At 36.8% G+C, this 144,179-nt stretch overlaps 3 protein-coding genes across 12 annotated transcripts in view; 2 read left to right on the top strand and 1 right to left on the bottom strand.

Moving 5' to 3' along the window:
* Positions 1 to 1,317, top strand: part of LOC117404188 (dual specificity protein phosphatase 19-like) — a 6,619-nt gene extending 5,302 nt beyond the window's left edge. Inside the window, exon 4 of the mRNA XM_034006974.3 lies at positions 1 to 1,317. This exon is cut by the window's left edge and continues 2,160 nt beyond it. The gene's annotated coding sequence lies outside the window, so the exon portion shown is untranslated.
* A 34,470-nt stretch (positions 1,318 to 35,787) lies between these two features.
* LOC117414073 (dual specificity calcium/calmodulin-dependent 3',5'-cyclic nucleotide phosphodiesterase 1A-like) lies at positions 35,788 to 104,347 on the top strand. Of its 4 annotated transcripts, XM_059032216.1 has the most exons (17): positions 45,070 to 45,312; positions 45,488 to 45,598; positions 49,505 to 49,531; positions 91,286 to 91,399; positions 93,079 to 93,261; positions 94,552 to 94,618; positions 94,840 to 94,953; positions 95,207 to 95,347; positions 96,236 to 96,336; positions 97,188 to 97,313; positions 97,905 to 98,006; positions 98,114 to 98,234; positions 99,300 to 99,381; positions 99,569 to 99,689; positions 100,002 to 100,189; positions 100,527 to 100,805; positions 104,209 to 104,347. In XM_059032216.1, the coding sequence occupies exons 1-17, from the start codon at positions 45,104 to 45,106 to the stop codon at positions 104,256 to 104,258; spliced, it is 2,136 nt and encodes a 711-aa protein (XP_058888199.1). In that variant the 5' UTR covers positions 45,070 to 45,103; the 3' UTR covers positions 104,259 to 104,347. The 4 variants fall into 4 exon arrangements, with proteins under 4 accessions (XP_058888201.1, XP_058888199.1, XP_058888198.1 ...); XM_059032218.1 differs by lacking the exon at positions 45,070 to 45,312 and adding an exon at positions 35,788 to 35,904 and having other exon boundaries at positions 100,527 to 104,347; XM_059032215.1 differs by having other exon boundaries at positions 100,527 to 104,347.
* A 4,008-nt stretch (positions 104,348 to 108,355) lies between these two features.
* On the bottom strand, positions 108,356 to 143,639 carry LOC117404765 (protein phosphatase 1 regulatory subunit 1C-like). Of its 7 annotated transcripts, none has more exons than XM_034007663.2 (6): positions 143,203 to 143,639; positions 142,194 to 142,254; positions 124,776 to 124,813; positions 124,106 to 124,172; positions 113,807 to 113,965; positions 108,356 to 110,891 (listed from the first exon to the last, which is right to left on the bottom strand). In XM_034007663.2, the coding sequence occupies exons 1-6, from the start codon at positions 143,281 to 143,283 to the stop codon at positions 110,803 to 110,805; spliced, it is 495 nt and encodes a 164-aa protein (XP_033863554.1). In that variant the 5' UTR covers positions 143,284 to 143,639; the 3' UTR covers positions 108,356 to 110,802. The 7 variants fall into 7 exon arrangements, with proteins under 7 accessions (XP_033863554.1, XP_033863570.1, XP_033863567.1 ...); XM_034007657.2 differs by lacking the exons at positions 108,356 to 110,891; positions 113,807 to 113,965 and adding exons at positions 116,941 to 117,148; positions 117,932 to 118,177 and having other exon boundaries at positions 124,776 to 124,810; positions 143,203 to 143,635; XM_034007652.2 differs by lacking the exons at positions 108,356 to 110,891; positions 113,807 to 113,965 and adding exons at positions 116,941 to 117,148; positions 117,932 to 118,177 and having other exon boundaries at positions 143,203 to 143,628.
* Between the last annotated feature and the right edge of the window lie 540 nt (positions 143,640 to 144,179).

The following is a 144,179-nucleotide window of genomic DNA, read 5'->3' as shown; positions in this document are numbered from 1 at the left end:
GTAAATTAGCACTGGAGATTTGCCTGGTTTCAAGGCAGTATTAATGAAGACTCTTAGGTTGTTTATACTCAAGAAAATATGCCAGGTCAGTAGTTCATTTTGCATGCATTTAATTCCATGCCTTATGTAGATTTTCAGTTTACTGTACAGTTGGGAAAGGAAAACAGAATGTAGCTTCTCACAGTAAATATAATAGGAATTGAACCTCTGCTATTTTCTTTGTGGTGCCTATTCCCTCCCTTTTAGCGTCATGTTTTCATAAACTTGTTCACTGTGGTTTCATGAGTCTAATGCATTTGCAGTATGTTGTAGAGATGGTCCCTTTGAATAAGGTGCATTTCTGCAAGTAAAAATGTATAGTTTATTCAGTAGTGAAGAGCTAAGGTTTATGCCTACAGGAATTTCCTGACCGTGCGTGCTCACAAACACACATGTTCTAGCAGCGTGGTGATGTTTTGACCTTGACACAAGCACTGACAGGCTGAGGCTGGAGGGAATGTGCACCTATCCCTGGAGTGGTATATAACACCACCAGATCTGTCGAAGAAATCTGTTTTGAATATTCAGGTTTCTTTCTGCTTGTGTTAAGCCTGGAGCTAAAGAGACTTCTGATGAAGTGTGTTTTCATAAACAAGTCTGTTCAATACTTAGATAGAAGAGCCCCAAAGAATACCAGGTATTGTCTCTAGGACAGAACTCAGCCATCACCCTCACATGGTGTTTAGGGACATTAGGAGATTAGGTTAAATCTCTCTTAAAACAAGATGTTGTATCTTCAATCTGCAGTACATGCGAAGAGCTATTGTGCAAGTAAATATTTGTTACAAATCCCTTTTTTTCCTACACCCCACTTACCTTTTTATGATGTTTGCAGAGGTACAAGCTGTACCTCGTTATTGGGAATGTTGCCATGGTTTTTATTCATATTCTTTATTTAAAATTAATTAAAGTAATCAAAAACAACATAGGAGGTAGGGCTTTTTCTTGTAGAACTCCTAAATTATGGAATGCTCTGCCTTCGTTTGTCAGGGAAACTGGGACCGTTACAGTTTTCAAGTCATGACTAAAAACACACTTTTATAAAATGGCTTTCTTATCTTAGTGGATTTTATTGTAACTTTAAAATTGCTGCTTTTGTGTTATGTTTATGTGTATACTGTTATTTAAATGGTCCATTGTGGCAGTAGTATGCGTGACATGCTATACAAATGTATTGTGGTTTGTTCTTTTTTCTGCTATGTACTGTACAGTGCTTTGTGATACTTTTGTATAAAAAGCGCTATATAAATGCAATAAATAAATAAATAGTGTTAAATATTTTGTATTCAAAATGTATTGCTATTTTTTGACATTCAAGATGCATGTAAAAGAAGCAAATATGTCAATGAGATTATTATTATTATTATTATTATTATTATTATTATTATTATTATTATTATTATTACGACTACTACTACTACTACTAATAATAATAATAATAATAATAATAATAATAATAATAATAATAATAATTGTGCATCACTCAACTACCTTCCCTCGCACATACAGTACACATTTTAGATGTAATCTACTATAGGCAGCTCTAGCAGTGAATCTAAGACTACTATACTAGTTCACTCCACCCTCCTTCAGTCCAGGTCTCCTTTTGGGGTCAAACTGCCAATGAAATTCATGCCAGTTTTAGCATGAATGTGTGATGTGTACACTTGTGCACAGGGGACTTGGCTGCACCCTCCAGAGCTACCCACACGAGATACAGACAACCATCATAGCAGAATCAATCTCATTTACTGATTTCTCTGGTTTGGATTTGAACTAGGGCAGTGCTTGGTTTCATATATATCGTTTTGCTATGTCTCTCTGGACAAGCTTGCCAAGAAAAAGTTGAAGGACCTTGCAAATTTAGTTTGAAGCATTTGAGCACGTAGAAAAGGCTACTATTCTCAGTCTATACACTAGTATAGGGGTGTCAACTACTTCAGAGAATTGATAGTCACGCAGCACGTTGAAAAATGCGATTTGTTGGTGAAGTACTGTAGTCTTCTTGATGAGCAGCAACAGCAAATGAAATGCACAAGACCTTGAAACTCTAGTGATAATTACCGTACCTAACCTGTTATATTTTGTGCATTCATTAATTAACGCGCTGAATGAATATGATTTTTTGCATCTGACATTTTGCGTAACACTGTTAGGAGGTAGACAGGTTGGAAAGGAGATTGCATTGTTTTTGCAATCGGTTTAACAGCTGCACTTTACGGTGCTTTATGCGATTTTTCCACATGGGCACCGTCTCTTCCACGCTTTCGAGGAAAAAAACTGCCACGGTTTCTGTCAAAGATTTGAAGAAAAGTCCTTCATGCCGACCAAGTCTAAGGCACGTCAACGACGGACAATATGCTTTTAATAAACATGCAGTTCAAGGGGAGAACACATCAGGCTCTATCATTAAGGAAGGAGGCAAGTAACTATTGTGTTTAATTATTCATCATTACCATCGCATTAATACTGTACTTGTTTGTTATCAGATTGTGTGTTCCACAGTTTATTCCCAGTCTACATTCTGTTGAATGATTTTACTGATATATCAAACCGAAATCATTGATTTGCAGCCAACTCATTGAAGAAAAACGGTTGCTTATTTATTTGTACTTTTTAAGGTTCATGAAGGTGCTATTCTAATACATTACAGTACTTCATCAGATCATCTCTTTTCGTAATATTAGGGAAAGAGAGTGCAACTAGGAAGAAAATGGGGACTTATTTCAAAGTTCAGTGCAAAAGGTTAGAAAACTGCTAAGGTACTAGAGGACTTGTGTAGTATTTAATCTCCACAACGTAATGTTTCGAATAGGCAATAGTGTGGTGCCAATGTCACCTGAAACTTAATCTAAAAAGGAGCCCTCCACTATTATTACATGCCATTGAAAAGAAAACCGCCCCACTGACCTTATGTCTATGGCACGAAGTTATCCTTTAGTTATGGTAGATGCTAAATGTTTGATCAAGGCTGGTACCAAATCAAACTTTGACAACCCGCAAATTGCACTTAACAAAACTGTCTTTAATAGTGTTTTCTTTTTATGAGTAGAAGAATTGATACTTACAAAAAAAAAAAAAAACGCTATTAAATACAGCTTTGTTAAGTGCGATTAGCGGTTTGTCAAAGTTTTGATTTGGTCCCAGCTCAAGTCTCAATGTAACCTAAAACCCATTTGTTCTGTTTATAATATAATTAATATTATTAATTAGTCATTCAGCAGACGCTTTTATCCAAAGTGACTTACAGACACTAGGAGGAGAACTATGCATTAACAATTGCTGCAGAGTCAGGACCTTTGTTTTACATTTCATCTGAAGGGTGGAGCACAAGGTGGTTTGATGATCTGCTCAGGATCACACACAGTGAATCAGCCCTTTTCTTTAACCACTGGACCACAAAGCCTCCCTCCTCTGCAGTGATCATTACCTGTAGATAATTGTTCTTGTCTTTTAGCTATCAGGTTTCAGCGTTGGACAGTAATATTTATAATACGCAGTAATATATAATACAGTAATAATATAATGAGATTTTCCCCTTTTGAGGTCATTAGATGCTCACAAGTAATTACGGATATTTTAGGTTGTTGTTATTGAAACTTTCAAGATGGTTGTTCTACCATTTAGTACTCTGGCAGAACGCTTTTCTCACAAGGCCTCATTATCTCTTCAGGCACATAAACACACACTCAGTTACAAACTGTGATTGGATTGTCCCAAAGTGCTTCAGGGGAGATTCCACTTGATTAATGGTTTGGGAGATTGGATTGTTTTGGGAATATTTTTTAGATACCACCTGTGATTTCATGGTGCACAGGCCTGGAACCACTGACTATTGACTGAATTTACCTTCCTGCTCACATGGAAACTGGTGGGGTATTTTCAACCCTGGATATAATTATTAAGAAAAAAGTGGTTTTATAAAAAAAATAAAACTAGATAATATGTGTACTTAAATAGCTCAATAAAGGCTTTACCTAGATACTTTATTCCAAGTGTTTTGGTGAACAGTATGTAAGAGAAAGAGACAAAAACAATTATCTAGGCATTTGATTGTGCACGACAGATTGAAACCTAATGTACTTTAAAATGTTTCTGTTGCCAAAGGTTTTTGGATTGCTGCAAGGATGGCAATTAAAGATTTTGTCTTAATGCCAAATGAGGAATAATTAAGAAGATTTAATTCAGCCTTTTATTTCACAATCACACATAAGAGCTTTAAAAAAAAAAACAACAAGAGTGGTAATTTGGTCAGTTTTTCAGTTGTTTGCGCTCTGTGTTTTTCCAGGGTAACCAGGGTTATATATTGGCAACATATTGCGGCTGCTTTCGATTGGGGCAGGATCCTGCTAATCTACATACTCTCAGACAATGCTTTTTCATAGTAGTAAGAGTGCTAGTTTTATTGTAACTTGAGTTTCCCATCCCACTTCACCACCGAATGCCTGTTTTGTGTTAAAGCATGCTTGTTTTTGTTTTGTTTGTGTGTGTGTTTTATATATATATATATATATTAATATTGCAGTGCAACACCTTATAATGGATAGATCTGCATATGAGAATAAAGTGAAGATATTTAGCAAATAGTTAACTAATCTACTGCGATGGACTGGCGTCCCTTCCAGGGTGTAGTCTCGCCTTGTGCCCTGTGTATGCCGGGTTAGGCTCCGGCTCACCACGACCCTGTAAAGGAGTAGGCGGTTAATGATAAAGGATGGATGAATTAACTAATCTATTTCCCCATACCTTTAAAAACAAATCCTTCTTATTTGTACTGTTATTAATATTCAGCTCCCAATCCAATTTCAAATACAATAACTGGTACCAACACTCAAAATTAAACAACTGTAAATCAGAAAAGGGACATGCTATATACTGTATACAGTTGGATTATACAGTTGTATTACCGGTCACCATAACAACCTGCTGCATTTCCAGCCCACTGAAATCGAGTGTTTTTCTGCAGTTTTTAGAATATGGTTGGTATTAGCTGTCACTAAGCTCATATAAGGGAAATATTGAAAGAATACATGAGGCGTTGTTATACTGTAGATGGGTAACCCATTTTTTTCTATTCTGAAATATATATTTAGGATAAATTGTGAACATTTTATAAAGTACCATATGAGAATTCTGAGCTAAAAAATATTAAAACAGAGATGTGGGCTCAAGTCTCTTGATGTACCACTCAGCCTCTCCATTGAGAATATTTTAATGCAAAATAAAGTGGGGGCTAAGTGGTGCAGTTGGATGCAGTATTCTTTCTCTTCTTGAGGCATGGTGTTCAATCTGGCTTGGGATACAGATTCAGTGTGTACAGTAAATCAGTCTCAGTTTAATAGTCCACATCACAAAATAGTCTGCCTGCTTAAGGCTTCTTGAGTTCCATGGTGTTTCAGGTCAAGATTGAAGATGGTTGTAGAAATTGTCAATAGTAGACATTAGGCTGGATTTATAGAGCGTTACATTTTGACTTATGCTATTTGGTGTTTATTTGAAACACTGTTTCTTTTTTTCATGTTAGCTGATATAGTCATTAACAAATGTGTTGTTTTGCCTAAAATGAACATCAGTTACAACGTAACTTCATCATAACCCTATTTTAGTGTTGGGTGTCGCCTCATTGATTTTGGTGCTACTCACAGAAGTTATTTATTAGAAAATATTTCTGCTTTATGCCTTCATCAGAGTACATTTGACTTCCATCGTGGGATTTATTGCAAGCTTGTACCTTTAATAAAATCCTCTCAGCTCCAAGTCACATTCTTTCTTTGTGAATCAATCATTTATTTATCTAGGTAAGTCAGCGGAGAATAGATTCTTATTTCCAATGACAACCTGACTGTATTATGTCAAAGATTATATATTTAACACTACAACAATACACTGCAATTCTTCTGTACTTTATAAACAGAGCTTGAATGTTTTAAACCCCTATTCATTTCCATGTCTGCCATTTTGTAATAAATATATTCACATTTACAGCACTTTTTTCATAAACTAAAGATGTATTCCTTAGTAAATTCAAGGGAGCACCTACATAATTATCTGCACTGCTGCTAGTAAGCACTGCCTTATACTGTATTGTACAAGTAAGTGCCAAGTGAGCATTCCCAGATGCCACGCCTTTGTGATTTAACCACATGCAATGTGTACATTTTTTATGAACAGTGAACTAAATGACACGCTGATAGAATACTATTTGCTCATAAAACTTTTGCCATGTGTCACTTTTTTTGTTCCTGTTTTTTTTTTTTTTTTCGGGATTAAATTACTGAGAGTTTTGTAGAATTCTACTCAAGACCAAAAATGTAATTATTATTAGATTTTATTATTATTACTGGCTTTATATTTGTTTGCTAGATGATACCAGGATTTCACACTCTATTTCAATCCTTGAATAATTATGCAATTATGATGAAATTCTTGTCATAAAAATTGCGTGGTTTCTTAATAGTTTCAATGCACTAATCGTAATTGTGAGGCTGTATGCTCAGTTGAATGAAAAATAATCAATGTGTACTTTATGGATGTTGTTTTAGCAATTGGCAACCAGTCAAATACTGTGACAAGGTTTATTCCTTGAATAAATGCTTACAGCTAAAGTACTATTACATTAATACTGTATGAAGCAGTTCATTATAAATATGCAAAATGGAAAAATAACCTAATAAAAACTGAGCAAAACCCTTGATTACAAAATTAAAAGGCCTCAATCAATGTGTATTCAGTCGACATTTATTCTGTGTTCCATTATCTTGCTTAGAGTGGTTAGCATCAATTAAAGGATGTCCATAATTTAAACAAAACAGCAATTCATAACAGCATTCTGTTGCATAAATGAAAACAGCAGGCAATTTTAATCCCTCATTTTAATAATCAACGTCTAAATGAGATAAGAAAAGAAAATATAAATAATAAGCACCTACTTACTGTTCAAATGTGTCCCTCTTAATCCTTACACTGGTTACTTGAGCATGCGTCCCATATATTAAGAAGCATGTTTCATCTGACCAAAACATTTCACATGAAGAAATACAGACAAGTTAGATTTTGTCACTGGGAAAGTCAACCGTAACTGGGCAAGACAACACTAACCCTAACAGATTCAGTCTAAATTGTGTGTGCAGCCTTAATTAAGGCAGGATAAATGTTGGTATTAAAACACAAATTCACAATGCTGCTTAATTGATTGGTATTAAAACCAAAATTTAAGGTCCTGCACAAAGGGTATTTTTAACATGGTATGAAAACACATTCATTCAAACGTTGCAGAACGCGCATTAGGTAACATTGGCGCTTTTTTAAAGACAACATACAAATGAAACAAACAATGGCTTAGTTTACATGCACTTGAAAATGGACTCTGCAGTCATGACTGTGTGACGTTGTCATGCGAATACATCATGAAATAGCAAAAGGACATCCTTTTGGCAGCACGACTTTAAAAACTCATGTAAACCGGAGCAGGAATCGTGCTTGTGGCTCACGAGGTACACACACCCCCAACACACACAATGTACATTTATGGACTACTTCAACACTAGAACCACCGCGGTTCGACTCATACCTACAACCGCCGGTACATTTTAAACACCATCAATATTAAAATGACAGACAAACTATTGGATACAAATCAAAAGTTTAATTCAAGCACATTATATCAAACATCTGCACAGCCGAAACGCCGTATTTAAATGAACAATTAAACATAAAAGGGTTTATTTTCTAACTTACCACATATAATGCACTACTTCAAAAAATGAAAAACTATAATAAAATAAACATTTCAAAACAAACTAGTGTGTAAACAGGTTTATGTACATACAAAACTAAAAACAAAAGTAGTTTTTAATTTAAAACAAATGTAACAAATTATTTCTCTTGCGTGTGTGTCACTCGCAGCACAGAATCCAGGTTGAGCTGCTGCAGCCTGCAGCTTTGCAGTTTTCTGATTGAAATGTTTCTGCTGAAGTGCTGTAGCTAGCTTCAAGATGAAATCTCTCCTACTGATATTTTAATCTCTCCTAATATATATTTTCCTCGGTGCATTGTTGTACAAAACGAAGGAATTGATGGCTGCCAAGTCCAGTAGAGATAACAACAGGCTTGTGTCTATATATGTGTGTGTGTGTGTGTGTGTGTGTGTGTGTGCGTGTGCGTGTGTGTGCGTTGGAAAGGTAACCAGACAAACAAGTAGCTAATGTGCAGTGTAATTCATAATGTGCGCGACAAGGGGGCAACCATTTAAGTATGCAGATTGGTCATCCAAAGGCATATTCACTTTAAATGGCATTGTAGGGTGGTTTTCTTTGACCAAAAGGTTAGTGTCTTTTCTATATGATCGTTTTATAAAACATACTTTAAAACCTCTGACAGTTTTAACTATTTGGGATATAGAACTCTGTAAATATGGTGTCACTCCTAATTGGGATAGAGGTGGGAAAATACTTTTATCTCTTCAAAAAATTTAACACACCAACTCATTCATTTTAAATTTATACATAGAGCTTACACCACATTACATATGTTTTGGGAGTGCTCAGCAGTGTGCAGTTTTTGGGAACGTGTGGCTATTACTGTTTCTAAATTATTGAAGACTGAAATTAAACCAACACCCACTTTATTTCTACTAAATGATGATTCCAAACTCTGTCTATCCTTAGTCAATCGTAGGCTCCTGCTAGCTTCTCTTACCGCTGCAAAGAAAACTATTCTACAGTCCTGGTTCAATCCTGACCTTCCATTATATCATACCTGGTTATTACATCTCCAGTCCATCGCACGTTTAGAAAGATCTACAGCCAAGCTGCACGGTGCTGAGCACAAATCTATGTCACCATGGTTGGAAATTGTCACAGCTGTGAGAGGCCTACTTTAATTCTGTAAAGGTTTTTTTTTGTTTTGTATTTTTTGGGTTGTTTTTTGTTTTGTGTCCTAGCCAGCATTGTAAATAGTTTGCTATAACTATTATTATATTGAATAGTATTGTATTGAATTGTCTAAAAACAATAAAAAAATTGTTCACAAAAAGAATGTGTGCGACAACACGTGAATTCACTTCTCTTGTTAAATGTTTTTATCTTCATGGCAACGCATGAAGCTCTCCTCACGATATTCAGAGTTATTCTTTTCCTACTTAGTAAGCAGACATAGACATTTAAATATCCCCTCCCCTAAATGACTATGAATTGAGTAAGCTGCATTGGTACGGGCGATTTTTTTTTCCAAAATCAGAACTGCATAGTAACGCATTTCCTGAAAAGTATGGCAAACAGGTTGTGAGGAAAACTGTCATGACGTGTGCATGTAAACGCGGCCAGCATTAAAACACACTAAACACAACTATAGACAAGTGAAAATGAATGACATAAAACCTTTAAGAAACAGATGTTTGTACAGTAGAACCTATGATAACCGTTCCTGTAAGATACTGCTCTCTGTTAACTGATAGACCTCTGCCATGCATCATTTACACATGCTTTCTACTAACTGAATGGTACAGATGCAAAGTGATCAATGCACATTTTGTTATGGGTCTAAAACCATAAATTCAGCTCTTAGCAGGACAAAATGGACAGGTGATAGATGGTGTTTAACATATGCATCTGCAAAAATATATTGCATTCTTATTGGTCACCATCTAGATTATTGAAGTACAGTACAGTATACACAGTGTGGGTAAAGGAATTTGGTATGCCATCGTATTTTATTGTTGAAAAGCTTTGCTCATGATGAGCTTGTATAAGTAAGTAAGGGAGTGGAAGCTTTTTTTTTAACTATTTCATTTTATTTAGTCTTTCATTTGTTTTCAAAAGAATTGCTTCCCAGGAGCTATAGAAGTCATACTTTCTGTTCATAGTCAACTTTATAGTACAATTTACAGCTACAGATTTAGCATCAGTACAAACCTTTGAAACTGTGCAGCTTTCTCTATACATATATTAAGTACACTTGGGAGTTGATCAAACAAAGCTCATTCCCAATCCCAAACCATGTTTACATTTTTGTAGGCATTAACACATTCAGCCACTAGAGGTCACCCTTTACCAACAGTAATTATTCTCAAATACTTGAGGACAGTTTGTGAAGAAACGTTTTCTGAGCTCCCTCATGAAAACTCTTAACTTATGGAACCTTTTCTCTTACTCAGTGGGCTTTATCAATCTTCACCGCATGTGAGTGTAGCCTGTTACCAGCTTCTTCCCTTAGGTCAATCATTTTCTACTATGCCCTCATCTCTGGTCCATATTTACTATATATACAATTGTAGTCAAAAGTTTACGTACACCAATGGAAATTTATAATTTCTAGACATTTCTCGAAAACAAAGAATTATAGGAAAAATCTTTTGTAGCAAAAGTTTTGCTTCTGTGGATGAGGAAAAAAAGTTACAAGAAATAGATTTTTGCAAAACTTAAAAAATGCTCATTCAAAAGAATTCATACCCTGACAAGGAAAATGAAATTCATATCTAGTTGAAGCACCTTTAGCAATAATAACCTCTTTTAAAACAATTAGGGTATTTGTCAATGAGCTTTTGGTATGATTCTTTAGTGATTTTTGACCAGTCTTCAACACAAAATTGTTCCAGTTCATTCAAATTCCGAGGACCTCTCTTGTGCACAGCCTTCTTCAACTCATACCAAAGATTCTCAATCGGATTTAGATCAGGTCTTTGACTAGGCCATTCTCCAGAACCTTGATTTGATTCTTCTTTAACCATTCTGAAGTAGATTTTGATGTGTGCTTTGGATCGTTGTTGTGCTGGAACGTCCACTTGTGCTTTAAAGTTTTGTAGCGGAGGGTTTCAGATGATTTGCCAATATCTTTTGGTATGCTATGGAATCCATTTTACCATGTATTGGAACTAAATGTCCTGTGCCATTAGAGGAAAAACAGCCCCATAGAAGGATATTACCACCTACATGCTTGACAGTAGGTATGGTGTTCTTTTCTTTGTATGCCTCACCAGACTTTCTCCAAACATAACGACTATCAGCGTGATCAAATAGCTTGATTTTTGTTTCATTACTCCACAAAACCTGTGACCAGAACTCATATCCATCATTCAAATGCCATTTAGCAATTGTCCTTGTGATGTTTTCCTAAGAGTGGCTTTTTCCTTGGCCTGCGACCATTGAGGCCTTCACCATGCAATACTCGACCTATGGTTAAAATGGAAACCCCAGACCCACTTGCAGCCAATTCACTTTGAATATCTTTGGCAGTCAATCTCAGATTGTTATTAACTTTCCTCACAATTCTTCTACTTGTTTTTCCAGACCGAGGGAGCGTTGTGACAGTACTATGAGTCATGTACTTCCTGATAATAGAAACAACAGTTGAAATTGGGATATTCAAATGCTTGGAAATCTTCCGTCTCCAGCTTTATGACAATAAATCATTTCTGCCTAAGGTCTTCAGATAGCTCTTTACTTTTTCCCATATTGACTTATTGGTAATGACAGCAATCATCCTATGCCTAACCCTTTTATACTCTCTAAGAATGTTCACCTACAGTCCAGCATTTTCTAGACTTTTCTAGATAGGTTCTGCATTATCATATTGAAATTTCTAGCACCTTGTAGACAATACCAGCATCAAAGGGTATGAATACTTTTGAATTAGCATTTTTGGAGTTTTGCAAAACAAATTGCTGAAATAAATAATTGTAGACATCTATTTCTTGGAACTTTTTTTCCTCATCCATAAAAGCAAAACTTTTGCTACAAAAGATTTTTCCTAAAATTATAAATTTCCATTGGGGTAGGTAAACTTTTGACTACAACTGTGTATATATATATATATATATATATATATATATATATATATATATATATATATATATATATATATACATACAGTTGTGAGACACTTTTGGTGGCTGTTGTTTGGCACTGCCCGTTGGAATTTTCTGCCAAAGATATTAGAGATAGTTGCTCTATTTCTGTGTTTAAATCACACATGGTTCACTCTGGCATTTGGCACCTTGGCTTATAGCTATCTCTTAAAGGAGGGTAGAGCTTCAGAAAAGCCACTTCCTTCACAGATGTGTAAATATCTAACAATAATACATTCTGTAAAAAAATTAAATAAAGTGCAGATTATATGTATTTATTTCTTTATCGTGTAACAGGATACATTACAGTATGCATGGTTACCATGAGAACACTATGTACATCGATTTACCTCAAAAGTTGTATTAGAGGTTACACAACTGATAACAGACTTGTGATTAAATAAGGCAGGGTTCTCTAGGCAGGGTTCCTGTAACTCAGAGGTGAATCTGATCATTTCTTTATACACTACATACATACCCTTGGTTTTTGATGTCAAATAGATGAATACCCATGGATGTACAATACCAAGGTGAAAAATACATTGCCAGGTGATTTTACAGTTTATATTAAGGAGACAGCTAATACCAACAGACAGTTCCAGTACCATGTTTGACCTTAGAAGTAATAAACACATTATCTAGCACTGCTGATGACTGTAATATAAATAGTGCCAGTATATTATCATGCACTGGTACAGGGATCACTGAATGGATACTGTCAAGAAATTAATGAACTGATAGAGCTCTATTATAGATAGTAAAGCATTTGGAAGTTACATCCTTTGCATTGTTCATTAATTTAATTGAGCTGCTATGTATTAAATGTCCAGCAGGTGGCATTGATGTATATACTTACTGTATAGTTAGTTACCAAGACGAGAAGTGGTTTGGTCAAGTGGTTAGGATAAGATATAAGAGTTATTAGATCTTGCCTTTGACTCCAAGCTCAATCAGTATATAAGGCAGGGGAGGAATACATGAGTGAAATCAACTTCACAGTGCACTGGACAACAGATTTTGCAAACCTGTATTCAACCAGTTTGGCTAACCAAATTAATTTGTTTTCTAATCCAGAATCTACAGCTATTTAGGGTAAATTAAATAAACTGTAGAGTCTCTATAAATACAACTCATGAAATTGATTGTGGATACACTAAATGTCTTCTCTTTTCCATGGAATATCTGATAAGCGGATGGTAATGGATAAGCATCCTCAGTCATCCACCAAGAAAGGATGTGCTTAATCATTTCTGAACAGTAAGATAAGAAGAATCTGCAAGACTTCTGATTAATATTTAATTTCATCATAGAAATGACTGTCCAGAAGTTAGACATTTATCCGAATACTAAAATTAAGCTTCATTAGGAAATCTGTTCTTGCTCGTGTCCAGATTTTCAGCTCATTTTACTGTATTACTAAAAAAATACATTAATATAATGATAAATAAAATTATGGGTTTACATATTTGTTTCTATTATTTTTTTACAAATGCTCAGTTATTTATACAATACATACAGGTGAACTGAAAATTCACTAAAACTTGTATTTTTCCAAATACATGCTTGGTTTTAGTTTTTTCCTGCATTTTAAAATCAAGCATTTATCTGTCTTACCTTGATCCAGGATGTTTAAATCTTGTTTGGTACTATACAATACATGTTGAATTAGTATTGAAGGCTTCCTAGCCTTCTGTCACAGTAGCATGACATATACTCAACATCCTTGAATCATTAGGATTCTACAGATGACAGATAAGCTTTCACTGATGATAAGCCTGACCTTTCCGTTAATGTCAGCGGTCTTATTTTGTCCAAAAAGCAAAATGCTATGTTCAGATGCTTCAGAATTTAATGTTCAGTTTGGTTGGTTCATTTTGCAAATGCATCCATCTGTTTGTTTATTTAGTTTATGCCATAACTAACAGATCTGGTTAATGTCACATGTGATTGTCTGCGGTGTATGCATGCACTTTCTGAGCGATGTAGTAAAAAGGCTTGTCCTTCACTATTGAATCATAGCTGTTATGAAGCAGCGGTAACACGTTCACTCTGGAGCCCTAATGGCCCATGTTCACGAACCACCGTCCCGGGTATGGGGAAATGCATTACACTCAGCAAGAGCAATGTCTGTTTTACTTGCCAGGGAATCAACAACTTGACCTCCAAGTTATTCATTCTACCCCCACACTAATCTGTAATGTTATCCTGGCATCTTCAGTTCCTCTTTCACATGGTTGGCCTTCCTTCTACCCCTAAGATGCAAAGAAGTATCCATGACACCAGACATTGGATAATAGTTTAAAGAACATTTACAACAATACTAAAAAGTAAGTTATACAGTTTGGTTTTCAATGAAAAGTCGTTAACATGAAATACATTCACAAGACGATAATGGTTTGCTCTAATTTTATAACCAAGATATTTTCTAGTACTACTGAAATACAATGATTGAGTGCTTTGCCTTTACACAAAGGATATACATACTGTATGTAATACATCTGATCAGTGTAGCAGCAGGAACAACATCATTTGTTGTTAGACTTTTAACAATCTATAGTTCACTTTTGTTGACCCCTGGGGCTGTCGCTTTGCTACAATACACAGTTATTGCCTTCAAAATGATACTTCAGCCATAACAGGAAGAAAGTAAAAATGGAAATCCTGTTACCTGTGTGTGAGGCAACCAAATGGTTTGTGATGTGCCGAGCAAAACATAACATTTTAAATTTGTCTCAAGTCTCAAATAACCTTTTTTGCTATACAACAGCAATTATCAATGATTAATTGCTGTACTTCATAGTTTGACAGCTTACAATTGTAAGTTGCCCTGGATAAGGGCGTCTGCTAAGAAATAAATAATAATAATAATAATAATAATAGCATTGTTAAAAGCAGGAAACCAAGACTACATTTACTTACAGTAATAGAAGTTTGATGAGAACCCTTACAATGGGCATGCTGTTTTAACACAGTGTATTCACACTGTTGCATTTTCTGTCTGTTGGCAACACTGTGCCATAGTATGCTTTACGTACAACAAGGTTTGACTGACAAATTCTATAAGTACAATTGACTAGTTTGTTGGTTTTTATCAGGATTTTGGGCAGACGACTCTGTTCTTGAAATAAAAGCTTGAAAAAGCAATTAGCAGTGGGTTATAGGATTTAACACTGGATAACGGTGTTTGGCTGATTGCTTTGAGCTATTTTCCAGGCTATCTACCTTAGTGACCAACAGAGAAAGTGTAATAAATGAGTGTGGTTTTACTGACAGTTTTGTTGCTAAGCTATATAGAAAGGCTTTTCACAGAGGTCTGTAAAATGTGTTAACTGTAGTGTGTTACTTTCATTAGCTGTTTCGTGTTCATTTTTTATACAGATATTACTCCACTCATTTCAATTGAAAGCATATTATGAACCAGCTGAAAGTACTGGAAATAATTACAAAGTATCATAAGAGTCTCAAAAGTAAAGTCTATGAGCCAATCTGGAGGACATAGTTGCTGAAAATTTCCATCTACAACTTTTCTTAACTAGACTTTTTTCCATATTATTTACAGGCAGTTTTAGCCAGTAGTACTGGTATATGCTCTTTCACTGTACCTAAATGAGAATAGCTTTCAGACAGGTGCTTCTCTGTTTTCCTCATAACATTTATATATTACTATTCACTTGGGCTCAAACAGAAAATTGAAAATGTAAACTATGCAAGCTTTAATACTAAACTCCAAGGTTCCGAGTAGCACCACTGTCGTGTTTGATTTAACTGGGATTCTTGGGGTCAAAAGTTAAAAGAGTTTCTAGATGCCTATCACATAGCAGCATCTATTTTGCTGGTACAGTACTGTAAAATATAAACACCAGCTGTAGTGATACTTGAAGATGCTGACTTCAGAGCCAGCCTTGAAGGGCCATAGAACATGTTGTAAGGTTTGTTTATTTCTCAAAAAATAATAATTCCAGTCTTCTTGATGTGATTTTTAATAAAAACAGTTTAATTCCAGAACAAAAAGGAAAATCCAATAAGAACAGTACAGAACTGTGGTAAGGATGGATTGTGGTGACATCAAACCATGAAGAGAGACACACACATACACACACAATACCACAGGTGAAGCGCTGATGCGTGTTTTAATGATAAATAAAAAGGTTGAACAAAACAAAACAAAACACTTATGTAAAACAAAACGACATGCTTGCCAAAACAAACACACACACAAAACAATGAATTCAAACAAGTATCGTGCTGAGATAATTCAGCACGAGTAGGAACTCACATTTCTCATTCTTTTGCCCTGAACACCCAGCCCCGAGTGCAAGAACCATGACTATTTTATGCAACTGTGCCAGGACTCGATTGCTAATCAATCATTCAGTTGAGTCTAGGCAAAGTCTGCACGTGAACTATTTGTGCATTACCCGTTACCAAATACAAATATACATTTTAAATCACCAGTGCGACATAACCCAAACCATACAAATTAAACAAAATACACCCAGAGGCGGTGGGGTACCCCATCACAAGAACGTAGTCACATACAAACTGCACGTACAAATGCTGTGAAACAAAACAAAACTGTAGGTCTGATCCTCTCTATCGATCGAAAAACCTTCAGTGTCAGTCAGTGAGGTTTGATAAAGAGTGCAGACACACAGGTCTACAGAGTTTATATACAGTACAAAGCCAGCCCCTATGGACAACACTTTTAGTCCAAATCTTTGTAGATCAGAATCAGCTTCAGCTGGCTTGACTTGTTTGATACTTGTGATCACAATCAGCATTTTAATTAGCAAAGCAACTCATGCATAAACAAAGGGTCCTCTGCCTGAGGTCACAACCACTCCCTGAATTATAACATAACCAGTTTGTCTGCATGTCTCTGAGACAAGCAGGCACCACTTGCTGGGTGCGAAGTGCAGAGAGAGAGAGAGGGAGAGAGAGAGAGAGAGAGAGAGAGAGAGAGAGAGAGAGAGAGAGAGAGAGAGAGATTTAATGACCTCACTTTTATGACATCTAAAAAGAAAATTGTAAAATTGTTATAATTATTACAATCTTACAATGTTTATGAAATCTGATGAATGGCCTACATCATGTATACAAATAGTTTATTTAATAAGATTCACTGCGGCATCCATTTTTACTTGTTTAAACCTTTTATGTTGGCTATGAGTGTTTTTTTGGTTTGTTTTGTTTTGTATTTGTCATGTAGTCTGGATACAGTAACTACAGTGCCTTGTGTTTATAAGCATGCTTCTTTAAAGCCAGTTTGACCACACAGTGGTCTGTTGTGAATAAAGCACTGCCAGTACACATAAGACCTTTTCAGGGGGCTACTTGTAAAATAGAAAAATAGCCAAGAAATTGCTTGTGGATATCAAATTATACATGCTTGCGCTGCTGGTGAAGGTTGTAATTTTTTTTTGACTGAATGAAGCAGCTAAGACTTGTTGGCATAGGTGAGGTAATTGTTACAGCACACCTATAAGCTAAAAGGTGTTTGTCACGTTGCTAAATAGTTTGTTGAGATGAATGTAAAAAACTTGCCATTAAAATCCAAAAAGTATCATTTTCATTCTGTGTTCACAAAATCAAAACAAGTCGTGTTGTGTATTATTGTTTGTCTGGTAATATAAAAACAAGTCTGTGTAAACCACTATCCTCTTACATTAATGCTGGGTTTTAATTTTGTGTAGATGTCCTGCACAAACTAAATGCAGAATAATGTTTTATTACATAGTAGGGGGACATTTGAATATGTATTACAAGTTAGTCATTATTTTTCAATTTTAACCTTCTCCAGTAAAATAACTGAACCAAGTAGAATTTAGTTTGATATTGATTTAAAGTTGACTTAATACTAATGTCTCATACTTTATACATTGAAACAAGGACTGATATACAATGGGCAATAATATACCTTTTGAAATACATTATTGTCAGAAATATCTTGATTACCTTTACTGTACTTGTGCGATCATAAAAACATTACATTAACTTTATATGGCTGGTCTTATGCCGTAATAAAGTGAAAAATCATGAGGGTGAAAAGCATGTTTCCTGACTTTGTATAGGTCATAGAGGATCCAATAAACAATAAGGTTACCAGTGAGACGGGACCCCATGTGGCCAGAAAGAAGCAGTGTGTTTTCTAAAGAGATCACTTTTATATTTTCGCAAGCTTTCTGTGATTCTAGGTGCGAGGCTACACTCTCACTTTGCTACCATCATTGCTTAAACTACTGCTTAAATGCAGTGCCTGCCTACTACCAAAATGTCCTGAAGTTCCTCCTCCTCCTCTCTGCCTCCTTTGCAATGGCATCTCTCTTCCGGGAAGTCAGTGTTCCAACACCCGGCCTTGGTTGACCTCTGACAGCGTCTCATGTTAATTGAGGGTTGCTCCTGGTGGCCCAGAATGCAAGATCCTGATCCAGAACTGTCTAAATCACTCCACCAGTCTATCCTGGCAGTCACTCCCACATTCAGTCCACAATACCTATGTGAGTGTTGCGTCACCCTTTGAATTGTTGGTTGCACACTATTACAAGACTCCTGTTTAAACAATATATTTATGACTAGACCTCTCGTCATTGGCACTTTAAGAGAGACAGTAAAAAGGCCTCTCTTTACAGGCTCTGAAAAGGAAACTACTGGACGAGAGCAGATCATCATCTTCTAAGTGCATCTTTTGCTTTAAATGTGCTGATTTTTTTTTTTTCTCTTAAACTATGACTTTCGCCATGTCCTTTGCAATCATGAATATCTGTTGACCCTGTGCTTGATGTAGCATTTCCATTGGAACACAATGGATTACCAGTGAACAAGACAGATGTTGAAAGGTGATGTTTTCTCCGGAGTATGGTATCACTGTATGTGACAGAAGGTAAATAGGGCATATTTGGCTGTTTATTGATTGGTCTGTGTCTATTGGTAAGCCAGCATCCCTCTGGGCTTTGGTTTTTATGTGTGATGTCTGTCTGACTTTAATAGCTGTTGTTATCTGACCAGTCTGCCTTCCATGGAAATTGCTACAGGTTTTTCAACGAGTAAGTACAGTGGAAGTGCATGTTTATTAACCAACTGGCATACATCTAAACAGAAATACAGACAATTTTTTTCAGGCAAAAACAAAAAACAAGTTCAGATGTCAGCCTGATTCAGTGAAGTTAAAACTGATACAGTGTTTTGTGAAACAGATTTTTTCTTTCTTTCAGGTCTACTTGAAGTTAACATTAGTAATCACCAAGGATAACTAGGAATCCGTTTGCTGCAGAATAACACGAAAAAACACAGATTCTCTATGCTGTCGGAGAATTTTTAGTTTTACATTTGCAAAAGACATGCAAGGCTTTTTTTAGTTGTTTATAACCAAATCAATACACTTATCATATATAATCATCAACACAGGCAATTTTGCTTTAAATTTAGTAAACATACTTGTTCAATAAAACTGCTTCTGGTGAACGAGACACACTCACGTCACAGTCATGCTGAAATGTAGTTGCAGTTTACTTCAGTGCATTTTTACTACTCAACAAGCTGTTTAAAGATGCTGAAAATGATAAAAATAACCCCTAAAGATTGGGTCAATGAGTTTGGTAATGGCCATCCAGGTGACAAAGACTAACTCAATATAAACTAATATAAATACTATTTTTTGATAGTGTGCCGCTGCCACCACCTTTGTTTAACCAGAGTGTCCGGAATTAATTAATATCAGTTTGTTATAAAGGAGGAGAGAATGTGTGAAAGTCACGGCACCAAGACAACAGGTGCGTCAACTCGGCAAATAGTATATTAATACACTATTACCACACAGGCAAATTAAATAGTCAATTTAAGTTAATACCATCCCCCCAGTGTGCTGGATAAGAGAAGGGAGTAGGCACACCCATTGCAAACCTTAACCACAAATCACATAATGTGCACTTAATATTCAATTAAAGTGATAACTCACAATAACTAATGACATTAACAATACACAAAGCACAGCAAACTCAAACATACAACTCCTGCCAAAGGTTACTCAATTTTAGCCTTTTATTTTAATTGCTGAATAACGTGGATTTTTTTAAATCTTTTTTTTATCAGATAATCACTGTATTTTAATGATGTTTTGTCAGAATGCATTCAAGGCATTAACATCTGTTGTATGTTTTTTTTCTGCACTTCACATACATTCTTAATGTCCAATATAAGAGTACGCAGAGGTCTTTCAGTTCATATCTGTAATTTTAACACCTAGTACAGTGAAGTGATTGGTTTAATTTATGTTTCAGGATAAAAAAAAGAGCATTTGGTATTCTTTGATTAGGCTAATTTGATATAAAAAGACCTGTGGTATATTGTATATTGAAAAATAGTATGTATTTAGTGAAATACAAAAAAGCACATTAAGTAATCATATGTCAATCCATAGGCCATGGATTAGATACATATATGTAAAAAGAAGCTTTATTCCTCTGTGAACACAAACCCAAAAGCGTGATACATGCCAACAGTCTGTTCATAAAAGTATTCTATGGCATTGTAGAGAAGAAAGCAGAGATGAGAAGGCTGACACAATTTCATTGAATGTAGCTATGCAAGATAATCCATAAATAGATTGAAAAAAAAGGAGATAGGTATTGATTAACAATGCAAGTTAGATTGATAATTTTAGCTAAAGATGAGTGTTATGACAGCTCTGATGTTAAAAAATAGCAAGTCCATTATTGTCCAAGATAATTGTATTTATTAGATTACATTTTCATTTATTGTATCAGTTTGAATTAGCCATGCGTTACATGTTAATGTGCCGACTGCAGTAATATTTATCAGTCTGTGAGTTTTACACACTGCTATTATTCATTGTATTAGCTACTACACTCTTCCTGTGTACTCTGGTTAAAGATCTACATACAGTGTATTTTGGTGACACACTGTTCCAACAATTAGTTAGTTAGTTCAAGATAAACCACTCAAGAATCCCGTAATACGGTTGTTACATTGCTTCTAATCTGCCTTAATTTAATCCATGGGCATGTTTTCATGAATGATTTCTCTTATATAAGTTATAGATACAGTGAACTTTTTGGGCTAGTAGTCACAGTGGTTATATCCTGAAATGATGTCCACTTTATATAGAACATTCTGTTCTAACTTTTAAACAAAAGTAGGGATGATGACTGTAGAAATAATGGTCCCTTACATAATTTATACATAACTCCCCTCTATATTCCTGAAGTTCATTACTCAGGGTCTTTTACACCAAAACTTTTCCAGGCTTTGTCTTTATTTTAAGCATAATTACCTGTCAAAAGGCTGACTGTTGTGCTTTACAACTACCCTGTAGTAATCAATTTAATATATATCTGGCTATCTATCTACACTTCAGATATCATTCCCTGGTAATGTGTTACTAATGGCAAGATCCATTATTTTTCCAACACCTAATAGGATTTATTAATGTATATGCCATAGCTACAAAATGTATTAGCCCATAATCAAAATGAATTTAATGAAAACCAGATGCATCAGTGGTAAAACATAATTATTTATCTGTAAAATAAGTTATTTGTAGAAGAGGTTCTGGGTTCAATCCCAGCTCAGCCACTGACTCACTGTGTGTGATCCTGAGCAAGTCACAACCTCTGCTCTCCGTCTTTACCGAGGTCCTATTGTAAGTGACTCTGCTGCAGCAGTTGTGATGCATAGTTCACCCCCAGTCTCTGTAAGTCGATTTAGATAAAAGCGCATGCTAAATGACTAATTAATAATAATAATAATAATAATAATAATAATAATAATAATAAAGGACTTTCTCGATTTTAGCTGGAGGTGTGTATACCGTAGAATGGGTATGATTCACAAAACTTTTTAGGACTGTTTTAAGGGATGCTTTCATCAACTGATCATTTGATTTGATTAATCAAAATGGGCTTTAAAAACAGTCCTTAAAATTCTTTAAAACAGTGAATAGTGCCCAGAAATCACAACTCATCAGCAGGGCAATGCAATTAACACAGTTCTTACAGTAGCACTATTTAAAAAACAACTGTTAACATGATTTAACAAACACCATCAATAACTTGTATTATCATCAACAGCGAGTAAACAGTGAGTAAACATTTTAAATTCTAAAGAAAGAGGAAAACTTAGGAGTAACACTTGCAACAGAAAGTAACCAAAGGGTTGCAGCAAGGGTATTGGAATCGGGGATTGCCTTTCTGTCTTTGACTGACTGTTATATCTGAATGTAATATACTGACCCCTTTTACTTATCTTTGGCAAGAGTTGCAGTTGGTTTGGCATTTCAGTGGTAGAATTAGAATTTCAAATGATTTTTTTTTTTCTGATGCTTTTAAATGTTCACGGCCACTTGCTTGATGCAAGCCATAACGCAGACACTGATTTGTTCCACTGCATCAGCCTGAGTTAGGATTGAATGTAATGTCACAGTTGTTTCTAAACAGGAAAAGCGCAATGTTAATTGAAACAAGAACCATCACACCTGCCGCCCCTGTGCGTCCTTTCCTTCCTTCAGTTCACAGAGATTCACATTCCACAGCACTGCAATAATTATGAATGCTAAAATGATCTTACTATTTACTTTTTTATTTAATGAAATTTGGTATTCGTTTGGCAAAATGTATTGGCATTAATGCACAGTGACCTGTGATAACTGTTTAGTGCAGGAGTAGACAACTGCGGACCTGGAGTTTCATTCCATCCCAGGCTTGACAGATATAATTAACTGATTACATACTGTAGGACTTGGTCATTGGTTCAGTTTGTTCAATGTCATAAGTCAATATATAATAATTAAATGTATCCAGGGATTTGAAGCAGTTTTCTTATTTTTTTCTTACTGTCCCAAGTGCAAAACAGACCTTTGGTTGTCTGAAAACAACTGGTTATCCGCAACCCATATTCTATTTGCATGGGCTTGTAAATGGAGTGCAACTTTTTTGAAAAAAACTAATTTTCATCAAAAGCTTTCACAAGATAGCTTGCCTTTACTGCTGGATTTTTGTTTCCTGGAAGACGAGTGATCAAACTTTTTATGAGAATAAAAACAACAACATTCCTAGAAGATATTTGGATTAAATAATCCAGTAGTAGCCTAGTTTCTGCTTTTTTTTTATCATTATCTCAAAATTGCCCATTTGAGTTTTATATAGAACATAGAATGACACCTACTGTAAGCAAATTAGTGATGCACCGAATCCAGTATTCGGTTTTGGATTCGGCCCGAATACCTACTTTGGATTTGGTGAACTGAATTAAACTGTTTCTCCTCACCACTCTGCGGCGACCCCTACAGGCCAGGTGCCGAGTGAGCTTGGGGGTGGAGATTAGCTGGGCTGGTCTTTGTCCTCCAGAGGCTGGTAGCCTGCAGACATCTGCTCTGGAGTTCCTGGGTGTAAAAAGACGCCCGTGGGATTGGAGGACACGCACTGAGCCTCGGGTCCCTGAGCTGTGTGGGGATCGCCTCAGTGAAGGAGAAAAATAATAATAGTAATTGGGCATTCCAAATTGGTAGAAAATTGGCGGTAAAAATAATTGATTCTAAATTAAAATAATAATAATAATAATAATAATAATAATAATAATAATAATAATAATAATAATAATAATAATAATAATACAGCTCTCAAACGTGTCTTCTCTCTTAGTAAATCTGGTACAACCTTTCCCTGCAACACATTTGTTCCACATTTGTTCTATGAGATATTTATTACATCCACTAAGTCGCCAGTGTCTTATACCTGTACTTGATGTCCAGGTGGCTTTAGTACGTTTAGTACATATATCTGACCATTTGAAATCAATCTTGAAAGCACTTATTTCCTCTCCCTGTTTTGCTGCATGATCACTGGCATTCACTCTCACCTATCACGCACTGCATGGAATTGATCCCCCGTTGCTATACTAATAGTAACCCGCCTACAACAAGCAGCTGGTTTTCACAGAGGAGGTGGCGGTGGGGAATGAAAAGTAGAGTGTGAAGAGAAATGCAGTACATTAATACAGGGAATTGAAAAGACTTTTCCAGGGAAGAAACACAATCTGTAATGCTATGTGACAAGGTTTATTTTGTCCATTTCTCTTTAAAATTGATGTTCAGTGAATAACACAAGGGGATAGTGAATTGTCCCTTAGTTCATGTGCTTCATGCAAAGTACATGCAGTTATATGAATAATTCATTTTCATTCAAGCAGAATTTAATATAACACATTTTTGCAAGAGAAATGACTAATTTGATATATCTATAGAACTACAATTTACCGAATGAATAAATCAATCAGTCAGTCTTTATTTTATGTAGCGCCTTTCATAGTGAACCACCATCACAAAGCGCTTTGATGGTGTTACGTGTCTAAAAAATGTTGCGTGTCTAAAAAAAACACTGGAATCTAATAAAACTGGTAAACGAGAGTACTTTTGTTTGATAATGACTGCTCAAATTGTGCCTTTTCACATTGCCCAGTTCCTGACTCAAAAAAGGTTAAAGGGTAAATTGTGTATGGATTTAGAAAGATTTTATGAGTTGCTTCTTTTGTCTCACTAAGGTTCATTGGTCTGAAAAAGAAATCTGAGTGAAATTCACTAAAGCACTGCTATATTGCTCAGAATGGTATATGTTCCACAAATCTCTAGAGAGAAGAGCAGACTATGTTTACACAGAGCACAGAAAGGGTTGTGCTGAGAATAACAATTGTATTATAATGAACGAACCTGAACACACAAACTGCTGTAGTCAGTGTAGGACAAGAAAAAGGAAAACTTACACACTGCTGGTATCAAAGGTCTGTTATAACCCCTCGGTCCAGATTTTACCACATGCCTATGAGAACATCCTCCTTATTCCTGCAGATGCGGCCTTCTTTCGGATGTCACACGATATCCGACTCATGTATTATGGAGTTAATTCCCAGACTTGCCCGGTTCCATAAAACACCTTAAGTGAAATTTACCCCTTAGTTTTCCTCTTAAATGTTCTCTAAGTTTAAGTGTGTTGCATAAAACAACTTAAGGGAAATCTCTTAGTGGGAACTTAAGTAATTCTAATTAAGTAGTATTTGTACTTAAGTATTTCCCTTAGGTTAGTTAACCGTTGCACAAAGTCGAAAAACAAAAAAACAAAAACAGTAATGGTAGCGTTTTTGGAAATCGAAGAGGACAGAGCCACACTTCACAGAAGGATTTTCAGAGACAGAGAATCTTTTGGATATAATGGATGACAATCAATTAATAGAAAAGTATCAATTTGACCGAAATTAGTCAAATCGATATTTTATTTTTATGTTTTATTAATTGCTGGTCTTCGATTATATCCAAAGGATTTTCTTTGTCCCTGAAAATGCTTCTGCGCTCAAATGTGTTAAAAACAACTCATAATGTGTTGTTTTTTTACACATTACTGAGAAGTGATTAAGGACAACACATTTTGTGATCATTTTAACACAGGCACTGTGTTGGAATATATTAGGAGAAACACAGACGTGCAAAAAGGTTCACAAAATGTGTCAGTATTATTAACACATATTTTGTGTAGAATTAGTTTTAAGAGTGTGTGAACAGTGTATTTTGCCTTATTTTCATGTTTAGATCTGAGAAAAACACAGAGGTTTTTTATTTAAAAAGTAAACAACAGTTCATAAAACCCATGTTATGCATTGCATGTTAACTAATTAATAAAATGTTAATAAATATTACTGAAGTTTTAAATTGTATTTTTAATCACAGGAGGATGATAAATAGCATTCATTGCTTTACTGAAACACATTATTGCTCAGGTGCATTTGGGGTGCCAATTGACAGTTTCGCACTTGTAATTAATTTGTTTATTTTGTCATTCAGAATGATAGATTGTAGATTTAAATTACTTTTTTCAATTTCAGGTTTTTCTATTTCTAATTTTATTTTCTGCCTCTTTAAGATTAAAACTTCCTTTTGAAGATCAGTAATTTCTTCTCTTGATGTTTTCAGTTCTGCTTTGAGTTCTGCTTTGTCCACCATCTTTGGCTCTTTCCTGTTCTCCCTGTAACATAGTAAATGACTGGTAACATACAGTGTAACAATGCCGGCTTGCCAAGTGCACATTTAAAAAGTAAATAGTATGGGATTAAATTAATATAGTTTGTAGCAAACTCCTGGACACTCAAATGAACTAACCCGTAGCATTGCCTTACAGTATTGTCTGTTTATGTATTTATTACACTTGTAATATACTGTAAGTGTTTCCATTGTACGCTAGTTCTCACCATAGGTCCTTGTTGCTACCTTCATTAACTGGTATCCACCATACCACCAGGAATTACGCTTAAAACGGTGGAGTCCACTCCAATTATATTAATCAGCAGCTGGGTTGATAGTGCTGATAAATATTATTATTATCGGCATACAAGACAAAGTTCTTATATTATGAACATAGTTGCTATACAGTCACTTTTAATCACAAAGGATGTAAGCCAACTATATCAAGTTAACTACTGTATTCAAGCACATCTTTTACAAACTTGCTTAAGTGTTTTTATTATTATGCACTAAAGAGAACATTAGTACTTATATTACAAACTACAGTACTGCTTTAAGAAGTATAACTGACAGCAACAGTGCATCCTACGACTGTGGCCATAAACACGAGTTTAAAGCTGTTTTGTACATCGGTCACAGAGACCCGGGGATTGGAGTGAACAACTGCCCTTGCATTTATGATTTAATATATATTACAAAACTATAAATAAGTGCTAGACATTTATTTAAAATAAAATAATAATAATAAAAAAAAACACTGGCAGGTAATGTTACTCACAACTTACAATACCAGAACCGCTGTTTTTTATTAATCTTTTTAGCTAATATTCAGAATATATTTTTATTGGCGTTCCGGTACTAAGGTTTAGGACTACTCCACTGAAAGCTCTCTTACCTCTTTTTCGGACCAATTACTGCCTGGGTCACTTGCCATTTTGTTGGATTTATTTCTTCAATCAACACGTGGCGGAACAGGAAATTGCGTTTACTTGGGGAAAAAAATCCACCTTGAACGCAAAATGCTGTGGCTGTGACGGCATTGCGCTTCAATACCTGCACTGTGCCGCCACTGAACCACCTCAAGAGATGGTTCAGTGGCAGAATAAAGTGTAGCTGCATTTTACCGGCATTTCCGATTTACACTTAAAGTGATACCGCATCAGTGCCGCCACAGACACGGCAGATTGCTTCAGTGTAAACATGCCTAAAGTGGAGTAGTAAATAGCCTATATATAGATACAGTTGTTACATACTGTATTACAGATTTTCAGTAGCATAGCACATTAGTCAGTCTTGTGAGGGGACATTTACACAAGCTGTTTCTTACTAGTTGGGTCACATAAATTGGTAACAGTAGCTGAAAATGACTCTTAGGTGTAAACAACTGGGCAGGTACCTTGAGTTATTGTATGCTTAGCAACATAAGCCTGCTGATCTAAATCTCCAAAAAACTGGGGATGAAGTGCAACCCACACATCCAGAAACATCAAATAAAATGTGCATTGTTATTCAAATACTATTTTAGAGTTAATTCCAAAAACACACATTTTCAGGGTTACTCCCACATGAACTTCATTGATTTTGATACAATTGCTTTCATGCTCTTTATAAAAACATTCTCTTATTGTTCTTGGTTATAAGCATTTTCCTTAAAGATGCAGTTGATTTGAAGACTACACAGCGTGGATTAAATAATTCCTCACTTTAAATGTTAACCTATTTGTGGGGTTCAGGGGGCGGAGCTAGGCACCAACAACCTATCATCTGCTGTCATCAATTAAATCTACCTTATTTAAACATTAGTCACCTCTACCTCGCTGTCTTGTGTTTTTTCGTTTTGGCTTAAACCTAAGCGATTTCAAGACCCATCATCTTTTGTATACCTCAATAATGGAGTACTTACAGCAGTTGTCATCTGATTCAGAGGATTCCCAGGATTTTCTGTCATTAACAGATCATTCTCCTTCAGCTTCAATCCAGGGTCCATCCAGTCTCCGTTTTTTCTCCCCTTCTGGTATTTCAGTTACATCTGATCAGGCTCCTGATCAGGCTCTCGACCAGGTTCCAGTTCAAATGTTGCCTACCGTTCCTGCCACCCAAACATCGAATCTGCGCCGATCCAAGCGTCTTCGGCCTCAGGACACCCCTCCGGATCGATTGTTTTGGAAGGACAGGCCCATGAATAAATTGATAAAAACCCTCCTTAAAAACGGTAATGCGATTCCAGCAGGGAGTGATAGAGAGTCTCTTTTCATTCTCTATTGCAATTCAGTCTCAGCAGAGCCAGTCTTTCCTCCGAAAAAACATAATCAGCCGCGCCCAGCTATTCAGCGTCCTAAAACAGACAGCAGGCAGTCTATTCCGGATCTAACCACCCCCACAACTAGCACCGCTAACCAGCAGCCAGCCATTGAAATCCAACATTCGCAAATATTTAACGAGATAAAATCATTTATGCAGCCTTTTTCCGATACTCTATCTTCCGTCAGTTCTCAACTGTCGGATCTAGATAAAAGGGTGTCTATTATGGAACAGGGAAAACAATCTACAGCGCTGTCGTTAATTCCTGCATCAAATACTGCAGTGCCGCCTACAGCTTCTTCCGGTCCAGCCCCAATTTCAGCATCTTCCAATATACAACCTCGCTACTGCATCTACATACGGATCCTCCTCTCCAACTGCAGCGAGACGTCACACTATATCTCCACAAATCAGACGTGTCATTCTTGAAGGTAAGGACATTAATCTTGTTTCACTATTAATGACGACTTTGGAATTCTTGGACCATAGAGTAGTCGATTGTGGAGAATTGGCAGTAACTCTAAAATCCAGAGATCCCAGACTGCTTAAAAATCTTACATTAGGGGAATTTGTCCTTGCTTTCTCCATATTCAGAGATGTGTTATGCTTTGTATATCCTAACCGCAGAGCTGAATTGGAATCTTACGAATACTACGTCGTGGAGCTGTCTGTCAGATACGGAGGGACTATGTTTTATGAGTATCATAAAGCATTCTCTGAAAAAGCAGCAGCGATATTGGCAGCAGATAATCACATCATCAATTGGGCAAAACCTGATCCAGATCTATTTAACAGAATTTTTGGTGGACTAAGGGCTAACGCATGTGGGGTCTGCGCTTCAACAGCTCACTCAACATCCCTCTGCCCTAAAGCTGCAATTGCATCAACTTCTAAAGCACCCGGTTTCGCCGCTAATTCATACAGCTCTTCAGTACCAAATCCTATACATTCTTCAGCTCCCCTCGATCAATCCACAAGGAAAGACAAATACGGGCGCAGTATTAGATTTTCAGGAGGAAGACAAATCTGCAACAATTTCAATACTGGTTTCTGTTCGAATAGGCAATGCAATTTTATCCACATGTGCAGCAATTGTGGTGACGCTCACTCTAATACAATCTGCCCTTTAAAACGCAAGTGACTTTCCCCGATGCTCACAGTCTTTACCCCTATAAACATCCCGGCGTTATCAAGTAAATTGCAGAATCATCCCGACAGTAACTTAATTAATTACCTGATTGACGGATTAAAAAATGGTATTTCAACCGGTTTTATTCAAATTCCTTCCTCCTCGTTCAAAAGCAAAAATCTTTATTCAGCAACTCAAGATCCACAATCAGTGCAGTCTCTCATCGAAAAAGAAATTAAAAAAGGATTTATAGTCGGTCCATTTTTAGCTCCTTTTCCAGTATATAGAATTAATCCTATCGGCATTGCCACGAGGAAAATGTCAGGAAAAAAGCGTCTCATTATTGATTTATCAGCACCACGGGGGTCAAGCACCAGCAGCATTAATTCATTAATTCCCCAAGATCAATTTTCCCTGCATTACATCACTATTGCAGATGCAATACATTCAATTAAATTAGCAGGTCGTGGTTCCTGGTTAGCAAAAGCAGATATATCAGACGCATTTAAAGTAATGCCAATTCATCCTTCTCTCCGTCACCTGTTTGGTATATGCTGGGAAGGGAAGTTTTATTTTGCCACCCAATTGACTTTCGGCTGCCGCAGCAGCCCGAAGATATCTGATACCCTGTCGGAAGCATTATACTGGATTCTTCTTAATGTCTATCATGTCCCATTCTTGCTCCACTTGCTGGACGATTTTTTAGTAATTTCTCCTCCTTCAGATGCACCACCAGAAGCGATTTCCAATCTTAAAAGCTTATTTTCTGAAGTTGGCGTTCCGCTTTCAGAAGAGAAATCAATCGGTCCCCTTCATTCTTTGGAATTCCTTGGAATCATTCTAGATACAGAAAAGTTTGAAGCCAGCCTGCCTGAGTCTAAACTTAACCATATTCGTTCGCTCATTCAGGATTTTCAGATCAATAAAACAATTAAAAAACGGGCACTGCTTTCATTGCTGGGTTACTTTAACTTCGCAATACGTATCATTCCACAGGGGAGGACGTTTATATCTCGACTGCTAGCGCTGGCATCAACAGCAAAAAATCTGAACTCCTATATAAATATCTCTTCAGAAGCTAGGAAAGACATTAAAATGTGGTCTGCGCTTATTCAGCACTGGAACGGTCTCTGTATGTTTTATGATGATTTCATTTCAGCTCCACACGATATGGCTTTATTTACTGATGCCTCATCTCTGGGATTCGGAGGCCTATTTAACAATTAATGGTTTTGCAGTACATGGCCTGAGGAAATCGAGAACATATCTTCTCATCTAAAATCCACAGCTCTGCTAGAGATATACCCAATAGTAGCAACTGCCCAGCTATGGGGTCATCTCTGGTCTAAGAAATCAATACTATTTTACTGTGATAATTCAACTACAGTGCATATTATAAATATTATTATTATTATTATTATTTGTTTATTTAGCAGACGCCTTTATCCAAGGCGACTTACAGAGACTGGGGTGTGTGAACTATGCATCAGCTGCAGAGTCACTTACAATTACGTCTCACCCGAAAGACGGAGCACAAGGAGGTTAAGTGACTTGCTCAGGGTCACACAATGAGTCAGTGGCTGAGGTGGGATTTGAACCGGGGACCTCCTGGTTACAAGCCCTTTTCTTTAAGCACTGGACCACACAGCCTCCTATAAATAAAGGATGTTCCTCTTCCTCTCTTATCATGCAATTGCTGCGGCGGCTAGTATGGATTTCAGTCTCTAATAATTTCCTAATACAAGCTCGCCACCTACCATTTTTAATAATGCAGCTGATGCTCTTTCTCATTTACAGATTTCCAAATTCCACAGTTTGCTGCCTACAGCTCTGCAATATCCAGCAGCAACGCCACAGTTCAATCAGCTGATTTTCAACTAAATCCAACTATTAATAAACTTCTTATTTCAGCTCAAGATTACATGGCATCAGCACTTGCCCCATCTACCAGATCCTCGTATTCTACAGGCTGGGCATGTTATGTAACTTTATGTTTACAAAGCAGGATTAATCCTATTCCATTCAACCAGGACTGGATCATGGCATTCATAGTGCATGCAAAGGACTCTCTACATCTGGCACCAGCTACAATCAGACTATATTTGTCAGGAATTCAGCATCAATTTCGCTTGATGTCCATCAATTCCCCAACTCTATTATCAATTCCAGCGGTTCGTCTCCTTTTACGAGGAATTTCCAAGTGCTCTCCGGCGCCTTCTTCTGCTCGCCTGCCTATTTCTATAGACATTCTCAGTAACTTGATTTCAATTCTCCGCCATGGCTGTTTTTCTCCATTTGATGATTTAACTATGGAAGTCATATGTCTATCTGCATTTTTGGGTTTTTTGAGATGTTCTGAATATACAGTTCCTTCTATTGCCAGCTTTCCTACCCTCGGTATCCGCTGCAGTGACCTCAAGCTCATCCCAGATTCTCATTCCATCTTATTTCTTCGCATTTCAAAAACAGATCAACTGCGGCAAGGACAATGTATTCAGCTTTCTAAGATCAACTATCCTCTGTGTCCCTTCACTTCCATGTTGAAGTACATTGCAGAACACAAGGCCATTTCATCCTCCGACCCTTTGTTTATCAATTCAAGCCGGTCCATTGTATCAAGGCATTGGTTTTCAACACACCTTTCCACCGTGGTATCCAGAGCAGGTCTTCCTTCGCAATTCTACACTCCTCATTCATTTAGAATAGGGGCAGCTACTTCAGCTGCAAAAGCCAACATTAACCAGCATTTAATTAAAAATATGGGGCGCTGGACTTCATCAGCAGTTGAAACTTATATTCGTTCTTCATCATCTGAAATATCCTCCGCACATCAGTCCATTGCTAGTATGTCCGGAGTGGGGACGACCTTTCTGCCTGGGCCATCAAAGATTTCCCCCTAAGAAATTAAATTAAAAGAAAGGGGTTTTTTTCTATCCACTGTGCAGAGGGTCTTCACATAGTCATTAGGGTACTGTCTACTAACCCCTTTGTCACGTTGTGTTTGTTTTCTTTCGTCTAAATGTTTTCTCTTCTTTCTTATGCATTGGCGGTTCTCTCTTTTTTCTTCTTCACGTTGCGTCAGCGGGGAGCCGGGGGTCCATCTTTTGGGGGGTTAGTGATTCCACTTTCTCCAACCCTTTGTTAAGCTCTGCTTCATTTACCTCATAGAGGAGGGTTCTCCATGAGTCAGAGGGGACCCCCGGCCAAACCCTTCCATCTGCATGTATGTTTCTTTTGGGATTCTTCTTTCAGGTCTGATGCCTCTATGTGAGGGTCCCCGAGCGGTGGCATCCCTCGTGTTTGTCGGGTCCCTCAAAGACGGTGGCCCCTCTCCTGTTTGTCGGGTCTCCTCAGCGACGGAACCCCCCTTCTATTATGTTGGGCTTCGAAGAGGCAGAACACCACGCATTATATGTTTTAACAAATACTAACTTTATGTTTTCTTTCCGGTTCGCGAGCCTCTTCGTATGTCGGGTAACCTCAGAGACGGTGCCCCTCTTGGTATGTCGGGTCACCTCAAAGACGGTGGCCCCCCTCCTGTTTATCGTGTCTATCGATCAAGTAAATGTTGGGCCTTGAAGAGGCGGAGCCCCTCTCTCCATGTGTATATGTTTACTAACTCTGTCAATAAACACTATCAGGTGGCATAGCTCCGCCCCGTGAATATTCATTTATTTTCTCACGTGTTATTGAAAAGGAAGGGACATGTGTTGTAATGCACTACAATGCCCCCACTATCTTCTTGATGCTGACTGTCATAATAATCATTGTCATGCGCTAAGAGCAAATGGAAAGCTAAAATGTTTAATAGCAAGGAGCTATTTTAGAGAAATGATGTACAAAACAATATATGTTTACCTCTAACATCTGATGTTAATGTGTACTTCCTTACAGTTTTTTTATAATAAAATCATACACTGTATATTCCTGTTGTCCATAATATTAAGATTCCAAAGACTATCTATCTATCTATCTATCTATCTATCTATCTATCTATCTATCTATCTATCTATCTATCTATATATATATATATATATATATTGTGAGACAGCAGGGAGGGGGTTAAAACCTCTCTGCAGTAAAAACATGTGCGGAATGTTTTCTGTTAATTGTTTTATTGTTAATTATCACCTGCACCTGGCTATGATTGTAAATTAGAGCCAGGTGCAGGGTTTATAAGGAGAGCAGTCAGTCTGCTCTAGGCTGCTGAGTAGAAGGAGGCAGGAGAGGTGCTCTGTCTCCGAGTAGCCAGAGAAGAAGTAAGTGCGGTGTGACACCAGTGTGTTTTTGTAAGGACGGGAAAACAGCTTAGCTGTCCCGTGTTAGGAAGGGTGTTCCTGGAAGTTGAGTTAGTGCTCCAAGAGGAGCTAGGTGTTGTTTTGTGTTTGTTTCATTTTGTTTATTAAAAATAGCGCACTAGCGCTTAAAACTCAATTTCATTGTTCTGGGTCGTATTTTTAAAGGGGCACGAACCCGAGTAAGTTGTGCTTTGTCACATATGGTGGAGAATGTGGGCAGAGTGTGTGGGCACCCCTACGACCCAGAAAATGGATTTTAAAGAATTGATCGCAATGATCAATCGTAACACCGCTGCTCAGAAAGAGCAGACAAAGAAGTGGAGACAGGAGTGGGGGCTACCGGATCCGGAGCCGACAGAGCTAGACCTGCTACTCCAAAAGTGGGAGCAAGCAAGAGGTACCCCGCTGACTCCAGCTCCAGAGCCCAGAGGGGAGGAGCCGTCGCTTCCGGAGCCCAGAGGGGAGGAGCCTGCGCTTCCGGAGCCCAGAGGGGAGGAGCCTGCGCTTCCGGAGCCCAGAGGGGAGGAGCCTGCGCTTCCGGAGCCCAGAGGGGAGGAGCCTGCGCTTCCGGAGCCCAGAGGGGAGGAGCCGCCGCTTCCGGAGCCCAGAGGGGAGGAGCCGCCGCTTCCGGAGCCCAGAGGGGAGGAGCCGCCGCTTCCGGAGCCCAGAGGGGAGGAGCCGCCGCTTCCGGAGCCCAGAGGGGAGGAGCCGCCGCTTCCGGAGCCCAGAGGGGAGGAGGTGAAAAGCATACCTCCACCACAGCCCCGACCACCACCCCTACAGTCCAGTTCGGCGCCGCTGCGTCCAGTCCCTCACCCCTTGCTCCTGGACACCCTGCCGGTCTTCCTGGACCTCCCTGTGCTGGACCTGGAGCCCAGGAGTCTGCAGCACTGGCCACAGCTCTGCCACTGGTTACCTGCTCCGCTCTCCCCGAGCACCCAGACGTCGCTGGGCTGCTGCCAGACGTCGCTGTTGCTCCCCCTGTTAGCTGCTTCGCTCCCCCTGGGTGATCGGACATCACTGCGCCAGTTCCCAGGGGAAGACCTGAGTCCACTGCGGCATCCTCCAGTGCCCCGGCCTACGCTTCGGTCGGCCCTGTTAGCCCGGTGGGGTCGCGTGTCGCCGGTTTGCGGTCCCTTCCTGGCAGCGCCAGAAGGACCGACCCATCCTCAAGCCCGCCCGTGGAAGAGGGCGGCAATGGACATTGCTGGACTTGAGGCTGGGTGGTCTTTTAAGGGTGGAGGGAGGTGGCCGTGGTATGGCCGGTGTCTTGAAAAGACATGGGGGGGGATGTGTGAGACAGCAGGGAGGGGGTTAAAACCTCTCTGCAGTAAAAACATGTGCGGAATGTTTTCTGTTAATTGTTTTATTGTTAATTATCACCTGCACCTGGCTATGATTGTAAATTAGAGCCAGGTGCAGGGTTTATAAGGAGAGCAGTCAGTCTGCTCTAGGCTGCTGAGTAGAAGGAGGCAGGAGAGGTGCTCTGTCTCCGAGTAGCCAGAGAAGAAGTAAGTGCGGTGTGACACCAGTGTGTTTTTGTAAGGACGGGAAAACAGCTTAGCTGTCCCGTGTTAGGAAGGGTGTTCCTGGAAGTTGAGTTAGTGCTCCAAGAGGAGCTAGGTGTTGTTTTGTGTTTGTTTCATTTTGTTTATTAAAAATAGCGCACTAGCGCTTAAAACTCAATTTCATTGTTCTGGGTCGTATTTTTAAAGGGGCACGAACCCGAGTAAGTTGTGCTTTGTCACAATATATATATATATATATATATATATATATTTTCTATGAAAAATAAAATATTGTGCATGATTACGCCCATGCATAAGGGACTTGCTTCAGAGCATAGATACCACAGTGGCTTCTTAGCAACCACTCAAGAGATTCAAGGAAATGCTGAGCAGTGCTCAGAAATGTAAACAACTCTGCGGAAATTAAGATGTAAAACATGCAGTCTCGTGTTATTGATTAGACAGCATTAATCTGAAGTGTCTGTTATATTCACAAGCAAATCGGCACTCACAAGCAATTTAAAAAAAAAAAATGGAAATTATATATATTTGTTCACAGTGTCTGGCTGCATTTCATCTCTACATGATATGCACCTAATCTTAGAGTGTTGTCTACTTTTCTACACAGAGTCCACCAATTCAGTATCTACTGCCCAATACAAGTTTAAGCAAAGGCAGAACAACGCCCAAAGAAGTAAGAGCCTTCGGATGGCGAATCAGGTACCAGCATGTAGCTTCAGTGAATCTACCAGTGTGAGAGACTCCAGGTAAGGAGGCAAACATGGAAAGATTAAGCAATTTAAAAATACATTGTGCTAGTTTTTGTTACTATTTGATTATCTTTTTTTATATCATTCTGAGTTATCATTTATTGCAGTTACTCAAATATTCATTGCCTTTATTGAGTTGCTTACACCAAAGTGTCTTTATAGAAGGAAATGTCAGTGACACCTAGTGATCTTCCACTGTGGATCACGTTTGCTTTTGTTTTGCTAACAATAAAAGGCTGTGTACTAGATGGTGCTGATGCTTTGGCTGATCTAGTCTAGCAACTGAACCGAAGAGAAGCTCCAACAACGTGGTATTATTTCACCTGCTTCAGAATTCTGTGTTGCGCTGCAGGATGTTCAGAAGGCAAAATGGAGGTATTCTCTGAAGACAGTTTGAGTGGTTTGCATTGGCATGGCTTTATATTATAAAACTGAACATGTTGCAGTCATTTTTCTATATTGGTTTGAAACGTAATAAAGGTTGCCATAGCAACACATATGGTATGACTCCAGAAGACAGGCACTTGTGTCCAGAGTAGCGAGAGTACTGTGATAGAAAATCATGGTGTAATTGTAATCAATGAGGCCCTTTGCTACAGATGCTTTTTTTTTTTGTAAATAGTCTTTTCCCAAGTCCAGTGTAAACATTATAACACTAACCCTATATGATCTGAAGCTGTCATATACAAACTAGTATAGAAAGGGGATATGAGATAGCAAAAGAGAGGGCTCAAGAACTTTAATTTTGATGAACAAAGCAAGGCAAAGGTGAGCTTCACCCTTTTGTTCAGAAAATATTAAACAGCCATCTGCACGTTCAATGTCAGTAGCTGAGATTTTGCCAGGACATTGATTGGGCTTAATACACAAAGTGCACTTTATAAACCACATCTGTAATATTAGAAATATAGGCATTTTTGTGTGTCTAAAATAATATTTAGAATCCCACAAATATTGCTAAGATGTTATTAACTTTAAGTCATCTTCTGTCATTAGTTATATTTGAGTAAATAATGTATTTTGGTACGTATATTGTTTATTAGCACAACACATTGAAAATAATACATTAGACTTGTTGACAGGATCATTGTATTACTTTATTCAACTTGTGTTTAGCCTCTTCAGACAACATATTATTTTTCAATAATACAAATTGCTTTCATATAATTTACCCATTATTGATTTTGCTTTCAGTGTGAGCTTTATTAAAACTTAATTTTGTTTTTTGAATGAGGTCCGGAAGGTGCTGTAAAAACAGATTGATTGTGTTATAACTCTCTAATAACTATTTTAAACAGTTTTTTTTTATATTAACACAAGTAATTCTGCACCAGAATCTGATACTGGATATGGGAACAGCATACTGTACATAGTGTATTCAAGTAAAAACAAAACGCTATTTTATGGTGTCTACTGGTTTTGAGATATTGTCTTAAAATTTAGTACACAGCTGTGTTCTCAGATTCTCTGTCACCTTTGATTGTTGGTATTGTAATAATAATTAAAAGAGTGCAAACCATTTTAAAAAATACTAATCATTAGGGTTATTACTGGTCCTCTTTTTCTGTTTCTGTTTTACAATAGCATACTCCACTGGATAAATAATAAGAATGGCATTGCTTCTTTCTTTTTTTTTTTTTACAGAAAGGAAGGTTTCAGTTTTGCAATTCATGTTGATACATCGTTTGAAATTAGCATGAACGTTCACTGTTTTTGCATGAGCACAAACAAGCAGTTATCTGGCTTTGACGAATAGCTGCAGGTAGGCTCTGTTCTTTGACTCATGTGCGATGACTTTTAAATGGAAAATCTGCAATGACATATGGATTAGTTAAACTGCTGTACATCATGTACATGTCAAATACAATTAACTTAGCCCAGCATACAAGAGGAAACATGTTTCCAGGCGCAATGTTTCCTAGTGTATGCTGTCTGTTTCCTTGTGTCCTGAAACCAGGAAACATGATTCCCGGAATAGACCTGGGTTCTACTTTGAGAAACATTTTTAGGAAAAGTTTTGCCTTTGGCCAATCAGGAGAGACTATGTGAGCCTGAGTTCATCGGTCATGTTACTTTGCAAGATGGCGATTTCTATAGACTTCTGCAGTCTAGGGATGCCAACATTAGTGCAATGTTTACATTGTAGTAATTTATGTTTAGCCTAGCAGTAGTTAACATAACGTTATGTAACATAAAAAGTGTAGTTTATTTTATATATTTAAGTTATACTTAATGATACTATTGCGATCTCGTTTAATGCAGGCAAAGCACCACACAGGGCGAGGCAATCCGCACACAGGCAGAGGGTGGGCGCGAACCCGGGACCTCTCGCACTAAAGCATAGCGCCGATACAGCTGTACAAAAGAGCCGGCTCCTTTGCAAGGAGCGTATATCGGGCTTATGTCTTTGTGTGTGATTATGTCACCTACCAGCCCTGCTGCTGCCTCCCCCCGTGCACGCTACAATACATTTCATTCGTGTTGTATTTACCTATCATGCATTTATTTAACTGAAACATTCATAAGAATTAGCATCGCAAAATAAGATAGTACTACTGGTGTTAGCCAGATTACAGGAGCATGCATTAATATTTATGTGAGCACTTCTCAAAGAACTTGCTCCAGATTAGTGTTTATAACTATTTAATAGAGACTATGATGTAAACATGGATTTTAAAGCGATTAAGTAAAATAAAGGGGGTTGGTGAGTTCTGTGCTGTTTGTTTATGTTTGCAGCACCTTCTACGAAGTTTTAATGCAATTATAAGTGCAGCACTAAGTGCAATAAGGCTTTCATCCATTTTGAAGTGTGCGGCAGGAATGACCACATGCTGCTTGAAAAAGTTTCCCGACAATGTTTCCTGATAATGTTTCCTTGACAATTTTTGAAGAAACATGTTTCCGGAAACATGTTTCTGGAAACATTTCCTCATGTATGCTGGGCTTAAGAGCATCAATGGAAAGATATCTATCCATGTGTAGGTACATGTTTATTTTGTCAAATAGTTGTATCCTTGGATCTATTGAGAGTGTGGGTTGTCTGTCTATTTGAGTAGTGTATTTCATAGTAAAAAGAAAAATCAGCTTAATCTTATCTGAGCTCTTTGTCTCTCATAAAGCTACTGTCAAGCAGGCAAACATCAGTCCCCACACTTTTTTGTAGCCATCCTAGTCAACAGCGACCCATGTTCTATCAGGATCACTATAAAGCCTTAAATGCATTCCCCTTATTATCTATCTCACCATACCCATAGCATCTGTTTCAAAATGATTCTACAAAAATGGGTCCAATTAGAGCTAGTAAATTAAAGTAAGGTTAAATCAGTATCAGAGTTACCTGGAGGTTTGACATATTGTAGAAGCTTGTGTGCTTCTAGTATGCGTATATCAATGGCACAATTCTTCATCTGCTTAGAATGCTAATCGTGCTGTATGGTTAATGATACCAAGCAGATGGTACTGAATTTCGTATGTGTTGTTTACATTTTTAAATTGGGGAGTTGGAACATTCTGATTATTCTGGGAGATTTTATATGGTAACATTTGCCAGAGATCTATAGAGTTATTGCAAATACTTTGTACAAAACTGTGCAAGATTTTAATAGCAATTATAGATAGTAGGTATTTGTGATGGTGTGTGATGTAAAAAAATGTGCAAAAAAAGCAGAACTTACAATTAAACACTTGCCTGTAGGTTGATGTGTTGGTTTTCAATAAGTAATGCTTTTGTTTAAGTTATTTTTTTGCTTTGCCCATCTGATAAAATCAATGACTATGGAAGAAAAACCTTGAAAATGTTTGCGTCAAATGTGTGCTGAAATAACTGAATGTTTCCAAGTAAACACAGCATGCTTCACTCATTTTGAATCTTTCTGTTCTAATTTTTTTTTTTTTTTTACAGGAAATTACTTAGTCAACCTTAGTTGCATGTGTCATAAAATAGAAATCTCATGCTGTATTTCATTATTATTTGTTCAGCTTCTATATTGTATTGTGTACAGCTTAGTACTGTAGTACTAAGTATTGTTAATGAATTTTTTATTTTTTTTATTTTTTTTATTTAATATACCAAAAATAGTAGGCTGCAAGATCCAGTGGTTAAAGAAAAAGGGCTTGTAACCAGGATGTCCCCAGTTCAAATCCCGACTCACTCAATGACTCACTGTGTAACCCTTAGACGTTGTTGTGAGACTCTGCAGCTGATGCATAGTTCTGTAAGTCGTCTTGGATAAAGATGTCTGCTAAATAATAAACATAATAATATTACTGCATGTAGTTTTTTTTAAAAAATGTAAATGTGACAGACTTAGCTGAGTTAGATAAAACGTTCCTTAAGTTCAAATAGTAAAAATTCTGTTTTAGTGCAGAAAATTCCACGATCAGTCTCTGAACCTTGCGATACTGTTTAATGATTACTTTGGCGCCATTCCTGTTTCATACATTTTTTTTTTCTTCTGGTCTTAAGCTATTAACATACATGTACATTTTCACATATTTTAGTAAGTAAACTGTCTAAAAAGACTGTTGGATCTGTTTCCAAACATGTCACTTGGCAAGCTATTGGATGTATTAATGAACATTACTACTGATTTGAGCTTATCTAGATGTGAGCAATGTATTGAAGTTCATGGATTGCCCTGCTTAGATGCAATCTCCAGGAAATCTTGATGTAGAGATGTATTTATTAAATCTTAATTCTATTGATCAAATGCAATTGTAATTGACTCATTCCCTGTAATGCAGTTTTAATAATGTTGTAATTTTGAATACATCACAAAAGTAAACATGGTGTCTTTCAAAATGCTAATTCAAGGTCTCTTTTTTATTTATTGCAAACTATGGGCAGGTTTCCATGGAAACTGTTACTATTAAGGAAATAGGAAGTCTGGGTCATGTGTTGTTTAAGAGAGCCTAAAGGCTGTTAGTTATAAACCAGAGATAGTCATGTTGAAATGCAGCCAGTCAAAAAACTGTGGTATTACTGTATATTTAAAGTGTGTGTTATATTCTATACTTGTCATGAGAATCGGCGTAGCAGACACACACTACATTTGGTTGTTATTTAGAATCAGTGCCTCATGGGTTTGAATTTAACTGCGCTATCAGTTAACACACACTTTTACTGCAAAAAGATGAGATTTGTGTGTGTTTTTGATAGTTCATTTTGTGATGCTGAGGTTCAACAGCTTTAATAGCAATAAATAACACTAGGGTGTACATTATGTGTGATTTGAGGACAGCTAAAGATGATTCCACAATCATCTTCGAAATCCTCAAATCGCACATAATATGCACGGCAGTGTCCTTTATTGCTTAATTATACTTTTTCAAAGACTGTAAATGTGTTTGCTAAAGCTATTCACCTAACCATTTGCCTGAGGTTAATGTCATTATTATGGAATATTATATTTACAAAAGTCTTTCATCGCAATCTGTAAGGTTTTCAAACAATTAAGGGTCTGTATTCATTAAATACTAGCTCACAGTATCAGAATATCAAACAACTTAATTACCTATTCTACTACAAACAAAGCACATTTAGCCTTCAAGATTAAGATGTTATTTGGATGTTAATGAGAAAATGATTGGGAGAATAACAATAAGATTATTGCTGGTCTACAATTAACAATTCAAGTGTTTCATTTACATATAAAGACTAAGGAATATAAGAACATGTTTAAAATGTATCGTTCATAGATTGTAACAAACTAAATGAAAAAAGGAAACCTGAAATCAGGCAGCATTGATTTTTATTTTTATTTTTCCTGTGATCAGTAGTTGTATTTTGACCCCTAAGGGCATAATAACATTGTCATGTATTTGATGGGACCGTAATAACAACTTTTTGTCTACATTCACACTGGGTCCATTTCAAACGGACTCGGTCTGGTTCGTTTTGTTTGAAAGAATGTGTCAATGGCTTGCTGTTCACACATCTGCGAGCAAAGGGACCGAGTTCGTTTGGATGCAAACTATAGTTGTTGTTTTTTTTGGTCCTTTTCCATTTTTTTCCTTGACGCAGTCCGTTTGTGTTCACAATGCAGTTTTGAAGCAGTTTTGAACTCGGTTTGTTTATGTGGTGTGTGAGCCGGATGTTTACAATATCCTGCAAGGTAGCTATTGATATATTGCTCTGGTATTTAATATAGCATGTTTTAGATTATTACATATTGCTGTGGAAGAAAGCACTAGTGGAGCACTTCGCTAATTTAATTAATACTAATTTAATTTATTGGTGTCCACTGCCCACTGTTAATCACACATTAAAAACTACAAATCCCATACCCCACCAATTTCACTGATTTGTAGATATTCAACAACATTTTTTTTTGTGTGCCCCTAAATTTTTTAGTGCACGCCTACATTTTTTAACTTAGGCGCACATGTGCCTACAAAAAAGTTAGCGTAGAACCCTGCCTACACTAGGTTTCTGTGAAAAATGCTGGTAAGTTTCTGTTTTATAACTAGTGTTATAAAACAGTGTATAAACAGTGAGGCTGTGTGGTCCAGTGGTTAAAGAAACAGGCTTGTAACCAGAAGGTTCCCGGTTCAAATCCCACCTCAGCCACTGACTCATTGTGTGACCCTGAGCAAGTCACTTGTGCTCCGTCTTTAGGGTGAGACGTAGTTGTAAGTGACTCTGCAGCTGATGCATAGTTTACACACCCTAATCTCTGTAAGTCGCCTTAGATAAAGGCGTCTGCTAAACAAGCAAATAATAATAATAACTACCAATGCTTAATATTAAAAATGGTTTGTTTGTTACATTTTTGTGGTTGTTTTGTTTTATTATTGCTATCTTACGTATTGTACACTATTATATGAAATCCTGCTAATAATTGTTGGTCATAGCTTACTGGTGGATCGCGGAACCTGTTGAGATCCACCAAAATTGATCACAGTGTTTGGTGTATTGGCCACCACTGCTCTAAATGGAACCAGTGTGAACACAGCCTTATTTTGTGTTTTGTTTATTTAATTATTAAATCACACATATAAAAATCCATAATGTTAATAGTGTAGAGAACCTGTTTGTTCTAAAATCAGCGTGTCTTTCATTATTATAAACACGTGCGGTTTACAGATTTACACTGCACAGGTAAGTATTGTTCTCAGTTATTTAGTTATTTGATCAAATGGAAGGTTGATAACTAAGATGTACAGTGACTGTGTTAAAGTTGCACAGGCTCAAGTGCTAAGATAAATGATTCTCTTTTATTTGTGATAAAGAAAGTTTTATTATTTCCTCCCTGTGTTATCTGATTGACTTCCAAGTGTTGTTATTTATATAGTAACTAAATGCTTAAGAATTCATTGCTGTGCACAGAGCAATCTCTAATTAGTGAAACGTGTTGCTTTTGCATCATGAGAGTTCCAAACTTAAGAAAACAGCAATTGTTAAACTTGAGAAATCAAGACCACCTCCAAGGTTTCGGCTACATGCACACCCCATCGTGTTTGCATATTTGCTAAGGCAAAATATTACAATCATGGCCACTCATACCAATGAATGTCCATAAATATCATAGTGTCCATTATCACCAAAAGTTACTGCAATAACATTTTCACAAAACAGTGTCAAATATAGTAGAAAGAACATTTTAAGAGTTGGATTTCAGTTTTCTAAGTTGATCAAATCTGGTTCCACTAATGACAGTAACACATTAAAGTACTTTTTAACTGAACAACCTGAAACACTAACAAAGTCACCGCAAATCCTGCAGTACATTTCTATAAATTTACTTTACAGGCTAGCTTGTAGATTATAATTTTTATTTGGATAATTTAAATTAAACACGGTTTAACCCCTAGAGTCTCTTTAAGCTTCTAACTGTTAATCTTGTTATTTTATATGTTTGTTTTTACTGACAGGTCAGACAGAAAAAAAAAAAACATATGTATTATTTGCTCTTTTTTCTGGTGAAAGTATAATTCCTCAGAAGAATTCAATACAGGAAATCTAACTATTGAAAACGATGTTTTCCTGTAGCTCAGTGCTCATTCAAAAATGATTCATCAGCATGCCCTAATACGATGTAATATAATAGAAGACAGACCTTTGGGAGAGAATTAGCACTAACTGCAGAAGAACTGTTCAGAGCAGGAATGTAAGACAACCAAGCATGTCGATAACCTACCTTTAAATAAGAAAATCGTAACCATGCAGGCTTCTCTAATATATATGTGCTGTGTATACATTTCACAATAAGCCAGATAGGGTGTGATGTGCTAACAGTACCTAGAACTTAAACAATTTTGATTTTATTTATTTATTTTTTTAACTCCTGGCCTTCGGTCATACCTGCTACGAAAAGGGGGTGTTTTGTAGTATTCTGGCTGAGGTACAATAGTCTGTGTATGAAAAACCCTACCTCCCTTAATTCTCTTCCTGAGATGTAACTAAATTAAAGGCTTCAGGCTGCAGCCCTGACATTTCAAGCAGAACGATTCTATGACAGAAAATGTAATTCCCACTGGTACATTTTATCCTCAATAGTGCATTTACGTTATTAAACAATAACCAACAGTTTTCTTCTATCAACATGTCATTTATATATTTTTTTAATTAACTTATAATGTATAAGCAAAATGTGTTATGTTAATCATGCCGTATGCTTATTTGCTTTACAAACAGTTATGACATTTTGATCAGTCTTTTTCCAGCAGCAGCCTTAGCCACAGGATCTACATTGATGGGTCTGGATTTGCAAGGCACAGCAAATTCATATGCAGAGAAGAGGAAACCTTTTAGGTTTAAAGATATTTTCATGGTACTGCTTTGCCAGTGCCTAGAGGATAAGCAGCTGCAGATGATTTCCTGTTTAATTGACATTTACCTACTATGCAGGGTTGCTAGGAGGAGGTGAATAATCATAAATACTGCATTAGCTGATGCACATATTACTTAACTAGCTGCCTGTAGCGTTCTATAAATGACTAAATGGATCTGTAATTTTTTTTAGCATTCTTGAGATGAATATCTGTTTGTATTGTTCTTCACAGTTTGACGGGATGAGATCTATGTCCCTGCCTCCAGTTAGATCACCTCTTGTAAAAGGATGTGTCAATCAATATATTCTTGGATTGTGGGAGGTGCTGATGCTGGTGCTGGTTGATACCATCTGCTTTCCTGTTGAGATCCTCCAATGAATTTGTTTCAAATCAAAGCTCGAATGATTGCTGCACCTCTTTTCTAATGGGTGTCCCTGAACCCAGAGTGACTGGAGGAACGTGTGTGTGTGTCATTGTGCAGACTGCTATAAAAAGCCACCTGCGTGTGGAGAGCTTGAGTAGCCAGCCCCTGCTAGAAGTGTATTTGCTTCACATGTGTGTGGATTGCACTTGTGAGCTAAGGAACAGCTATATTCAGTACTGTGTGCTCAGGCAGCCTCATTTGAACAGTAGGTCTGTCTCACAAGCTGAACAGCTGCACTGCTCAAAAGAATTTAATTGCTTTATTAAACTGATGTCTCCTGATAAAGAGCTGTCAAATGCATATATCTCATGAGATTCATAATGGACTGATAAAGAGGGTTTGAACTTGCTGATGCAGAGGCTGATTGTTACTGTTTCACCGTAGGACGTTTACAATGGATTCTTCTGTCCCTGACACAGAGGAGGTGGAAAACAACTCTTTAAAGTACCTGAAAGCCGAACAGACTGGGAAAATGTGGCTACGCCTCAGAGGAATGTAAGTTTCTGTACTGTTGCTTAACTTCAGATGAATCAGTATGTGTTTGTGTTTGAATTGTAGAAGTATAACATTATTCTTTAATATACATTTTAAACTTTGGCAATAGTGTAACATTTGTATTTTAATAAAAGTATACAGTGTATTATTTATTACATGTACCTTTTTCAAAGCTCAAGTTTAGAAAACGCTGGTCCTAGAATGCATGTAGAATCCAGACTGCATTAGTATTTTTCTCAGATTAAGAGATTTTAATAAAAGAAAAACCTCTTAAATGCTTTATACATGTCTTATGGTAACATTTGTAATAGTATTCTGTCTAGGATTACACTTTTCAATCATTTTTTTTAAATACCATAATATCTGTTCAGTTGGCTTTGATTAATATTCATATACCTGTCGTCCTCAAGAAACAATATTACCAATCACCTGTATAAGGGCATCTCAACCATCTGTGCAGGATGATGTCTTGATATATTTTTAAATATTGCTTCTGGCATATTTAGCTTTTCAAATGGGCCGTGCTTTAGAAACATACCTTAATCCAAAACCAAATCTTTTTTCCTGCTTCATTGAAATGTGATTGTAAATTAGTACAAAACAGGCTGTGATATTGTGATCTGCTGCACTTCTTTTAAGTCGCTGATGTGCTTAGTAAAACAGAATTGCACTTCCAATGTGTAGCATTCCTCTTATAATACTGAAGAGTCACAATGGGGTCTATTCATAAAGGGTTAACGCCTGTCGAGAAAACAGGAGTACATGATCGGATTTCGTCCACAGCCCCCTATTTAACGGCAGTTGCTATTCATAAGAGATCATTCAGATGCGTCGTTAAGCCCCAGCGATTTTCGTCTATGAAGGCATGTTTGTAACGAATTGAGAGAAAGGTTAACGATTACCTCATTAGCATGAAGTTTTCATCGGTGCTGAGCGTCAACCTGCTATTCATAAGAGTGAACGACAGCAAAAGGCTGTCGATAACTAGGTGTTATTGAACGCTTTCTACAGTCAAGTCTAAACCAACGACAGCCTCGGCAGACTGTTTTTTTAAAGACACATTTTAATTACTACACTTGCTCTGTTATACCGTTTGACGTACTGAAAAAAATGCATACAAAAAAAAATCTGTAGCTTTAGCAAGTACTTTTGTGAGTAAAGCGCAATGTCCTGTCATGTTTTAAACATGCACATTAACTGGATTGTTTTTTGCCTATATGAATCTGTGAATCTGCATCATGCCAGATACGTTTGTTGTTTAATTTAACCTTATATTGCTGGAAATAGCATATAAAAGTATTATATATATATATATATATATATATATATATATATATATATATATATATATATATATATATATATATATATAATTAAAAGTATTATATATATATATATATATATATATATATAATATATTTAATTAATATAATATTAGAAAATCAACGTGCAAGTAAAATTAATGGGGCAAGCTAATTCTGCATTGTAAAAATTACTTGAAATTACTTGATTATTTCTAACAGATTCACAATGGTAATACGTACACAGTAGGGGTTGTTGATGGCTCCCTTGAGAAAGATATGTACAACATATCGAAACGTTGGGCTAAAAAATATATATATATATATATATATATATATATATATATATATATATATATATATATATATACTAAGTTGGTAGTTTAACTCTGTTTAATATAATTCCAGGAATAATTGCTGTGCTAAATAGAAAAAAATCTAAGCAATGTAAATTAAGGTTAACTTGTCAGAAAATCAACGTGCAAGTAAAATTAATGGGGCAAGCTAATTCTGCATTGTAAAAATTATTTGAAATTACTTGATTATTTCTAACAGATTCACAATGGTAATACGTACACAGTAGGGGTTGTTGATGTAATCTACCAATCCCAGCTGGAGTTTTCGAGCATTTGTACAGCACTAGGGAATCAAGTTGGATAGCAACAACCACCAATCCATGGCTATCCAGGGTTACCCCTAAAATAAACAGCTGATGTAATCCAGGTGGATTCCCTGGTTCTGAAACATGCATCTTAAATCTGATAAGGTATAGGTTGAAAACCAACCATTTTATGTCAGAAGCTGTAGTAGAGGATCTACAATCTCATGTTTGGTCATCAAATCATCAGCACGTTTTCATTTCTATTTTCTAATTTCAAGCTGCAATGCTATAGAAAAACTTTTTTTTTTGAATTCCGTGAAGTAATCCCTTTGCTGTGTGTGTTTTGTGATATACAGAAAAAACAACAACAGAACAACAGCAAGTAATTGACTGCCTATTTCATACAGTGTAGTGTATATATGGTAAAATCAATTATTTTGAATAATCTACAACAACTGAACTGTAAAAATATTCATTTGACTCTCCAAATCTAGAAACTTCCAAAATAAACAAAGAGCAGGACAGGTCACTGGAGGGCTATTTGGGTACCAGAAAAGCTGGTTGGACAGTATCACTGTTTTCATTTAAAAACAAGAATGTTTCCCACATTATGAAGAATAAATAATGAAAATTACGTTTTTGAATGAATTTGTTTTTCCTATGAGTGCGGACCTTTGTTACATTGTTCTGATTTGATATTCATTTTTGGGTCGACGCAGTTAAAAGAGAAATTTGGAAATTGAACACGGTGGTAGTTGTTGTATTAACACATTATGTTCTCCAAATGTATTTCCAAATAAAACAAAACAAATGTTCCATACATGTTTTTACAACAGTTTTAAACTGTCCATTCTGATATTATAATGCATTTTTTAAAATGATTTTTTTAATATCTTTTTGCTTCCCCTATACTCAGCTCCAACCCCCAAAAAACACATATGAAAAAAACAAATAAAAAAGAAAATAGACCATTTAAGAAAAAGAAAGGTTAATACTTAGATAAATGAATGAAGAAGTGTGTATCATTTTAAAAGAAACATATTTTATTTCTCATGTCATTTTTTTAAATATTTTAATCCATTGTAAACCCACTGATTTCCCCTCAAGAGGCAGTTATTCTGTGTTGCTAAGGAATGGCTTGTATCTACCAAAAAAACAGCCTCCCATTAAGCTTCTGAGCCAGTAGTGAGTAGAATTCATTTGCTGGCTGGCTGTGATTTCAAGGGCCAATATACTGGTAAATAAGCAAGACATTTAAGATCTTGCACTATTACAATCTTCATATGTGATCATGGCTAAGCTGTTGTGAAGTTTTCAGAACACCCAGAAGAAGCCTGGTGATAAACATCCTGTATTATGCATGCTATGTTTTCCCTTTGATTGGATTTTTCTAATTACAAACATACAGTAGCCCTACATTAATCAAGCTATGCAGAGTATCCCACTGTGCTGAGAAGAATTCAATTAGGAATTTCACTAAATGAAATGTGATAAATACCCAGCCTGCCAGATACAGACATCAATGACACATCATAATGACAGATAAAATCTACTCGATGTCAAGAAAGTTTGCCTCTCTTGCCTTAATGAAAGTGTTTTCCTCCCTGGGATCTGCAGCAAATTAGAAGCCACCTCGTTTTCACTGACCCACATGGATAGGGTTACCATATTACTCCATGTACACATGGACAGTTTGGGACAGTTCAGGCTTTTCAACTCAGATCCCACTGCATTCTAGTAAGTGTAGTCCTACTGTAAAGGGAACCTGAGTTCAGGTAAAATGAAGTAAGGGCTCTGCTTACCAAATGAATTGGAGCCTGTGTATCTGCCTGAGCATTGGCATTTGCTTTTCTGCTTCTATCTCCCCTCCTCCACCTCAGCAACACTGTCTCCCTGCAGAGTTATAGTTCCAGCACTGTGAATAGACTACTACATATTCTATCAAAGGTAAAACATTTTTAATTAATTTGGAAGTTTGTTTATTTTATCTGCTTTTTTTTTCAGGCAGAAATACAAAAACACTTCCCAAAGGTAAGTCAATGATATTAATGCTCTTTATTCCTATTCATCTAGATTCTTTACCGTTAGTAGTTCCAAAAAACAATGTATTTTCCACATATATATTTATTGTAAAGGTGAAATCTGAAAGAGTGAAATTTAGATGTTTTGAAGTAACTGTGTAAATATGCATCAGTCTAAAAACAGACTTTCAGGGATATTAATGTAGATCATATTAATAGGAGGTTTTATTTATTATCTGCCTAAAATGTTTTATGTTTCTGCTAATAGAGGATGAGTACTGTCATGTAGGGTTGGACATTTTGTACTTTACATGCAGTATCCATATTTTTAAATATGAGTGCTTCTCTGGAATAAGCTACAGTTTTTTCTATATACAGTTTATGAATGTGTGTCTGTATGCATGTGTGTATTACATTAGCTGGGTTACTGACCATTGCTATTAAGCTGCATGCCCTACAACGTTGCTTCCCATGTGATAGATGATTTATTAGCATGTTTTTTCTAGCAAATGTGTCATGAGATGGAACTTGTGCAGTTAATGTGATACCAATATTAAATAAAATATTGAAAACAGTTTTAGTAGTCACAATAAAAACATATAACATTCAATTATAAATGGTTCTATAGGTTGTAATTAAAATAAAATATGTGGTATTTGTTATTCCTGCTACCCAGAAAACTGGCACATACTGCAGTGCCATATACCCACTTAACAAATGACACAAGATATGAAGAAATAACTGGTGAAAGAATTTATAGGATTTCGTTTTTGGTCCTGCCAGTAGCAGTCTACTTTGAAGCTGAAGAAGTTATACTATTCAGATTTTATTCAGAACTTTTGAAGATGGAATTTAAAAAAAAACAGTTTACAGTTTTGATATCTACCTGCTTCTCTGATCTGATGTGTTTTTCAATTCAAGTGTCTGTGATTACTGTGTGTGTAATGTGCCTGATGTATTTGCTTTGCAGTTATTCATTACTTCTAATTCAAGTAGATATTCAGTCGGCCCTTCCTATTTCACATTCAAATACCACCCCTGAGATAAAAGAAATGAATGTATCATGGTTATGAATATCAGACTTGTACATTTGCTTCACTTGGTGCATTTCTGTTTGTAAACACATTAAAAGCACCAGAAGGGTTCTATTTGGCCATTTAAAGGAAGGTATTATTTAGATCTGCCATTGTTTAGATAAATTAAATCATCCACTGTGGCTTTTTAATGATCCCCATTTAATTGATTTAGCTAAATTACAGACAAAATGTGCCGCCATTGCCCATTTCACCCCAAGCCAGCTCGTTGTAAGCCTTATGTTTTATTAGGGCATCACAACCCATTCACTACACATATAGCACTCCTAAAGACAATTTGCCATCTCAGTTCCGACATGCATACACATGTGTCAGTCTGGCTCTGGAGGTGCAGAATTATGCATTTGTATATAACTAGTTGTACTAGTTATTAGTTTGCAGCCAAAAAAAATGTAAAGGTGTAAAGTAATCACTGGGTAAAAATGCAATATCCTGTTTTTCAATACTGTGAAATTTAAACTGTGAGAAATTAGATCTAATCCTTTACCATTCTTGATATTTATACTTTTCACTGTTAAATAATTCTGATTACAATCATTAAAAATAGATGGGGCTGTCAGAATGCAATTGCAATGAGCTTCTGTTTATTTTGCTGCACATTTGTGACTTATTTATTTTAATGTCCAGTTTGAAAATGCCTATAGTTTTTTTTTTTCATCATTGCAATCTGTTCAAGGCCAGAACAGCAGGGCCCTCCAGTTGTAACCCTGTACTAGATTAGGGTTAGACAGAAATCCTGATCACATTGTTCACACAAGCAATGACAAAAAATAAAACAAACCTGCTGGTAGGATCATAATTTGTAGCTAATAAAATAATACCATAAATAAATGTTGCACTTGTATTCACTACATGAGTCTAAAAAGAAACACATGTTATAGCACATGTATTTTCATTTAAAATATGGTATCTGTTAAGTGAAGAGAAAAAGTGTGTTTTTCTAATAATTTTCTGTTTTATATGTTGCTATGCTAAATTCAATGTAAAAGCAGAGATGTTTATTAGAATAGCAATTTTGTTATGCATAATATATCTGTATTTTCACATTAATTAATTGGTAATCTTAGGCCCTGTCCACATTACATAACCGATCTCGAGAACCGTACTCAAAAACGTTTGATAATCCAGCTCAAAGCGTCCACAGTAAAGTACCATTTCATGTTTAGTCGGGTGTAATGTATACACACACTATTAAAATAGTTATTACTATTAAAATGGTTACAATTCCTAGCAGCACAATGGACTGTGGGACTTATGACATTATCCACCCATGCACTGTATTTTATGTTTACAGCCCGGCAAATATGGAACCCATGCCCACAGAAGTCATAGCACTTTTTAGCATGAATGTTATGGCTTTATTTCATAAAAACACAAAGTACAGTTTATCATAATGTGTGGATTTCTTTTTGAACTCTGAGGTTCTCCTTTACCGATTTCATCGCTTCAGATATCAATGTACCTTGATTTCTGCATCTGATCACGTCGCTCCATGATCCACCATTTTTCAACAAGCTTCAGAAATTGTATACAGTACAGCAGTATTGATAGTCATTCTCAACTCCTTCAGGCGCCTGTTCTGAGTACTGTTTTTGTAATGCTCATGCGCCGAAACATATCAGAAAGCATTTTGGGATATTGGAGGATACACAAAAAATGTAGTTCGGTATTACAGCATCCACACTTTTGACAAACAGCACTACCTGATGCAATCTAATTTAGAACTGCACTTGAGACTACCCTCTGAGGTGGTTTCGAGTCCAGTTCTCGAGTGTGGTATTAAATGCTGCGTAGTGTGGACGCTAACCGTATTTAGCACTAATACGGTTTAGAGGCATAGTGTGGACAGGGCCTTAATTACAAATGCTGGCTTTCCTCATGTGGGTAGTGATACAAACATTCTGCAGCTTGTTGCTAGGTTACCAGTTACACTGGCATCTGAAAGAGGTTTTTTTGAAGTCCCATTCAAATATATAATACATTTGAAGTTTGAAGTGTAGTATTGGTATGGTTGCCACCTTTTCCACAGATCAAACCCAGACATATTTCTCAGTCAGCCTAGGTCTATCAAAACTGCAGTATATTGTAATACAGTTTAACACAATACCATCAGATCTTGGTACAAATCAATATTCATGCAGTTTATACAGTATTGTGCTCTTGATATTTCTAGCAATCGAACTTGGAAGCCAGAAAAATAGTAGCTATATCATGGTACATTAGAGGCTAATCTTACCTGAGACAAGTAGCTGTGGTGATGAGTAACGCTGTGGTAAATCAATGCAATTTCTGAAGCGACGTTTTTTTTTTTTTTTTTTACAAATAATTTTTCCAGATAGTCACTGGATTTATGAGCCTGAAAAGCCTGTTTGTGATGGTCAGAATCATTGAGAGTCAAAATGTACTTAAATTAGGTTTGTGTTTTTCAATGTTACTAATGGTTACCACTATATAAAGATATATAATATCTTTATATAGCGCCTTTCATAGTGGACCACCATCACAAAGTGCTATACAGAGATAGGCTGTGAACTGTGCATTACATGCAGAGTCACCTACAATAGGACATTGATTTAACATCTCATCTGCAGGATGGAGCACAAGTGACTTACTCTGCGGTCACACAGTGAGTCAGTCAGTGGCAGAGGTGGAATTTGAACCGGTGACCTTCTGGTTACAAGCCCTGGACTTTAACCACTGGACCACACTGCCTCATACATACATGTACGCATATAGATGGTTTAATTACCATTACATATCGTAAGAAAACCATATTTTACTGTAAAGGTTATGTATTTAACCATGTGCAGATCAATGTAATGTAAAGCATTATTCAAATGCTGGGGGCACAGTAGAATGTACAGATCAGAACTAAACAGTACATTTCTAATAACATAGTGGAAATCCTTTAAGCAACTAGTGTACCGTGTAATGGGTCATTTTGGCTGGCATTAAATCGGCAGATTTTCTACCTTGGTAGATTTTTAGGTTTTTTTAATTGCCGTTTATCATTTAGCAAATTCACTAAAAACTACTTTTAATTTCAAAAACATTCAAATACATGTTTACTTAATGAAATATATCTGCTAAAACAGTATCTAATTTACAGTAACTAGTTTTAGCATCTACAGTGTCACTGCAGCAACATGGAGAACAACAAAGAAGGCCTTCTAAAAATGAGTAACAATATTTATCGTTCTTATGTATGGCCAATTTTAAGATATCAGTAATTGGAAAGGATTACTAAATACAGTACACTTTAACTACAGGCATTTGCTAACTCTCAGTTTTAAAACATAGCTATGGTTCACTAACATAACACAGAGGAATGATCACAGTATCATTTAGTAATTGTAGGACAGTATTGCCACATGTGAAAACTTTAACATTAAAGCCAAAACTAAAACACTTTAAATTTAAAACTGGTTAATAGACTAGTTTACACTGCCTCTGAGTTTCTGATCGTATACATTCCATATTTTCTTGTGCCGGTTCATACTGGCACAAGCCACATTAAAAACTCATTAGCTTTAGTACCACAGCCATTTCTCCTTTTATCCTTGCAGAGTTTTCATTTTTAACATTTTTGTTTTGTGCAATTCTCAAATGAGCAGCCCCCCTTGCCTCCATGTTGGATTCTTGTTCCATAGGTGTTCAAGTCTATGATGCTTTGTGCTAGACTAGTGGCAACATTGGCTACATTGCGGCTTGTAGAGCTATTATTCCTTAAAATAATCTACTTGACCCGGTCCTTTTTTTACTATGACATGGGTTTACAACAAACTTCTAAGTACATTTTATGCTAATTAAGGATGGGGCTATGGTAATATGTCCTAAGTGTCAGTCATAAAAAGAACCGTTCTGTAAATGAAATGTGCATTGTATTAAAAAGGGTGTTTACAATGACTTTGCAAGATGTTAGAATGATATTACAGACATCTTATTTACTTACTTACCTAATCGTGGGCTATCCGGGTTAACAACAGTTGTAACTGTCTACTAGTCTCTGAGGAGGGTTAAATCTAATTATTTGTTAACTGTTTCGTTTTTAAACTATGATATATTAATATGTGTTTCATGCAATTATCCCTTGTCATCAGTATCAGTAGTTCCACTGTAATATGAATACATTTCGACAGCTTTAAGTTCAAACAAAATATATCTGGTAAATGATATACGATTTGTAACTCAAATCTAAAATCTATTCTATTAAGTACCTTTGTATTAAAATACTTTTTAACAGTGGGATTCAACTGTCTAGAAAAGTATAGTACGATGATGGTGTGATGACATTAAAATTCTAGAAAAAGAATGTTCCAATATGCAAAGAACAAAAACAGGCCGTCTGCATATTGATTTAAATGTATTCCTCCCTGTTTACAATAACTTTGTTCTTTTTAACTGAGCTGACCTGTAGGAAGAACTGAAGTTAAAATGGTCAAATTAAGAACAATCCATTGATATGTGTAATGGTTTTAATTTAATTAGCACTCTTTAATGATACATTTTTTCCTTACGAATTCAAGATTGTCGAGAAACAATTGAATTGTATCAAGAAAGTTTGAAAATAGAGCGCAAAAGAAGATTGATATCAAAGTAGCATAAATCAGTACATTAAGTTCAGCAATCAACAATAGTCAGGTAATATCTCAGCTTCAGTGTAAACAAATAATATGATATACAAGCAGGATAACTGTTTGAGTAAATATGAGTCAGTAAATATCAAAATCTCAGTGAATGCTAATGAATCAGATGTTACAAAATCATAATTAATTTGTCAATCTGTTGTTCAATTATATTTATTTTAATTAGACTCCACGGTACATAACGTTCATTTGTTTTTATTTATTCTACCACCTTTACTCACTGTCCTAGATCGCTCTATTATTCTCCCTTTGTATACTTGTTAAATCACTCATATACAATATTATTTCAGCCCTTGTTCATTGAAACAGTGTCTTAGATATAGTACACCCCTTTACATTACACAAACAACAACCTTGTCTGTTCTTTTAGTTTCATGGAGGATGCTTTGGGCATTGTCACTTTCAGGCCTTTGTTTAATGAAAAATCCTGTTCACATTGTTGCTTCACACATAACATTGGGGCATCAACTACCTTGAGAATTCAAAGGTTAAGCAGAGGAATTCAAGTTCTTATCACTTGTCTCCATGGAGACCACAGCCAGTCTGGTCTCTTTATCACTTCTTTGTTACAATCGAAAGGTGCTTTTGCAATTTAAAAATGTATAGCGTCTTAGTGGATAACTAATATATCTTAACTCTAACCTTACTCCTCTTAACCCCAAACTGATATATCCACAGTATCCATAGTGAACCCCATGCTGAAGTCTTATTTCTGCTTGAGCCCCTAATATAGGTAGTGTGGTCCAGTGGTTAAAGTCCATGGCTTGTAACCAATAGGTCACAGGTTCAAATCCCACCTCTGCCACTGATTAACTTACTGTTTGACCCTGAGCAAGTCACTTAACCTTCTTCTGCTCCATCCTGCAGATGAGATGTTAAATCAATGTCCTATTGTAAGCAACTCTGCATATAATCCTGTTCACAGCCTACATCTGTAAAGTGCTTTGTGATAGTGGTCCACTATGAAAGGTGCTATATAAAGATTATATTATTTATTAAATAAAGATATTGTACATATTTATATGGAACACACAACCCTGCACAAAACTGCTTTGTTGAGGGGAGGAAATGGCACATGTAAAAATCTTCAAACAGGTGAGATTGGAGGAATGCTACCATCCATCTCTGTATTCTTTTATCACAAACAATGTTCTGACATACAGATGCAACGTGTGGGAAGATGGATGAACGATATCCACATTGTTTACTAGATGAATAAAGTTATGTCCTTGACATTTTTTTCTGTTGTTCCCACAAATAACGTTTTCACTGTATATATTTTTGTGTCCAGTTTCAGTCATTAGGCTCAGTAAGTGTTCTTGACCCCCATGATACTGACAGATGTGATGCTTTTGTCAGTGTTCCCTGGCAACTGAATTCAATAATAAACAGCACTGTGTGTTCTTTAAGGGAACATAACATCACACTGCTATAACTGATTATTCTTTTCAGTGGCTTGACATATCACGTGGTAATGAAACACAAGCAATTACTGAACGACAAACCTGGAGCCACAGTTTTACTTCATGGTAAATGTGTTGTTGTCAACTGCAGGGTTTGGGGTTTTGTTTTGAAAGAGAACTTTCATACTAAATTGATCAAATGGCCAGGTCTAATGTTACAATGAACCTGAAAATACATAGTAAAGAGTTTGCTTGTGAATGATGTAATTCATTCACTCGGCGCTCTACTTACAATCCGTTTAAAATGATCAGGACACGTACAGTAGCATCTGCTATTCATCTGCTATTCATCTGCTATTCATCTGCTATTCATCTGATAGCAAAGCCTGAAAAGGTTACCTTAAACATTTATAGGTACTTCCTAACAGCTGTTTTAGTTTTAGTCTTTCCTTATTTATATTAATATATTATTGGAAAATCACCTCTGTTTAGTTCATGATTCAGCATCGGTGACCTGTCTTTATTCCTATAATAATGTCCTAATATATTAGTATTGTTGGACCCTTTAGAATTAATAAATGAGCTTTGGAATCACTGTTTGTGGACATACTTACTTATACAAGCTTATTTTATTGGAGATGTGTACATGGGTAACATTTTTGTTTGCTTTGTTTAGCCAAGTAGACTTTTTTTCATGAAACTCAAAAACTGTATACATTTCTTCCCTTACAGACGTGCTCAAATTTGTTGGTACCCCTCCACAAAAAACGAAGAATGCACAATTTTCTCTGAAATAACTTGAAACTGACAAAAGTAATTGGCATCCACCATTGTTTATTCCATATTTAATAGAAATCAGACTTTGCTTTTGATTTTTTATTCAACATAATATTGTAAATAATAAAACAAATCAAAATGGCATGGACAAAAATGATGGGACCGCTAACCTAATATTTTGTTGCACAACCTTTAGAGGCAATCACTGCAATCAAACGTTTTCTGTAGCTCTCAATGAGACTTCTGCACCTGTTAACAGGTAGTTTGGCCCACTCTTCCTGAGCAAACTGCTCCAGCTGTCTCAGGTTTGATGGGTGCCTTCTCCAGACTACAAGTTTCAGCTCTTTCCATACATATTCAATAAGATTCAGATCAGGACTCATAGAAGGCCACTTCAGAATAGTCCAATGTTTTGTTCTTATCCATTCTTGGGTGCTTTTAGCTGTGTGTTTTGGGTCATTATCCTGTTGGAGGACCCATGACCTGCGACTGAGACAGAGCTTTCTGACACTGGGCAGTACGTTTCGCTCCAGAATGCCTGGATAGTCTTGAGATTTCATTGTGCCCTGCACAGATTCAAGGCACCCTGTGCCAGGCGCAGCAAAGCAGCCCCAAAACATAACCGAGCCTCCTCCATGTTTCACTGTAGGTATGGTGTTCTTTTCTTTGAAAGCTTCTTTTTTTTGTCTGTGAACAAAGAGCTGATGTGACTTGCCAAAAAGCTCCAGTTTTGACTCAGCTGTCCAAAGGACATTCTCCCAGAAGGATTGTGGCTTGTCAATATGCATTTTAGCAAATTCCAGTCTGGCTTTTTTATGTTTTTCTTTCAAAAGTGGAGTCCTCCTGGGTCTTCTTCCATGGAGCCCACTTTCTACCAAAAAGCGACGGATGGTGCGATCAGAAACTGACGTACCTTCACCTTGGAGTTCAGCTTGTATCTCTTTGGCAGTTATCCTTGGTTCTTTTTCTACCATTCGCACTATCCTTCTGTTCAATCTGGGGTCGATTTTCCTCTTGCGGCCGCGCCCAGGGAGGTTGGCTACAGTTCCATGGACCTTAAACTTCTTAATAATATTTGCAACTGTTGTCACAGGAACATCAAGCTGCTTGGAGATGGTCTTGTAGCCTTTTCCTTTACCATGGTTGTCTATTATTTTCTTTCTGATCTCCTCAGACAACTCTCTCCTTTGCTTTCTCTGGTCCATGTTCAGTGTGGTGCACACAATGATGGTGCACAGTCACTGGTGCACAGTGACTGCTTTTCTCCATTTAAATAGGCTGAATGACTGATTACAAGATTGGAGACATGTGTGATACTAATTAAAGAAACTAATTAGTTTGAAATATCACTATAATCCAATTATTTATTATCTTTTCTAAGGGGTACCAACAAATGTGTCCAGGCCATTTTAGAATATCTTTGTAGAATAAACAATAATTCATCTCTTTTCACAGCTTCTTTGCTTTATTCTGTGACATACCAAAGGCATGCAATATACATGATAAAATAGCTTTTAATTTAATCACTTTTCAGGAGGAATGAAGCATTATTTCAATGAGCTGTAAGGGTACCAACAAATATGAGCACGTCTGTATGTCATAAAATGTACTCTTAATATGCAACCCAGAGTAGCAGTTTGTTTTTGGGCTATATTATATGCATTTGAGAATGTATACATTTCAAGGTGACTATCTCTGAATGAAAGTCCTTGGGGCTTTCTGAAAACGATTCCATTTTAGTTTGAAATACTATACATATTTGGGGCTTAGATTAAACAGTTATTTTGTGTCTGAGCTAAAATGTATACTTAGCGATCTCTCACCAGAAGGGATATGTAATACAGTATGATAAATAAAATAAGTCAAGGTTGGTTTGATGAGTTTTATTAGTAATAGCAGTAGTCATAATCATTTTAAATTAATTACCTGACAATAATTTGTCTAACGTGTTTTTTTCCCCCCTCATAATAAGAATTGTAATGCTTAAATATTTTTTGAAGATGTTGAAAACTGGACTGTTTGTCATTGAACTTATCAAGTTTATTTTAGCATTGTTTTATATATATATATATATATATATATATATATATATATATATATATATATATATATATATATATATATATATAATTCAAATTCTAAATGTTAATTATCTATACACTGGAACATGGACAGGTCATGTGCTAAGCAAAATGTTATTCTTGAATGAATGGATGTGGGTATAAATGCCTCTAAAGTTTCTGTGTCAGCAAAGGCACCAATTGATTTGCTGTCCTGTCTGTCACATGCACCATTACAACTTGTCACTATTTGCTTAGGCTGCAGGATCCAGCATCTCTTGCAATTCAGTAATGTTGCAAGAAATACTGTGAGCGTGACAAAATATAAAGCGGTATTTGTAGGTTTCAATTTAAATTATTCCCAAGGTTATTATTTACTGGCCAAAGTGAAAGGGTTTGTTGCAATTCAATAAGGGGTGAACACATTTCTTTAAAGTCAAGCAGTTCACACTATAACTTGCATGCAGATTGAATTAAATATTTTCCAGTATTTCAACTCAGTTTCATTTTTTATTTATAATATCGGTATGTATAATGCAAGCCAATACCAACAACAGCTAAATACTTATTTTAAATCCCAGTGAATCTAAAGTGTTAATATGTGAGTGTGTGTGTGTGTGTGTATATATATATATATATATATATATATATATATATAGTAAGGGAGTGTAGTATCCTGACAAAAATATGGAGGCTTTAGAACCCTGGAGTTAGGATATGACACTCCATCTTACTGTGACCAAAGGTAACAGGAGGTCATTTTAGTAAAGACCTCCTAAATTGAATAAGGTACTGATTAATTAAGTGATAATGGAAAATGCCAATCAGCTGCGACTGATCTGATGAGTAATAAAATTAACCTCAGTTGAATTATTCGGTGTGGGGGTTTGTTGACGCACCTTTAGCAATAATAACCTCTTTTAAACGATTAGGATATTTGTCAGTGAGCTTTTGCCATGATTCTTTAGTGATTTTTGACCATTCTTCAACACAAAATTGTTCCAGTTCATTCAAATTTCGAGGCCTTCTTTAGCTCCTACCACAAGTCTTGTACTTCTTGATAATAGAAACAATAGTTGAAATAGAAATACTCAAATGCTTTGAAATCTTGCATCCTTCTCCTGCTTTGACAATAATTTTCTGCCTAAGGTCTTCAGATAGTTCTTTACTTTTTCCCATATTGACTTATTGGTGGGCGACACAGTGGCCTCAGGGGTCTGTCTGTGTTTGCATGGGTTTTCTCCAGGTACTCCGGTTTCTTCCCATAGTCCAAAGACATGCTGGCTAGGTGGAATGGCTTCTTTCAATTGTCCCTTAGTTGCCCTGATTATTCCTATGTAACTCTCACTCTGGGTATAGCCCACATGACTGAACTGTCGTGCATTACATCCCTTGTATAATGCACAGATTGTGTCTACTTCCCTATCAAAAACACAATAGAATACTATATAGAATTGTTTTAAAACCAGACTATACAATGCATATATGTATGTGTATGTAGCGCTCAACTTGAGTATAACGAGCAGAGATTTGGTGATGTATTCAGAAAATTACAGTCTCTAAAATTAGGCATTACATCACTTTGAAAAAGTGGAATTACAATAAGTGCATGGCTGTTTGCTGCATGTTCTGATGTAGACTTAAACATTAAACAATGAGAAATTATTAATGAAAGTGAAAAAAAAGGATAAGGTTGTTTGGAAACTGTATAGACATGGAAACGATTGTTTAGCTGCCATTTGTGATATCAAGGTTGAGCACAATTCATCTTTTATAACTCAGACTTTCTCAGGTGATTAACAGTATTGTAGTTTTACATGTACTTGCTTTTCTACTGTAGGTAGTATTGCAATGGCAACTGTGATGCAAATGTTGTGTAATTGTTATGCTTTTTATTTTTACTTTTTAGATATTTATTTGTCTATGTAAAATGTGTAAATGTAGCCTACACTTTCAGTGAAGTAATCTTCACAAAGTACCATGGTTTTCAGGACTGAAAATGATTCAGGCTGAGTTCTCTTTGTTATGGAAGCAAATTCCTCAGAGGCTGTTTCTCATCATGCTACAGTGGACCTTACTGGCCAGGTGCCCGGTGAGCTCATGCAGATACTTTCAGGTTGGCCTTTGTCCTCCAGAGGCCAAGAACTCAATGACATCGGCTCTTGAACTCCTGGGTATAAAGATGCATTTGGCTTTATCGTGGAATTGGAATATGCCCACTGGCTTTCAGTTCTTCCTGAGGTGTTGAGGAGAATTGCTTTGGTGAGGGCACACAAATGGATATTCTAAATTTGGAGAAAGTTGGGGGTAAAATAATTGAGCACAAAAAATAAATCAAATTAATAATAATAATAATAATAATAATAATAATAATAATAATAATAATAATAATAATAATAATAATAATAATAATTCAGACTCAATAGGCTGAAATCTATTGCGATGGTGTCTAATGCTGAGGACTACATTTTCTGAAACCACACCCAAGACAAAGACATTTTGTGACAATTTCCATAAAATAAGTCAATTACATTTTTAAGATTTAATAGCCACCACCAATACTAATTTGACACCCAGGTACTCTAGTGAGGTAAAGGTCCAAATTGGTTAGGGTAGCAACTTAAAAGTTAATTATAACATGCTGAATTTATTTGAAAGAAATCACACAATGCTATAAAGCAAAGCATAAAATCAATTTCACTGTGAAAACAGATAGAAAGGAAAGCCTTTCCTATCAAAGTAAGATCTCCAATATCTCAATTGTAACCATGGTGACATGATGATCTTTTTTTCTAATATTGATTATAGATTGTGCATTCTACAGTGTATCCATATAAACAAAGATAAGCTGACAAGAATCACATTTTAAAAAATCAACCCTGAGGGGTGAATGGCATACATTATATTTGTAATTATATACAATAGGTATACTGCTATGGTAAAAAAAAAAACTGTTGCCTCGAAGCTGGTATTTATTAGAGACCATAGACCATAGATTGTGGGGCTTTGCAGAACTCTTCAGAAAGCAAGAGGTATGCATTAATTCCTAATTGTAGAGTAAATTTTAACATGCAATAATTTCATGTAGCGATTTCAGGAAACATGTTCATTATTCTAATATTGATAGTCCACCATTCCTTGTCCTTTTCTTAATATACAATATTGTCCATTAATCATGTCTGAGGTTAGGTTTGTTGCTGCACACACCCCTTCCACCCCCAGCACCAAAGAGATGGTTCTAGCATCTGTAGAAAAGTGACCTACAAATATGTTACCTACATATGACCAGTAACAGCAGACAATGAAGAGGTAATCTAATTATCTAATTGCACATTATCACTATCTATTTGTTTATAGTTTCTAACATTTAAAGACTGTCCACTAACTGACTATATAAACTGTACTAGAGTGTGCCACTTGGACAACATAAGATGTGTATTACTTTATTTTTGGAACAGTCAGAAACAACTTTGCAGCTCAGTGTAGACTTAATGTAAAGAGCATATGCATTTTGGATCACTAAAATGAACAAACACTGCGCTGTATGGGTTAAATAGTCTGGACTGGTACTGCACTTAATTACGTATTTAATATAAGGATATGTTGGTACTTTATAAAAACATTGGAAAAGCAGATGGTAAAACAATTACAATGGCATCCAAATATAGACTCAAACAAATTCCATGCACCACAGCCAATACCAGTATTCTTCTGGCACAGACCAAAGGCATGTTGGGTTGTGCTTTAAACATAACCCATGCTGAATAACAGATCCAAAGTGCCTTGCAATGGTTGCTGTTTAGCACCCAATCAAAAATATACAGTTCATTAAGACTAGTTGGTGAAAGTGTGCAATCTCAAGGGAGTTTTTACTGGGTCTTGCTCTCAGGTCTTTAAAAATTGCCATTGACTTTTTTTTAATATAAACTACTGCTTGAGAAATGGCTGGTAGTGACTGCTGGCCATTCTCATTAACCTTTACCATGGCTGAGTGTGTGCATTAATGGCACTGTGGATAACAGATAAGAAATGTAAAAACCGAACAAGTATTATAATAGACATTCATGCCAGTCTTTACTGGGTAGTTAATGACTTGTGTGTCCACAGTTTCAGTTCAGCATGGGATTAACAATTTTTTTGTTTCTGTGTTCATGTCAGCTATAGTCTTACGCCCATCATGCTTTGCAGTTAACATGTTTCATTAATAAGTAAAGCTATTATTATTATAGATAGACATGGAAGAGGATGGATGTGATACTTCGATAACCACACACTAAAAACTGACTTAACAATTGATATTATTGTCTTTATTTCCCTGCCGGGGATGTATATCCCCGGGTAACAGGGATATAGTTTACGCACACGTATGTCACAGATTTTTAATTATACTGAGGGGAGGGTGTGAGAGCCGGTGCTCCACCCTGCTGTCACCATAAATCATCTCCTATTTCCTATTTAAAGTCTCAACCACACACAGCTCGCTGTCTAGCGTTTCAGTTCTTTTTCTGCAACCCTTTTGACTGACGAAACTTTGTGCTCTTGTTTTTTCATCTGATTTGGACGACCCCACTTTTCTTACATGCTCAGACGATCTCGCAGGCCCTTCAACATCTTGCTGTCCCGACCCGGTAGCGTCTACAGAAACTCTGCAAAGCCAGTAGCTTCGCTGCTCCAAGCAGACTTATCCTAATCCTTTACAACTTCAGTATAAATATTGGACCATCTTCAAACTGCTCAATACCCTATATAAAAAAGGCATCATCATTCCATCCGGTCAGGACAGGCTCGCTCTTTTCAAATTTTATTGCAAAGCCATTTCAGTGGAGCCTATCATTCCTCCCAGCCTGTCTGCCTCTGCTCAGCCTGTTTGCAGTCCCATGGTATTCAATCCTCCCTCCCCCGCTCCCGCACTTGCTTTAAGAGCAGCCACTCAGCCGACTCACAACCAAGTGCCGATATTCGCCAGGAATTTTTCAACGACATGAGAACTCTGATGCAACCAGTAGCAGATGCCATCGCCTCCATTAACACCAGGCTTGATGATAACCGCGTCCTTCTACTATCAACAACAGCAACCATTTCTTCATCTTTCGACCACTGCAGCTTTAGTACCACCTCCTCCCTCCGAGCTTCCAGCCTCAGTCCCTACAGTCGACCTTCTGGTATACAACCTGGCTTCTGCAATAGCGTCCGGTTCTCAAGTCTCCACTTCCATTCACCGGCATTCTCTTTCTACCCAGATTCACCACAATATCATAGAAAGTGAAGACGTTAATCTGGTCGTTAATTATTGCTACTGCCGAATTCATGGATCACCGCGTCATCGACTGCGGAGACTTATCAGTCACTCTAAAATCGCATGACCCACGTTTACTAAAAAATCTCACATTGGGAGAATTCAAGATGACATTGTCAGTATTTAGAGATGTTTTGTGCTCTGTCTACCCTCAACGTCATCAGGAACTCGATCAATATATGCACTACATTGTTGAGCTTTCCCCCAGATATGGAGGAACAATGTTCTTTGAATATCATAAAGCATTTTCTGCCAAAGCAGCCTCCATTTTAGCTACAGATAACCACATCGTCGACTGGTCCAGCTCTGATCCTGATCTTTTTAACAGGATCTTTAGCAGTCTCCACGCTAATGCCTGCGCAGTCTGTGCCTCAACTGTGCATTCCATGTCTTTGTGTCCCAAGACTGCTATTGCTTCCTCATTCAAACCAACCCGCTCCTTCCCCTTTCAGTTCAACAGCACTCCATCAACTTCTAAAGCAATTCATTCTTTAGCTCCCCCCAATCGCTCTATAGTCAGAGATCGATATGGGCGTCCCATCTCTTTTTCCGGACCTAGACAAATATGCAACAATTTCAATAGCGATGCCTGCATATCAAAACATGTAAATTTCTTCATATTTGCAGTTATTGTGGCGACGCCCATTCAAAGATCATCTGCCCAGTTTATAAATGACACTAATCCATTCACCCCAATCAACGTACATGTCTGCTGCTCCAGCCCCATCAACAAGATCTTCTTATTCTACAGGCTGGTCTTCTTTCTCCTCTTTCTGTTCAAAAAAACAAATTCAGCCAATTCCATTCATCCTAGCCTTTATCGTCCATGCAGAGACATTTTACACCTCTCCGTCTCCACAATCAAATCCTATCAAATCTCCGGAATCCAGTTCTACTACCGTCTCATGTTAGTATCTTCTCCAATTCTTCTGCTCGTTCCAGCAGTCCGCCTGACATTCCACTGCATATCCAAGTTCCGCCCCCACTTCCCCACCCTGTCTTCCCATTTCTCTCTCTCATGTCCATCTTGTGAAAAAGGCTGCTTTACCCCTTTGACAATCTCCTCATGGAAACCATGCGTTTTTAACTGCATTCTTCAGATTCCTCAGATGCTCTGAACAGTCAGATCTCTTTCCAGCTTCCCTTCTCTCGGCATCCGTTCTAGCGACATAGCCTTAGTTCCAGATTCCCATTTCCTAATCATGCTCCGCATCTCTAAGACAGACCAGCTCCGTCAGGGTTAATTCATTCAACTCTCGAAGATTAATTCTCCACTATGCTCCTACACCTCTATGTTCAGATACATCCTCAGCAAGAAGCCTTCCCTCAGGACAGATCCTCTATTCATCAGCTCATCCCGTGCAGTAGTTATAAGACATTGGTTTTCAACTCACCTCGCCACCCTCATCTCCAAAGCAGACCTCTCTCCTCAGTTCTACACCCCTCACTCCTTCAGAACTGGAGCAGCCACCTCAGCAGCAAAAGCCAATATTAACCAGCATCTTATCAATAGCCTAGGGCGCTGGTCCTCCTCAGCAGTAGAATCCTACATTCGCACTTCCGTTTCCAATATATCCTCTCCACTGTGTGGCAGGTATATGTTTATAGAATTAATATAAATAAAGTATTCCTTATTCAGTCCAGTAAAATCATTATAAATGTCCATGCCTCCACTGAGGAGGGGTTCTCACCGCGTGAGTCAGTGGGGACCCCCGGCCACACACTCTTGCTCTATCTAAGACTGGGCTCTATCTCCAGCTCCCTCTTCTGCCACCCTTCTCTAGGTTCTTCAGCACAAGAACCTATTCCTCCTACAAGCCAATCTTATGTGTTTTCAGGTTCCTGGGGTTACTGTACAGCTGGCCTTCGAGGCCGTTCTCTCTCTTCTGGCCAAGAGAGCTCCTGCCGGTCAGAAATCTTTTTATCCTTTATACTCCATCCTTTATTCTCACTTCTCAAACTACCTCTCCAACTAACAACCTTTCACTCCAGCCCCGGCTCTCCCCACCCCCCGCCCGTGAAATTATTTTGTACATAACCTACATTCTATAAATGTGTATTATGGTGACCTAGGTTATCACTGTACCGACAGATGATTGGCTAAGCAGATAAAGGCTATATCTTGGAAACCACTTGACCAAAAATGATTAAATTTTACATGGATAAGGGAAACTAGGATAATTTCAAGAGTAACTTTTGTGTTAAATCATCCCCCATATTACATTTTGAAAAGTGCTCAATCCAAGATGAAAAAGCAATAGAAATGTATTCAGAAGTTTTGGAAATTGTGTGGAAAAAAAATGTGAACCACGCATATTTTAGGTGATATATGTCAGATTTTTCCATCTACTGCCTTACTGGAGCCTGCATAGCTTTTCAAAATAGTTAATGCTAAAAGCTTGTATAAGTCATCAGCAGAGATCCTAATTTTCCACAATTAAAAAAATAAATAAAAAATCCTCTGATAAAAATAAAAACTAAAACAGTACTATTGAATAACAGTTAACACAGGAAGTATATATTGGCACACTTTCAAATTCGAAGGAAGTTACAATCTCATCAATATCATCAATCAATAATATAACGTACCATTTTACTTTAAACATTACAAATACGTCTGTGTAGCAATAATAAAAAAATAAAAATAGTGTTCATATTAGTTTATCTCGAGCTAGTCTGTTACCTGGATGGCTATAAACAGCTTGTTGAGTAGTAACTACGCACTGGATACTGAAGTAAACTGCAGCTACGTTTCAGCATGAATGTGACAGTGTGCCTCTTGACCAGTCTACACCAGAAGCAGTTTTAATGAACAATTATGTTTACGTAAATTTAAGCAAAATTGCCCGCATTGATGATTATACAGGGTTCGTACGCTAGTCTGGAAGTCTGGAAAAAGTATGGAAAAATTCCAAACTGATTTCCAGGGCTTGAATGCTTGAAAAAACATGTCTCCGTTATGAAAGTCTTGAAAGACTGCAATTTTACTAGTATCACGGGAGAATGAAAATTGATCTGCAATTATTTTTTTATTATTAATAATAATTGATCTTGAAAGCGGGTCAGCAGCTTTAGCGGCCTGTCTAATTTACTAGTAGTAGCAACTATATTGCTTGCGACCAAATCCCACGAGGATTGCCCCGTGTAACACCCCTGACAACGTCCTGACAACTCAAGCAATCCTATCCAGTCAGCGCATTGGTATATGTCACATGACTCCGTCTGCTCCAGTGAAAAGAAGGGTAAAATGGACACTATGACAACCAAAATATATACATTTATATTGAAGGCTATAATTTTTTAAACAAAGTTACAGACTGAAATTACAAGCTACTGTACTCTGCTCATCAAAATTCACATTTTGTTATCTTGTTGTTACCTTTATTAAATCGTTAACGTTATTTCCCAACCCAGGAAAAAAGACGAACACGATAGTTATTATCACTGACTTGGATTAGCCCCTATGGTACGTATAAACGTAGCATGTTAACTTCGCTTTTTTCATTTCTTTAATGTGATTAACAAAATGTACCGGTAATTTTATTTTAACTGTATGGTGCTTGCTTGTAACTAGTACCAAGTGCAGCAACAGTCTCGGGTCCATAACGCCAAGTGTAGATATACTATTTACATCCTTGCTATATGGCCTTCATTATATGATTTTGTCCCATTGTATCATTACTTTATCTTGTTCTCACAGGACTAAATAGATGCATGTTTTTAAAATCTGTGATCTATAGTTGCTTTTGTACATTTTTATTTGCAAGTGAACTGTGACATTAGGGCCTTATTGAGCATTATATTCTGCAATTTTGAACATTGACTTTGGATACTGTTTTAATTCTGGAAACTGTTGTTGTTGTTTTTTTATCCTTTGCTTAATGTATTGCCCTTTACATTTTACACAATTCTGTGCATGGGTAACACTTTGATTTAATTTTGCTGTAGCGCTGAGCTGCAGGGTTTCTGGGATATAATGAGACAGACAACAGTTGCAGTTCAAAGTAGTAGGAAACCGCTGCATGTATTCTTTTTTTTAGCTTTTAGTGAACAATGGCTCTCTTCCTCGCCTCTCACTCGGACACTCACCCTCTTCTCTCAATTCTCCCACCATCAGTACCTGCTTCTCTCTTTCAGACTTTCATCTCCACACACCCCAAGTCCCTCCCTGTTCCTCACTCATTGGTCCAACACTCCCTATCTCTGACTGGTCGTGTCAGACCTGCTCCCACCCCCCTCAGTGATGCACTCACACACAGGCAGTCTCAGCTCTGTCACACAAGCACCAAAATACACAGAGAACGCTAACAGATCTGAACAAGAATAACATAGTTTACAAACACACATTATTTACAGTCCATTCCAAAATTGTCTACAAATCAGCTTCTATTTATCTAGTTTATTTTATCTACTAGTGTTCAGCATTCAATTCTACATCCCTACCTCTTTATTTAATTATTACTTTTCATTTATTAATTGTTGTTCCTAATGTTTGTATTGTACTTTGTAACTGCTTTGGCATACCACGGATGTTGTCATGCCAATAAAGCACATTTGAATTTGAATTTGAGAGAGAGAGAGAGAGAGAGAGAGAGAGAGAGAGAGAGAGAGAGAGAGAGAGAGAGAGAGAGAGAGAGATTTTTTGAAATTTTTCTCATGAAATAATGAGCCTTTTTATTATATTTCCTCCTGACAGATGGCTTACAGCATCTATAATCGATGCACTATTCTCTAAATAATGCAGCCTTCAATGCTAGCACTGTTCTTAGGTATTTTAACTCTTTCCTATAATAGATTCCATATGCAGTAGGAGAACCTCTTTCGCAGACGTAACTGAAAAAAATGAAATCTACTGTTGATTCATTTATTTCAGGCCTCTTCTAGCAACGTTAGCAGTGCCAAAAATTATGAGCTCTACTTGGTTTTGCATAGCTTGATCTAGACATCATCCACAGCGAATAAAAACCAGATTGTGAAATACTTACAATTTGCTGATGTGTAGCCAGTCTTACAGACCAGACTTATCCATCCACATTAATGTATGTACTGAACTTCACTTTTAACAACTTTCACAAAGTTTTCACATGGGACCGCTAAAACAGTTGCATAACTTTTACTGGAGAAATGATAAGCAGCTTTCGGCTTTAAAGCTAACGTCTCATTTGTGGTGCGGGGTTTCATAACTTCAGTGCACGGCAGCATAGTTCACATGACTACAATAATATAACACATTTGTACCTGGGCAGCTCCTGGCAATGTGTCAGATGTTTCTTGCACAGTTCCTTTCTCCTGTCTCAACTTGTCTCCCAATGCTTTACGCAAGCAACTCTGTTTGGTGGTGCACAGAAGTGCCTCTCTGATGTGGCCTCTATGGCCTTGTTTTACTAAGCTGTCAGAGAGAGAGAGAGGGAGGCTCTCCAGACACAAAAAGTCCAACCTCTGTGCTCACAACGGTGTAGTCATAGTAGTAAGACGAGGACTGTTTTGTACCAGGCTGCTGTGGAGTTCCATCCTGGAAGAAACTTTACTTTCCCTCACTTTTAAATGGACTGTGTTACTATCAAGAGGAAGTTACTCCACAGACCCATCTTTAGGTAAGTGATTTGTAGGGAAGTTTGATAGGAGAAAGGGAAAATTCATTTAAAATCTTCTTCCCATTTTCTTGACATCTGTTTCATATTATAAACATAATAATCAGTGAGATATAATCTTGGTTGTGACACTTTTCAGTAGCAATAATTCGGTAAAGTTGTTAAAACTTGAATAGTTGTAGCAGGGCTGTTTTTCCTCTCTTATCAAGTATTGTATTATTAGCTCTGTACTTTGAACAAGTTGTAAAAACTCTTTAAACATTTGCAGACGTTGGAGGTAAAAAGACTATTAGATGTGGAACATTGTTTTCGGTTCACTGGACTGGACAGTATTGCAAGGGTTTAAATGTTTTATGTTTATTTGGTTTCTTTTTGCATATATGGCATTCAAAGCTGAGCAGCAGCCGTTAGGTTTGTTTTGCAGTCTTATTCACCTAAATGTTTATCAGACTTTTTTTTTAACGGAACACTTGTTGTCAACGAGTAGTTTCAAATCAAGCAGATCAAGGATTTGTTTGTTAAGACACAGTTCAAGAAGAATGTGGTTTTGATGTTGCTGAAATGAAAGGAAATTGTTGGGAATCATATGGGTGGCGTGCTTTATTTTATGGCTTTTCCAAATGAGGAGGCCAGCTTTCCCTATGTGAAATCGTCAGTTTGTGCCCCCCCCCCCCCCTTACTGACTCTCAAGATAGGTTTCTGCTAGAAAGCCTACATGGGAATAACATTTTTCTGGCAAGGATTCTGTGGTTGGAAAAGGAAAATATTACTCCGGCTGTCTTTTGTTTATAACAAGTGACATCTTAAGCACCACTTAAATTCCCATTGGACAAGTCTTGATGACATCTGCAGTGTATCATAGCTGTGAGCTTGATATGACAAAAACACCAGCTCTAAATGGGAGGCATTAGTAAATAGCCCATGCTGTCACCTTTACACCAGAACATTCCACCTAGAAGAGGCCTAATGTTTTTTTTTCTTCTTTCAGTCAAAACATGAATTACGGCAAGACCTCGCTTAAAAACCTATTTTTAGCAGTGGTTAACAAATACAAATTAAAGAAACTCTGAACATACATACATACATACATTTTATTTTGATTTGTATTTCAAAATTATCAAAAGCAGCCAGTTAGTTGTACTGATACATGCCGAAGGTCGGTTGTCAGTCAGGGATATGGGACTAGATTTACAAAGGTTTAGATCATGGTTAATATTTCAAAACTATAAATGAACTGTTGTTTGTAGTGTGCTTCTACCTCTATATGAGGTTGTAGTATATATATAACATATATAAAAAGTGCAGCAAACAAAGTCCCACTCATGTGTATGGTACTTTGTTTACTCAACCTTTTTATATACTTTTCGCCATGATTCCATAGAGGGCACAATGTGATTCTTATGTTTTCTGGGCCAATGAAAATAAATGTGGTTAAAAAAATAAAATAAATTGTGGGGTTGAATACATGATTTAAAACAACTCTTGTTCGCTTATCTTGTGTGTCAGACACTGCCATGTACCAACCATGATGGAGACTATCGACATCCTATGAATCAAACAACTTCTTATGTCTTCAAAGACACCCTCCTATGGCAGATTAAGGGGTTAACACTTCAAAGCCTGTTCTGTGTAATGAACAGATTTTTTTTAATACTGTATATAAACATACCCATACACAAACAAACTCACGCCTACTGTATACTTTAAACTATCCAACCAATAATTATTTGTGAGGTGAAAATATAAGAAACTATGGTCAAGCAGAAAGAGATATTATTTGTCTGCTGAGACTATTGTTCAATCCACAATATACTGGTATACACTTTAGCACAAGCTATTAAGATACAATCGGAATCTGGGGGTATATGCAGGCATCTGTGCTGAACATGTTTGGTAGCACAAGCACAAGTTCAGTCCCCCCAATTTTTATTTATATATATATATATGTATATATATATATATATATATATATATATATATATATATATATATACACACACACACAGTGCCTTGCAAAAGTATTCAGACCCCTGACCAATTCTCTCATATTACTGAATTACAAATGGTACATTTAAATTTCGTTCAGTTTGATATTTTATTTTAAAACACTGAAACTCAAAATCAATTATTGTAAGGTGACATTGGTTTTATGTTGGGAAATATTTTAAAGAAAAATAAGAAACTGAAATATCTTAATACACATTAATATTTGGTAGAGCCACCTTTCGCTGCAATAACAGCTTTAAGTCTTTTGGGGTAAGTATGTACCAGCTTTGCACACAGTGTGAGTGATTTTGGCCCATTCTTCTTGGCAGATTTGCTCCAGGTTGTTCAGGTTGGTTGGACGACGCTTGTGGACCGCAATTTTCAAATAGGGATTGAGATCAGGACTTTGACTAGGCCACTGTAGGACATTCACCTTTTTGTTCTTGAGCCACTCCAATGTTGCTTTGGCCTTGTGGATCATTATCCTGCTGAAAGGTGAATTTCCTCCCAAGCTTCAGTTTTTTAGCAGACTGAAGCAGGTTCTCTTGCAGTATTTCCCTGTATTTTGCTCCATCCATTCTTCCTTCAATTTTATTATTTCTTAGCAGACACCCTTAGCCAGGGTAACTTACAATTGTTTCAAGATATCATTATTTTTTACACAGTTTTTTTTACATACAATTACCCATTTATACAGTTGGGTTTTTACTGGAGCAATCTAGGTAAAGCAGTGTCCCCCCACCTGGGATTGAACCCACGACCCGCCGGTTAGGAGTCCAGAGCCCTAACCACTACTCCACACTGGTGCCCACAATTTTAACAAGATGCCCAGTCCCTGCTGATGAGAAGCATCCCCACAGCATGATGCTGCCACCACCATACTTCACTGTAGGGATGGTGTGTCTTGAGGCATGGGCAGTGTTAGGTTTGCGCCACACATAGCGCTTTGAGTTTTGGCCAAAAAGCTCTGACTTGGTCTCATCTGACCACAAAACCTTTTCCCACATCGCAGCTGGGTCACTCTCATGCTTTCTGGCAAACTCCAGACGTGCTTTCAGATGGTACTTTTTGAGTAACGGCTTCTTTCTTGCCACCCTCCCATACAGGCCAGTGTTATGCAGAGCTCTTGATATGGTTGACTGGTGCACCATTACTCCACTCCCACCCACTGAACTCTGTAGCTCCTTCAAAGTGATTGTTGGCCTCTCTGTGGCTTCTCTCACAAGTCTCCTTCTTGTTTGAGCACTGAGTTTTGAGGGACGGCCTTTTCTTGGCAGTGCCTGGGTGGTGTGATGCAGCTTCCACTTCCTGATTATTGATCCAACTGTACTCACTGGGATATCCAAACACTTGGATATTATTTTGTACCCTTTCCCTAATCTATGCATTTATATTACTTTATCTCTAACTTCTGTAGAATGCTCTTTGGTCTTCATTTTCCTTCAGGTTCACAGCCTGACCAATGATCCTTCAATAGTGGGGTTTTTATCCAGAAAATGTGACAGCAACTTTAATGGTTCACAGGTGGAGGCCAATGGTAAGGTAATTGTGTCCTCGTTAGGGCAATTTCTTTCATTGGTGTAAACTGGGAGCTTCCACAGCACAGGGGTTGAATACTTATGCAAGCAAGATATTAAAAATATTTCCCAACATAAAACCTGAATACTTTTGCAAGGCACTGTATGTGTGTATATATATATATATATATATATATATATATATATATATATATATATATATATATATATATATATATAATTTTGTTGCATCTAGGGGTTCTAAAAATGTTCTTGCTTCCCAGATGCATGTGAACTGAACCTAGAACTTGGGTTACAGTGCTTGATAACTTGCATATTAGATTTTGGCTTCACATTTATGAAACCAATGATTATTATTAGTTTAGGGTCTGTTGGCATTTCTGTTGGGGTTACAGTGCATATGTGTGTGAGTGCGTCCGTGCGCGTGTGTTAATGTTAATGTTTAAACTATGTTTAGGTTTGATTGAGTAACTGTACAGTATGTGAAAGAAAATACAACAGTGATTCTCACCCACCTTTCTTCAGATGCCAACGCTACCCCACCATTGTATGAAGGGCCATTCCATGAAACTGTTTGTTAAACTGAGTCATCTATGCCAGTTTAAGATTATTTTGGTGATGGATCATAGAACTTGGGTAGTCTGATTTTAACAATGTAGTCAATGTCTACATTTAATTGCATTGAATGGCGCTCAAGCCTTCATTGGCAAAATATAGCAAAAATACAATTGAATACACACATGAACCTAACTTTAACCCACTAAATGGAAATTAACAACACTGTGTATAAAGCAAGATTCCTTTGATATTGTTGCAGTATTATAAAGGCTAATGTACTGCAACACCATCATCTGTAATACATCCACACTAGGCTGTTTGCATTTATTTTTTTATGAAAATGCCACAGTTATAAAGTAATTTAGTTTCAATACCCAAAAATGGATGATTCCTGGCTTAGCTTTTTAGTAGGTTAAAACACTTAAGCATTGTAGTATTATAAAAACATTTGTGTCGTTGAAGTTGCCCACATTAAACTGAAATTACTTTTAATAGCAGTGCCTATTTCAGGAGGCAGGTTATTTCAAATGCATTTGTTTCACATCAGTCTTGTGGTTAGTATGGTTTTGTTTTAAATTAGACAGTTACATAACCATAACACAATTGGATTCTACAAGTAATTGACAGTGGATAATGTTTTTTCATACCATAGTCATTCTTTTTCTTTTACTTTTTTTTCTTCAGTTTAATCATTGCAATATAATTCCAGATGGGTTACAGAAACCAAAGTAATGAATGTATTTATAATCATCATTGTATGGAAGCCATACAGACGTGCTCAAATTTGTTGGTACCCCTCCACAAAAAACGAAGAATGCACAATTTTCTCTGAAATAACTTGAAACTGACAAAAGTAATTGGCATCCACCATTGTTTATTCCATATTTAATAGAAATCAGACTTTGCTTTTGATTTTTTATTCAACATAATATTGTAAATAATAAAACAAATGAAAATGGCATTGACAAAAATGATGGGACTGCTAACCTAATATTTTGTTGCACAACCTTTAGAGGCAATCACTGCAATCAAACGTTTTCTGTAGCTCTCAATGAGACTTCTGCACCTGTTAACAGGTAGTTTGGCCCACTCTTCCTGAGCAAACTGCTCCAGCTGTCTCAGGTTTGATGGGTGCCTTCTCCAGACTGCAAGTTTCAGCTCTTTCCATAGATGTTCAATAGGATTCAGATCAGGACTCATAGAAGGCCACTTCAGAATAGTCCAATGTTTTGTTCTTATCCATTCTTGGGTGCTTTTAGCTGTGTGTTTTGGGTCATTATCCTGTTGGAGGACCCAAGACTTGTCACTGAGACAGAGCTTTCTGACACTGGGCAGTACGTTTCACTCCAGAATGCCTTGATAGTCTTGAGATTTCATTGTGCCCTGCACAGATTCAAGGCACCCTGTGCCAGGCGCAGCAAAGCAGCCCCAAAACATAACCAAGCCTCCTCCATGTTTCACTGTAGGTATGGTGTTCTTTTCTTTGAAAGCTTCATTTTTTCATCTGTGAACATAGAGCTGATGTGACTTGCCAAAAAGCTCCAGTTTTGACTCATCTGTCCAAAGGACATTCTCCCAGAAGGATTGTGGCTTGTCAATATGCATTTTAGCAAATTCCAGTCTGGCTTTTTTATGTTTTTCTGTCAAAAGTGGAGTCCTCCTGGGTCTTCTTCCATGGAGCCCACTTTCGCTCAAAAAGCGACGGATGGTGCGATCAGAAACTGACGTACCTTCACCTTGGAGTTCAGCTTGTATCTCTTTGGCAGTTATCCTTGGTTCTTTTTCTACCATTCGCACTATCCTTCTGTTCAATCTGGGGTCAATTTTCCTCTTGCGGCCGCACCCAGGGAGGTTGGCTACAGTTCCATGGACCTTAAACTTCTTAATAATATTTGCAACTGTTGTCACAGGAACATCAAGCTGCTTGGAGATGGTCTTGTAGCCTTTACCATTACCATGCTTGTTTATTATTTTCTTTCTGATCTCCTCAGACAACTCTCTCCTTTGCTTTCTCTGGTCCATGTTCAGTGTGGTGCACACAATGATACCAAACAGCACAGTGACTACTTTTCTCCATTTAAATAGGCTGAATGACTGATTACAAGATTGGAGACATGTGTGATACTAATTAAAGAAACTAATTAGTTTTAAATATCACTATAATCCAATTATTTATTATCTTTTCTAAGGGGTACCAACAAATGTGTCCAGGCCATTTTAGAATATCTTTGTAGAATAAGCAATAATTCATCTCTTTTCACAGCTTCTTTGCTTTATTCTATGACATACCAAAGGCATGCAAGTATACATGGTAAAATAGCTTTTAATTTCATCACTTTTCAGGAGGTATGAAGCATTATTTCAATGAGCTGTAAGGGTACCAACAAATTTGAGCATGTTTGTATGTGCCTTTGTGGTACAGATAATGATATCAAAATAAAAAATAAATTGGTACAATATAAAGCACATTTTTGTCATCGTCCTCATACTATGAATGGACTCTTAAAACAACACAGACTAGCTGTGAGCCAAAAAGCACTGAAAGTAGCATGTTCAAAACCAGGGCCTGTGTTGTTTATTTTTTATCCTGGTTCAGCCGTATTTGCTATATGGTTACATAATAAGACTTTCATCCATTGGTTTATCTGTCATTACCTATAACAACCAAGAAAGTGTGTCAAAATCTTGGTTTTCAGTGAACTTAGACCATCAGTCACCAACAAATACACACAAGAATGTAGTTGCCTGGCAGATTAGAGACTGTAATCTGTGTATGTATTTATTTTTATTTTTTTTTACTTTTGAATGTTTCCGACAGAACACATTGACATGTCTAGGGAGATGTTTGTAAGGAACTATACACCTCTTTGAACAACATACAGCTACGGCCAAACATGTTGAATCACCTCGAATTTCAGGATTGAGACATAATTTAAAAAATAACTGTATGAACATAATTTAGATCTTTTATTTGTAATCAAAGAAACTACAAAATGATATGGCAAAAGTCTACCGGAAGCCATAATAGTAGTATTTTTCAATTTTTGGAAAACTACAAAGTGGTATGTAATTCAATTTGTTAACATAACATTATTCAGAAAGTTTCATTCGACTTTAGCAAAATGTGTTAAATCTATAGGGTGATGCAACACTTTTGTCCATAGCTGTAGATGGAGAAAATACATTTTTTAAAAACCTTCAAACTTCGATTAAACAAAAACTTCAACTCAGACATCAAAGAAGACTTATTTTGTTAAAGGTGTGACCTTTTTTTGTTGTAGTTTTATGAAAATTAATAAATCACTTTGACAGTTTTTAAGTTATTTTTGGAACCTTTTCTTTTTTTTTTTCAAAACTGCAGGGCAAAAGATGTGAAATAGGAGACACCCACAATACCCACTGCAGTTTGACTTTTGTTAGTAGTAGATTTAGAGATAACTCCTAAATCAAAACATGTTGCAGTGTTAAACATACATAAAACACAGTGCCACGAACATAAAACTCCACATAAAAAAGTAAGTTTCATCCCTATTCTACATTCTTTCCTTTATAACTCATTACACCTGCCTGTCCTGATTAATTTAAAAAAAGTCCAAACTATCATGTAGTTTAACAAATGCTGTAATATCGGTGCATTCAAAATCTGGCCTAGCTTTTTGTCCTGTACCTATTTTGTCTTTGTTAGCAATGGGTCATTTTGAAGAACAGATGTCACTCCAGAATTATATCTTAAATGCCTAGTACTGTATCCACTGAGGAATAGTCACAGATCCCTCCAAAACACAAGTACTGTAAATACCTTGAATAGCGCTGTCCTGGTGTACCCTATTAACAGTGTTACAGAAAGTGTTACTTGTTTTTTTTTTTTTTTATCCAAGCCCTGTAAGAACTTATTTCTAGAAAGAAACAAATACACTTATATTACAATAAATGTTAAACACTATAAAAGACAGCTATTGTTACAAAACAAGATCAGTTAATTTGTATCACTAGTTTGCCTTGTCAAAATTATACTGTTTTGAACAGCCTTGACATTGTTATATCTTCAGGGTTTATTTTTTTATTTATTTTTTAGCAGTATCGATCATTGGTTAAAAATGTAGGTTTTCTGTTCTTTTTGTTAGCAGTTTCCAATTTCTTATCTTTGAAACTGTGTTCTAAAATGGCTCTACAATGAAACACTGGAGAAGGAGCAGAGGAACAGGGACGATTTAATCATGTTTATTCATGAGAAATTAAAACGTCAAGTCACATGTTACACACTGTTGCCATCCAAGGTTATGAACACTGTAGCAACAGAGTACCTAAATAAGCCAAAGAGACACATTTGTTAAACAGTAACCAGTCACATCTATGGGTTCAGATTTATCAGAAAATGCATCTGGCTCCACAAAAATATAACTGACAAATAAGTAATCAAATAAAACAAGTAAGAACAACCTGCATGACTATTTGAAGGATTTAAAAATGAGCTTACCTTGTTTGTTATTAATAGTTTTTATGTTGTAATCGGTGGAAATTGTATTTTGACCTTGATAAATCTGCCCGAGGTTGCTGCCAAGTCTAAATTTTTTAATTCCTCATGGAGTGCCATACAACCTATTTCAATAAGTTCCTTGTGTTGAAGTTTCTCCAGGATGCTCAGTCATTTCCTTCTAGTGTGAATATGTAAACTAGAGAGCTGGTAGTCTGTGTGTGCTGACCATAGTTCTGTAGGTGACCAGGTACAAATTGCAAAGTTGTCAGTAAATTATTATTTCAGGTGGGAATGCTCCTTACACTAATGCCTACTTTATATTATTATGTAAGTTTAGAAAAAAATTTAAAAAAGCAAAAGGTGTGTAATGTAATTTCTTAGTGCTTTTCTTGATTTTTTGGCGGTCCCCCTAGATCACTGTCAAAAACCACCAATCCAAACTGTATTAACCTATGATGGATTCCCTAGTATGAATCTATAGAAACATTCTTAACTTGCCAGTAATGATTAACTTTACAAGCGAGCCCCATTGGCTGTTTTTATACATGAAATGTTTTTGGTCAAATGCAGTGAATTGATTTTCATATTTCCTGTAATCTTGAGTTATTTGGACGTAATTTCTTTCCAGTACAAAGTATAAAATAATATAATATGGTATGTAAATAGGGGTGTTTATTAAATGAACGAGAGAAAAGACTCTGCTCCAGTAGTTAGCCATAGGAATGTTATACATTTGGAGAGTTAATGATTAATGACACCTTGACCTGGGTTATTGGCATTGTCCCGCTGTCTCAGGCTCAACAGGAAGGGAATTTGAAAAACAGTTTTCTAAAATACATAGTCTAGGACTGTTGTCAAACAGGAATTTGGGAGTCTGTACAGTTTTAACTGAAGAACTGTTTTTTGTACTGAATGGTTACTAAAGCATCATTAAAGTGTTCAGTAATTTTTAAGCGTTGCTGCGCTGTGTAAGAAATAAAAATACTGCATTCAACAAAAATAATTCAGAAAATCTTACCATTCTTGCACTTCTATTTGCTATATTCTGTAGGGCTTGTGTATAGTTTTGAAAGAAACATAGCAGGCTGCTGAATACTAAAATTATGCTTTCCATCCATTTCTCCATCTCCATCAATTTGTTCTTTCACACCCCATAACACACAACCTAAGTAGGTTATAGAGGTCATTGTCATAGAGGTAGACTAAGACATATACAAGGATTGTGGGAAATCTTTGATTTTTGACCTCCAGGTCAAGGTGACAGAATTCTAAGACACTTCTCCGTTTTCACAACCAGAGTAGAGTCGATGGTCTGATTTGGATAATATTTTGTAGATTTAAACAGTTAGATCTGAACTTGGTTCCTATTGTAGATGAAATACCCTCTGTTTTTGCCTTTCTCAAAGTACCATTCACAAGAACCAAAACCATTGATACAACAATGTCCAACTAAGGTTTTCTCATATATCGGAATATTGGACAGGAGTTACTACCAATCTCAGATCATCACATATGATGATATGTAGACGTTGTCAACCAAAGCACTACATTGAGTTGCCGTGAGTTTAGGAAACAAGTAACATTGATGGGAGAAAGAGTTGTATGTACTGTAGCAGTAGCTGTGTGGACGGCTGCTTGTTGCTTTTTTTTTTTTAATTAATTTATTTTTTTTTATAAATTTAGTCGTCGCCAATTATTTTTACCCCGGTTTTCACCCCAATTTAGCATGCCCAATTATTATCTGTATCCCCGGCTCACCGCTCGCAACCCCCCCGCCGACTCAGGAAACGGAGGCTGAAACACGCGTCCTCCGAAACGTGCTCCTTCCAAGCCGTCATTTTTCGCACTGCAGATCCACAGCAATGCTACCAGACCTATAGTGCCGGAGGACAACACAGATCTGGCGGCTCCGCTGCAGAGCCACAGGCGCCCTATCGGCCACAGGGGTCGCTGATGCGCGGTGAGCCGTGGATTCCCCTGCCGACCTAAGCCCTCCCTACCCGGGCAGCGCTCAGCCAATTGTGCGCCGCCCCCTAGGAACTCTCGGTCACAGTCAGCTGTGACATAGCCTGGATTCGAACCAGCGATCTCCAGGCTATAGGGCACATCCTGCGAGGAGCGCCTTTACTGGATGCGCCACTCGGGAGCCGCTTGTTGCTTTTTATGATCTACAATGATTAGGGTTAATTAGTGAATGGCTGATTACCTGAATCGTTGCCCGAAAAATATAGTGGTCTGATACTCAGAAATAGCCTAATAAAGATTTGAATAATGGTATACAGTTGTAAAAAATAATCTGTTATCAACTGATAAAGAACTACTTTACAGAGAGATTTGGTTCTTAAGATGTCGCAAAGCCCTGGTTCCAGACCCTACAAAAGGAACTTCTTTACTGAGCACTTCAATTTGAATTATTTAGAAAAATGTATTGCGTTGTTTCCCATAAATACATTAATGCTGTTTATACTGCACAACAAGTGTTGACAATTGTAGCATTTAATTATTGATATTATTTGTTTGTTTATCAGATGCTTTACAAGGCTACTGACAGAGACTAGGGTGTGTGAAGCATCAGCTGCAGAGTCACTTACAACAACGTCTCACCCGAAAGACGGAGCACAAGAAGGTTAAGTGACTTGCTCAGGGTCACACAGTGCGTCAGCGAGTGAGTCGGGATTTGAACCAGGGACCTCCTGGTTAGGAGGCCTTTTCTTTAACCACTGAACCACATATGACTTTTTCATATTCAAATCCATGCATTGCACTTGTTATATAAGGATTTTGCTGGCTTTTTATACACATGGCCACTCCATAATTATCACTCAATTACCTAATTGGGGAATGACCACACCTGTGATTGTTGGCAGGGACATATTTAACCCCATCCCTGCCAACCTTACATTCCCACACACACACTATTTACATTTTAGGGTTTTCGCCCTGCCACACTTACATTTAAAGCCGCTTTTAAAAAAGTTGCATTTTATGTATCTATACAATATTGTGGTAATTTGCAGATCAGATTTTATTTCCCAGACGAGGAACTTTGAAACCACTAAAAAGGGATTGTTTATCCACAACATTTTCTTAATATTCCTCTTGCCAATTCTGTCAGACCATGGCATTGTTAAGAGTTCCATCTGTAGGAAATAGGCATTTCTAACCATTCTGCTTGCTGGTAGGACTGATCCCAATCCTCTGCCCGCTGGGGTCATTTCTGGAATGAGGTGGAACCAATCCAGGGAGCTTTATAGCATGAATGGCACCAGAAACTCATGGGAAAATGCTTTCTATATATAACCTTACTTCATTTCTTACTCCACTGCCTTTTTTGATGTAGCGTCTGTCCTTCCAATTTCCTTTATGCAAGCCTTGTGCACATTAATGATAAAGCATTATAAACACTATGCAGTCTTTCAAGTTTTAAAATTGCAGTCAATGCATTATAAATGCATTTCATATGAAAATACATCGATTTTTTTTGCATGATGGCACCTACATTTAAAGTATTTACTTGAGGTGTTTGCTTGAAAAGTATTCACTGTGGATGCACAATTATATGTTCAGTACATCAATTCTTTAGCATCCTAATCTACCGTTTGGCAATAGTCTTTAGAGTGGATTCTAGGGTGTTTCAATATAACATAACTTTTCTAACTGTTTTTCCTATGTTTACACTGAGGTCATCTTGAGAAAAATAAATGAATAGGAACGACCTTGGAGAGTTAAGAATAAAATAAACAAATCTAGACTGTATGACGGTGGAAAGAATGGAGTTAACATGTTGGATAAGAAATCTCAAATCTTTGTTGAGGATCTGCATGAAAGAAAATCAATACAGGGTGATATCAAAAGAATTCTGTCTTAGTATCCAAGCTTAAATGTTAAGGCTTAAACCTGACATCAATGTTCTGTTACGAGGAGATGTTACAAGGAGATGTTACAAGGAGATGTAGTAGAGTAGTGTTCAGCAAAATATACAACATTATGCACAGGATTTCCTTAATCTTGATTGACTTCATACTGTCCCATACAGTGCAACTAGAGTTATACGATATCTACTAACGAGTATGGCTCTTCTCTGCAGTGGTAAAGATGCTTGCTTGGGGAATGCATAGTTGCCAGTTTATGTCCAGCCTCCATCCTCTTACACTCTTAAAATATGGAATGAGTTTATTTAAAATTATTTTAGCCATACACATGGAAATAAAGTCAACAAAGTTAGTGTTTCGAGCACAGCACAGATACCGGGACTAACTTGGATTTCGAATTTAGACAGGCTTAGGATAGATTGTAGGAAACAGTTTTTTACACTGACAGTGGTGAGTGTATGGAATGAATTACTGAGCAAAGTGTTTGCTCCTGCGTCATTAAGATGCTTTAAAAACTGACTAGACTAGTTCTGGGATCAATCAGCTACTAGGAACTGGACATTGAAAGTTGGAATATCATTCTCTTGTTATAACTTTTCCTATGTTCTTATGAAAGCACAGCAAAATAATCTGACATAACAGTGGTCAGTTCATCGGACGCAATGGGCAGATTTTATATTTAGCTTTCTATGTAACTTTGAGAAAGTGTACACATAATATTCTTACCTATTCCCTGATATGATTTGATATAATTTAGGTTTATAGTGTAAAATATAGATTAATTCTTAATATATATGTTTTAATGTCGTTTTAATTATGTTTTAATATCAAACTTACCAATTACAAATAAGTGAATTAAATTAACAAGCCTTTTAGACACACACCTACTAAAATATATAGTAATCGTCACTGTTATTTCTTACGAGACAGTGTTGTCAGTAGCACATAGTCATTTCACTCATATACTTTGTCACTGGATCAACCATATTGCTTTGCAGTTCATTGTAAATAGAAAATGGTTACAGCAGTTAGTGTTTGGTCAGATAAGGCAATAAATCACAGACTGCAGCTCTGGCTAATTTGTTCATTTTATGACAATGCATGCTTCTAGTATTATTTTCATTTATAAGTCATATGCTTTTCCTTAAGCAGTGGCTTCCTTGGTAGAGCAAAGAATTCAAAAATCATGCTAATTATTTCTTTAGAAGGTATTATACACCTTCTTGTTAATGTAACAGGCATAATGACTGACTTTAAACTTGGGTGTCAGCAATTGGCACGTGAAAGGTCCCACCTCGCTAAAAGGTTTTCTGTGAGCATAGTAATTTATGTTTTCAAGCAACTTTTAGCCAAGCCTTGAATGCGTAATATGCTATCTATTTTTTGCACTTAGTGTAATTGCACTTGTTATTGATTTACTTGTCTAATTCAGAAAGCGTCTCTTGCAATCCATATTAATGTGTCAACCAATGTAACTTGAAAGGGATTTATTATCTCATTGGAATTTAAATTAGATGACATTTTTACACACTTGATTGTTAACTTTAAGAGTTATTGTTTAGTTTAGAGTTCATATTATAAAATATTAATGACACGCATAAATGTCATTTTATAAATACCTAGTTTACATATTCCTATAACACTGTATTGCTAAAGCTTCCTATAACATGTATAACAGATTTTTTTTTTTTAAGTGTTTACTGAAGACTTTACTTCACGTTTCAGAAGAGAACAGGTACCTTATAATATATGTAAGGTTTAAAATTGTTTTTTTATGTTCTGCAAAAATGTTTAAGTGAAGTAAGTAATTCAGATTATTTTTTTCCTCATTGTAAATCATGTAAATACATTGTGAAGTATGGAAATTAAATCATAGATTACAATAGAATATATTATTGTACTTAATGTGGTAGATCTTTAAGAACTGTTTTTTTTTTATGTTTATTGCTGGTAAAGCTCAAAACACAGACTTGCAATGAACCATTTACTAATGTTTTACCTGAACAGTACAATAATTATTTTTTTATTATGTAATGTGTTGTCAAACTTTGTTTCTTTACAAGTGCCACAAAGGGTACTAATGCTACCAAGGGGGGGGGGGGGGGGGGGGGGCGTTTGAGGTTGTACAGAGCAAGCATATAAAACGTTTTGATACATATTTGAATACTGTAAACAGAGGCCAGGATGAAATTTATATTAGAGAAACGTGCATTGTTTTTCTACTTTATTAGTACTTTAGGTTTAATATTCTTCTGTTTCCCCCTTTGCTCTCCTTGTGACAAAAAAGTACTTCATACTGTATTTCTTTTCATTTCCATTGATACAGTAGCCATTTCTGATAACATCCAGCACAGCCACAATTGCACTCTGCACTTAGCAGCCAAACATGAAACCTGCATTGTGTTATGAAACTGTTATCAGCCATTTTACATGATTATTCTAGCAGTCTCCATAACCAGCGTGGTTTAAATCTCAAACACCCCACACGCACTGACATGAGGTAAAAATAGACACTGAGGGTGTTTGTCCCCCAAATAACTGTCCGAATAGCAAAGCTATACAGCATTGTCAATGCGATTTGTGATAAAATGGCTTGCTAACGGCAAATCTTCATAATGCTTAAAATGAATCCTTCGGTAATATTCCATATACATGGCTTTCTAACACTAGTCTACTTCTATATAGCCTGTTTATAAGAGTATTGTTAGTGGCTTTGTTAGAATAGGAATTAGCAGCATAGCTCACAACAGGTGGGATATTCACAGGTCAACTCAAATAAAGAAATTTGGGGCAGCGGTCCAACTGCCTGAAATGTTTCCCAGAAATTCACACATCATATTAGCTTTAATTGACCCAATGTGCAACCAGACACTTGAAAACCAGACTGAGGTTTATATTCATAAAATGGCACAGAATGCAAACATTCCCTAACAGAACACCTTGATCTCTGCATGCTTTACAAATTAATCATGGAATTTATTTTGAGGCCCTGACAGTGTTTTCCCGTATTCACAGGTTTCTGGTGGTCATATAAATGTACAGGATATATATATATATATATATATATATATATATATATATATATATATATATATATATATATACAGACGTGCTCAAATTTGTTGGTACCCCTCCACAAAAAACGAAGAATGCACAATTTTCTCTGAAATAACTTGAAACTGACAAACGTAATTGGCATCCACCATTGTTTATTCCATATTTAATAGAAATCAGACTTTGCTTTTGATTTTTTATTCAACATAATATTGTAAATAATAAAACAAATGAAAATGGCATGGACAAAAATGATGGGACTGCTAACCTAATATTTTGTTGCACAGCCTTTAGAGGCAATCACTGCAATCAAACGTTTTCTGTAGCTCTCAATGAGACTTCTGCACCTGTAAACAGGTAGTTTGGCCCACTCTTCCTGAGCAAACTGCTCCAGCTGTCTCAGGTTTGATGGGTGCCTTCTCCAGACTGCAAGTTTCAGCTCTTTCCATAGATGTTCGATAGGATTCAGATCAGGACTCATAGAAGGCCACTTCAGAATAGTCCAATGTTTTGTTCTTATCCATTATTGGGTGCTTTTAGCTGTGTGTTTTGGGTCATTATCCTGTTGGAGGACCCATGACCTGCGACTGAGACAGAGCTTTCTGACACTGGGCAGTACGTTTCGCTCCAGAATGCCTTGATAGTCTTGAGATTTCATTGTGCCCTGCACAGATTCAAGGCACCCTGTGCCAGGCGCAGCAAAGCAGCCCCAAAACATATCCGAGCCTCCTCCATGTTTCACTGTAGGTATGGTGTTCTTTTCTTTGAAAGCTTCATTTTTTAATCTGTGAACATAGAGCTGATGTGACTTGCCAAAAAGTTCCAGTTTTGACTCATCTGTCCAAAGGACATTCTCCCAGAAGGATTGTGGCTTGTCAATATGCATTTTAGCAAATTCCAGTCTGGCTTTTTTATGTTTTTCTTTCAAAAGTGGAGTCCTCCTGGGTCTTCTTCCATGGAGCCCACTTGTGGAGCACACGTAAGTGTGCTAGTTCTTCATCCTTTTGAATGAAATATTTCCTTGACAGAGTTTGCAAATTCCATTTTCTCCTGCTTGGTAAAGAAATTCCACACAATGCTTTGCTTGAATGCCATTGTTATGTATTCACAAGACAGAATTTAGTGATCAGGAATGGCACTTTATTGTTACAACCAAACAGACACACATGTCCCACTAACTCTGCAACAGTCTATAACATAACTGTGGTGCTGTACTACTGCATTCATTTTAAAACTGAACATTACAGCCATGTTAACAACAACAACAGCAGCAGAATATGGCCAATAGATGTCGTAATGAATCCCACAGCATGAAGCGCATTTAACATTTAACAGTAACAGTAACTGTACTCATAACTCACCTCACTTCTGGGCTGTAAGTGCGACCGCTAAATAGTCCAATGCACAGGCGGCGGTCATTGCGACCGTCATTACCATGATTGCAGCTCATTATTTGTGTGTGTTGAGTAATTTTTATTGCTCTTAAACTTACATAAGCCGCAGTGTAAAATAATTGCCTTGGCCACTAGGCAATTTGGATTTTGCAGCCGCAATTATTTGCACTGCGTCTATCCTTACATCAGCCCCATAGTGTTGAGGCAGGATAAATATGCTTCTTCCTCAACAAAAAGACAAGAGACTTGAAAGAACATTGTTTTGCTAAGGAAAGGTGCTTAGATTACTTAATAAATTAATAAATATGGAAAAAAATGCTGGGTAGTAATTAAGAAGGGAATTTCAAAGTTTGTGTTCTGAACAGCTGCATAACATGAAAGCAATCATGCAAGTAGTCACATTTTCAAGGGCCTGGTGGTTTGAAAGATATTTTAACTATTTATTATTTAATTTGATTATTTAGAATGCACAATGTTTGCTATAAAAAGCTTATTAAGCATACATAGCACTAATAAAAAAAAATATATATATATTATAGTATGTACCCTTTTGAAATACCAATTATTATATATTATTATATTAAATTATGTAGTATAACCCTATACATCTATTAACCCATTAAGTACCAAATAGTTTTTTTCTGAAAAAATCAGAACACCATCTGTATTTACGTAATTTGATACATTACATTTAGACTAGGCAAGACTAGGCAGTTAACAAAATTAAAGTAAGTTATCATAACAATACAGTTAAAGAGAAAATTGAACTAACAGGTAGATAGATGCCAGTTAAAAATGCTCCAAAGAATCACAAAGTAAACTGTCCTCATGTGAGGACAAAGGCACTTAATGAGTTAAAGAAACTGATTCCAATGCAAAACAAAGCACCCTAGTACAGAAGATCCATTTTAATGTTTATAAACTTACATACATAAATGCATGTTATCTGTTTTATAGCCTGGTTTGGGTGTGCATCAGTGGACACACTACATGTCTGTATCTGTTTGCCACTGGGAGCGATTTTAAATGATTCCTTATTGTTTCCATCATGGAGACAGAAAGGAGAGCCATCCTGTATTAAACTGTGGTGGAATTATTGGAGGTAGGGTAAGGAAAGTAATAAATTATTAAGAAAGATGTGATACGGTCTTTGACCTTTAAGTTTTGCTTGCAGATTGGATTGTAGACTGTAGGTGGAAACTGAGCTAGCCCAAGTTTGGTATTAGAACAAGATGACTGGTTTCATGGCAAAGTTACAAATGTGAGGAAAGAAGGCTATTTAATCTTCAGTCCTCACACACAGGAAACAGGAAAGACTGAGCCCTAAATATGACACTCATTCAGATGTTGAAGATTCCAGGATGGGATGTTACCGAATGGCACAATACTAAATAGTAAAAGTTAAAACCTATTGCATGTTTTTTCTTGCTCGTTATTGCCCAAACAAATACGTGTTTTGTCCGTGAGAGCTAAAAAAAGAAAAAAAAAAAGGCTTTTCTATTTTTATTAGCTCCAGGAACTAATTTTGGGTTGTTTGCTTGTTTCCCACTGCTCTGCAAACAAATCTGTTCCACTCCCAGGGGTGGATTGCTTGTTGAAAGTAATACAGGGGTATATTCTATGCTTTCCTCACTGTTAACACAAGCCTCAATGACAGGGGATTCATTAATAGACTATTATCAGATGATAGTCTATTACCCCGGTGGAGATAATTTTCACAAACTAGGTCCTAATACATCCTTCTAGAGTGGGAATGTCATTGGCAATGTGGTCAGATAAAAAAGGCAGACAGTTTTTCATGTAACTTACCTGAAATTATTATTTTAAAAAGTTAGGGGTGGTGATAAAACAAGTGACAATATTTTTATACACACTGGATTAGCACAAAAATGGTATCATTGACCAAGATCATGTTTTTATTTAATATGTCACAGTGTGGGGTAGTATGATTATGTGACATTATCAGAGGCCAAAGGTCACCTAGAGTCATATTTTGAGTTGTTTTGGGACTTTTTGAGTTTAAATGGTTCAAAAATGCATTACACCTGAGCTTGAAGTGTAATGAAGAAAATAATGTTAATGAGCAAATGAGATACACAAAGTGGATCATATGTTTCAAGATATTGCTTCTGTTTTCTTTATTAAAGCTTCGTAATATCCAATAATACATTATCTTTTGTTGGCATTGTATTAAATACAATCTTAATTGTCAAAAAGGATGTCATTATGGTCAGTAGGTCCTTTGACCTTTGTTTCAGCTTTTCTTCTGCAGGACCAGTAATGCCCTCTCTCCATTTAAGACTGGCTTAGCAAGAGGCATCCATTGTGATTGCTTCATTTGTAAGCTAAATTGATTAAATATGTTGGTAATGGGGCATCAATTCCATGTGGCTGACAGGTATTTTATTAATTGTGACTTTTTCTTTTAAACTAGTTTGTCAGTGTGATATTTGATTAATAGTGACATGGAGGACAGAGACAGAAGAATTATTGTAAGATGTTGATTCTACTGTAGTAAACCATAGAGTAAGTTTCTGAAAACTAAGACTATGGGCCTTATTTTGAAGTAAGTGCAAAGGCAAATTTTCTAACAGGAATAAAACAATGTTAATGGTATGATACTCTCAAGAAACAACAAGTTGCAACTATTGTCCTGAGTTGTTTGATCTTGTTCATGTTATTTTGTGCCTTTGCACTTGCTACATAATATAAAACAGTACACAATTATGTGCCTAATAGGGACACCGTTATGTGAAGAGAGAACTCCAGAGAAATGGAAAAATTCATTCTGTTTACATCTCAAAGTCTTGGGTGGAAGAGGTGGATAAAACAAGTTCACCTTTCACATGATCAATACAAAGCTGTAGCACCTTCTACTGAGAATTGTGCAGAATGCAAATAAGAACAAGGCAAGCAATTTGCCAGCAAAAGTAAATGCTAAATGTGAATGATTCTGCATAAAAGTCAGAACAATCCATAGCTAAATAAAGAAAGAGCCATTGGTGTGCTGTGTCATGTTGTTTGAATACCCTTGTGGAGGTGGGGGGGGGGGGGGGGGGGGGGGGAGGTCATATCCTAAATCTGTTTGCTTACCTAAACAATAATATCTCACAAACTTGCATGTCTTTTTTATGTTGCAGAACGTTAAAGTACATCAAATAATAATTTAGAACATAACATTCATTTAAAATTGTCATTAACTTGTGTGTTCATGTTGTTATTTGGGCAAATTCATGGCAAAGTGTATTAAAATGGCCACAGGGCATTGTTTTTTTTTTTTTTTTTTGTTCTTTTGTCTCACTACACAAGTGATGATGTCAGTTATTGTTGACAGGGCAGTGCAGTAATGATAAAGTCAATTGCACTGACAACCAATAAGCCCTGTGCAATATTGAAGCATCGTTCCAATAAATACAGCTAGGTTATCTCAGCTGTGTACCAAAACAATGTCAATTTTAAGACTTCAATTAAAGTACCCATTATGGAATGTCAACATGTTATCCTTCAACTTAAAAAATGTCATTTGTTAGAGACTCTTATTACCCACCAGGCCCTGGGCTAAAACAAAGGGCTGTTAGATCTATTTTAATCTCCTTACCATTCTATCTTATTTAGTAATGGAGCTGTCCCTAATATAGCAGAACAATGAATTGGAGGAGAATAATAAATGCATGCGCTTAAAGGTCATTTTAATTATGTATTACTCGTGCTTTACTGAATGAGCTAAGTAATTCTCATTAGCAGTGAAATTTCAATCACTCTTGCTTGATCATGGATTGCATGCATTACAAGTATAAGTATCCCACATTTGAATACCAGAATTAAGTTTGATATCAACTTCCAGGTCTACAGCAGATCAGTCACAATAATCCCTACTCAGAATTTGTATCTATCAATTTAGGGATATGAATATATCTCAATCGTTTTTGTTGCTGTCTATATTTCTTTAGATAGGGTCTCCAGCCTTCAAAATTAACCGAAAGACCCACCAACATCCGTATTTTTTTTTTCCTTTCAGATTAAGATGTCTGGTGAAGCAGCTGGAAAAAGGTGAAGTGAATGTGCTGGACCTTAAGAAGAACATAGAATATGCAGCATCTGTTTTGGAAGCCGTGTACATTGATGAAACAAGGTGAGACCACATGTGCGAGTTAGACTCAATGTTTAAGACATCAATGAACCCCACCCCCCAAAATGAAAAGGATTCAATCCTTGGCCATTGTCATTACAACAGCAAAAATGTGAAATCAGTAAAGACAGCAGAATTTTAAACAGTAGCAGTCATAATAAAAAGCTTTAGAGTGGCAGGCGGTACAGTATTTATAGTACCAGAAAGGCAAAAAGCAACATGGATGGCAATTATACTGTAGATTTGTGTAATTGGTGGGCCCAATTACTTTCGTTCCAGTTTTTCAGTGTGAAATAACCTAATCTGGCTTTCAAATATTTATGGTCTAAATTTATCTGGACCACTAATTTACAACAATGCAAATAACCAGAATCTAAAGTCAAGTCTATTTAAATTTGTATGGTCCAGTGGTTAAAGAAAAGGGCTTGTAACCAGGAGGTCCCCGGTTCAAATCCCACCTAACCTCCTTGTACTCCGTCTTTCGGGTGAGACATAATTGTAAGTGACTGCAGCTGATGCATAGTTCACACACCCTAGTCTCTGTAAGTCACCTTGGATAAAGGCGTCTGCTAAATAAACAAATAATAATAATAAATTACTTTGTAGATGAGGGAATACAGATAATCCTGGAAAAAGATTCCAAATCAAACAATATCTGTTGATGTTCATATTTATATTCTTCTAAAATAAACAGTTTAGCAAATGTTAAGTAGAATTGTGCTTTAAGTCTTTCTCAACCTTTTCTTTATTTTGCAACACACCTTATTACAACCCTCTCTCCAGCCATTCTGGATTTTGTTTCTTATCTAACTGGCTTTAGTTGAAACATAGAATCACAATAGAGCAAAGTCTGATGATGGTAATGTCATCACAATAGGTAAGAAACAAAATGACATCACAATGCTTCTCAACTACACTGTAAAATATAGTTAACTTTTTGAAAAGAAATAATAACAGCAAAACAATGCAGCTGATAATTTATATGGCCTTGGGGAGGGATACTCTGTACCTTTTTATCACACTGTTCCGATACTAATAAATCACTTATAATATGGCTGGAGCACCAGAGTCACCTCAAACTAGCCAATTGTTTGCTAAGAAGACCAACACAACGTAAGCATTTACAAAAGTAGTTTATTTGTTTTCATTTAAACAATGTAGGCTTTTATACTGTACTATATAGTATGTGTGTTTTACAGTCATGCTTTAAACTACAAGCCCTGTTCTTTTAATATAACTTTTTGACCCTGTGAGATTTGAAACACAAACAGGGTAAGGCAATAATAGCATTGCTTAACATCAGTATTTTCTTAAATAATTCCACATATTTCAGGGTGGTGGCAAGCAAATAGTATGATTTCATTTTTTTAACAGACTAGAAGTGACAACCGTTGCAATTTTCGGTGCAAACAAACCATTCAAATCCAATCTGAAAAAAATGGAATTGTTTGTTACTAAACTTTGTTTTGATTCATCTAGCTTTTCGATAACTGTTCATTGTAATAGCATGACACATGACTAAAATGCAGTGCTGCCTGAAGTTATTAAATAATTCCTAGAAAATGAAGATCAATTTGTGGTCCAGCAGTCTGTATTGTTTAGTAAACACTGCTCCACCTGCCCTCATGTCAATCATCGTTTCTTATTGAAATTATTATCAGTTATGTGATTTCATATGACAGACAGCTATTGGACACTGAAGACGAACTCGGTGATATCCACTCGGATGCGGTCCCTTCGGAGGTTCGGGATTGGCTGGCCTCCACCTTTACCAAGAAGATGGAGGTGGCTAGGAGGAGACCAGATGAGAAGCCTAAGTTTCGCAGCATAGTCCACGCAGTGCAAGCAGGGATTTTTGTAGATAGGTAAGAATAAAATCTAACGGCAATACCACACAGGCACTCTATTAAATTGGAACATTGAGGTGCTTGTTGAAGAGCAGTAAAATAGCCTTAAAGTTCTTCTACTTTAAATCTGCTTAATATTGGTAAATTAAAGTACAACTGCTTGAAAAGTATAGTAATACCAAAACATATTTTTAATAATATTTTAGATTTGTTTTTAAAGACAGGAAGTAAGGATGGTAGCACGGAGCATCAGTTAGCTTTTCTTTCCTCAGATTGCTATATGTTCTAGTGTGTGTGGGTGTTGAACAGATCTAATATGCCATGGGTATTTCCTGTTTCTATGGAAAATATAAACCGTAGTTTAAAAAATATATGGGGAAAAAAAACAGAAGACCTTTCACAGCTACTTTAAAGGACAGGTATGTTTATTATAAACAATAAGTCTAATTATACCCCCATCAGATCTCTGATAAAGCAACAGCTTTTAAAGAAGACTGACAAGTAGTTGTGGCTTCCACATTATACAGTAGCTGTACATGGTACAGCAGCAAAGATTTAAAGGGCCCTTCCCTTCCAATACACCTTACTTTACACCTTACTTTAAAAACATTTTCTACTAATGTATGAAAAGAAAAATAAAATATGTAGATACATTATATGTGCTACTGCTACATATACTCTGCAAATAAGCACAGAGAATTTACACATACATACATAAATGCATACACCTAGTGCTCGTGATTATACAATAACCACTCGCTTATTAGTTCCTCAGGCATTCCAGATCCTTGATTAATATGAGTCATGCCTGCTGATGAGTTTTACCTCATTAGCCGATTTCTACAGGGCCACTTAACTACTTCTGGTTTTTAACTTCAGTGTTTCCAAGGTTTCTGTCTGTAGTAATTGTTTCTAAACACAGACATTTAAATTGAAATCTGGCTTTGGTCACAACTTGTACAGTAGTCCAAAAACCACAAGTATACTTTACATGTGAAACATGTGAAACAAAAGTATTGATTATTTAACAAAAAAAAAGATTATACAAGACAATTGACTACTTTTGAGAAGGATATTTAAATGGATCTTAATGGTGTACCATTGATTTGACTGTGAAATACTGTAAGGGGGGTTGTTGAGAAAACAATAGAAATGGTGGAATATATAGATTTATATTTGATCAGACAAGAAAAGGCACCATACATCAAGTTTGTTATCAAGTGATAATATTGCGATATCTGAACACTGTAGGGAGTGTAACTCTCTTAAGAAATCCATTGACAGAGCTTTTATTTATTGTAATTGTAGGATGTTTCGAAAGACTTCTGTCTTGGTTGGGCTAACATACCCTCCGGCTGTTGTTGAGGTTTTAAAGGTGAGACACTATTTCATTTTTTTTTTTTTTAATGCTGCTAATAGAGAACTATGTTTGCATTATAGAGGCTCTTTCAAACATGTGCCAGCTGGTCATGTCTCCTGGGCTCTTACTGTTGACCTCTGATAGCCCTGTGTAAGTGAACCTGGTGTAAGAGCAGTATGCTGTTAATATGCATGTTTTATAGTCATGCTTGTAACCAAATGTTTTGTACTCTGCAGGATGTAGACAAATGGTCTTTCAATGTCTTTGCCCTAAACGAAGCTGGAGGACATGCCTTGAGGTTCTTGGTCTATGAACTCTTCACCAGATACGATCTAATCTCTCGATTCAGGGTCAGATATGTTTTTATGATTTTCTCAAAAGGGAAAAGAAACAACTGAAGTATCTTAAAACATAAAATAGTCTAACAAAGAAATCCTGACTATTCAAAGGGAGGAAGTTATGGAAGTTCTTGTGTGAATGCAGTAAGTGCGACTTGCTTCCCCCTTGTGGAGGCATTTATTTAGCTACTGTTTAATGACTAGAACTTGAACTGTTTTTAAAATTAATGAATCTCAATTCAGACACATTTTTTTCCCCCTCTAGGTCCCCATAAGTGCACTCCTCAACTTTGTTGAAGCATTGGAAGTTGGGTATAGCAAGTACAAAAACCCTTACCACAATCTAGTCCATGCAGCTGATGTTACCCAGACATTACATTATTTTATGGTTCATAGTGGTTTGATGGTAAGACAAAAATATAGCTATCAGTGTGTGTAACCCTTTCTATACAGCTTACTAATTAATTTATAAACCAAAAATAATACAAATGAAATATTGGGATCTTGGAAAACTATACAGTAACCAAGCTCAAATTGGGATTATGTATTACTGTGAGCATCAATATCATTGTTTTGATTTGTTGATGCATTTCTATTTTCTTTCTTGTGAAATCAGTTGCCTGCACGTTAATCAAAACTGCTTCTGCCTCAACTTCACTCTTTTTGCAGAATCTAAAACGAATCAGGCTCTCCTTCTGGACTGATCAAATTAGACTGAAATTTGATTTTAAGGCACTTGTGCTTCATTATATTGAGTATAGATTGTTTGTATTTAAATCTATAAATACATTTTATTTTTTAAGTCCTTTTTTTCTTTCTAAAGAACTTGGCCTGTTGAACTGGGATCTGAGATTCCTCTATAGTTCAAGCTTTGAGCTTTAAAAAGGAAATCAGGGTAACAGTCAATTCTGCTTCTGTTATATATTAACTGAATTACAAAACTGGTATTGTTTGAAAAAACACACTCTGCAGAATTTTAGTTTTGCATGAATTTGGGAAGCTTTAAAATGTGCATGTGTAACATTTTAATACATTTAGTATATGGGTTTATATTATTTATTTATTTTTACCAGTCTACAGCTTTTCCACACATTTCTGTGAAGTTATTTAAAAAAGGAGGCCACAAAGTGTTGAAAAAGAAATCTTTGAGCTCCACTGGGTGGCACTATATCCCAGTTTAAGCATTTGTACTGCTACAGCTAGGTCATGATATTTATATTATTGAATATTTTGCATTACATTGAATATATTCATATCTAAATATAAATTAATGTTATACCATCTTATTTAACAGCACTCCTTAACAGAACTGGACATTTTTGCAATGGTTTTTGCAGCTGCCATCCATGACTTTGAACACACAGGGACCACAAACAACTTCCACATTCAGACCAGGTAAACTTCTTATCTGTCATGGTTTTTCTTTTTCAGCGTTTCAGTATGAAATTGTACTATTGTGTTTTAATGTTAATCTAATTTCCTGTAGCATCATTTCTTATACAATACAGACACGTGTAAATGCAGTGAAAGAAAAAAACTATGGTAATTCAAGAAAATGACCTACATTCCAACACATGTTTTTGGGTGTCCCTGGGTAGAGAGCTTATTTTCACTTTACTTTCAGTAAACCTATAGTTCAGGGGGTTCTTTTCCAACAAGTTTGGCATTTAGTTAACATGAAAGCAGGGGAATTCTATCTGATGATGAAGCCATATGCAGCCATTTATCTAAGTAGTCCTGCCGGAAGATCCAGTCATTTCTTTAGCCAAAATACTGTACTGCACTGTTTATACATCATAGTTTCAGGGGTCATATTAACACTCAGAAGTCACATGTTCCATGTCAAATCCACAGCAATACATGCACAAGAAAACCTTGTTTTAACTGCATTAATGGCGGCAAGCTTCTTGTAACATTGCTATTAGAAATGTAATCCTTAAATTGCTAATTACTTATGGAATGTTACTTTGCTCATCAGTGTCAGAATGCAAAATATTTACCAGCTAAAGCTGCAGGTAGTTGTAGCACCAACATAAATGAAAATGATTGACAGCACTATTCATCTTATCAGGGGTCACTGCCAAAAGATGACTTCAGTGTAATTGATATTGAAAACAGCATTACCGAGATATTTGTGCTGACCTTTACCAATTGTGAATAAGAAACCATCTTCAAAGGGATATTTAATAAGAAAATGCTAAAAAACAAACAAAAAAAAACCAAAACAATGCTTTCTTTATGTGTAGGTCAGACGTTGCAATCTTGTACAATGATCGTTCTGTCCTTGAAAATCACCACGTTAGTGCTGCGTATAGACTCATGCAAGAGCCTGAAATGAATATCCTGGCCAACCTGTCAAAAGATGATTGGCGGTAAGGTCTGTTCTGTTTTTAGGGTCTAACTTTTCAATGTATGACAGCTGCATGGTGAGAGAAGTGAAGCCAGTAACTGACATGCATCCACGATGTTGTGTAAATTGACAGTTACTTGTAGCAAACACCCATTATACACCTGAGATGTCTGAATAGAAAAGTGACAGTAATTAAATTATATGTATATTTCTTTTCATTTGGAAACCAGGTGTTGTCTGAAAACACCTTAGTTTTTTTTCTAACACAGAACTATTGAAAATAATATGGCCTACATTCAAAAGAACACGTGCCACGGGACAGCAAGTGTTTGTGGATAAAGCTCTGTGTGTTATTTCAAATCGGATAGTGTCATTTATCACATGTAGTTTCAGAAAGATAAGATCGTTGAACTAGCAGTGCAGAATTGTGTATCTCATCAATTAAACATACAGAGTTTTGTATGTATTCATTACAGGAACAAGACAAGCATGCAAATAACAACATGGATTAAAAGCAAGCGTCACCCAGATAGAACTATTTGCAGATGCATCTCATACCGCTGCGGTTTCTTTTTCTTGTCGATAATATTTTTTTCTATATTACTCTACACAGGGAACTCCGTACATTGGTGGTTGATATGGTTTTATATACAGATATGTCTGGCCATTTCCAGCACATTAAAAACATAAAAAATGCACTGCAGCAGCCTGAAGGGTAAGAGTGTGTTTCCTTGTGTCCATACTCTAAACAAAATACAGAAAAAAAACAGTATAATAGCTGCCTTCCTTGCTGGCTAATCTGTACTTATCTTTGGTTCACAGAGTAGACAAGTCAAAAGCCATGTCCCTCATGCTGCATACAGCCGATATAAGCCACCCTGCAAAATCCTGGGAACTGCACCACAGATGGACAAAGGCTCTGATGGAGGAATTTTTTAGACAGGTGTAGTTTTGGATTGAAATAGTCTATACATAGAGGTTACTGCATGATATCCAAAAGTTAGATTTGTGGAATGACTTACTGAGATACCAAAGTTATGATTAATTAAACTCAAGATTCTTTTTATCTTTCTGCTTTGTATACTTGGCAGCCATCTTAGCTACCACATTGTAAACAACAAATATTGCATGCCTTGTCCTGTGACTTATCTTGAATGAAAAACTGACAGATTTTTTTTTTTTATTTGTATTAATTATTCATTTAATGTTTATGAGGGATAATTGTTTTCATTAATTTACAATTTGTAAGACTTCAGTGTCTTATAAAGCTATTTTCTGCAAAGCTCACTTTTCATAGTGAAAGGAGTTTTATTAGTTCAGATTCTTTGCAAACGAGGTACTTATATGGATTTGACATGGTTTATGTCATGTAGTTAAACCTACCCAAGTAACTCTAAACAGCTTACACCCCTTTAATCAAAATGTTTATGTCTGGGGTTGATCAGCACAACAACTTGCTCTGGCATGCACGCAGTATTCATTATACAGTATTGGGACAGCAGTGATTTTAAATGGCAAATACAGTAATAATTCAAAATGAGGTGCAATGAAAAGTGTTTAACTAGAGGGTGTCCTGGAAACCTGATATCCCATAATTACCATCAGTATTCAGGAAAATTAAAGTTGTGGTGGAAAACTTGTATAATTGTTTGTTTTTTTTTTGTATGTTTTTTTTTAATAAGAAGCACGGATAGGTTTTCTAAAGAAAATGAAATTGTGGGCTATAAGGTTTTTCCAGGACGCCCCTCAAATTCCATTACTGTAAGTCTGTGATTACGTTTACTTAGAAACAATCTTTTGGATATGTACTGTGTATTTTATTTTGGGATATATAATGACTACTTAAATACATATTTTATTTAAATTTAAACATCATTGAACAAAACGGTATTATTTTTTAAAAAGCATTGATTAGTAGGGTTTGTCCACAGACAAAATAGGATTATCACACTATTCTTACTGATGTTTCTAACTGCTATTCATGTCTCATTTCTGTGTGTCTTTTTAGGGAGACAAAGAAGCTGAACTGGGGTTGCCTTTCTCACCTCTTTGTGATCGCAAGTCCACAATGGTAGCCCAGTCACAGATAGGTTGTGTTCATTTCTTTCTTTCTTTCTTTCTTTCTCTCTTTCTTTCTTTCTTTCAATTGAAGTGGAACTTGTTGGTAGCTGTTTTAAGTTATTCTTTGGTTTTTAAATGGTGATGTCAGTCCAAAAACATGTACATAAAAAAACTGTGCAGATTTAACTAATATGAGAATAATGTTGTTTTCTACAGGATTTATTGATTTCATTGTAGAACCAACTTTCTCTGTTCTGACTGATGTGACGGAGAAGATAGTAACTCCTCTTATAGAGGAACATTTACATTCGGGGGGCTCTGGGCTCCAAAAGTCCAGGTTAGTGTTTTTGTTTTGTTTTTTTGAGGAGGAATTGTGTTTTTGTGGAATGTTATAATATTTAGTTCCCCATCACTGCAGATTCATACATGCATCAATTATGTTAATATAAAAACAAAACTTAGAAATTGCAGTGAATGATATTCAAAAACATGTGGCCAATGCTTTTCATGGGATCCTTTATAACATAATCTGGGGTGTTTACTCCTCTACAGAAACTTTACCCATTTAAAATAAGTTCTTATTTGAATAAGCTTTATTTTTAAACAGATCCCCCTTGATATGAATACACTGTACTGCCTCCATTTTCAGCTTGAACAGCGGGGGAGCAGGCGGTGTTGTTGAATCTGTACAAAAACACAGTAAAAAGGTTTCCACAGAAGATCAAGGGTCTTCCACAGACTATTCCTTGTCCAGCATTGATCTGAAAGGTTTCAGATGCAACTGGGTGGATATAATTCATCAGAATAAGGAGAGATGGAAGGAGTTAGCTGTTCAAGGTATGAATTTTCATTAGGCAGTGCTGAAGCAAATGTCAAATAAATACAACTAGGTCCGATTGGAAACACCAGTGTTTTTAATGTACCAAAAAAAAAGAAAAGAAAGAAAAGTCAGACTTTCAGTTGTCATTATCAATAATGTGATAACGATTAGAAAACATCAGTCGTTTAAAATGTGAAGCAGTTTGTAACATATGGCTTACTATTTAACCACGGTTCTTCAAGTTTTATGCCCTGGCAGTTTTATAAGTCCAGCCTTTTTATTTTTATTTTTTTTGTCATTTGTCAAATCATTTCCTTTATATTTCATTTATATTCCTTGTTCTATTTTTTGAAGAACAAGCAAGAAAAGAAAGAGAATCAACCAACGACTGCAAGCACAGTGACAAGAAAAGTGAAGTCACAGAAATTACAGAAGTCAAATTAACAAGGACCGATTCTGAGAAGGACAGCGATTCGGTGTCAGAGTCCCCCTGTGAACTGAACAAAACGTCTTGTAATTCTTCCCAGAACTCTAATTCTAATTATCTGCCACAGAGGCCACAGCAACAGGCTGTCTCGTCAGTTTCCAATTCCTCTGTTCAGGAATGTATCTCTGACAGACCCCCATGGAACGGTAATTTCTCTAACAATGATCAGGTTTTAGTAGAGCCAAACCACTGCCCGTACAGTACAAGGCATAGTGGCTCTTTAGCATTCCCAAAGCAAAAGTAAGTCTATGACAAAGATGGGCATTTTTTGTGGTGTGGCATTTTACAGGTGATTCTTTTCTATTGACGTGTTTATCTAATGGAGTGCTGTGGCAGTGTGGACTTCTAGAAACACATTAAATAATGGATTCTGCCCAGGGGGCAAAGACTTGTAATCAAGCCAAAGTTCTATGCATGATATTTAAATTAGCCATGTGCTATACAAGTAGCTGCCACACTTCTCAAAAACCACAAGGTGGTGCATGTGAGTCACAGCTGTGATGCAGTTATGGTGACACCAGTGAATGCCAAGACAAGTATCACACCGAATGCTGTTCCAGTCTTGGCAGTCATCATTTCTTTGGGGAAAATGAAAACAAATATCCCACCTTGTTATTTTGCATTGGTAAAAAATTAATAGCATTCAGGATGCCACTGCACTTATGGGAGGCCTTGCTTATTAAAATATATTGTGGTTGTGAATTCCTAAAAAAATAGATAACATTTAGGGAGCCTTAATTTTGAATAGCCATCTTGTTAAAATATTCTGCACATGTTTAAAGAGGAAATGTTTATCTATTCAGCGATACCAAAATGATATAAAGGTTCTCTTTCAAGTATGAGATGTTATTCCATTACTGATCGGGATAGTATACCTAGGGCTTCTGTTTTTCGGTGTTTATTAATTGTATTTTTTGGTGCTTATTTTTAGCTATTTTCGAGTTTTATGTTAATCATTTTTTTGGGGGGGGGGGCTTTTGTTTTTGATATACTGTATGAAATTAGTGTTTTTCGGTTACTTTCCAAAATGCTTGAGTGTTTTTTTTTCTGTCAAAATATGTATAGTAGTAACTCAACAGTACTTACATACTTAAGTTGTACCTTCATTCCTTTGCTGTCTTCCACAACGAAATCCCTATGGTCACGGGCGCGTTTTTCTGGGGTTTTTGTGTGTAGGCATTTTTTTTACATTTTGCCACAATTCTGTTTTAAATCCTCCATATCTTAACTGGAATACATCTTTAAATCCCACTAATGAGCCTCCATTCCTGATTGTAATCTCGTTTTAAATCTCGCAAGCGGAGTCTCCAATAGAAATGTAGGAATGTGCTGTCACTCAGTAGTTGGGGTGGGTTTATAGTATTCCGAACAAATCAATGATAGATACAAGTCAGGAAGGTGGGACATTGCCCAGCAGCACTGGGAAACGTATTTATTATTATTATTGTAGTAGGTTTTATTTTTTAATGGGAAAAGGGGTAAAGACAACGTGAATTGATCAACCATTTCCATAGTTTTTCCAGTGTTTATTGGCTATCCACAGATTTCATTTTTTTTTTTTTTGTATTGGGGGTGTTTTATCGGGTTTTATCGGTTAAAACTGAAAATCAGAAGCCCTAAGTATACCCAAGCTGTCATAACTGCAGGACTTGCAACACTTGCAGATTTGCTAAAAAATGGTAGACCAGGAGACTGCCCTTAGCTTAAAGCCCAAGTTGTGAGGACCCGTGACATATACTGTTAGTCCACAGAACCTAAAAAAGTGTGAGGAGAGTTGGCACCTCAGTATGCATGCTCTAAGGGTAGACTGAATATCTGCCCTTAACACTGTGGTATAAAAAATCCAGGGTTTGGGGAATATATGACATCTAGTGTATATAAACAAATTGTAGGGTAAACCCACACTATGGTATATGTGTATCAAAGAGTAGACTGAGTGGCTGCCTTTTGCACTCTGGTCCCAAAACCAGGGTCTTGGGGATCTAAAACATTCAGTCTGTAGAACCTAGTGAAAGTATGGGGGTTGAGACAGATGCATTCTGGAATAATGGCCAAGAGGTTGTGAGGCCTCTTGTGGAATGACCAGTAACCTCCTCTGGTAGGGGCAGGCTGGCTAGATCATGAGAAGCAAGCAAGGAAACTGAGGGATGGGTTGCTAGGCAGACTCGCCGTGCTTGGACCACATGGCTATACTATGTGCAGTATTGCTTACAAAACCCATTCTGAGTGAAATTATCATACGGGACATTAGTGATGGTAAAACAACAACAACAAAACTCAAATAAATAAGTATAGTGGATATTTTGGGGTTTTATTTCTTGTTTCTCCCACTGAACGCGAACACAACTTTGTGAGGTGTATATCAGCAAGTGTTTTTTTCCCCTTGTATTTTCATTTTCTTGCTCTTTTAAACATGTCTTTTAAATTATTCTGCATGTCTTCTTTAATTCATTGTTTGTGAGTTCTCTGGATAGTTTGGTTGAATGTCCATGGCTTTATTTTGAATGTATTTTATTCTCTGTTGTACTGTTGCTTGTTGTAGTGAGAGTGATAATGGCAACGGGTTGTTTTAAAATGAAGCTTCCGACCAGGGAGTGTCATGATCCAGGAACGAGTATATTTCAAGTTACATATTTTTTGCACATACCTATCTATGTACATGAAAATTCCAAGGTATATTTTTTTCAATATAGCGTTCAGTTTCTATGGCAACATAGAATATATTAACTTATTATAAATCACACAAATTAAGATTGCACTCCGGAGCTTCCATTAGACATAAAATCAAAAGTTTTTCTGTTTTTTTTTTTTTTCTATGCACAATGACACCTGGATAAATCTGTGCTGATGACTGATTTCTTACACATGTTTTATAGTTTACTTAATATACTATCTCAATACATGGGGCAAGGATAAAGGTAAGATCTTATAACACAGGACATTTAATGAACATGTACATGTTCCTGTCTGTCTTAATATTAAAGCTGTTTAAACAGCCACACAGTGGAGTCTTTTGGCCTCAGAATGTGCAATTACTAGAGTAGGAAAAGTCATCAGCCATCATGTGCTTTGCGAAATCCAGTGAACAGAGTGTCAGTGAACTATGATACAAGACCGCAAAGAAACTGTTCAAAAGACTAAATGCTCAACTTAGCAAATTGTACCTTGAAGCCAGTGCCATTTGCCATGCTTGATTTTTAAAGAATGAGAGACAGCATCGCTTGTTACTTCCACAGGAAGCAGCAGAATCATCTGATTCTCTCTGGATTCAGGCAAACTGGAAATATGATAATATGAAGGCTTTGGTTTTTAATAACTTACTTTGACCATAAGTATCAACTTTCATGATATTTGTTTTAGACAAAGCAACACATCCAGTTTAAAACGTACTAAATGGACTTACCACTGTACTAGCTTTTAAAGATATTTAATGTTGCGTTTAAGGTGCTGTAATCTGGAATTCATCAAATGAAAGGAATGTGTTCTGTATTATTTGTTTTATTGGTCCATATCTACTTTTTTAAGCCCTTCATTTGTTATTTCTTCTAGGAGAGAAAAAGTCATCTGCAAGTATTGAGGACGAAACTGAGAAGCCTTAAACTGATACTTTGCATCCCAGATTTATTCTTCATGTTTTAATGTAATGTTATTTATTAAAAGTGGGGTTTCTTCTCCCCTTTGTAACACATTTAGTCTTGGTGTGTTTTATTTTTTCAAACATTTCCAAACTACAATACTACAATACTCAATGGACAGCTTTGCTGATCATAAACAGCTGATTTTTCACTTTCTTTTTCTTAAATTCCTTTATATGCTGGCCTGTCCCACTGCTCTTTTTTCGAATAGATATGCTTATAGTCATGTGTGTTTATGCTTAATTTACCCCGACTCATACCCTGTTTACTAATTATCTTGGTATCACTGAATAGATGATTTTGTCCCCTTATCAAAAATATGCAAACAATTTGATATCATATCAAGATATTAAGTAAACAAGGGTTCTATTTGGGGTTAATGGGCAAAACATTTGAGATGGCAGGCTCATCATTGAGCAGATGAGTATATATATTCAGGGATACCAAACACCACAAACCAGCAGAGGTGTTACAACACCTTTTCCAGGCCTGAACATAACTGGAAGGCAGCTGAATAAATTAATGACTTCATTTTTATTTGATTTTAAATGCATTATAGAACAGCTTTTCATGTATAATAAAATGAATAAATGAAAGTTACTGAAGTAGTCTGTATCATACTGCTGTTACAGAATGTTCTGATGAATAGTGCAGATATTTTAGCCTACAAAGAAAGTGAACATGTAGACAATGTGTTTTAATTTAAAATGTTTCATAGGAGCTTTGAAGATTACTCTTCCATGAAACTCATTAACAATTAACAAGTATACTCATATAATATATTATTTAGGATTCTGCTTCACCCTAAAAGTCTGCTGTTTGCCAATAGAATTACTTCTTAACGACAAATCAGGAGTTTTAGTAATAGCTTTTGTGATTTTAGCAAATCTCCATTGAATAACAACTGCCATTCTTTTTTCTTAGTAATGAGCTTGGCTACCTGTCTGTGATTAATGAAGTGTTTATAAGCTCTCAGAATGCCTGGATTTACTGCAGGTGTAAGCAATGGTGCTGTCCCACTCAGGTTTAAATAATCTAAAAACAAGTTAACAATTATATATCATCCTTACCGGGAATTACTTACCTGAGTATATTTTATTTGTATCCTCTGGGGACACCAGGGAGGTGAGATATTCAGTGAGCAGTTTCAGTTACAGTTACACAGGGCGGGCATATATTTTATTGTTTAATCACAAATGTTGCAGCAACGGATGTGTGAAACTTAGCATCACATCATGTACAGTAGATGCTCCACCTGCTTTCTCATTAACATGGACTCCAGGATCACGTTTCAGATATGCTCTGCAAGAACTGAATCTACTACTGAGCAATCAACGAAAGAGTGGCCAGCGATCCTCTGCACTCCTTTACTGTGCGTATCACAAGTGTGATGTTCAGTGACCAACCAAAAATGAATTCAGCAACGTCCAGCAACATGAATTGCGGAAGACCACAACTGGCTGTGAAACCAGGACACTGAGCTTATTAATATTTTTCTTTAATTCTTTATCTCGCCAATCGTACATATATATATCGCCAATCGTACATATATATATAAGTGTAAAGTAAGAATGCTTTCAAAAATAGACATGTTAAAAGATTCTATTTATCAATTAACTAAATGCAAAGTGAGTGAACAGAAGAAAAATCTAAATCAAATCCATATTTGGTGTGACCACCCTTTGCCTTCAAAACAGCATCAATTCTTCTAGGTACACTTGCACAAAGTCAGGGATTTTGTAGGCATATAGTCAGGTGTATGATTAAACAATTATACCAAACAGGTGCTAATGATCATCAATTCAATATGTAGGTTGAATCACAATCATTAACTGAAACAGAAACAGCTGTGTAGGAGGAATAAAACTGGGTGAGGAACAGCCAAACTCAGCTAACAAGGTGAGGTTGCTGAAGACAGTTTACTGTCAAAAGTCATACACCATGGCAAGACTGAGCACAGCAACAAGACACAAGGTAGTTATACTGCATCAGCAAGGTCTCTCCCAGGCAGAAATGTCAAGGCAGACAGGGGTTTCCAGATGTGCTGTCCAAGCGCTTTTGAGGAAGCACAAAAAAACGGGCAACGTTGAGGACCGTAGACGCAGTGGTCGGCCAAGGAAACTTACTGCAGCAGATGAAAGACACATCATGCTTACTTCCCTTCGCAATCGGAAGATGTCCAGCAGTGCCATCAGCTCAGAATTGGCAGAAAACAGTGGGACCCTGGTACACCCATCTACTGTCCGGAGAAGTCTGGTCAGAAGTGGCCTTCATGGAAGACTTGCAGTCAAAAAGCCATACCTCCGACGTGGAAACAAGGCCAAGCGACTCAACTATGCACGAAAACACAGGAACTGGGGTGCAGAAAAATGGCAGCAGGTGCTCTGGACTGATGAGTCAAAATTTGAAATATTTGGCTGTAGCAGAAGGCAGTTTGTTCGCCGAAGGGCTGGAGAGCGGTACACGAATGAGTGTCTGCAGGCAACAGTGAAGCATGGTGGAGGTTCCTTGCAAGTTTGGGGCTGCATTTGTGCAAATGGAGTTGGGGATTTTGTCAGAATTAATGGTCTCCTCAATGCTGAGAAGTACAGGCAGATACTTATCCATCATGCAATACCACCAGGGAGGCATCTGATTGGCCCCAAATTTATTCTGCAGCATGACAATGACCCCAAACATACAGCGAAAGTCATTAAGAACTATCTTCAGCATAAAGAAGAACAAGGAGTCCTGGAAGTGATGGTATGGCCCCCACAGAGCCCTGATCTCAACATCATCGAGTCTGTCTGGGATTACATGAAGAGAGAGAAGCAACTGAGGCTGCCTAAATCCACAGAAGAACTGTGGTTAGTTCTCCAAGATGTTTGGGCCAACCTACCTGCCAAGTTCCTTCGAAAACTGTGTGCAAGTGTACCTAGAAGAATTGATGCTGTTTTGAAGGCAAAGGGTGGTCACACCAAATATGGATTTGATGTAGATTTTTCTTCTGTTCACTCACTTTGCATTTTGTTAATTGATAAATATAAACTATTAACATGTCTATTTTTGAAAGCATTCTTACTTTACAACATTTTTTCACACCTGCCTAAAACTTTTGCACAGTACTGTATATATATATATATATATATATATATATATATATATATATATATATATATATATATATATATATATATATATTTATTGATCTCCAGTACATTTGAATCTTTCTGCTGCCAGAATACATTCCCTTGTGGTCTTTCAGTGCAATTACAGAATACTTTATTTAAATAAAAAAAGGATTTGGCCCCACTCAATGAAAAGTATAGATGTAATACGATATACTTTCTGGTTGGATTATTTTTCATACAGGAACTTGGCCCCTCGAAGTTATCTAACCTTTAGTCTTTGTAGGCAGATGTGACTTAAAATCTGTTCTGATTTTCAGTGCTGAAATAACTGAAGCATATGGTTGTGTGATTACCCCGGTAAGGGGAATTTATGCTTGAGGGAGAATGTAATGGGATATGGTGAATTCACCATAAAGGTCTATCGTAACAATATTGACATGCAATTTGAAACCACAGCTCCTGGTTCACAGTAATTATCTGCTAAGGCACAACATGAATAATATCTTCTATCCAAGCTCACACCATCAAATAAATAGACAACAACGATCTGGACAATTTACAGGTTCTCTCACTTTCATGCATTTTAATGCCATTAAAATCGATCTATAATGTTTTTGTGTAAGAATGATTTAATTTAATAGTAACCCACAATTTTATTTACGCTGCCTTTAATGCTGCATTTACCTCACATTCTCAATCTTTTCCCAGAATGCCATTTATGTTTTATCTTGATTATTTGCACTATGTTCCCTGAGACCCCACAATCAGCTCTGCTGAAATAGCGAGACAGATACAGCATTCAGAGATGTGTGAATTTGTGCTATATCATGTAAATTCTGCGACGTGAAAAATCTGTGAAATTCAAGAGATGCAGAGACAGCAACTAATAACACATATACTTATATTAAATGAATCTAAACACGAAATTAATCACAGGCTGGACTCAGGTGCTGATGTTGAAGCATTTTAATTGTACTCCAAATCTGAAAGCATACAGAAAGTCAAACGGTGGTGTGTGAGAGTGCAGGCCACATGTTCCACAGCATCAAAAGATCAAACATTAGTGAATGAGGGTGTTTGTCTGAAATATCAGACATTTTAAAATACTTAATGACACCACAATGCTATCACATGAATAAAAACAAACAACTCTGTTAAGTAGAACACACAGAGAGGCTTGTTGTTTGAAAAGGCACTTATTCATAATATAATGAATCAGTTTATTATGGATTTGTTGCTTTAAAACATATTAAGAAAAACATACTATTTACAATAGACCTGTAGATTCATAGCATATGTTTGTGCTTATTTGAGTAGGTGATAAAGCAGATTAGTAATCCCATAGCACTGAAATCCTGAATAGAGCAGGAACTACCTCATGCGATTTAATGAAGACATTAAGTTGAAGTTACAGTGACCTCATGTGAAATGCCATATAGATTAGTAACTGAAAATGCAACATATTCATGTATCTATAATCTGGAAGTAAATCTATTTATTAAACTACCACTGGAGAAACCCCAGTTGCAATCAGCTGGTCTGGAGAGGTTCAATGCCCATTCACTGTAAGAATCCAGACTGAGCTGCATAACATCCTCACAACAGAAGTAATGTAAAAGCTGTTGTTTATGTGAAGATGCCGTTTGGAAGGAGATTATGTACCTTTTGCTTTGATCTATTCTTTGGTTTAAATAAGATGCATTAACATGATCATAATGAATAACAACATTTGTGTTTGCGTTGCACATAATTCAGTTCTATGAACATTATACACAGTTTTCTGTTTCTTTTACATTTGTATATCCCAACTCTTTTTTCATCTTGTTCCCGATTACATGTAATGAATGTAATTCATGTCATGCTTGCATTGACAGAATCAGATTTTCTCTGGCTATTATGGAAGGTGCCCACTTGAAGACCCCAGAGATGTACCCTACTTAGCTCAATCCAGACGGTTGTCATGCTGATGCACTGGGGAGACTGCACTGTGGTTGATCCCCGGAGCCAGCATCGCAGCCGTTGTGTCTGCTGAGGCGCTGGGGAGGCAAAATAAGCTGATCCCTGGAGCCAGCATTACACTTAAGCCATCAACACCAGGCAGAAGGATATCTACATTATCAGATGGAAGGAAACACAGATGGATGGAGACGCAGATGGATCATATTAGTTTACTGTAAAGCTACGTCTTAGTTGGTGCTTATCTTGGTGAGAGCCGACGAGTTCAAATCAGCATGACGTTTTAACATCTACTCTCATGTAATGGAAATCATTACACAACAAGGTATTTTTTCTTATCTCCCATTTTGCTGCGTCACCAGGCCTCTGGTGTGAAAGAACCATATTTAAAACATAAATATGGTGTTCCATCACGTTGTTTTATGTGAATAAACTCTTACTCTATATATATAAATACTCCACGCTTCAGCACTTTACAGTGAGGTTGTAAAAGGTTATAAGCCAACAGTCATCCAAGCTTCATCATAACTACCAGAACCTTTTTAGCGCTCTTCTCTCAGCAGACTCTAATGGAAAGTTGTTCAGTGATAAAGGAAAACAAGCAATTCTGAATTTTTAATTAAGAGGATTTTTATCATTAGTATGGGTTATCTGTCTTACGCTTTAAAAACCTTTTTTACTAATGGAATGATCAGAAAAACATAGTTGGATGTATATGCACCAACAAGCACTGTGTGAATATAAAGTAAGACATTTACACAATTTTTTCAACATCGAAATCAGAAACATTTGCCTTTAAAATATGGCACAAAGGACTAAAATTATCTTTATACTAAATAATTAAATAATATTTAAATATAAAATTAAATAATACATTCCATGTGTCTGTAAATAATAAATCAGCAGAGTTTTTTTTTTTTCTAAAACTATACTGTATCTTAATTTTCTACTATTTTGACAATACTATTACACAGAGCGACTGAAAGGTACTGTAGATGATGGTAATTATATGCTTAAGATGGGCTGTAGATGACAGGTCAAAAACAACCTGGCTTTAAACAGTTACTAATTCATTTTCAGATGTCAAAATGAATACCAATGATAATGTAAACGCAAAAGGAATGGGCTGCTATGCTAGGTTGGGTTATTGTTAGAAAAGGTTAAAAACTGAATTACTGTGGTTAAGATCAGAAAGTTAACACATAATATTTATATGCATGATCAGATCCAGAACTATATTAGTGATTTTGCAGAGGAAAAGGTTAATGGATCTTTAAAGCTTTCGATTAAAATGAGTCAGACTAAAAGCCTGTTTTCTAGAGCTCTGCTGTAGGAAATGATCTGTTTCATCAGTCCTGCGCGATGTGAAAAAGGTTTTCAGTTCATTTAACTGAGTGAACAACAGAAAGTGGAAACACTCCCATTAAGACACACATTGCCATCTACGGGGTCCAGTCTTCCTGTCTTTCATTGATTCCTTCTTCTTCCTCGGGGAACGCTGTTTCTTTCTGTGATTTCATAAGCTTCACCCCTGCAGAAATGCAGAAAGACGAGATCATGTTTAAAGGATTGTGTATTCAGACTTGCTGCCTGGAATTGCTTCAGAAAATCAATAGCTGACTTTATTTTATTTTCTTCTGCCTTGTCTTGTCAATACAGAGTTGAGCAAAGACTGTGATCCACAAGCACCACAGATTCATCTGGCCACATTTCTGTAAGGAAGACATACACCCTCTTCTATTCACCTTTGGCCCTACATTAGAGCCAGTATAATTTTGGAAGTGGCTGAAAAATGAACAGATTGCTGCCCTTGGATCGAGTGACAGCTGTACTGCTGTCAAGCCACCTGAAAAGAAAGATTAGATGCCAGCAGCAAGGCAGTTTTTTTTAAATGGATTATCGAGGCATTTAGAAGGTTGACTGCTGAAAAACAAAGCCGTAGAGAAGGCTGATTTACTGTGTACAATACAGCAGACATGATTATTCCTAATGTAGTATATGCCCTTACCAAAAAATACTAGATGTTTGTGAAAAGTCTTACTCTGTCGCTGCTTTATTTAGTTTGCACACAACTTTTCAACCAACAAGTCTAAAGAGTTGGCCAGTGAAGGTGTGTCCAAACAGGGTGCAGAAAAACACAAGTAGGTTAATGTACAGGACCTGGGAGCCCCTTAATTGCCCCGGTCACAAAACTATGGATTATTCCTTTTGAAATCTGATAGGGGAACAGGTTAGCTTTGACTGCTGCATTATTTAGGAATGCAACAAGTGGATACTGTTTCTAAAAGGATAGAGAAAATATAAACAAAACTTTTTTTTGTAAATGACATACAACATATGTGTTCTATCACCTGCTTACTTAAGAAGAAGCAGCGTTTAAGATTTCCAAACTTACTGAGGATTTTTTATTTGTCACTTTTGTATATTTTGTATAATGAACATCCTGGTAAAACATGGCTGTTAATGGATATTAAAGAAAGCCATTCTAACAAAACCCTAAAGCAGTGGTGCACAATTGAACCCCCTCCAGGTGTAATCAGTAAAATGATTCAGTGATACCTCTAAAACCAGACCAGCACCTTGTTCCAACCATGTCCTTAACTACTGAATTCCACCAAGGAATTCAAAAAATTAGAACAATAACACTAATTATAACATGTGAATAGGAGGGCTGACATCACACCTGAGGCATGTGATATTAGACAACAGTGCAGACCCTGTCATGGCTTATTGTTTAGTTTATTAAAACGGAACCCCGTGGAGACTTTTGAAAAGCATTAAGACTACATTTTCATTTAACCACTGCTACCCCATTCGTTCTCCGTTACCAATCTAGTTCATACAATTTTAAGTTAATCAACTTAACCATAAACATTACGGATATAATAGAACAAACAAACAAAAAAAGGCTACATGACATTTAACACCGTGGTAACAAATACTAAAAGTAGCCGTATGGTCCTCTATGTTTTTTATATTCCTATGCTGTGATTTTTTTTTACATTTTTAGTAAACAAAAAATAAAATAATAATAATAATAATAATAATAATAATAATAATAATAATAATAATAATAATAATAATTATTATTGATAACAATGTAGGTCAGAGTAGTAAGCAGTTAAAACTGAACTGAAAGGTGACAACAAAGCTATATTAAGTGAAATAAACCTCTTGTTTCTAATAAAATATTGTAAGATACCGGTATGTATTTTGCTGAAACAATCTGAACGATGGAGAAAGGAAAAATGAATCTGCTGTTAAAATGCACTTTGAAAATCTTTTGGAAACAACTCAAATGTAATTAATGAAGTTTTAATAAAGTTGCAGCTTGAAGAAAATAATGATTGTATTATTAGAGATGAACATAAAAAGGCAGAACAGAAAAGAAAACTAGCCAGAGGAACTGAGCCGTTTAACTGATGTTGAATGAGTTGTCAGCAATAGACAAACAATCCAGTAGAGAATACAGGCAAGTAAACAAAACTATTCATTACACCCTGATACTGGAGATGATTAAAAGTGATGAAAAACACACAACTCATGTGATGTCTGTTTAGAAATAACAAATAAGTTCAAGTCTGTATAATTGCCATTCTCGACTTGAGAGAAGCCCAGAGCGAAATGGCAGGGGGTATGGCATCTTTGTATTGAGATGTTCTTGGAGAAGTACAGTGGGATTCTCGGATGGCAGCTGCCAGCACTGTGCCTGAGTGAAGCCAGTGTCATTGACCCTCACCATTCATACCTGGTTTAAATAGTCACTGCTGACATACTATTTGTGCTGCATAATTTTTTATTAGTATCCCTCAGCTTATTTACCATTTACATTCTTAAATGTTTTTTTTTTTCTATGCTTTGTTACTGTTCTTTTTGCTGAACCCTTTGAAGTCTCCTGGTATAGTTGCTAGTAGATGCTGGCTTGCTTTACAAAGAAACTGAATCAACATGGCTGCCATCAACAGTTTCCACCCCACACAGCTCAATGATAGTTGCCTCAAGTTACAAGGACCTAAGTTTCTGTGTACTTGATGGATGATAATGGATATGTTGCTGAAGTTTCATTTTGAACACTGAGCAGTCACAGACTTGTAAATTGATCTTGTTTCTTATGTGTCTGGCGTCTGTTCAAGACACTCAGTATTGTCCTATAATATTCACATTGGACTTGCTGTCTCATAAAATTCCTTCTATTTACCATTTTCCCTCTAAAAGTTTGCTAAATGTGGTGATATTCAGGAATAACACACCATAAGAAAAAAGCATCATAAACATAACATTGCCAAAGTACAGGACACAATGAATTAAAAAAAAAAAAAATCATATGGTGTGTTGTTTCTAAATCATCCTGTATATGTATGTGTTTCCCATAGAATTCAAAATAATTGTTAATGTGATTTGTTAACGTTTTAAACTCCTGTTAAAACTAAGCTTGAAAAGCCCTACCTGGTACAAAGGGAGGATGGTGCTGAAACGGGGTGTCTTTCCTCCTTGGTTTCACAGACTTCTCATCTGACCCTTTCTCTAAGAGTGGCTGTGTGTTTCCAGAGTGCAGCAGGGGACTCTCACCATCACTACATTTTAGGGGGTCTGTCTGTTCACTGCCTGTTGATGTAATACTGTACATTAAAACCCCTAATAAATCTACACATCCAATGATTGAAATCTACCAAACTGGCGCTATGCTGTATCTATAAATAAACATATGCTTGATCCCTGAAGGATGGAACACCGAAGCTTCCTCATATTGACTGCATTTGACTGTGTGTTGCTGATTTGTATGTTCAAAACACAGTGTGGATTTCTCAAATATAAGGTGGCCTGATTCCCTAGAAGTAACACGGAAGTGAAATTATATGTTTTTGTGGTTTCCATTTTCACAGACAGCAAGGATCCACGTATTGTGGCACCTCAACAAAAACCTAGGTCATTCCACAAGTTTGAGTACAAACATCCTCACAGAAGGATGTCTGGAATGACAACCATATATTTTGCTTGCTCTTTACTAAACCCAATTACAGTAAGGTTTACACATTTTAAATTAAATTAATTTAAGTAAATTATCTCACATAGGATGTTATTCCATTTTCCTGAAGATGTTTATAACAAACCTACCCAAGAGGTACAAGCATTTCTTCTTCTTCTTCTTCTTATTATGTATTGAGAATATAGAATTTCTGGTCTATCCCTAAGATTACATTTTAAGGTAGCATATTAAGGGGCTGATGTAAGGATAGGCGCAGTGCAAACAACTGCGGCTGCAAAATCCAAGCTGCCTAGCGGCCAGGCAATTGTTTTGCACTGCTGCCAATGTGAGCTCAAGAGCAATGCAAATTATTCAACATACACAAATAATGAGCCGCAATCGTGATAATGAGGGTCACAATGACTGCCGCCTGTGCATCGGGCTATTTAGCAGCCGCACTTACAGCCCAGGAGAACAGAGAGCAGTAGGCGCTGTATGAGATTTGTGGAGCACGAAAATCAAACCAAACCAAAAGATATGTCAGAGGAATGGCAGCAAAGTCCTCTCGGCGCATGGAAAAGAAACGTTTTCTGAGGAGGAGCTGAGAGTCCTTACGGCTGAGGTCACCCAGCATGAAACTGAGTTGTTTGGAAGAGCCTCAGCCAACATCAGTTATGCTACCAAAGAGGCCATATGGTTCTCTATGGTGGAGAAAGTGAATGCTGTCAGTGTTACCAGGACAGTCACCCAGGTAATGAAAAGGTGGCAGGACCTGTGGAGGCGAACAAAAGTGAAACTCGCTATGCAGCACAGGCATGCAGCAGGAACAGGAGGGGGACCACCATCCACATCACAGCTGACACCACTGGAGAGGTAAGCGGAGAGGACAATCCATCCCAAACAAAGTGACCCTGGGTTTGAATATGCAGGGTCTTCTCCGTCTTGCCATTCTCCTCCGAAGGTTGGCCTGCCTGTCCTCAAAATAATTTGAATACATTTCAATATCATTAAATAGATGCAGAATGCCAGATGAAAACCATTCTTTACATACGTTGCATTTTTAGTGACCACTAAAGTCTCAATTTACGCCACGTAAACACGTTTTTTGGGAGCAATATGGGCATTTTGCAGCCGCAAATCACTTTGCACGTATTCTTAAATCGGCCCCTAAGTGTCTCTAATTACTGTGTATTTACATAGTAGTTAATTAGTAAATACATGTGTACTTAGTTAATTACAATGTTATTAGGCATAGTTACAATGTACTTAGTGTGTAAATCTTTTCGCACCATATAACTAATTGTAAACCTAACCCTTAAATTTACTGACCCTATTCTTGAATGGTTAATAAAAAGTACCAATGAGGTTATTTGATAGTAATGTCTCATTAAACACAGAAAAACATCAGTTTTATTACAGTGCACTTCTATGTCATCTAGAGTTGTCGAAGTAGTGCAAGTAAGTGCCACTACTTAGATCTGACACTGTTAAGATTAATTGAAGATTTTCAAGTACCGGAACTCATGGCTTTAATCGTTCTAATTCATTCTTGGTGTCTACAAAGATGACTATACTTTTTTGATTAGGAAACAATTGGGTTATGTATGGTTAAGAACTGTTAGCCTGGAATGGAAAAGCAGAACACTGTATGCACTTAAATATCCATAAATAAAAAAAAAATCCTACCTAAAAGCATGAACTCCATTAAGTGAGCCCACGCTTCCGTGATTCAGATTTAGTTCAGTCCTGATTCTGATCGCTAAAGTTTATTTCATACTTCATTGCTTTTGGTAAATAAAATAGTTAACAGGCTAGTGCATAAAATCTGCAACCAACCAGGTTCCAGAGAGAGATTAAGTCTGCTGTTATGTACCGCATGCATTTTTCATAACATTGGATTTAGTGTTACACCCCAGTTTTTTTCTTTGTTCAGTGTAAGGATTAATACATTGCAAAGGCATTAATCAGAGCATAACGGGCTAGTGGCACAAAGAAAGCAATACATTCCTAATAGTCTATGGACACAAGGTTTTAAAGTTTGTGTTGTTTTTTAACAATGTTCTTTATTGTTAAGCCAATATTAATATTATTATAGAACTTTGCTCTCCAGGGTGAGCTCTTGCTTTTTTGGAAAGGTTTATTCTCCTTAAATTCAATGTAGTAAATTATACCACTGAGGATGCGTTTCCATGTTCTGGATAAAGTTTATGACAAACTCACCCAAGAAATATAAACATGTATTCTTTTTATTCTGTATGTATTGAAAATCCAAAATCTACCCCTAAGATTACATTTTAATTCTACTCACACTATATTTTAAGTGGTTAATAAAAGATACCAATGCCTCTAAATATTAGTAATATCTGCATAAAACACAGAAAAACATCAGTTTTATTTCTGTTGTTTGTTTTGTTATTTTATTATTTTCAAAGCCGCTATAAGCAGTGCCATAATAAATGCATAGTGTACAATACACTGTGATTATAGTGTAACTGGAACAGAAAATGCAGTACAGAAGTCATGCTAATCCAGTTGTATAATAATAATAATAATAATAATAATAATAATAATAATAATAATAATAATAATAATAATAATATAATAAAGACAAGTGGTAGGTAAAACCTTTTATTATATTAACTAAAATGGAATGATGTTAAAATTGTAGTAATTAGTGAACTTTAGATACTGACACCATTCTAGAAACAGGAAACACCACAGAAGAGCTAACACACATGAGATGGTGCTAAGTTCTTAAGAGGCTGATGACGGCTACAATAGCTTTCCATGCTGCTGTTGTGAAGTTGTCTCAGAAGGTTCTCCTGTGTATAAATATATTAAATAAAACAATAAATAAACAGCAGTGGACAAAGGTATCCTCTCTATATGCTTCTGAAACAGTATTGCCTAATTACAAAAATAAGTCCTTCTGTTACCACAAACATCTTATTCTTCAACATGTCCTAAAGGCATGTTCAATACCTGACAAGACAATCTGCCATGATTAAACATGTATAGTATAAAATCTCATTTCATTTCATTTAATCTGACCTATCACACTTACTTTTGCTTTTACAAATACAAGTTTGGCTTTCATTAGGTTCATTTTCAGGCTGGATGGTAAATCATTTGCTTGCAAATGATTTATTAAGGTCCCCCTTCCCTGCCAAAAAACAAGCCCTACACATGCATGTAAGAATACATGCTGTCAGACTGCCATCAAAGCTAAACATGTATGTTGCTTTGGCAGTACAGTTTTAGAAACATGCAATGTCCTGTTTGGGCAAAAACAACCTGGTACTACAAAAGGTTAAATGAAGACATGAAATCGCTGCAAAATACAAAATAATAATACTTTGAAAGGATTTTATAATAGTGATTTATGATTAAAAACATAAATAAATTGAATCCACCTATTATTAAACTATGAATTATTGATGCAGATGGGGCTTGATACAGCTTGATGCTTCCCCAGAGATGACAGTGACCCAAGACTCCCCCTAAAGGGAATTATTCACCCATGAATCTGACAATGGAGCAGACTTGTGCGGTGATTAGAAGAGTAATGGATGGGAATGAGGATGCTAGAACTGCTATTAACTTACCCCCAGTACAGCTGCTGTCTGGGTGGTCCGCAGTACTGAGTAGCAGTTTGACACAAGGCTCATTGCCATTGGGTTCAGGGAAGTTGCATGTGCCCCATTCTGTAGTGGATGGGAGGGATCCGTTGCCATGACAGCACTCGTTTGTCATTGGACTGAGCTGGTCTAAACAGCTGGGGTCATGTTCTGAGTAATCTGGCTCCAGCTGCTTCTGCCTCTGAAGATGCTGCTCCACCACCAGCTGAAGCTCTGCTTTCAACAAAAGCACTTGGTTTAATAAATCAACTTCTGGTAATGACACTAATTACCGGTACAGGTAGCCACAAACCAGGTTTTGAGAACCCAAGCACACATTTTGTTTAACCCATGTAAGACGGTGGGGTCCACTACATCCGAAATATGTGTTTTATTTTGTTAATTTATTGATTTCCCACAAATGTATTGTTGTTATTTAATGATCTTTAATTAAGTAGATTGAGATTTTTACCCTGAAAATATAACCCAGATTCTGAGAAAGACAACTTCTTTGTGACCCATAGTGACAACACAGTACAGGGGTTAACCAAACAGGCCTTTCTAACATTTATCTGATGGGATGATGGGAAGGGCAGCACTGAAAGACATTTCTTGAAAAATGCAAATGAGGGTGGCACCAGAATACATTGAGTTAATTTGCAAGGTATTATAACTGGATATTCACTGTTGGTGATACATATATCAATATCAATATATTGCCGAATCCAGCTTCAGGGTATGGTTATATTAAAAGCATCATCATTGCAATGTCATTAGAGTCAAGAGATTCTTTTGCATTTTTGAATGAGTGAGTCTTAAGGATATAGGAAATAAATCCATTTTTACAAGGACATATCCTTTTTTTTCCACTACACATTATGAAAATCATTTTGAAAAGGAATCAATTGGTATACATTTTTCTTTAAAAATAAGTCATTTATAATGAAGTGCAGCTTAAACACGAAATACTGTGAACGCTGCAGCTGCAGAAGATGAACTAGCTAAGTCAGAATGTTGTTAATTATTGACTTGCAAAGGGGATTGGGTAGGGCATACAAGGTTTGAGATTTATTTACAAATTAGTCTAAAGCCAATAAGATTTTAATAGCACACTTTTTGAAATACATTTTAAGTCATATAGAGAGTATGACTATATGTCATCCCTGTAAATAACCATCCAGCACAATGGAAATATCTGTGCTATTAAAATAAATACAAATAAGCCAAAGAGGTGGTATTGCATGTCTGTGATAAATCAAAGAACAGACACGGTGAATCAATAGAGGAATTAATGTCAGTTTACAGGAAAGTACTTTATGGTCAAAATAAGAAGGAAAATAACAAAATCGCACTACTCGCCTACAACAACTCCCTTTCTATTATAATACATAGCCAATTATGTACTGATTTATTTACCCACAAATAGAATATTATCATTTATATAAAACCAAACAAAAACAAATCTATTATTTATCATTTCTTTACAATGGTGTGCGTTACTATGCTCTCCTGCTTAGTAAATGGTATTCTCTGTGTTCCTATTTGTTTTTAACACAAACACATTACCTCTACATGGGGTAGTTGCACACTGCTGGGAACAATCACAGTGGGATCAAGCAACTGTGAGGGATGATTGTAAAAGTTCTGAATTACATCAGAGGTAAGACATTTTTTATAATACGTTCTAAAAAAACCTAAAAGTTTACAGTTTCATACAGGCTGTGGTTGTAGTAAGAGTTAATAGGTTTTTGCTCAGACTAGCATTAACTATTTGGCATGTCTGTTTAACCATAAAATGAATTGCTAGTAAGAAATGAATTATAACCAAGGCCTGTATAACTCAGTCACCATTCCTAGCTCTCTCAATGGGTGTAAATCAGCCTTCCTATAATACTATGCAGTTTTTATATCCATTAGCAAGTGAAGTTACCTAAGTGCCTGTGTGAACAAAATCCTTTCAAGAATCCATGTGGGTCATGGTCTATGTCTTCATCTGTAAAGACCTGGCAACATGTTCTATAACTATAAAGTACACTTTTAAAAAAAAACTTCTAACCATTTTTTAACAGCTGTTTGTTCTTAAAAAAAAGCGTGTACAACACATAATTCTAACACTCCATTTCACAACCAGCATCAACAACTCGTTTTTGAAACCTGAATACTATACATTTTGAGAAACTATGTCCACCACCGTGGATATTGCAGGTAACATGCGGCTGAAATATACTGTGCTGTTGAGTATTGATAATGAATCACATACATGGAACACCCTGCCCTACCCTTTCTCTAAACTCAACACATGTCTGCCACCAAACACATTACTCCCATTCAAAATGACATTCTGTTATAGAGCAGCCTGTGAGATACCATCACTGTAACATTTTTAGTAAGTACCATGCTGAGTTTTGATAATTATGTCAATTTTTCTTATGCAAAAAAGGTATTTAAAGCTTTGCATAGATTATGTACTCCACCCTTAAAGAAATTCATGAAAAAGCTCTCTGAAGATACTAATAGGCTCACAAGGGAAGCTGTGTGTGGGAATTGTAAAGTGGAAAGGTGTAGAACAGCATTTGCCCAAATAGCTCTCTCATATAAGAGGTACTTTATTCTGGAACTCACTTCCTTCAGAAATTAAGGTCTTAAGGGATTTTAAAATATTTTGTAATAAACTTAAGGCTTGGTTGAAACAATCAATTATGCAATCATTAATTTATTTAGGATGTATTTGAATTTTAACTGTGTATATTGGATACTTATATAAATTGTACTGTAACTTGATTATGTAAACCGCTGATTGTTATGCACTTTTAATAGGTAATTTATGACTTTAATGTTGTATGTATTTTTAATCATATATTCAATAGGAGGTTATTGCTATAGTTTAGAGTAGAAGTAATATGGAGATTTATTACAGTTGTCATCAATGTCTGCCCGGGGACTGTCAATGGAAATTAGCCTGCTGGCTAAATTGAAAATGTAATGCATCTTGTGACATGTATGTTATAATATTATGTGCTCCTGATAAATAAATAAATGACAAAAAACAGGTATGACAATCAATGAAAAGACAAATGTTCAGGTTTTACATCAGAAGGGACACTATTAAGTGGTGCAGATAAATATGCAAATAAGTATTTGATATGGTCAATAATTGTAATTGGATATAAAATCTGCTGTTTTACAACATACCTGTTTTTAAAAATCAACCAATTGTATTGAATTCAAGCTTTTAAGTGCCTATGTATAGCAACAACAAAGCATGCAGCTCATTTACTGCCAACGCAATGCCATGATTACTCATTCTCCTTAAATCAATAACAGAAATAAAAGACTCTTTAGTCCATCTATTCCAGGAAGGATATCCTACATGAGTCAGCGTTGTGGCCTTCTAGTGATCTTGACTTCTTGCTCTTAAAATCCCTGTACTGATGTGCTCAGTCTAAATCAGATCAGATTGCTGCATTTCAGAGGGTTAGAGGATCAGCAAAATGTTGTCTCTAAAGGAGTTTTTTTTTAACTATTTATTTTATCGGGTGTACACTGTATTCTGAAAATTACAATATATATCTACAGTTATATCCATATTGTATGTGTGTGCGTGTGTGTGTGTGTGTGTGTGTGGTGTCTTGAGTTGTTTACCTATGCCTTGAAGGTCAGTTCTATTTAGTCTAGGTGACAAAATATATTTTTATTATTATTATTTAGGTCAAGTTGGCTCCAAAAAGCTTGTGTTTGCCAAAATAAAGATTGCTAGAGGACATTCAAATAATCAATGCAAGTCTGCAATTATTGGAAAATATTTGTTTTCTATCTTTAAATACAAGGAGTCAAGCCTTTCCCCTTGTGACCAGCTTACGACTGTGTCACTATATGAGTCAAATAGGCATGCCGCTGCTACCTCAGGAGGCATACATAGCCTTTACAAGTATAAATAATGTAACAAAGCCCTTTTGTCTCAAAGCAGTATGGTGCACCACACCTTTTAAACTCCTGCATTACAATCCCCTAGGAGATAGCTGTCCTAATCCCAAATAGAATAAAAAGGAGGTACACTGCACATTATGTCCTTTGGGTCAATTCTTCATATTATTATTATTATTATTATTATTATTTATTTCTTAGCAGACACCCTTATCCAGGGCGACTTACAATTGTTACAAGATATCACATTATTTTTACATATACAACTGTTTTTGACAAATGTGTCTCCAAAAAAAAACAACAGCAGCAGCAATCTGCAAAGTATCCTGTATTTACTATGCCAGGTTTTAAAAAGAATAACACTGGCATATATTAGTTTCAAGTAGTTTCAAGGGTGAATGTGCTTTATTGGAAACTGGCAGGTACTGCTACACACAGGATTTAGTGGAAATTAACAATTCCAGAGGTGAAAGGGTTAATTATAGCTGTGCCCTGTACTTTTGCTTTAGCATTACTGCTACTGAGCAGCTAGTGACACATATTTTTTTTACATCAGAATTGGTTTCAGTTTGATATGTGATCCCTTAAAAGTGCCCATTTTATGATTCCCTGCACTTTACATTTAGATAATTGGGGGAATATTGTACTGGGATTGGTTTAGGGTAAAAGGAAATGTTCAATTCCCAAGAGGAAATCAATCTTTGTAAAAATACCAACTTCTAGAAGAGGATAATGTAACTATTTTATACTAACAGCTTACAAATTCTGAAGAGCAACCTTTTTTGCATTTCAGTACTGCTCTAGGCACATGGTAGCCTAACCCTAATTTATTAAGGCCAGTACTGAATTGTTTGGAAACCGTGGGGGAGCTGTTGGAGGAAGAACAGCCAACAGTTTTTACACAGGTACCTTCTTTTATGACTTAATTAGGATCATATTATTTATTTTGTGATTTGAGCACTAGGCACATTCTGGCACCTTTACTATGCATTAATGCAGCCACTCCACAAAATGGATATTGAGAGAGTCTGAACAAAAAGTGCAAGAAAACTGCAAATCCTTAACAATGTGTATTTCTTTGCCTAGTCCCAGTGTTCTTGTTCTTTCAGGTCATGCTGATATCATTCTGTTTTTTTTCAATGCTCCTTTGTCACACACATGTGGTTGAAGGATACTGCCCACGCCTTTTCGCCAGCCCCTCTGTTGGGTGTAACACTCTGGCACCACATATAATAAACCTGTGCCAAGCACTGGATGCATTAAAGCTCAATTTTTTGTCAAGCAGATTTTTCATACAGGCAGAATTTAATTATACCATATAGGTAGTTCTGTTTCCTTTTTATGAAGGCAAGAATGCATGATAAACACCCTATCAAATGTCCTTGATATTGTAATCATAGTTATGTGTGCCAACTACAAAACTATAACATCACATAAAATACTTGCTATTAACATAGATGTACTCTGGTTTGAGACTTCTTTTCTACGGAGTTAATATTAACTAAGCACCATGTTGGTATATTTTTCGAGGTGTAACAACCTATTATCTCAAAAGCTACTACAGTACTTCATAGCAAATCTAAACACTGTATACACATTTAAAGATACTGTTTAACAGACTGTGATCTAAACTTGGTCTCCACTGCTAATTGTCATCAGTTATGTTGCTGAGAATAAATCTCATCATATTCCACCACAATATTTACATTTCTACAAATCTACTCAAAACTAATTTGATTATTCATGATGAGTTGGGTTTGTGAAAACAGGGAGGTTTAAATACAAGCATTAGAAGAAGAAATAAGCCCAAATAGAAACTTTATCAAGTGTGTTTTTCATTACCAGAGAAACAGTTCTTATCAATGTTTCTAATAGATGCTGCATTGTATATTGCCATCAAAACACACATAAACTACATAAATAGGTTCATATTTACATTAGTGTAATGAATGACATTAACAAAACACATTTGATCCACAACTTACCATGAAAAAAGCACTTTTTAAAATTTACTTTCACAAGACAATTTGGAGTCAATAGCTTTAGAATCCAGTCCTTTATCGTCTCAATTATTTTTTATTTCACACAAAAGAATTGTACTGATAGCCAATTGTTCCCAAGGTAAGTCTGAATAGCTGGTAACTAGACCTCCCTGCTTGGATGATGTGAAGCAGACAGACACTGACACTCCCAGGCACACATGCAGAAGCACAACAAGGAGCAGTACCTGGACAGTACCTTTCATAGTGGGTGGGTTGTACACACTCTGCTTTCTTTGCTTGGGAGACATCTCAGCACTCTCTGCCTGGCAGACACAATGGAAAACAGTTCAGAAGGAGATCAAACTCAACTGCTACTATTTCAGGCAAGACACATTTTACTTAAATCCATAATAACTCTGTATCTAGTGCATCAGCTGGAAACATATAAAAAGGCTTCTTATGAATGGTATAAAGAGGTCCATATTTTAAGACTTTATCCCAGAGCAGTAAAAAAAAGAAAACCCCCAAAAACAGCAATTCACCCATATTCATAGTTTTTTTTAATTGTAAATTAGATCATATTGTAATCAATTGTATCATATTACTAACTGTTCTTTTTCTTATTTACACTAAATTGCTTTTGCACTGTGGTTAAAAATACAGGTCAAGATTCTCAAAGCTATGTACTCCAGTTGTCATGACTCAAATATTGCAATTTCATTTCTAAAAGCAAAAATAAAAAGATTACTGTACAATTCTTAAAAAAAAGAAACTGAAGAGAAACCCATGATTTAAAAGATGTGAGTTGTTTATTGAGTGAGTTTTTTTTCTTTCTGAAAACAATGTGTTAATGACTATTTTGAGTGCAGAACTGAGAACATAGCCCATTGGAAGAAGGTCTTCAAGAGACGAGTTATAGAACTTACTTGTCCCTGCGAGTTTGTTGTCCTCTGTTCATCTGCTTCTAAGACAAAGAAAAGAGTTAGTGCAAAAAACACACTGAATCAATATTGCAATGAGTCTGTGTCTTAGGTACATGCCCCTAAAAGATCCTGCCTTGCCAACTTAGCACACACAATTCACTAGGATGAATAAACACCTGCAGAATTGCACTGTTGTTTTAGGAAGTGTTTTAGGTATAGGGCCCATATATTGTAGATTATAATAATAAATGTATTATTTGAAAACAAAATAATTACAAGGTCAGTACACTGTAATTTGTATCTAACTATTTAGTAATGACAGTCATGCATTTTTTGTATTAATGTCATAGGGCTTACAGAGTGCAAATCTTCTAATTATCCCCTTGAAATGATCATTACACTTACATGGTTACTATTCCAATATGTTTGTTACAGTTATAGTTTTAAGTTATCAAAATACTGAGTTATCACTATGTAATATGTATATGAAAGTGTTTTTTTGTTTTTTTTAAATATATAGATTAATGATTACAGATAATTAACAAGAGGAATCACAGCCAATCATTTCAGGCAGTGATAAAATGCCCTTTAAGTTGCAGAATAAGAAGCTGAATATTTTTAATCACATGTTCTTTTGTAAATGACACCTTTGGCTCCATTTCCTGAGGATTCCTATACTAAACCGAACAGCAAACTGCCAAAGGAGCTCAGCTGTTACTGAAGCACTTATCAGAGTAAGAGTCCTGCAGGGAACAGCGATCACAACATTTACAAAGGAAATGGAAATGAGAGCATGAGGCACTGTGAGGGATTCACTATTTACAAAAGAGTTCTCATTGTCATGTTGCGTATGTGTAAGAACATTGCAGGAGAGAATATTTTGCTCATTTTAGTTAAAAAGTACAGTATGGGGAATGCATTGCCATGGAGCATATGAAATGCCATTGATGTTTATCTTTTAACTTGTAAAATGTTTTTTTCCAGGACAACTAATATGACAGATGCTGGAATATCAGCTATCCATATTTTAGAATGGTAGAAATATAAAAAAAACTCTTGTGCCTTTTTTTCCACTGACACATATTATAAATGCAAGAACACTCAACTATAAGTTTTGTTTCTGTAATTTTCAACTTCACAGATGTGGTATTTTAACTAGAATGCTGTTCTAGTACCAATCCTGTAACATCGAAACACTGTTTTGTAGAATGTTCTTTCAAACTAGCTTAGGTGCCAGATAAACTAGACCTGACCTTGAGACACTAATCTTAAAAACAGTCGGAATTCAAGAACATAATCACTTACGAAGCAGAACAAAAACAAACTAAACAAAAAAAAGGTGCCATTCACACATAACTAAAGCAAAGTGATACAGTACAGTACTGTAGGTAAAATGTAATGTGGAGTGTGTACCCAAGAGGCAACATAAATATCTGGAAAGGCTGTTTTTGAATTCCCAGCTGCTGCAACCGACATGCTTTATGACACCCAAACCACCAAATTAATTTTCTTGCATCTCACTCCACTGAACGGTAAAAGTGACCAAACGATGGGCTATCAACCCCCCCAATTAAAAAGAAAGACATGACCACTTGCCTTGAGTCTGAATACAGTCTTGTTGAAGTTCACTAAAGATAATTTTGCACACACAGATCCACATAGGAAACAAGGGCCTGGCTCTGGGCTGATGCCCGCACTGTATTGACCAGTTGCATTGCTCCAACAACACTAAGTCTAAAAAATCTCACATGCCAGCTTATTCAAAAGACTTCTTATTTAACGTGTCCTACCACAACACTTTCACAATCTGAAGAGACCAATTCCATCTCTCCTCTCTTGTGTGTATTTAATTATGCAGGTCTGAAGAAAGAATGGATAACTACTACGTTTAGCTCCATTGACCCTTATCCTTTTGAAATCTGTGCATAAAAGTAAAGTATCAGAAAGATTTTTCAGAAAATACATTATTATAATGAGAAGTTTATAATTGCAAGTACCCTTACTAAATATCAGTGTGTTTAACTGTTCCATGTGGATAAGGTACATTTCAACTGGAGCAGCAGTCCTGCAGAATGGCCTAGGCAGGCTGAACAAAACTGCAGTACCAGAAGCTTGCTTTAGCATGGCTCAAGCAATGTCCTTGTACTGGAGCCAAAAATAATGGTAGTCATATTTTTTAAATACCAGTAACTCTTCTCTCATCTATTTTAAACTGACGTGTAGAGACTTCTTGTTGGTAAAAAAAAAAAAAAAAATCATTATTTCAAATTGGGAGAAAAACAGGGTAAAAAAATGTCTATACATGTATTGCTGCTGTACATATAAAGCTCTGCCTCTGCCTTATGTCAAGTTAAAATGATTGTTGCAAAAAATGAACTAAGAATAATACACTGTAAGGTATTGATTTTCATATTTTTTCTGTCTGGTAATTTTTTATTTTTAATCTTGCTGTTAATGAACTCTTTAAAGTTAAATATATGGAGAAAAAAATATGTTGGCTCACTGGCAGTGGTGCCATCTCCCAACAGCCATTAGTACAATAGATTGCTATTCTACACAATACTCACAATAGAAGAAGTTGCATCTATGCAAACTTGACTTTGCAACAGTATAAAACTATGAATATACATCTTAGTTGACTCTTAGAAAGAGAAGCTAAATGACTGTTCATTTTTTTCTTGATACTGTTCAAATTATTTAATTCCTTTTGCGCTTGAAAATGTGGGCTTCTGTTTACCAGCCGTTAACCCCCTAACAGTTAATGGGACACCCTGTGTCCAGAGAGCTATTTTAATGTCCTGCACTCAGTATGACAGAAATTGTAATCCAAGCATGAGTATTATTTCAGAAAGACAGATTAAACTATTAGGACTTTCCCTAAGGCAGTTTCTTTCACATATCCAATTTTCAGACAATTGATCTTGAATTTATCTCCGGGGCACAAACTAAAAATAGATACAGTAGGTCTATCAATAATGTTATGGAAGTACTGGCTGTGAAACTCATAACCATTACTTTGAGCAAGGTGACCTTGCTGCCTTTCTGCTCCTCAGTTCTGTCTTTTATATATTTAACGACCCATTTACAGTATGTAATTATTCTTGATACTGAAATGGGCTGATCTGTTTCCTCATCTGTTTAATAGGAATTAGTTGTAAAAACAGCTGAACATGTCCATCTAAACCAAACGCAGAGTCATACGTCTGTTACAGTCCTTGGAATTAGGAATACTTTGTTCACCCCACTTGTTAATCCAGGATCGTTGAGAATGTGTTTCCTGTATTTGGTCTTTTATTGTAAAACCTAAGTTTTTCAAGTCTCTCAAACAAACTTTCATTATTTCAGTTAAAAAAAAAAAATTTAAAAATGAACTAAGATTTACACCTTTGTGGTTGATTCTCCTTTTAAATCAGGATTTATAAGACTAAAACCAATCAAATAAAACAAAAAAAAACACTTTTACTAAAGGAGTTGACAAACACTGCCAATTAGAACAGACACCCCCCCCCCTCCCCCTCCAATCCACTAAATATAATCCTGAGCTGAAAACCTAATGAAATGCAAGGTAGACATCTGTCTACTACAATGTTATGCTTAATTTACCTAAAGCTATGTATGGCAAGTCTGAGACACTGCATCACTGCTTTTAAAACAGATATATTATTACTAAGTACTAGTCGATGTGTTTTTGGTCTTTTTCTAACAAGATTATCTACAAGAATATCCGTTGTGGAGTCCTGAGTTGTTAGCTCACTTAGGCCCTAAAAGCCACTGGGAATCAAATGTAATCCTGTCTGAGTTGAGGTAATGCTCTTTCAGTGACGCAACAACTGTTTTTTTTTATGTATATAAAGAAAACACTGTATATTGTTCACTTAACTGTGGGAGTATTCATTTCTCAAGAAAAAGGCATTCACAAGTACGTTGGTAAACAATATTCTCAGGTTTCACATATTGCCACATAAAGCGGCTGAATGATAAAGTGTTACCAAGCTGAAAAAGGTAACTTTCTGACAATACTATATTAACTAAAAGATATATTTTTGTATAGCTGTTTCCCCATTAGAAACTGCAGAAACAAAAGGAGCACCCACCTTTAGAAGTGACTCAAAGCATTTAGTAGCCATGGTAGCAGGTTTCTTTGTGGATTTGTATCAGAAATCTTAATTTGAAGGTGGACAAAATTGTCATTATAGACTGGTAATGGGAATTGATTCTATTTTCTATTAACATTACGATTAATCTATTACCATTCTTTTTTCAGAATGTTTGAAAATATTATGTTTAATAATTAGCTAATAGTGTGCCAGCATGACACACAAATGTACTGCCTTTCATGTAAAAAAAAACTGTTTGCTGTTGTAAGGTGTTCACCTGCCTTAAAACAGTCTTGGTCCATTTTAAACTATATTTAAAAAAAAAACGAAAAATTAAAAAAATACATGACACACAAAAAAAGCTTCTCAGGGACATTCTCTCTACAGACATTTTATAAGTACCTAATATTGACTGTTAATATAAAAAGTTTTTTGCCAAGATCAGGCCATTTTAAAACACTCCGGAACTGCGTTTTCTGTCAGTAACCAAAATAAATGATGTGAAGCTGCAACCCCCATATTCGTCTATGTAACTATTATGCCATCTAAAGGTAACTGTTATGTCCCCTCAAGAGACACAACAGTTGAAATGTGAATGACAATGATTTCCACATAACACCCATACATTTATGTTGTACTTTTAGAGTGCTTTAAACAAGTGTTTGAAACACTGTCCCACGAGAATGTAAGAAATGACATTAAAATACATTAAGATTCTGATGATGTCACTAAGAGAGTCACAAGTTGCAAAAAAAGCAGAAGCAAAAACGGAACAATATTTTCTATTTTATATAACTCCAGGATTTCCATTAAGCAATCCAAGATAAGCACCAACTAAGACGCAGCTTTGCAGTAAACTAATGTGATCTATCTGTGTCTCCATCCATTTGTGTTTCCTTCCATCTGATGATGTAGATATCCTTCTGCCTGGTCTTGATGGTTGAAGTGTAATGCTGGCTCCAGGGATCAGCTTATTTTGCCTCCCCAGCGCATCAGCACACACAATGGCTGCGATGTTGGCTCAGGGGATCAACCACAGTGCGGTCTCCCCAGCGCATCAGCATGACAACCGTCTGGATTGAGCCAAGTAGGGTACATCTCTGGGGTCTTCAAGTGGGCACCTTCCATCCTCTGTGTTTCGTCGACTAGCCAACAACACTGAAGAGGGCTTGACAGTGATTCTGGCATCCCAGCATCACCCCCCTCTGTCCCCCACTCAACTCAACTCAGCTTGCTTACCCGTACATCAGCATTTATTTCTTTCTATTCTGCTTGAGATCCCCAACCAGAATCTTTCCATCTCAACCGTAGCCAGTTGCTTCTCCTCTCTGCTGCTTCAGATAAGTTCTTCACTGTGCAACGCAACTCTTGGCCACTGAATCCAACGTCTCTAAGAAACCAGGTTGTAGAATGTGCCACAAATCCTCGACAACCCACCTCCACTAGGTAAACCGGGACTCTCCATCCTCGCTGTTCCGCTTCAGCGGCTAGTAGCGCATACCACAGTTTCTTCCTCTCATACACCTCATCTACAGCATCCTCCCATGGCATTGTTAATTCTACCAGGTGAACAAGGCATGCTGATCCAGGTTAGTGGTGGCAATCTCAGGTGGAAAAATAAGCTTTTGACCAACATCTGACAGCATTTTCCAGACTCTAGCAGCTTCCAGTTGTCCTGGGCATGCTTGGTTTTAACACTTTTTCTTAGTGGTTGCTCTCCTGGGCAGAGGAATTTTGTCTTTTGTGTGTAATGTTTTGATGGAACTGGTGGCAACTTATTGGTCATGTTACATTTGTCTTCCAATGCAAAGGCCAAAGGTTTAGGTTATGTGGTGATGGGAGAACATAATATGTTGACCTGAAGAGGAAACTGATCCTGCTCTGTTCCATTGTCCATAAGTCTTGCCAGCTGATCTTGTGTTGTTCCACACTCTCCCATCTTATCCATTCTCCCTGCTTGGCCTGGAAAACGGCCTTTACGCACCTCATCCTCTCCTGCTTTTGCACCTCGTTGGCTACCAGTTTCCTCCGTTGAGCTGGGGCTGCCTTGTGCCATGCAGGAGCTGAACTGAGACCAAGACCCCCTCTTCCATGCTGAACTTGCCCCATGATATCACCGATTCGAAGGGCAGCCTTTGCATCTTCCACAGCTTTCTTTGCCGCCCACTTTCTTCCAGTCCAAATAATGGTTCAGTAAGTTTTTAATAAAAAAGGAACTCATAGTGAAATAACTATGAATACTTATTGAATTACACGGTAGTAGTTCATCTTTTTACTCACATTCTAAGAAAGCCTAATGATTGAATAGTCAGCGCCTCTTACACTGTGTGAAGAAACTTTACTTTAAATCAACCTTTGTTCAACACCCCTTGAGCTATCTAAATGTATGTTTGCATGTTATTGTAAAAAGTGGTTTTGCATTATGTACATTACATGTGTCATAGCAATGTAAATACTCATTTGTATTGAGTTAAAATTAAATTAAAAAGCAGTTTTATTAGGAGGAGACCCACTACTTCAGTTGCCAGCAATGAAGTAATGGAAGAAGATGAGCAAAACAATGCAGGGTGCAGGATGTCGATGAGTCTGGTGATCCACTGCTCCAGGATCATCTACACACACACACACTGAGCACCTACTGTATCTGTTCTGGAAGCTACTACAGCTCTTATTGTAGACACAAACTACTCACGTCATGTCAGCTCAATAGCTTCCCTTTAACTGAAATAATAACAGGATGCTTCTGGAATATCTTCCTTTTAAATAACCTAATCTTGTTCTCTTTGTCTATAATGCAAGGTCAGGTTTTTCAGCCCTGTTATTAGTGAAATCCAAGCCAAACTGCAAAAAGAAACTTTTTTTTTTTTTAAATCAGAAAGGATTTAAAATGGAAAGCAAATTAAGTACCACTAAATAAATTGCATATTATGAACCTAGACACAAACCCTATTCCAGATGCAGGAAACTGTAAACTGTGCCCAGCACCATAAAGCTCAAAGGTATCAGAACAAATTGGCATCCTGTGAATACAATACAGTAATAAGACTAATGTATTTACCATTCGTTCTCTTCTGGACAAAAATAGCTAAACCGGTACTAGTGACAAATTCAACAATGTCTCTGAAGAGTATATTCTGTCTACAAGATAGATAGTTCAAAATCCACAATTATTTTTATTAAGTATACCTTTATTAAGGTGCCCACTTGAAAACCCCAGAGATGTACCCTACTTAGCTCAATCCAGACGGTTGTCATGCTGATGCGCTGGGGAGGCCGCACTTTGGTTGATCCCCGGAGCCAGCATCGCAGCCGTTGTGTGTGCTGATGCGCCAGGGAGGCAAAATAAGCTAATCCCTGGAGCCAGCATTACACTTCAGCCATTAACACCAGACAGAAGGATATCTACATCATCATATGGAAGGAAACGTAAATGGATGGAGACGCATATGGATCACATTAGTTTACTGTAAAGCTACGTCTTAGTTGGTGCTTATCTTGGCGAGAGCCGAGTTCAAATCAGCATGAAGTTTTAACATCTACTCTCGTGTAATGGAAATCATGAAGATCTGGATACGTCCAGTGACTGCTGTGAATAGTGCAGCTGGCAACAAGGGAAAGACCTTGTGACAGCCTGGAGAGACAGCTGACAGGAGGAAAGAGACCCCATTGGGGCTGGTAAGGGTTAGCTACCCTTGTCGGCAGTATCCAGCTCTGTGTTTACAGGATGCTGGAGACACCCGCCCAAGGCTTCTAAGAAATTAAAGAGAAAAATACCCCTAGAGTCTGCGAGAGCGGGGGCGGAAGATGACTCAACGTTGGACAACACGGTTAACGACTTAGGAACGGAAACGGATATGAGTATGGAGAGTACTTCACAAAAGACTAGTTCAAGATCTGCAGTTAACAAAGACATGGAACTCCAGGTTTGTGTCTGCGGCTGGAGCAAGGCGACAACGGCCAGGGGTTTGAAGATTCATCAAGGGAGAATGAAATGCTTGAGGGAGAAGGGACAAGGGCCTCGCATTGATCAGTACTTCTTACGAAGTCAGTCAAGTCAGTCGAATGAAATCCAGCGACAGGAAGCAAACCACAGTTCGCAGGATATCAGCACCCCTGTCATAGATGTGAGGAGGACTTGCATGGACACAGTTAGTGATGAACCTAATGATCCTTGTGAACCCGGTCAGACAAACCAGCATAAGAGAGAAAAGAACCTCAACGGGCACAAGCCTGGAGTTAAATGGCCAAGAGCTTGTGAGAAAACTGCATGGGACACAGTAAACACAGATCTCTGCGTTGCATTGGAAAGATTAAGTGGAACAGTTGAAAAGAAGCTGGATAAATTTGGGGACATCATCTACGCATATGGAAGTGAGAGGTTTGGAGTTGAAAAAAGGAAGGAAAAAGTACAAACTATTCCTGGAAAGTCTAGACGGCAGCAGGAGATTGAACGCTTAGTTAGAGAAAGGAGACAGCTGAGGAACCAATGGAGAAGAGCAGAACAAAGTCAGAAGGAGGGACTCAATCTCTTACAAAGGGTCATAAAAGATAAGCTTGCAACATTGCGCAGAGCTGAGCGCCTACGGAAACGCTACAAAAAGAAGGAGCGTGCGAGAGCTAACTTTTATAAAGACCCATTCAAATTTGTAAAGAAGTTATTCACCAGTGAGAAGAATGGCACACTAAAAGCATCTAAGGTTGAGCTGGAGAGATATTTGGAGGAAACACATACAGATTCAAAAAGGCAGGAGCCTATGTCAATTCCGTCAGACATCCCACCTATCAATCCACCAGAATACCAAATGGAGGACTGTGCACCTAAGTGGAAAGAAATAGAGCAAGCTGTGAAAAAAGCAAGGGCTTCATCATCTCCAGGGCCTAATGGAGTTCCGTACAGAGTGTACAAGAGTGCTTCAGGAGTTCTACGAATTCTGTGGAAATTGATGAAAGTGGCATGGGAAAAACAGGTTGTACCAAGAGCATGGCGCCGAGCAGGTGGAGTCTTTATACCTAAAGAAAAAGATTCTACAAGCATCAGTCAGTTTCGTCCCATTTCCCTATTAAATGTAGAAGGCAAGATTTTCTTCAGCATTATTGCTCAGAGATTGTCAGCTTACCTATTAAAGAACTGCTTCATTGACACTTCAATACAAAAAGCGGGCATTCCAGGTTTCCCAGGTTGCTTAGAACACATCAATGTGATCTGGCAACAAATTCAATCAGCTAAAAAGGAGAGGAAGGAGCTCCATGTGACATTCCTGGATTTGGCTAATGCATATGGTTCAGTGCCACATGAACTACTTTGGGCAGCATTTGATTTTTTCAGTGTACCGATGACAATAACAAATTTAGTGAAAGCCTATTTTGGAGATTTGCAATTCAGTTTTTCAACTTCAGAATTCAGCACTACATGGCAATGCCTAGAGGTTGGAATAATGGCAGGATGCACCATTTCTCCACTGGCTTTTACCATGGCAATGGAAGTAATCATTAGGGCATCAAAATGGGTAGTAGGAGGAGAGCGCTTGGCTTCTGGAATGCGACTACCACCAATTCGAGCATACATGGATGACATGACAACCATGACTACAACAGTAGCCTGCACTAATCGATTATTGGGCAAATTAACCAATAACATTGAATGGGCACGAATGCAATTCAAGCCCACTAAATCAAGGAGCATCTCTATAATTAAAGGCAAAGTAGTAGATAAAACATTCTTCATTAATGGTGAGGCAATACCAACAGTATCTGAGAAGCCAGTGAAGAGTCTTGGGAGATGGTACGACGGGGATCTAAAGGACACAGTTCGTGTGGGAGAAGTTAGACAACAAGCAGTGGAAGGGTTGAAGAGCATAGACAGCTGCGCTCTACCAGGTAAACTAAAACTCTGGTGCTTTCAGTTTGGTCTACTGCCGAGGTTGCTGTGGCCACTGACTGTGTACGAGGTTTCTTTGACAACAGTAGAGAAGCTGGAAGCTTTAATCAGTTCATACATCAGGAAATGGTTGGGAGTTCCACGCTGCCTCAGCAGAGTGGGACTTTATGGTAAAGGAATACTGCAGCTACCAGTCTCTGCTCTAACCGAGGAGTTTAAGTGCGCCAAGGTCAGACTGGAAATGACATTAGTAGAGTCACGCGATATATGCGTAAGGGAGGCAGCACCTGTGTTGAAAACTGGAAGAAAGTGGGCGGCAAAGAAAGCTGTGGAAGATGCAAAGGCTGCCCTTCGAATTGGTGATATCATGGGGCAAGTTCAGCATGGAAGAGGGGGTCTTGGTTTCAGTTCAACTCCTCCTACATGGCACAAGGCGGCCCCAGCTCAAAGAAGGAAGCTGGTAGTCAACGAGGTGCAAAAGCAGGAGGAGAGGATGAGGTGTATAAAGGCCATTTCCCAGGCCAAACAGGGAGAATGGATGAGATGGGAGAGTGTGGAACAACGCAAGATTGGCTGGCAAGACCTATGGTCAATGGAACAGAGCAGGATCAGTTTCCTCATCAGGTCAACATATGATGTTCTCCCATCACCACAGAACCTAAACCTCTGGGTAGGAGAGGATCCCTCATGTCCTTTGTGTTCATCACCTGCAACATTAAGGCACATTTTGACAGGATGTAAGGTGGCTCTTAGCCAAGGACGGTTTACTTGGCGCCATGACCAAGTGCTGCGATGTTTGGCCTTAGCATTGGAAGACAAGCGTAACATGACCAATAAGTTGCCACCTGTTCCATCAAAACATTACACACAAAAGACAACATTCCTCCGCCCAGGAGAGCAACCACCAAGAAAAGGTGTTAAAACCAATCCTCGCCCAGGACAACTGGAAGCTGCTAGAGACTGGAATATGCTGGCAGATGTTGGTCAACGGCTTATTTTTCCACCTGAGATTGCCACCACTAACCTTCGACCAGATATTGTCTTGTGGTCTGGATCAGCACGCCTTGTTCACCTGGTAGAGTTAACAGTGCCATGGGAGGACGCTGTAGATGAGGCGTATGAGAGGAAGAAACTGCGGTATGCTCAACTAGCCACTGAAGCGGAACAGCGAGGATGGAGAGTTCGGGTTTACCCAGTGGAAGTGGGTTGTCGAGGATTTGTGGCACACTCTACAACCCGGTTTCTCAGAGACGTCGGATTCAGTGGCCAAGAGTTGCGTCGCACAGTGAAGAACTTATCTGAAGCAGCAGAGAGGAGCAGCAACTGGCTGTGGTTGAGACGGAAAGATTCTGGCTGGGGACAGGTAAGTAAGCTGGGCTGAGTTGAGTGGGGGACGGAGGGGGGTGATGCTGGGACGCCAGAATCACCGTCGAGCCCTCTTGAGGTGTCGTGGGCTAGTCGACGAAACACTGAGGATGGAAGGTGCCCACTTGAAAACCCCAGAGATGTACCCTACTTAGCTCAATCCAGACGGTTGTCATGCTGATGCGCTGGGGAGGCCGCACTTTGGTTGATCCCCGGAGCCAGCATCGCAGCCGTTGTGTGTGCTGATGCGCCAGGGAGGCAAAATAAGCTAATCCCTGGAGCCAGCATTACACTTCAGCCATTAACACCAGACAGAAGGATATCTACATCATCATATGGAAGGAAACGTAAATGGATGGAGACGCATATGGATCACATTAGTTTACTGTAAAGCTACGTCTTAGTTGGTGCTTATCTTGGCGAGAGCCGAGTTCAAATCAGCATGAAGTTTTAACATCTACTCTCGTGTAATGGAAATCATACTATGCTGTTAGTTAAAAATGCTCAATTTGTATAAACTCCTATAGCCATAAAGATGGAAAAAGTAAATATATGTTTATATTTTATTGGTAATATACCACAAAACATGTGGACAGTGAAACTGTGAATATTAGGGTGGCATTGGTTCTGCATATCAACTAATAAATAGTCCTGGCACAAAGTGCTGTAAACAAGAGGGTGTATGGAATAGGATGAACTTATATACACTTTTTAGACTCTCAAAATATGTCTGCATAGACAACAAAAGAGCAATTGAGAAAATATCCAAGGGACAGCATAACAACAGAAAGCACTAGAAAGTTTAACAAAGAGAAGGATTGTTGTTATCTATATACAACAGTAAATCAGAAAATAGTCAGGCATTGGCAACCCACTACAGCAATTTTCTTTCAGAGAAGATTGATGAAAAGAAAAGTATTTGTTTGTGTAGCAACAACTCAAGTCTTCTGAATGAATTTCCTAGGCTTTAAATAACATTTAAATGACAGGCAGAAGCCAAGGAGGTATACCTACCTGTCGAATATTGGCTGCGTTGTGGCAGTAGATTAGGACATGGGGATGGACAATGGTTTAGGTCTACAGTACCAAGCGTCTTCAAGCCCACTTTTTGAATGAGGTAGTGAATTGGCAAATGCATAGTTGCCCAACAGACCCATTAAAAAGCAAATGCTTCATAGTTATCCATGCAGAAAATGGAGTCATAAAAATTAAATCTGAACATGATTACAGTCAGTTACAAGCCACCAAAGACAATGCCACATTTATAAAAGTTGAAAATAAAGTAGTTTCTGTCTAATGGCTAAAGCAAACAGCTAAGGACCAAAAGAAGAATGTGCAAGGTCTGTCACCGAATTAATGGGTGATGCCTCAGTCTAAATAAGCCTAAAAATAAGCTGAGCACCACACAAATATGTAACTTCTCAAGCAGTCCTTGGTAATAACTGAAGCAAAAACTGTAATTTTTTAAAAAGTATGCCTGATCAAATAACATGTGCATCCATCATCACTTTTTGAATTTTTTTTTTTTGCCTTTACAATACTAAAATTCCCACAGTATGCAAGGGTAAAAATGGCATTAACTATTAAATTACCCGTGTGTTATCTTTATCAGATCTAACTTTATTCCAGCACATGACCTTGATAGGTGATGTGAAGAATTACCAAAAGGCTTCGTTATATGTATGGTAGAAAATGACTTACAATAAGTGCTTTTGTAGGATCAGAGCTATTTTTGCGGCTATAACTCTTCAACTATAAAGGTTACAGGTACATGTCATACATGAAATGAATGTGCACACAATAGGCTTTCATTAAAAAAGTGAAATAGTCTGAAACTCACCCTGTTCAATACAGATACAAAAACTACAGAAAAAGAGCTTTTTAGGAAAAAAACATTTATTGTTTGTAAAAAATAATTTAGCATGGCTAGATCAAATCTGAGCACAGTATAACTTCAAAATGTAAGGAATATTTTTTTTAACAAATTGTATTAAAAAATTAAGCAATCATGGCCATATATACAAAAGGGACAAAAAGCAACCAAAAAAATATTAAATTTAAAATATGCAAATGAAAACAAAAAAGAAAAAGAAAAAAAGAACATTCAAATTATTTGTCCCAGGCACCCTGATCATGTGGCACAAGATGGGGCTGTTTACTGTGGCTTGAATAGCCAGCAAGGAGGTGACCAGGGCAACATAACTCTAAACAGTTCTGGTCTTGTGCATCTGATCCACAAACACGAAATATATATATATATATATATATATATATATATATATATATATATATATATATATATATATATATATATATATACACAGACGTGCTCAAATTTGTTGGTACCCCTTCACAAAAAACAAAGAATGCACAATTTTCTCTGAAATAACTTGAAACTGACAAAAGTAACTGGCATCCACCATTGTTTATTCCATATTTAATAGAAATCAGATTTTGCTTTAGATTTTTTATTCAACATAATATTGTAAATAATAAAACAAATGAAAATGGCATGGACAAAAATGATGGGACTGCTAACCTAATATTCTGTTGCACAACCTTTAGAGGCAATCACTGCAATCAAACGTTTTCTGTAGCTCTCAATGAGACTTCTGCACCTGTTAACAGGTAGTTTGGCCCACTCTTCCTGAGCAAACTGCTCCAGCTGTCTCAGGTTTGATGGGTGCCTTCTCCAGACTGCAAGTTTCAGCTCTTTCCATAGATGTTCGATAGGATTTAGATCAGGACTCATAGAAGGCCACTTCAGAATAGTCCAATGTTTTGTTCTTATCCATTCTTGGGTGCTTTTAGCTGTGTGTTTTGGGTCATTATGTTGGAGGACCCAAGACTTGTCACTGAGACAGAGCTTTCTGACACTGGGCAGTACGTTTCACTCCAGAATGCCTTGATAGTCTTGAGATTTCATTGTGCCCTGCACAGATTCAAGGCACCTTGTGCCAGGCGCAGCAAAGCAGCCCCAAAACATAACCAAGCCTCCTCCATGTTTCACTGTAGGTATGGTGTTCTTTTCTTTGAAAGCTTCATTTTTTCAACTGTGAACATAAAGCTGATGTGACTTGCCAAAAAGCTCCAGTTTTGACTCATCTGTCCAAAGGACATTCTCCCAGAAGGATTGTGGCTTGTCAATATGCAAATTCCAGTCTGGCTTTTTTATGTTTTTCTGTCAAAAGTGGAGTCCTCCTGGGTCTTCTTCCATGGAGCCCACTTTCGCTCAAAAAGCGACGGATGGTGCGATCAGAAACTGACGTACCTTCACCTTGGAGTTCAGCTTGTATCTCTTTGGCAGTTATCCTTGGTTCTTTTTCTACCATTTGCACTATCCTTCTCTTCAATCTGGGGTCGATTTTCCTCTTGCGGCCGCACCCAGGGAGGTTGGCTACAGTTCCATGGACCTTAAACTTCTTAATAATATTTGCAACTGTTGTCACAGGAACATCAAGCTGCTTGGAGATGGTCCTGTAGCCTTTAGCTTTACCATGCTTGTCTATTATTTTCTTTCTGATCTCCTCAGACAACTCTCTCCTTTGCTTTCTCTGGTCCATGTTCAGAGTGGTGCATACAATGATACCAAACAGCACAGTGACTACTTTTCTCCATTTAAATAGGCTGAATGACTGATTACAAGATTGGAGACATGTGTGATACTAATTAAAGAAACTAATTAGTTTGAAATATCACTATAATCCAATTATTTATTATCTTTTCTAAGGGGTACCAACAAATGTGTCCAGGCCATTTTAGAATATCTTTTGTAGAATAAGCAATAATTCATCTCGTTTCACAGCTTCTTTGCTTTATTCTATGACATACCAAAGGCATGCAAGTATACATGATAAAATAGCTTTTAATTTCATCACTTTTAAGGAGGAATGAAGCATTATTTCAATGAGCTGTAAGGGTACCAACAAATTTGAGCACGTCTGTATATATATATATATCGAAAAATAGGTCCTTGTGTCTTCGATGTCACCATTTCTCTTATTTTGTAAATATTTTGTGTGAAATGTTTGTTTACTGCACCAAGGTAGGTCTGTCTTCAGCGCAGCAGCACATTCCGAAACACTCGCATTCAAGGTTATCGCCTAATATGGTCATCTACCAGAAATACACAAGTAGGACTTTGTTTTAAAGGTCTAAATCTCCTCTTCCCAGTGACATATCGCAAACAGGGCTGTCTCTCACAGTGCCTTAATAAAAAGAGTTAAAGGACCAGGTTGCCGGCGGGACATTGGGCGGCCCCTAAAAGGTTAAAAGCAGCACCTTCTGGACCCTTCATTATGTTCCAACATCTGTTCAGAGAATTCTCTCAAGCCTTAAATCATATATAGTATTTTAGTATTGAACTGAACAATAATATAGCCGGTACTGTATTACCTGTTAAAATGACAGCTTAGTGTATAAACCGAATTACTTTGAGCAGAATAACCAGTCATCACTATGGACATTAATTAGTAATAAGGACACTTTGTTCTATTTATGACAGTAGGCCAAAAATACCAATGCACTTGGACTCCTAAAGTCACACCAGAGACAGTTTCCCATTTTTGCATCGATTGGAGTCTCACACTGGCAAGTATAAATATATTACAATGGAACAAGTATGCATACCCTTGTTTTGAAACAAACAAAAAAAACATTTTTTTTAGCTACACCATTCCTTTTTTTATGTATCCATTAGATTGGGGTTTCAGTAAAGTTTTAATATAATGCAAGAATCTTCCTCTTTTTGTTCTCTTTTGTAGCTGCTAATGAGTCGGTATTTGGCTTCCTATATTCACACTTTAGTTATTAAATATTTCATTTTACTCCCAAACACTACAATATCAGTGACACAAGATAAAGATATCACATTAAATAAAAAATAGCAACTATCCTACAGGCTTCAGGAGACTGGTGAGCCACGTCATGTAACTGCCTTGTTGTGTTAGCTGCTGGGAGTCCAAAGAAAAGCTGACACTTTTAACTGAATGATTCAAGAAGAGTCAGTGAGCTCTGATCCCATGGGGACCCATCAGTGTTGTGCAGCCGAGCAATCTAAATGCATTCTCCCAGGAAAATGATGTAATCTAAAAGCCTTATGTTAGATGCAGACACTGTTTTACAATCTAGATTGAAAAATATCACCCACACCCACACACACACACACACACATTACTGAAAATAACTCCATTTGGTTAGTTACTAGTAATCTCTTTGCATGCAGCCATAATGGTCATCCTCATGTCTTGGTGCAGGTTATATGTTCTCTGCAAGAAAAATTTGGAAGCTCCAGATTTCATTATAAGGATGTGCCTGTAGTGTTTTGAATAGATAGTTGCTTACCCAGCACTGCAACTGCTGTTAAAGATGCAGACCGTATAATGAGGCTGTTGCCTGCCCTGCATCTTATAAACCATGTTTTCTTCTACATAGTACACACGAATGTATATTTGGAACCACATTAACTTTGTTTAACCCAAAGAGGGATAGACTGATACTGCATTGTTTTCTGGTACCATATTTATATATGGAACATCCACTGATCAGCAAAATGTATTATAGTTTGTCACTTTATACTTTCAATCAAACCCTAAAATTGTAATTGAACAATACAGCTAAACAAAATTAGCTGGTACATTATATAGGTACTGTATTCAAGCATTTACTTACCTTCTTGTTAAACACATTCATACAGCATAGACTGTACTGCATTAAGTCAAGTTAATTAGAATCTTACTAACTGAGAGTCAGGTCACGTTCCACTTTAACACGTGGATCCTTTTACCCTCTTTCACAAACTTTCAACATCATACTTAGAATCCATTTATAATGGCTTTCCAAGATCAATGACTTCCATAACCTTTTCTGGTGATATACCCCACACATTGCAATATGGGGGATGGGGCTTTATTCCCGTAAGTGCAAATTATGTTACATAATGATAACAGCAACAAAAGTACCAATATGTTGCACATCATGGTGCTCTTCCAAATGGGTTATCTAAAGACTTAAAACAGTTTTCAGCATCTGTGCTCTTGGACAGGAACACTCTGCTCGTAGAGTTTCCATGGTATCAGTTACCTGGTGGTGTCTGATCATTGAAAATAACCAGTGTTGCTGGCGTGGGTCGTCTTCTTCTGATCTGTGGAAGAGAGAGTGAATTTGAATAGCCTTTGTCTTGAATGTTGATTAGCTCTCTGTTTTTATTTTCTTACTTAAATGTGTAAATCTTAACTTGTTAAACATTGCCACAGAATTGAAATTGAGATTTCAAAGGCGTCTATAGGTGTATTTGTTCTGTCAAAAATAGCAAATCGATGAGTTGGCTGTACCTTAAACACATTACTGTCGGTATCATTTTAGGTAGATTACTCACAAAGCACCATCCATGGGAAATTAGTTCAAGCTAATTACACTGATTGCTTTAAAAAGAAAATACTTCCTTATATCCCCTTTGAAAATCACAAGCAAGTTTTAATTAAGAAGTGTGATGAGCCGATTAGTACAAGCTGTTTCATGACTTTTATATATCCCCTTCAGTGGGAACACCTTAAATCATTATTAGACCGTTGTTAAACTGTTTATGCAAATATTATGGGGCATGACCGGTTGTCAAGACATATATGCATGCATATATAATATTGTTAAATTATTTACTTTAATGCAATCCATGATGGGTGTGCGATCTTCCCAGGGTTTGTCCATAGTGACTGTTTCTCTGTGTGTAGTTATTTATTTCTTTCATTTCAGGTCATGTGTGTGTAATTTAACATAAAATTACACATAGGGTAGAATCAAGCACAGATGAAAATTGGGATTTTTATGTAGAACAAAAAAATAAAAATGAAAAAATAAGCAGGAAAATAAATGAAAAACATAATTGTTAACATCATTGTCATTTTTTTTTACTTGTTTCAAAGGCTACATACAACTTTCCAACTATAAAATCATGGAAATACTTTTTAAATTGATATACAGGATGTATGGTTTGTAAAAGTCAAGACCCACACAGTTGTCTATGTTGAAGTAAATTCCCTATTAACAAACAAACTACCCTTTTCAGTTAAATTGTAATATTTCTGTCCCTTACCTGTTCGGCTGCTTGTGGGTCCAGCTGGCTTTGAAACAAAGGCACAGCGAACTGAATCTTCTTGGGACTGCTGGGCTCCATAATGAGAAGTGAATGAGGAGAGACTCCACCAAGACTGCTCAGAGAGAACAGCTACCAGGAACTATCCTCTGGCTCTCCCCTTAAGAACACACTGATTGTTCTCCAGCGAACAGACCGCCTTCAAGTCCCCTAGTCAGCAAGTAAATGACTTCCTAGCAGCATGAGCTAAGCTCCTTCCACATCCACAGTTATGTGCCCTTGTTTTTGATTTCTTGCAACACTACAGAACTCCCTAGCTCGGCCATCAAGGAACAAAAAGATAATTGTGTAGCTACACTCCAGCCAGGAATTACACACAGGCTCATTTCAAATGCACTGCTGGCCTTGAACGGTTGGGTGCCATGGGATTTGAGTAAGCCAATCTATGTACTGTATTATTAGCAGCCCGTTCAAAAGTGCAATACAAGATCCCTTTGGGTACTGCTGATGTATCATTAATTATTGATAAACACAGTTCAGGAAGCTTTTTTTTTTTTTTTAGCATGTATGTAACATGGGGAGGTAATAATGCCATTACAATGAATTACAACTAGTATGTGACTGAGAATAATCTCTTGTGTTTGACACAAAAAGGAAGAAAGTCTTTTCAAGGTCTACATTAAAGGTCACACTATCTTAAAGGACACTCAGTTAATTTATTGTTAACTTATTTACTACCACGGTAGCAAATGATGCTTATTTTGTGTTACAACTGCAAGTTAATATCTACAAACCAATGTATTATTTTATAAAGTAACATGATATAAAACATTTGCAAAACATTACTACAGTAACATATTTTAACCTAATTTCAATGATATGAACGAATTGATAATAAGTTGAGTTCTGAAAAATATATATATATATATATCTGAAAATGTTAGTCACTTTAATACATAACCACACATTTTTTCAGT

The sequence above is a fragment of the Acipenser ruthenus genome, chromosome 10, assembly GCF_902713425.1.
Source record: "Acipenser ruthenus chromosome 10, fAciRut3.2 maternal haplotype, whole genome shotgun sequence".
Classification (NCBI taxonomy): Eukaryota; Metazoa; Chordata; class Actinopteri; order Acipenseriformes; family Acipenseridae; genus Acipenser; species Acipenser ruthenus.
Note: the sequence above shows the minus strand (reverse complement) of the source record. Positions and strands in the feature narration are given on the sequence as shown.

Bases quoted from the DNA above. Each gene is read 5' to 3' on its own strand.
- LOC117414073 (XM_059032215.1), top strand. From the start codon at position 45,104: ATGGGTGTCCCTGAACCCAGAGTGACTGGAGGAACGTGTGTGTGTGTC. The intron at 49,532-91,285 runs GTAAGTCAATGA...TTTTCCTTTCAG, and splicing joins TACAAAAACACTTCCCAAAG to ATTAAGATGTCTGGTGAAGC. The intron at 100,190-100,526 runs GTATGAATTTTC...TATTTTTTGAAG, and splicing joins GAAGGAGTTAGCTGTTCAAG to AACAAGCAAGAAAAGAAAGA.
- LOC117404765 (XM_034007652.2), bottom strand. From the start codon at position 143,283: ATGGAGCCCAGCAGTCCCAAGAAGATTCAGTTCGCTGTGCCTTTGTTT. The intron at 142,255-143,202 runs GTAAGGGACAGA...TCTCTTCCACAG, and splicing joins ACCCACAAGCAGCCGAACAG to ATCAGAAGAAGACGACCCAC. The intron at 124,814-142,193 runs GTAACTGATACC...TCTTTGTCTTAG, and splicing joins CAATGATCAGACACCACCAG to AAGCAGATGAACAGAGGACA.